At 36.7% G+C, this 144,014-nt stretch overlaps 3 protein-coding genes across 5 annotated transcripts; 1 reads left to right on the top strand and 2 right to left on the bottom strand.

Moving 5' to 3' along the window:
* Positions 1–37,860: 37,860 nt before the first annotated feature.
* On the bottom strand, positions 37,861–60,243 carry Dnaaf10 (dynein axonemal assembly factor 10). Its single transcript, XM_005322089.5, has 8 exons — positions 59,767–60,243; positions 53,057–53,157; positions 50,599–50,729; positions 47,814–47,915; positions 44,666–44,781; positions 43,845–43,979; positions 41,567–41,664; positions 37,861–38,960 (listed from the first exon to the last, which is right to left on the bottom strand). Exons 1-8 carry the CDS (start codon positions 59,947–59,949, stop codon positions 38,753–38,755), a joined length of 1,074 nt encoding a protein of 357 aa, XP_005322146.1. The 5' UTR covers positions 59,950–60,243; the 3' UTR covers positions 37,861–38,752.
* A 128-nt stretch (positions 60,244–60,371) lies between these two features.
* Pno1 (partner of NOB1 homolog) lies at positions 60,372–70,115 on the top strand. Of its 2 annotated transcripts, none has more exons than XM_078029092.1 (7): positions 60,372–60,673; positions 60,855–61,004; positions 63,628–63,711; positions 63,891–63,951; positions 64,189–64,306; positions 68,783–68,853; positions 69,404–70,115. In XM_078029092.1, exons 1-7 carry the CDS (start codon positions 60,440–60,442, stop codon positions 69,469–69,471), a joined length of 786 nt encoding a protein of 261 aa, XP_077885218.1. In that variant the 5' UTR covers positions 60,372–60,439; the 3' UTR covers positions 69,472–70,115. The 2 variants fall into 2 exon arrangements, with proteins under 2 accessions (XP_077885218.1, XP_005322147.1); XM_005322090.5 differs by having other exon boundaries at positions 60,376–60,643.
* Positions 70,116–73,453: 3,338 nt separating this feature from the next.
* Positions 73,454–133,742, bottom strand: Ppp3r1 (protein phosphatase 3 regulatory subunit B, alpha). Of its 2 annotated transcripts, XM_078029087.1 has the most exons (6): positions 133,334–133,742; positions 104,351–104,390; positions 82,303–82,479; positions 81,098–81,157; positions 80,312–80,496; positions 73,454–76,002 (listed from the first exon to the last, which is right to left on the bottom strand). In XM_078029087.1, the coding sequence occupies exons 1-6, from the start codon at positions 133,334–133,336 to the stop codon at positions 75,955–75,957; spliced, it is 513 nt and encodes a 170-aa protein (XP_077885213.1). In that variant the 5' UTR covers positions 133,337–133,742; the 3' UTR covers positions 73,454–75,954. The 2 variants fall into 2 exon arrangements, with proteins under 2 accessions (XP_077885213.1, XP_077885214.1); XM_078029088.1 differs by lacking the exons at positions 104,351–104,390; positions 133,334–133,742 and adding an exon at positions 82,655–82,733.
* Positions 133,743–144,014: the final 10,272 nt, after the last annotated feature.

The following is a 144,014-nucleotide window of genomic DNA, read 5'->3' as shown; positions in this document are numbered from 1 at the left end:
AACTATTAGGAAAAAAGTACATCTGTATTAAGAAGGAAAAAAATATGTTCTATTTCATCTATACATCTAAATGTGATATGTATAGAAATTCAGAAGAAGATATGTGGTTAAAATACTTATAATGATTTATTTTATGCTATTATTATACAGTTACAGTTATATACATAAATTATATCTTTATCTAAGGTGATCTCACATGTATTGTTTTTATTCTTCTTTCCAAATATTCTGGAAAAATGTTAAAATTAAGAAACACATAGCTCAGCACAGTGGTGCACACCTGTGATCCCAGCAGCTCAGGAGACTGAGACAGGAGGATGGCAAGTTGAAAGCCAGTCTCAACAACAGTAAGGCGCTAAGCAACTCAGTGGGACCCTGTCTCTAAATAAAATACAAAATAGGGCTGGGGATGTGGCTCAGTGATTAAGTGCCCCTGAGTTCAATCCCAGGTACCCTCACCAAATAAAGGAAAAAGTAAGCAGATACAATTTTGTCCATTCTAATTATGCTCCTTGATTCCATATATATGACTCCTATAAAAACTTCTATCAAGCAACAAAACTATCACAGTGATAATATATGTTGCTTATTTTAAATTTTCATGAGTGTCATATATATGAAATGACAGAACATAATGGGTTAAAATGCTTTTGCTCTTTCACTAGAAAATATTGGAACAAATAAAATATTTCAGTTAAAGATACATAGACAGAAAAGGCCCTCCTGCAGAAACCTTCCACTCTGAAAAGGGAAGTAAAGTTATCTGGATTAAAAATTATTTTTCCATCAGTTTATTGGTAGAGCTTATGCCCATTCATCTTCAGAGATCTTAAAAATAGACTTTTTAAAGGGACTATCACAATGGCCATATTATTTAAGAAAAAAAACAAACCTTCTAAATAGGTGGTATTTACTTTGAGCCCTTGATGTAAATTAATCAATAAATGAACATTATAGCTGAACATTGAGTTTATATGTTTGTCTTTGTGTAAATATTTGCTTTAAATCTTAATTGATTCATTAATTTTGTTTACTTTGTGGAACTTGGGCTAGATTAAGATAATGTAATAGACAGGAAAGATAAGGATTCCAAAGACTAGTAGCTTGAAGTGGAACTCTTTGAGATGATCATCCTTCTAAGTCCAAATCTCGACATTAATTTGTACACAATTGTTATAATTAGAATTTTGTCTTCCTAAAAGATACTGAAGTCCTAACCTAACCTGCAATGTTTGTCAATCTGACCTTGTTTGATACTAGGAACTTTGCAGATGATGAAGTTCAGTGAATTAGGGTCTGGCCTAATCTGGTCTGACTCTCATAAAAAGGGAGAAATTGAACACAACACACACACACACACACACACACACACACACACACACAACGAGTGCCATGTGAACATGAAGACAGAGATTGGAGTGATGCATCTAAAGCCCAGGAACATCAAAAATGGCCAGCAAACCACGGGAAGCTGATTGAGAAGCTTACAACAAATCCTCCCTCTCAGCCCTCAGAAGGAGCCAGCCCTGTAGACATTTTGATATTGGACTTCTGGCCTCCAGAACTGTGAGACAATAAATTTCTGTTTTTTAAGCCACCTTATGGTGCTTTGATATGACAGCCCTGGGAACGCAACATAGCAATTGTCATGTTGTAGCGACATAGGCAGACTAAATAGGAAGTGTAGGGTGAAAGCCAGAACATATGCAAAATGTACACACCATGAGGAACCAAGGAAGGAGGATACCATAGGTTAGCCATAGTTTTTAAAAACTCATTTTTTTACTGAGGTTAACCTTAATAAGTTGACGTATGTATAATATAATGCATATATTTTACCTACAACTGCAATTTTGACAAATGGATAGGCCATCACAATCAGTCTATAAAACACTTCCCAGAAAGCTCACGGCTTCCCCTGTCAAGCCAGTGCCCCCTGCCGCCATGCTAGTAGTGGCAACCACTACTTCTCTATCGCTGCAGACTGATGCTGTCGGTTCTAGAACATCATCTAAACACAACCACACAATATGCTCTTTCTTCTCTGCCTTCTTTCATGAAGGGTAACAGTTTTTTTGAGTGAATAAATGAATCAAAAACTATGAAAATTCAGGTATAATTGTTTGTGTGAGCATATATTTTCATATATATTTGATAAACATCTAAGAGGAGGATTGCTGGTGATGCAGTGAATGTGCATCTATGTTTATAAGAAACTGCCAAACTCTTCTCTAAAGTTTCCATACTATTTTATGCTTCTACTCTACCTCCATGAAGGGTCTTCAAAGGGGCAAATAATACACATTTTAGGTTTTGTAGGCCACATATGGTCTCTGCCACACATCCTTCCTTATTTATTCTCGCAGTCCTCTAAAGATGTAAAATTATTCTTAGCTCGAAGGCCATAAAAATGAAGGCCAGGGGTCACATTTGGCCCCAATGTGAATTTATATTAGCAAGTGTTCGACTGTTGTGGGGCAGGTCGCTCAGAAAATACATCAAGCCCCAAGTTTTGTCCAAGTTGAAGAGTCTTTATTTAGCTGGCCAGCCGGTGACTGCCCCCCACAGGACTCATTACTGTCCCTTCGAGGAACAGCCCCAAGCCCAAGCATTTTAGGATATTTAAAGGCAAAACCTGCAAAAACCACATCCAGGTTGACGTAGCTGCAAGATACAGAAGCTGAATTGGGCAATTAGCGAGACAATGCAATGGGTACATTGGTATTTCCCACAGGACTTTCCAGGTTGGCATAGCAGCAATCAAGCAGAAAGGAAGTGGGTCAAAATGACCCTGGTTCAGTACAAGTTAGAGAATGGTTACTAACATCGAAACAATCAATCTCTGACAAGGTACATTGCCCCCCAAAAAATGGAAACCTAAGAGAACAATTTTACATTGTATAAGAACTGCTATTTTGTGTTGCCAAGTATGCTATGCTAGGTAACTATTAATGGGTACAGAGGTGGGACTTTCCCATGGGAAAGCATTTCTTACATGATATGGAGTCTCAGGGTAAAATGGAGTCTGTTTGGTCATTGCCCATCTAGCTTGCCCATAACACAATCAGAAAAGCAGAACCACCAGGATATACATACAGAATTTAGAATTTGTTACAGGATTTGGCCTTTTAGAGCTGTTGGAAGCCAGTTAAACTTTTTGCTGTTTTTCCAATAACCCAATCAATAAATGGGTCAAGGAACTGAACTGACACTTCTCAGAAGAAGATATACAATCGATCAACAAATATATGAAAAAATGTTCAACATCTCTAGCAATTAGAGAAATGCAAATCAAAACTATTATAAGATTTCATCTCACTCCCATCAGAATGGCAATTATCAAGAATATAAACAACAATAAGTGTTGGCGAGGATGTGGGGGGGAAAGGTACACTCATACATTGCTGGTAACACTGCAAATTGGTGCAACCACTCTGGAAAGCGTATGGAGATTCCTTAGAAAACTTGGAATGGAATCACCATTCCACCCAGCTATCCCACTCCTCAGTCTATACCCAAAGGACTTAAAAACAGCATACTATAGTGATGCAGCCACATCAATGTTTATAGCAGCTCAATTCACAGTAGTTAAACTGTGGAGCCAAACTAGATGTTCTTCAATAGATGAATGGATAAAGAAACTGTGTACATATATACACAAAGGAATATTACTCAGCATTAAAAGAGAACAAAATTATGACATTTTCAAGTACTTGGATGGAGTTGGAGAATATCATGCTAAGTGAAGTAAGTAAATCCCCCAAATCCCAAGATTGAATGTTCTCTCTTGTAAGTGGATGCTGACCCATAATAGGAGGAGGGGGCATAGAAGAATGGAGGAACTTTGGATTGGGCAAAGGGGAAGGGGAGGGGAGAGGGCAGGGGGTAGGTATGTTGGAATGAGACAAACATCAGTACCCTAGATACATGTATGACTGTACATATGGGGCAACTCTTCATCGTGTATAACCAGAGAAATGAAAGTTGTGCTCCATTTGTGTACAATGAAACTGAAATGCATTCTGCTGTCATGTATAACTAATTAGGGGAAAAAAAGATCATCTATAGATTTTTCCTAATTTTAAATAAACAATTGAGCTAAAATAAAATAATTTCCTATCTTGAACTCCCTAAAAACACCTAAGGGTGTTTTCTTCAGGTCTGATGCTCAAGGTCCATAGGGCAGGATATCAGAAGGCAAGATGGATGAGAAGTGAGGAATGTTAAGAGCAGACTGGACCCCACTCACATCAACTGGAGACAACAAGGATGACCTGAAATGCATGTCACTTCTTGTTGCCTCTGACGCCAGCAGCACAGGGATCCAACAGAAGTCATGGCCTTTGTCCACAACCTTATCAGCACTTGGTACAGTCAATTTTTAGATGTTGGCCATTGTGAATGTAACATGATATGCCATTGTGGCTTTAATTTACTATTCATATGCTATTGGCCATTTGTAGGTCATCAGATTTTAAGTGTTCTTTAAAAAAAAATGTTTTAAATAAACCGACATGAGGTCAAAAATAGTTCTATTCAAAAAACTATCCAGCACTTGGAGCTTTGGTTATTTTGTGTCTAAATGGATTTGATGGTATAAACTGTTTGAGACACTTTAAAATGATAACATTTTAGAAATGCCTTCTAAATTCTAAAGGAAAATGCAACCTTAAGCACTACCATGAGGTTGCTAGACTAGGGCTTAAGCAGTGGAACGATGCTATCAGGTAGGCCTGGGTAGGATGCCTCCTGCTCCTGCTGCCTGCTAGCTGTGTGATCTTGGGCCAGATCCTTAACTATCTCAGCTTCAGCTTCCAAATGTATAATATCTACCCCATAGATGTGTTATGAAGTATAAGTAAGATATATATCATACCCCTTTGCAGATTGACACAGGCAATGGGGTCTCATTTTTTTAATATATATGTTTTAGTTGTAGGTGAACACAATACCTTTATTTTAGTTTTATGTGGTGCTGAGGATCAAACCCACTGCCTCTCGTGTGCTAGGTGAGCCCCCTCCCACTGAGCCCAACCCCAGGCACTGGGGGCTCAATTTTATGGGTATAAAAGTTAGACTTCCTCCACTGGTATTGTAGAGAGAAATTTGAGAAGGGAAACAATGTCTCCCCAAACATGCTGTAGTCACGGTGGTACACATTTGCTGCTATTGTTCTTATGTTTTGGGGGTTTTTTTAATTCCATTTCTTCCTTCTGGATTCAGTTTCCTTCTTCCTGAAGTAGATCCTTTAGAAGTTCTTTCAGTTCATATTTATAAATGATACATTCCGAAAGCCTGTTAATATCTTTATTATAAAGTCATTCAAGAATGAGGTCATAATACAGAACTTTTTGCATTTTTATTCTATGCTACAGGGTAATTCCAAGAAGAGATTCAGATGATTAAATATGAATGATTCAGTTTTGGGAAATCACATGGGTTTTAGTTGAAAAAAATAACCTTTAGTAAATAAAGATTCAATAGTGATTGAAAATATGACCTGTGTTTTTGAATAATCTGCAGCTTCAGGGGTTCAATGCCCATCAGAGTCAGCAATGGGCAAAGTGTTTTCAGTCTTTGCAGAATAGGTGAATGTCTTAGAACACAGCTGGCCAGGTTGGAAAAGCTTATCCATGCAATAAAACAAACGGTTAGGAAATAAAACCACCACTGTGGATACACAAATGCAGTGTTTCTCCATCTTGAGTGTGCACCAGAATACCTGCAAGTCTTGCTTCATTGCAGATTGCTGCCCTTATTTTTCCCCAGACTTTCTGTTTCAGCATGTCTGGAGTGGGGGAGGGGTTCAGAGCTTTCATTCATTCAGGATCACAGAACTGATAGTACCTAAGTAGACTGTGGCAATCTATAAGGATCACAGTTTAATAGATGTAAGTTCTTTTTAGTTTCACAAGAATTATCTCCCTGATGTTGATTACTATTAAAACATAGTGGAGGAAATGTTTTCTATAGGAAAAGCATTCTTGCCTATCTGGAAAATTATTTGAAGCCAAGTGTAAGGCCTGAAAATCAATTTACAATTTGGAGATTCAAAGAGGGTAGTGTAAACCATGATATGGTGAAGATGACACAGAAAACCAATGTTGAGTAAGTTACTAGTAAAGTAAGTCTGTCTTTCCCACTAAACCTTGTCTGGGCTAAATATTCCTGGGTGACAGCAGAACCTCAGTCCTGAAAAGATTAAAAATATTAATTAAGGACTCTAAATAGAAATTTTCTTACTTTCCCATAGTTTCTGTCCCTGTATTGACCATTCTTGTCTTGATGTAGCTCTCTTTTTTTCTACCCGTTCTTTTGTCTCTTTAATGACTCCATTTTACTAAATATTTCCATTTTTTTTCTCTTTCTGTAGGGGTACAAAGTACTACATATCAGATATAGCAAATAAAATAAACCACTTAATGCAAGCCCAACTGCACTTACTGGGTTTGAATTAAGCCTCCGTGTCCTGTGCTTGCTGTGGGCAGTTATTTTTCCCAAGCTAAATTTGTTATGATGTCAAGTGGAAATGGTTGCTCCACCACAGCTCTTCTTAACAAAACTTCCACCTTCTGCATTCATCCAATACCATATATATCACAATGTGAAGTTTTATGTGTGTAGCCCACCCATTCACTTAAATGGAATAGTGAAATCATCAGAGCAGGGCTGAGCTATGGAAAGGAATATCAATTTCATGTGTTTAAAATAGTCAGAAATTACATTGATCTGCCACCATGAGCCCTGGCAATTGCATTTTACCACTGTTGAAGAAACTTATGGAAGCTTGGTCTACACTGCAGGAGAAGAATCATTGTAAATACAGCACTTCCTCTACATAGTTGGTACCTATACATTGGTTTGATGTATTCTATCGGTGTGAGGTGTCAGAATCCGCAGAATGAATATTCACAGGGCCATATGTGACACCAACCACTTCAGTTTGCTGAGGACTGCAAGGATTCACGGGATTCAGGGCTTTCATTTTTAGAAGTGATCTCCTAATCACTATAGCACATTATTTCAGATGCTAAAGATCTTTCACACCAGGGCTCTCAGCCCCCACAAAGCAGATACCATTTATGTGGAATTCAGAGCACTTGAATGATGAAGGTAATTTCTATCCCCAGGAGGACCAACCTGAGGACTCCAAGATCACAAGTGCCCTCTCGGAGAAGGTGACTCTTATTATCTTGTAACCTTCCATGGGTACACAATGGTCTATTTCCTCATAAAGCTGAACCACATGTGAATCTCTCAGTAGTGCTCTTCACCAGAATGGATGGGCTCAGAACTTCAGCTGCCTGGATCTTCTTATGTAGGGTGGGGATAAGGCCAACCCCTTCCCTAGACTGCTGTGCAGAGTCAGCACCAACTCCCAGTCTGGTGCAGAGAGGCTCTGCAAATGTGAGGTTCACTGTCCTTGGAGTTTCTACTGATCCTTGTAGAGAGAAGACAATGAATTTATTGTAACAAGTCACCTCTAAATCATCACTCTCTTAAAGCCTAATATTTATTTTTGTGAGACACTTTAAATGACTAACAACAACAACAAAAAAACCTTCCCACAGAAAGTTTCCATGAGAACTCTGCAACTGAAGGTGTTTGTTCAGAAGGTGTTGTTGGTCTGCTCTGTACGTTCATGGATTGTTCTTCATCCCACAGACATAATCTGAATGGGAGACCTGAACAGAAGTTGTGACTTCAGACACAGAGTCCCTGGGAGCACTCGGATGCTTCATATTGAGAAGAACCAAATTCCGTCTACAGGCAAATTCTCTATCACAAAGAGTCAGATGTAAAGAATAGAGCCTCCTTGACCTGTTTACATGAATAAAAAAAATTGAAGTAATAGGGTGGAAAATTTTTAAAACATTTTTATTTCAAATACTTACAAGAAGAAACAGAATTTTACAATGGAGAGTATTTTTTAAAATAGTTAATGTTATATTGCAATACAGGAAAAGAAAAATACATGGATGACTAAGTTTGTGCCTTCAGTGATGAAATAATAGCTTTTTAAAGAGTTATATGATTCCATTCAAGTGCAGAATGATAATTTTGGGGGTGGAGGGGAAGCACTTTACTAGGGATGGAACTCAGGTGCGCTCTCCGGCTGAGCTACACACCTAGCCCTTTTTGTTTTTTATTCTGAGACAGGGTCTCCCTAAATTACTGAGGCTGGCCTTGAACTTGCACACCACACCCTGCACAATGTATTTCTTACTGTGGTTCATTCTCATCATTACCAATAAGAAAATATCATACAGGTGGGGCATGGTGGCACATACCTACATTCCCAGCAGCGCAGGGAACTGAGGTAGAAGGGTTCCAAGTCCAAAGTCAACTTCCATAACTTAGCAAAACCCTGTCTCAAAATTAAAAAGTGTGAAGCTGGGGTCATGGCTCAGTGGTAGACCATTTACCTAGCATGTGTGAGGCACTGGGTTTGATTTTCAGCACCACATGTAAATAAATTAATTAAATAAAGGTCCATAGACAACTAAAAAAAATTTTTTTTTTAATTAAAAAGTGCTAGGAATGCAGATCCCCACACCGGGTTCAATTCCCAGTACCCTGCCCCACAAAAAAATAAAGAAATACATTGTGACCTATGCTTTATTATGAAAACATACAAACTTTTATGAAAGTCTTTAGCATTTGCAATGAACTCTAGATCTATTCACTGACTCCTTAATTTTTTCAGTATATATTCATAAGATAAAATCGGTGGCGTAGCATTTGTTTAGAGGACAGAAATACAGAAAAAAAAGAACAAACACCACATTTATTTCGAATCCCCCATTCCTTCTTTTTCAAGAGCCAACTAAAATTCTCCAGGGGACATAGTTTTTCTGCCACAGGACAAAAGGTAGCCCACAAGTCTAATATACATATAGATAGTGTACAACAAAGAAAATTTTAAGCATTTTAATCACCGTTTTGTGAAAAAAGAAACCGTAGGCACGTATGACTTAGATTCGCAGCCCCTGACTCCCACCCCAGGGCAACGCCCCTTTTTCTCGGTGCTCCACACTGCCCTCTCCTGGCAGACTTGTATTTTCTGCTGCAAGGTAATTTTTATTTTTTTTCCCAACTCTTGACCTTAAATCTTTATGGATTGGCAGACCTGTTTATCAATAAGTGGCAAAGAACATTTACATATGGGATTCATCTCACTTTTTATATTTCCGTGGAAAGCAAACATGTTAATGACAAACCTAAATAAATTCTGAACCACTGAAGTTACCATTCCATTTAATACATTCCCCAAGTGTATGTAGCAAAGTCCTGAAGCAGATATGAAGTTAATTTCAATCATAGAACATGAAACCTGGAAGAACCTTGTAAAAATTATGTAGTCTTATCCTGCATTCTCTATTTAGGCTTCTTTCAGACATCATGAATTCCACTTGTACGTTATTTTTTGTAATTGCTTGTGTCACTGGATTTCTTTTTCTTTTGTAACCCAGGGCCTTTTGCATGTTAGGCAAGCACCCAACCACTGTGCTGCACCCCCAACCCTTATGCTACCACAATAAGCTGATGTTTTTTCATGAACTAAATGGCAAGATTATTCTTATTTTTTAAAGAAAACTTTTCACCTGTTTACCAGGGATCAAAAACTCTAGGGAAGAAACTGCATTCTGACCAAATCATCAGGCATAAAACTCTGGTTATTTAAAAAAATAGTTTTGAATATAATAAAGTAACAAGAAAGAAACCACATGTATATCAGTAATGTCATAACTTTATAAATGGAAGTCTCCTTGCAGGACCCTTTATAGCTGATCAGTATCAGTTTCATCCAGAACGGTTGCCTAAAACACCTGAAACATGTGTATATTACTTTTTGTGATAGGATTTCACTATGCTGTCCAGGCCTTGTGCACACCACTCAGAGAGTCCTAAATCCTAGATCATTAAATATGTCATTTGTTTTAGCAGTGGATACATCATGAACTTCTATTCACCTTTGTACCAAAAAAGAAAAAGAAAGAATGGGAACATTTGGATACATCTATCTTTGATAATTTAAATTAAATTAGAATTATGCTTCATCAACCCATCTACCACTTAGTTCCTTTTTCTTTCTTTTCTGGTTTTTTTTTTTTTAAGAAACAAACACAAAATATCTCATTGAAATATCAACGAGTAAGTGGTTTGGAAGATGAAGCCCAAGTCTGATGTTGTTTTGTTTCTAACGGAGTAGAGGGGAAATGCTAAAGCCAAACCCTATAATTCAGCCCAACTTGTTGCTCCTCTCTGATTAAAGCATTTTTTTAAAATAACAGATAGAAGCTGAGATTTTCATTGAGATAAAGATGGTTAGCACAGATCAAAAGAAATTTTACATATGTCAGTTAGATTAAGTGACAGGATGTGGGATGTGGTGTGTCCCTTATCCAGTTACTTTATGCACAAGCACATTTGCTGAATGCAGGTACTCCTATAGGCTGGCCACTCACAAACAGAAACCATGGAAATTAATGGTGGTTAGAGTGTTTATTCTGATATGGATCCAAGACCCCATTTCTCCTAATTAGTAATGTTACTGTAATTTTTTTTAACAGTCTGTCTTGCCCTACCCAAAAGAGTCAGTTATCTTTGAAATTTTCATCTGGCGTTTCCGAGAGGGTCAGCATGATATTGCAAATATACCCATTCCCATATAAATAAACTTAGTAATTACATATAGACAGATGATTTTCCCAAGTGCATTTGAAGGAGAAATATTTAAATCCTTCCCCTACAAAAATCTTTCTAAAGTATTTTAGGGAATAAAAGGAACAAATAATGCAAAATAATGTCAATTTCAATGGAGTCCAGAAAAGAACATTCAGCTGGCTTTGAGGTGATTGAGATCAGGGAGAAGAGAGAATGGGAAGGAGTGGTCATTTACTTTCTAAGGAAAGTGAAAAGCTCCTACAATGGTTATTTTTCTGGAAGGGTGAGTTGCAGTGGACAGTTCTGCTAAAGACCACAGTCAATGCCTTATGTCACTTGGGAATACCATCACACAATAACTTTCAGGATGAACATGATTTTGAATAATGAAGGACTGGCTACAAATTATAACACATTAAAGTCCCTGGCAGACCACCTCTTTGCAGCTTACCAAATGGGTTGCTGCCTTATTTAACTTAGTCACTAAAAATCTAAAGTTCTAGAGCTGGCCCTTCTTATTTACCATTGCTGGGCTTGAATGCTCACTGTTTTCATAATAATCAAGCCAAATCACCTTTTTAACTAAAATGGTCTGATCATCCATTGGGTTGGAACTAGAATGAGATGGCTAAAATACTTGTCTTGGCGGCAAAATTTGAGTGTGGTGCCCAAAACTTCAGTAATCAAAATCAGTGATATTTTAATTTCCCTTATTCTCATCTTATCTATGTTGAATTCTGTTTTTATTGAAATTCTTGATATATTGTCCATCACGGGCATTTTTCGCAGTGACTTTGAGTTTTTAAACTTATTTATCTTGATCACTGAGGTTTTAAGCACTCTCACATTTTACACCCTGAAGCAGCTTATAAACCCATTCCAATTCAGATATCTTCAGATCCAGAAATTTCTTCTTTGCATGTAAAACAAGGTTTCTCAGTCAGAGCACTGTTGATTTGGGGCACCAGATAATTCTTCTTGGTGGTCGTGGGGGGCTGCCCTGTGCATTAGAGGATGTTTGTCAGCATCTTGGCCTCTACCCACTAGAGGCCAGGAGCAATGGCATATTCTCTCCCGTTGCCCAGAAGTTGTGACAACCAGAGGCGCCTCCAGACATGGCCAAATCATTCCTGATTGAGAGCCACTGACCTAACCAACACCCCACAGGCTGCAAACTACCCCACATCCTCCCATTGTGCCCTGAAGAGAGATGGAAGGCAGCTTTTCATCATCTTCTAAATAACAACCCCATGAGAGCTTGGCTTTGTAGAGACTGTGTTTACTTTATAATCTGATTAGAGTGATGATAATCATATTAGTGCGTCTAGACTTCCTAAGGTCAAAGCCCTGGCTTCTGCAAGGGTTATTCCTGTTGCATATCCAACGTCTCTGGACTACTTGGCCATCGGAAGCAATAGCCTCTCCCCCAACTCATAGATGCCTGAAATTGCAACTCCCTTCTCAAATTGTAAATGCAGCTCCCTCATTGCATTAGGCCACAGGGATTAGTTAACCCTCTAACCACAAATTATTATCTTCAAAGTGAATTTCATCTTGAAATTTATCCATAACCTTTATGTAAGCTACCATATTCTCTTCCATCTCCAAAGCTAAGGCTTTAATGAGTTATATTAAATAATTCAGCATTTCAGCTTTCTCTGTGATCTTAGCTTTTTTAAATATTGCAAGTTCAGAAAGCTGTTTTGCCTTTATGAACAAGAAAGATATTTGCCTTTTTCCTTCTTATTATTCAGAGTCCAAATTCATTACGAAATTGCTAAAGCCCAGAGTTTGACTTGGTAATCAAATTATACTTGAAAGAGCAAGTCCATTTCTGGACATAGGTTTTTAATAACATACTGAAAAGTTCCATGATCATCCACAGTCATATCAATCATAAATAGCTAGAAACTGTTCCCAGTGATACTTGGTCTGCCACCTTCTCCCTCTGCTTTGTCCAATATTCATAAAATTTGGGGTACTTATGTGTTTTTTTTTTCTGGGTAAGAATCACATAGGTTGGAGTCATCTTATACTCAAGAAAATGAGTTTGGATATTATACCAGTTAGGGCTGCTGAAGTCAATATCACTGATATAAGGAGAGTCATTTTATGCTGAATCGTTGTATAGCTCATGAAGTTTCCAACATTATTAGAACCAGGATTGGAGAAAGTGATCAGACAAAGGAAGCTAGGCAGGAGATGGATCACAGCCAAAACAATACACCTAGTCATCCAGTGAGGAGACTTCCCCCACTATCCCCACTGCCCAACAGATGTCACAGTTTGCCTGGCAGTCACAGACACAAGACTTTTGATGGCACTGCTCCTGCCACCAGTATCTCTGAATTTAACCACTGTCTCAGCTTCTTTATGTCACTAGTTGACAGTTCAAAGTCTCCAGCAGGTGCTTCTTTTTAGTCAAACTTGGGTCACACCCCTGCATCCTAGCTGCAAGCGGGAGTTGGGAAAATGTGGAGGCTTTTCAGCTTCTAAAGTGAGACGCAGGAAGCTAAAGAAAGGTGAGAGATTCCATGACAGGTTTGCTAAAGGGAGGTAATTAGTAAAAGCAAATGAATCTTGGACTCCCAATCAGACTATCTGAATTGGAATCCTTCTTCTATTACTCACTTTGTGATCTTGGGAAAATCAGTTAAAACCTTAATCATTTCTATTTTCTCGCTTCTAAAATACAGATATCATTACCTGCCTTAAGGCCCTGGTGAGACTTAAATGAAAACGTCCACACAAAATTGCTTAGCACAATACAAGACACAAATTTACTTGTGTTTGCTTTTAAATGAGCCTAAGTTTACACCAATATGCAACACTGATCTCAAACACAGGGGCTTCTTTACGTCTATTCTCTTCCCTCTTTATAAACGCCTACCAAAAACTGAAAGAATAATTGTATATCTCAGACGTCATAGAGCATAATGTAAGAGTAGGCAGCTCAATTTAACTTTGGCCTCTCCCTTAATTCACACATGATCTAGCAGAGGGACACAGATGAAGAAATAATTATAATTCTGAATATGCTCTTGTAGCATAAAAATGGAAGTCCAGAGAGGCTAAGGTTAATTTTGTCTGGAGAGCTAGAAAAATCATTTTGAAAGAACTTGACAGAGAATATGAAGAATGAATAATAAGAATTTTCCTGATAGTAGGAAGAGAAAGACTTCTAGCCCACAATAAGAATACCTTCTGCAGAATGGCATGGATGCAGGTGTCTAGTAAGAGTTTGGATAGACAAGTGCATGGAATTAATGGGGAAATTGAAAAAGATGACCTGAAGAAGACAGACAGGGGCCAGAGTGTCAAAACCCCTGAGGTCACACCAGAATGGGCATCTTTGCACCTGGTCACATGCATTTGGGCAAACTTGCTGGCAATCAGCCTAAGACCCTAGCAGTATCATGTCATTGACATCAATGTCTTAGGTCATTGTTTGTTCCTGGCCATATTTTGAATTCATTGTTCAGAAGTTAAATCCCAGGGATTAAGCATGGTTTACACGCAGGCAAAGTCAGCCTAGTCTCTCCTTTTGCTGACTATCCCTCAAGCTCTGTCTCCAAGACAAAGCCTCCAGCTATAGTCACCAATGCAAAGTCACCAGAGGCTTCCAGCCCTGTTTATGCTCCCAACTTCAGGCCCTGTCATTCTTCTTCCTCCTCCAACTCAGCAGCACCCCAACTTCTGTTTAACTGACATGATGAAGAATGGGCTAAATGGATAAACCAGACTTGACTATGGGTCCATCAGCGGCCCAGGTCTTCTGTTGTTGTTGATGATGATGTTTTTGCAGTCCTGGGGACTGAACCCAGTGCGCTCTACCACTAAGCTACATCCCTAGCCCTTTTTATTTTTTTTTTATTTTGAAACAGGATCTCTCTAAGTCGCTGGGGCTGCCCTCAAATTGGCAATCCTCCTGCCTCAGCTTCAGGAATAGCTGGGATTATAGGCATTCTTATCAACACCTTCCACAATAGTCACTGTGGACCCCCACAAACAGCAGGAACAGTTTTCTGACCTCAGTTTCTGTTAGATCTGAAACCTACATTTTTTTTTTCCAACTTCTCCCCTTTCCCCTCCCACTCCTGCCACCCCTGAAATTCAGGCTTGAATCCTGACCAAAAAAAAAAAAAAAATGTTTAAAAGCCACAAAAGAATGGCAGGATTGTTCCAGAGTGAGTTAGCAGTGGTGTTCTCACTTATTCTTAGGAAGTACTAATAACTTTGAGATGGGGACTGAATCTGTTTTTCCTCCAGTCCCCATTTTCTAAGACCTTTAACCCAGGGATAGGAACCCTGAAACTCCAGCCTTCCTGCCCCCAGAAAAGTGATGATTCGACTTTTGTTACGGAGCCATCTCAGCACTTGCTTACAGAGCTGAGTGGATTTCTTTCAGATTTTGTTTCAGTTGCCAAGAGCCTAGGGGCTCAAGCTTTGTGCGCAGCTCCTGGAATCTCGGGAACTGAGAAGAGACCCAGGAAGTCCATATTAGCAGAGCAGTTGAAGGGGAGAGATGTGTTTTTCTTTTCACTACTAAATTATGGAGTGAATCACAGGGAGGTCTAGAGGCCTGGAGACACGGCCCCTTCCTAATAACTGTGGTCAAGAGGGCTTCGCACAGTGGAGACAGCTTCTTCAGTGATCTACTCTGGTAAGGCACAAGGGACAGATACAAATGAGCTGTTATATCTGAGACAGGCCTGTTCTTTCAGTATTAATACATTTCCTTCACATGCTTTTCTCTTTCCAGGAAACTGTGTTTGTGAAGCCAGCAATGATGACATCAGTCATATTGAATTTACTCCATTTTTCTCAGGTCTTCAAGCATGAAGCATTGCAAACCTTCATATGTGCGCTGGGGGAAAAAAGGAAGGGGAAAAAAAATAGAACCACACAAGCCCATGGAAAGCGATGGGTGCGATAAAGCAAGACGATTTCCAATCATGCGCTCCTGAAATGCTGTCTCTACTTGCCACGTTTCCGAGTGAAATCCTTCAAAACCAAGCCACATGATGGTATGACCTTGTCTCTTATCTGCTCGTGATAATTTCCAAAGGCCAGTAATTCCCCACATGTGGCAGGAAAGTTCATAGTAGAGATCTACGCACTGGGCTAAGCTCCTGGGTTGTTTTTTGTGGAGCGCTGGTGAAGGGGAGAGATGTGTTTTTCTTTTCACAACTAAATTATGCAAAGCCAGGGACACAGTCTGGAAGCAAGCCGGAATCACTCACTCGGTGAGATAATCTACCAACCAAGTTTATATTAGACTCTCCATGGTGGCACATGCCTGTCATCCCAGTAGCTTTCGAGGCTGAGGCAGGAGGATCGTGAGTTCAGGGTCAGCCTCAGCGAGGCCCTCAGTAACTCAGTGAGGGCTGGGGATTTGGCTCAGAGGTTAAGTGCCCCTGAGTTCAATCCCTTGTACCAATAAAATAAAATAAAATAAAGGTATTTTATCTGTTTCCTTTTGAGTTTTCTGACATGATTATTTTCCTTTCCTTCCTTTTCATTAGGCATGCACACATGTGAACACACACAGGTGCTCGCACACAAACACATACACATGTTGGTAATCTGTAAAGATGTGGCATAGATAACATAATACTAGTTAAATATTCCAGAGTTCTTAATTCCAAGTATTAATATGTGCCAAGTCCCTGTTTTTTGTTTTCTTTTTGTATTTACTGTTTTGTGTATATAAAACTCTGTCCTAAATGTCAAACTCAGTAAAAGGAACCATTAGATAAATTTATGTCTGGCTCTTCCAAAGGAATCACCTATTAAAAAACATCTTGCTATCCTCATTTTAAGAACTTAAAGTATTTCCCTTTGGAAGCTTTTGCTTTTATGTCTGATTGTGTGTGTGTGTATGTGTGTGTGTGGGGGGGCTGGTGGTGGTTGTTTTGGTTGGTTGGTTGTTGGTTAGTTGGTTTTCTTTACTCATTACTCAGTCTGCAAGCCTAGATTATAAATAGAGATGATATACTTTAGGAAAGGGCAATAGATTCAAAATTAAACTCTTGCAAAGTTAATTCCTGAATTGACTTTGGTAGAGATTAATCGAATGTGTTTTTCAAGGCTATAAATCAAGTATAATAGCTGTATAATGAATAAATAAAAATAAATAAATATGATAAATACATAATATAAATAATAAATAAAGCAAGAACTTGGGTTTCCGTATTTATAGCTTCAAACCTCTGACTGCTTCAGCATAAAAGGAACAGGGCTGTTTTGCTTAAATGAAGCTGTGGGACTAGCCGCCTTCAAGTTTATAGTAGATATTGTAGAATCAAACATATTTATTCTCCATACCTGAAAATGCTATATCATAAACCCACAGAAAAATTCCCTCTGCATGCTTAGGGAAAGCAGCACAACCCTCCTCCTCTTAGCAGGACCAGCAAACCAGTAGAAAAATTGCCAATGAAGATTTGAGAATGGGGTGGGAGAGGATCTAATAGCTCTAGGGATCAGGAATGTGTAGCCAGGTGTTGGCATCATGTTATTCTGTGACTATAATTAGTTCTCAGAGCCTCTGTGAGGTGTGATTAAAAGATGTCAGGATGACCCAATGGGTGAACCTGCAGGTGGGATTTGTAGTGCACCTATCCCCATCCCATCTGGGAAATTATATACCCCACGCACTAGCTGCCACCAAGGCCAGGGGATCTCACAGCCTGCAAGAATACAAGAGCCAGGTGTGGTGGCGCCTGTAATCCCAGCAGCTGGCGAGGCTGAGGCAGGAGGATCACAAATTCTAGTCCAGCCTCAGCTACTTAGCGAGTTCCTAAGCAACTTAATGTCTCAAAAAATAAAAAGGGCTAGGGATGTAACTCAATGATAAAGCACCCCTGGGCTCAACCCCCAGTACTGATAAATAGATAGATAGATAGATAGATAGATAGATAGATAGATAGATAGATAGATAGATAAAACAGAGTCCATCCCCTTTGCCTCAATTTGATCTTGAGGACCATAATCCAGAATTACATTGTATAATTTAATAGTTATTAGTCACAAGTAGCCATTTAAATTTAAATTTAATTAAATTAAAATTTTAGTCCCTTAGCCAGGTGCAATGGTACATGTCTATAGTCCCAGTTACTTAGGAGGCTAAAGCAGGATGATGGTTTGAACATAGAAGTCTAGGACCGGCACGGGCAACTGAGGAAAGCCTTGTCTTAAAAAGAAAAAAATCAGTCCCTGAGTTACATGAGTCATATTTCAAGTGTTCGATGGCCCTAGGTAGCTGGGGCAACTCTACTGGACAAGAAAGACTATACAGAACATTTCTACCATCGTAGGAAGTTCCGCTGGACAAAACTGCTGCAGGGTGGAGCCTCTAGGGACAGGCCAACGGCTTCCCCCAAGGCAATGTCCTTGCTGAGCTCTTCCCTAACCTGCATCCTGGCCTCCCTTTGAAGTTTTTTCTTTTCTTTTCAGAAGAACACTCCCTGAATAAATCATGTGCACCCCAATCCCTCTCTGCTTCTAGGGAATTCAGTCTTCCACTTTAGATTTAGACTTGACCAAGACACCATTTGCATCGCTTTTGGCTTGTTGTAAACCAAGAACTGAGCATTTATATACAGAAGCCTTGAATTTTAATATATAATATAGAGAGAATGTATATAACTCATATTTATCCTATTGGTTCTGTCTCTATAGAGAACCCAGGACTAATACAGGTAAGTCATGCCAAAGCCCTTAGCACAGTCATACTTGCAAGTTCTCCATGCACGTTATGTGGGTGCATCATCATTATCACCGTCATTATCGTTACTGAGTTACCATTGCTGAGTTATGACCTTGCCATGCTGTGCTCTGTAGCATGGCAGAGGAAGGCAGAGGGTCAAAACATCAGCAAACAGGAGTCTCTGTGGGTTTCTTAGGGCTGCCATAACAAAGTACCACGATGGTATGGCTTTGAACCACAGATTCTTACTGTCTCATGGTGCTGGAAGCACCACGTGTTGGGTAAGGCTGAGCTTCCTCTGAGGATCCTAGAGAAGGGACTGCTCCAGGCCTCTCTCCCAGGAGGCTCCACTCCCATCCTCCAAGTTCACTTGGCCTTTTCTCCCTGGATTGATGTCATCTTTGCCCTCTGCAGGTCTGCCTCTATGTCCACATTTCTGCTTTGCATAGGACACCTGTTGAGTTGGGTCAGGACCCATTCTTGTGACTTTATTTTAATTTTATTATCTATGTAATGACCCCATTTCCAGATAATCACATCCTGAGGTGCTAAGGGCCAGGACTTCAACATATCTTTTTAGGGGGACACAAATAGTTCATTAATGGGATCCAACAACAGCAACCTGAGAAAGAAATAAGCAACTATGGGCCAAGGAACTGTTAGGCACCAGACTGTGGCTAATATTTAATGGGAGTCCCAGAGACTCTGAGGGAGACTGGAGATGGCCCTGTTTCCAGTCAAGGAAACCAACACATTTCCACAACCCATCCAGACCCCATCAGCATCCAAATCTTCCTAGAGGGAAGTCTCTTGATTTTATTTCATCCAAGTTGAATGTTGTAAGTGAAACCTAAGGATGCCGCTCTTAGATGTTAGCACTTAGAGTTTCATGGAGGACCAGAGAGAAGCATCTAAACACATTCTGAAGCAAAAGCCACCACCCCTAATGGACCCTAAAGCAAGGAAGATTCTGGCCCTTTGTTCCTCAGATCTCCTTCCTTATGTACACATATGTGGAGCTCCATTTGTATACAAAGACCACAATTTATATTTTTTCTTATTGAAGAGCATTTTATTTCCAGTTTCTGCTGTTACAAACAATGCTGCTATCTAGGTCCTTGAACTTGTAATTGGATGCACATATGCAAGAATCACCCTAGAGTATGGGGGTGGGGGAAATAGAGCATGCTCAGTTCTATGAGATAATATCAAATTACTTTTAGAAGCATTTATAACAATTTACACTCTTCAGCCACGTGTAGGGTGTAGGAGGGCTTCTTGTTCCACATCCTCACCAGCAACAGTTATTGTCAGTCTTCTTCCAAATTATTATTATTATTGGGTGTAAAACATTATCTTGTTTGGTTTCCATTCGTTATCATACATAGTTATCATTGTATACTGGGAATTAAACCCAAGGATGCTTCTACCACTGAGGTACATTCCCAGCCCTTTCTTATTTTGAGACAGGGTCTCACTAAGTTGCTGAGGCTACCCTTGAACTTGTGACCCTCCTGCCTCAGACTCTGGAGTCACTGGGATTACAAGCGTGCACCACTGAGCCCAAGCCTGCTTGTATTTCTGACCTTCCTACTGGTATCATTTTTCTTCTTTCTAAATTTTATCCTTTAGAAGTTCATTTGGTTCAAAACCACTGGTTATCAATTCTCTCATGTTCTGCTACTCTGAAGATGCATTTATTTAGCTCAAATTCTTGAAACAAACAAACAAACACACAACAACAACAACAACAAAATTGTTCTGAAACACAACTCTATTTGGCCAGTGTGTCAATCAGTCTTAAATTTTATCATTCTTTCAGGTCTGGGGTTGTGGCTTAATGGCAGAGTGCTTGCCTTGCGTGTATGAGGTGCTGGGTTTCAATCTCAGCACTGTATATAAATAAAAAATTTTTAAAAAATAAGGGTCTATTGACAACTAAAAAAATATTTTTTTTAAAAAAAGACATCTTTCATTGTCTAGTTTACTTGTTGAGAAGTTTACTTCTAGTCAACATTTTTTTTTAGATGATCCCATTATGTGGCTAGGTTTAAGACCTTCTTGTGTTCTTGGTAGTTTGTTGTATCATACAAAGACGCATCTGGATGTGCAATGTTTGATATGAGTTGGTCTTCCTAAAGCTGTGGATTCTTAGAGTTCATCATATTTGGAAAATTAGAACCCATAGTTACTTCAAATACTGTCTCTTCTATTTGTTCCATTTTCCATATTGCTTAACTTCTCTTTTATATTTTTATCTGTCTACTTAGCACTATGAATAATTCCTCCAACTTTTATCTGTAGTTCACCAATTCTTTTTTCAGTTATTCTTAACTTGCTGTTTAACCCATCTTCTGCATTAATTATGGATTATAATTTTTCATTTCTTCATCTCATTTCAAATCAGAAAAATGGGCTCAATTTCTGACTCTTCAGGGTTTTTTTTTTTTTTTTTTTTTTTTGGTGTCAGGATTGAACTCACAGAGCCATATCCCCAGCCTTATTTTGTATTTTATTTAGAGACAGGGTCTCCCTGAGTTGTTTAGCACCTTGCTTTTTGATGAGGCTGGCTTTGAACTCGTGATCCTCCTACCATAGCCTCCTCAGCCCCTGGGATTATAGGTATGCACCACCACACCTGGTCATTTTTATAATCTCTTCCATGCACATATTTTGAAGTGCACATATTTTAACTCTAATTTTTTAAAAGTGTTCAGCATCTGATCATTACAATATCTGAAGTCTTTTGGGGCACCTGTAATGTTTGCTGACTCTTAGCATGTATGAGTTTCCTGTGACTGCTATAACAAATCACCACAAAGTCAGCAATTTTAGACCACACAAATGTATTCTCATACAGTTCTGGAAGCAAAGTTCAAAATCACAGAGCTAAGTGGAGGTGTTGGAAGGGCTGGTCCTTCTGGAGGCTGAAGGAACACTCTGCTTCTTGCCTTTCCTGGCTTCCTCTGGCTGCCCTCCTTCCTCTGCTCCTGGCCCCTTTCTCCCATCACTACACAACAGCCTTTTGCCTCCACTTTCACATCTCCTGCTCCTATCATCACATCTTTTTCTCCCTCCCTCTTGTACGGACACTTGTGGTCACTCTGAGGGCCCATCAGGATAATCTAAGGTAATCTCCTTCCCTTAAGATCCTTAACATAATCACATCTGCAAAGTCCATTTCATTTCACCAGACAAGGTGACATTCCCAGGATCCAGGGATAAGGACCTGGACATTTGAGGGAAGGGCATTATTTAGACCACCACATCCTCATTGTGTGGGGGACTGCTTGTTGCTATCAAGTATTCTTTGCCCCCTCCCTTCCTAGGAAGGAAAATACTAATTTTTAGTAAGTCTTACTGCTGGGCAGTTAGATCTGCCTAGTTTTTGTTGGTGCTGGTAGTGTTTACATCTAGAGTGCAACTCCCGAGGCTTTGTTGTTGCTGTTGTTGGTTGTTGTGTTGCATTGTGTTGTTTGATGCTGGGAATGCAGGGCCTCACACATGCTAGGCAAATGCTCTACCTCTGAGCTAAACGCCCAGCCCAGAATGTTTTTAAAGAAAATAGGCATGGTCTTCCAGTCCCCTTCCTTCCAGCTGGCTTGGAAAGTGGGCCTCTAGAGCTTTGACAGTCCCAGTGAGCCACAAGAGGAAGGAGAGTGGAGAGTTCATGACCTGGAAGGATGCAAGTCTCTGATAAATTTGTGATGAACCTATTCTAGATTCTACTTCCTGACTTCTTTTACAAATTATGTGTTTTTCCTAACATGTGAGGCTAAACTCCATCCTGACTGGTATAATCTTTGTGTCCTGTTTCCTTGGTATGTTTGGTCATTTTTTTTCTTATGATCTTTCATTTGGTTTTACATAATCTTGGAAATCCAGAAAACCTGAATCAGTGACAACTTCCTCCAAAAAAAAAATCAGCATTTACTCACTCCTGGAGTCACATGTGCTACCAACGAGGGACAGCTTCACCCTCCTTAATGAGGACAAGTGACAACTTCCTCCAAAAAAAAAATCAGCATTTACTCACTCCTGGAGTCACATGTGCTACCAACGAGGGACAGCTTCACCCTCCTTAATGAGGACATGGGCCCTCGCAGCAGGCTCAGAGCCCAGCTTCCAGTCTCTGCATTTGTGGCTGACCTTGGCCTTCATCCTCCAAGCTTGGTGGTCTGCTTGCCTCTCTGCGTTCTAGCTTTAGCTGCTTGTGCATGTTTGCATGTTGCTGTTTTATTTTGTCTTGCTCTCATTCAAAAGTTCCCTTGAGGGGCCAGGGATGTGGCTCAGTGGTAGTGCACTTGCCTAGCATGCCTGAGGCACTAGGTTTGATTCTCAGCACCACATACAAATAAAGAAAATAAAGGTACATCAACAACTAAAAAAAATATTTTTAAAAAAGTTCCCTTGACTTATTTTGTTTTGTTTTGTTTATTTGATTGGTACTCAATGGCACTTAACCACTGAGCCACATCGCCGGCCCTACTGGTATTTTATTTAGAGACAGAGTCTCACTAAGTTGTTTAGGGCCTTGCTAAGTTGTTAAGCCTGGTCTTGAACTTGCAGTCCACCTGCCTCAGCCTCCTGGGTCTCTGGGATTACAGGTGTCCATCACCATGCCAGGTTCCCTTTGTTTCTTGTCATAGTTCAATGTCTTAAATCGTGTCGCCATCCAGATTTCACGCCACTGTGATGAACTTCTTATTTTCCTTTGACCAGAAAAAGAATTGACCCATTCACGTTTCAGTTTCACCATTACATGTGCTAGAGAGTTTTATATCTGATTGGCCCATGCAATATTTTGGCACAATCTTGATAAAAGCAAAACTCTTCTGAAAATCAGAATGGCACTCCAGTCTCTGACCATAGACACCATTCATTGGGTTTTTGTTGTTGTTGGTTGGTTAGTCAGTACCAGGGACTGAACCCAGGGGCACTCACCCACTGAATCACATCCCCAGCCCTTTTTTTGTACTTTAGGTATGTGTGTGGAAATTGATTTACTCCATGACTTACTGGGACTTTTTCTTTTTAGAGTTTCTGGGAGGTCTTTCAAATTTTACAGCATCTTTCCTCTGTCCGCCCCAAATTCTGATACTTCCCCTGGAATATGTCTAATCAAATTCTATTAATGGGATCATATTATACTTATAATTCTGTAAGTTGTTTTCTTATGTAACCATATGTCATCCTGCATCTCAACACTTAGAGTCATCTCATTCTTACCTGGTTCAATAGTATTCTATGGTATATATCAGTTTATTGAACAATATGGTTATTGATAGATATGTTGTTTCTAGTTTTTTATATGATAAACAATGATGTGCTATAATTACACATGTGTTTGTGTGTACGAATACGTGAGTAAATCTATAGAAAGGATTTTTTAAATCAATTCATTGTTCATAGGTTAACAGTATTTAACATTGTGGCAGAAGTTGCCAATTTGTTTTTCCCCAAAGCCAATGCCAGTGTAGTATGTTTATGACAGAGACTACTAATGCCAACTTAATATTCTTTCCCCCAAGTTACTTAGTGAGAGAATCCCTGCTTTGTTTCCGAGGGGTGGAGTGCCTAGCCAATGACATTTCATAGCCTTATCTGAGCTACGTGTGGACACAGGGCTACCTTCTGGCCTCTGAACTGCAGTGGCTGTGTTGAGTGGGATATGCTGGAATATTGCTGGCTGGAAGATAAGCCACTTTCTACCCTTCAGCCTTTATTCCTTCTTCAAATCTGCATAGTGGTTTAATGACTAATGTTCCAGAAACCATGTTGGGCTATGAGGGGATTTTTTTTGCAGAGCGGGGAGTACAGGGGATAGACTCAGGGTCACTTGACCACTGAGTCACATCCTCAACACTATTTTATATTTTATTTAGAGACAGAGTCTCACTGAGTTTATTAGCATCTCGCTTTTGCTGAGGCTGGCTTTGAACTCTCAATCCTCCTGCCTCAGCCTCCCAAGCAGCTGGGATTACAGGATGTGCCACTGAGCCCATGAAGGGATCTCGAGGATGGAACAGGGAAATCATACACTAGCAACCAGAGGAAAAAGACTACAGAGGGTTGAATTATGGAGAGCCACTCTGTGACTTAGGCATCCTGTGTCTCGAGTTCTATTAGATGAGAGAATAAGCCTATTGTTTCTGGGTCTTGGTTACCTACAGCTGAATGCAATTCCTAAAGGACAGAGTGCCCCTCTCAACCATTAATCCAGTGAACCAGCCTTGCCCAAGGCTTGCTGGGAGCCCAGTGATGTGCTATGGACTCTTGCCACCAGTGCCTTTTACCCGTTCCCAAAGCAGACTGTCCTTAGTGCAACCAGGCAAGCCACTTTGTATATTAAATCTCATCCCTTCTTTTCCTTCATTCTCATCATCCACTAATAGAGAAAAATTTAAATTCCATCATTGATTCAGATCACCTAAAGAAATCAATCTCCACATGCATACCTAACCACATGCACATGTGCATGCACACACACGCTCCAGTGCACGCTGAAAACCAAATGGCTTCTCTTAAGCATTTCCAACCCTGAGAGTGAAGAATTCCTTACTTCACTCTCAGGAATGTTCCAGAATAACCCTTTAGTCCTCTTTAAGACAAGACCTATGTGATGAAAAAAAAAATGTCTAATAGTTCCATGGAATTAAAAAAATAGCAGATTTAGCTAGGCTCAGTGGTGCATGCCTGTAATCCCAGCAGCTCAGGAGGCTAAGGCAGGAGGATCACGAGTTCAAAGCCAGCCTCAGCAAAAGTGAGGTGCTAAACAACTCAGTGAGACCCTGTCTCTAAATAAAGTACAAAATAGGGCTGGGGATGTGGCTTGGTGTTTGAGTGCCCCTGAGTTCAATCCCTGGTATCCACCCTCCCCCACAAAAAAAGCAGACTTGATAATTTGAAACTACTATAAATCAATGTTCTTCCTGTTGGTTTGTCAATATGGACTTTTTCAATTAGACAATTTTATTACAGTGATGAATACCAACAGCATAACAGAGAGACTACTGTTCTAAGTTATGGTCTATTTAGCTGAAAAATCCATACTTATTATTGAATAAATGCAATGCCTGTAACCTTCAAAAGATGAATGGTCCCCGACTGGCAATTGTGCCTATTCCTGTCCCTGGTGGGGACTGGGCAGAAGTTAACTCTCTTTACGTTCCTCCACAGGATCCTTCCGGCTGATCATTATAATGGTCCATCATCTCCTTCCCCAGGACCCTCTCCTGTTTGAAATAAGGACTACCCATCCTGCAGGTGACAAGAATTGCAGACAGTGCCTGAAAAGTAAGTCCTGAGGCCCCTACCCATGTCACTTTGCTTGGTAAATTAAGACAGCACATAAAATTCCTTTGTCATCTACCCCAGGTCCCCTAGAACTTGTCAAAGATAATTTGGGTGTGGTAGAAGTTCACAGGTCAGCCAACCCCAGGGGAGTTCCATTATAAGTAACACACCATGGATACCTGAGTTATTTAGCCTGCTGCAGAGGATATGGAGTCAGAACTGGAGAAAATTCCTGAGTCTTCTATATTGCTAGCAGCAATTCGCTTAACAGCTCTGAGCCTCAGTTTCCTCATCAGAATGGAGAAGACAAACTCTACTTTCTAGAGTTATAGTCATGACATAAGGGAAGTGTATGTTAATACTTTTAGCACATAGCAGATACTCAGAAAAGGTCGGGTTGAGCGAGAATCTTTTGAGTACATTGACATGACAAGCCTTGTGCCTCGGGAAAGGGGCAGGAGCTTCCGCTTCTCCCTCCATGACAGCATGTTAGGATTGCCTTATGTACATCTGTAATCCCAGTGATTTAGGAGGCTGAGGCAGGAGGATTAAAAGTAGGAAGCCAGCCTCAACCATTTGGCCACGCCCATTTGGCAACTTAACAAGAGCCTGTCTCAAAAAATAAAAGGACTGGGGGTACAGCTCAGTGGCAAAGCACCCCTGGGTTCAATCCCTTCTTAAAAAATAGTATTGCAAAGATTTGTGCCACCTGCATTGAAGTGTAGGACAAGCCACCAGAGGGCAGACAACTTGCTTTTCTTCTTGTTTTAATGTGCTCAAAACATTTGCCCTACCTATCTACCCCTCATCCCCAACGCACACCCTTGTGAACCTCACCTGGTCCAGAGGTCAGAGGGCATCTCATTCCATAGGGCGACCAATGCATCCCCATTTCCCGGAGATTTTCTGGTTTTTAAAAAAGTCCAGCTGCATCCCAAGACAGAGGGCCACCACCAGATGTATCGAGTGGCTTCTCCTGGAGTGCTCTGCCTCTGAATGCTGTGCAGCTGCGGCCTGGCTACCTCTGGCCACCTGACTCCCTGGCTTCTCCTGCCTTCTATACTGATTTCAGGGATCTCCCCTCCCTGTGGACCAGCACCAGGGTGGCTGGCCTCCAGCCTCACCAGGCCTTGTAAATAACAGCCCAGCCCAAGGGACCCGCCCTTTCCCCATGCGGGTGGCAGGCAGGCCCAAGCAGCACTAATTAGCACAGTCCGTTCCTCTCCCTGCTTTCCCAGGTTGCTCCTAACAGAACTGGAGGAGGGGGAGACCTGGGGGCCCACAACTGAAAGCTGGTCTCCCCTGCTGGTTACTAATGAGAGTCTCTGGGGGTTGAGGCTGGCAGTTGTTGCTGTGTTCACTCTTTTGCAAGTTATTTGTCCTTTGGTAATGAACATCAAGTCATTACTCAGCACCTGGCCTACATGCCAGGAATCACACCCGGGGAACATTCTCTCTCGCCCTTAAGGAGCCTGCAGTCTTGGTTTCCACAGCCTCTTCATGGTTCTCCCACACCCGTTCTGGAGTCCATCCTTCCCATACACTGGCTCCGAATGTTGTCTGACCAGGCCAGTCCTCTCCTCACCATGGCCCTTTGGACTTGAGGAAAGCTCTGTCTCCAGGGAACTTGTTATTTGTACCTGGCTCCATTTGTTTGTCCATTTGACAGGTTGCAGGTATGGGCCTAGAGAGGTTGAACGACTCTTCCAAGGGCTCAGGAAGAGCAGGTCTGAATTTGTGTTGAGCACCAGTACTGTGTGCCAGAGAGGGTTCCCTCACCATTCACCTGTACTATCTCACTAAATCCTGACCACAAACCTGTGAGGTGACTACTATTGCCCATATTATATAGATGAAGAAAGCAAGGCTCAAAAAGATTAAAGGGTTTAATCAAAGTCAACTGGCTAGGAAGGGGTGGAATTAGGATTTGAACTCAGGCCTCATAACTCTACCACATATTTTCCTGGTGAACCCTTCCTAAACACCAACTAACGAAGCACGTGGAATCGGGGTGGTTATACAGAACCTAGAGGGGTGTTGGGAACCTTCTGGGTAATCTGGCAGCTTCTGGGACCATTCCAGAAAACACACACCTCTGACTGTAAGGGTGGTGAGCATGAGCTGAGGGTGGGCTTCCTTGACGTCCCCATCTTAGGATTAGGTATTGGAAAGAGAGGACAACACAGACTGTGGGAAAGACGTTGTCTACTCCAAGACCTTGACCTAGGAGTGTGGCTGCAGGCCTCCCTGAGCAGGTGAGAGGCTTGTTTTCATACCTCCTGCCTTCACAGGAGCAGCAGGCAGCCCTTTCTGCCTGCCCAGGCATGGCTTCCCTCAGGCTCTCCATGCCCTTTGGCTTGGGAAGCAGACTCTTCCTTTCTAAGTGCAACGTGATTGGGACAGTCAACTCTTCTAGCCAAGAGGTACACACATGACCCGCACCACAGTGGGCTCCGTAAAGTGAAGCTGTGTGGGAGAGAAGTTATCGCAGGCTCTTCAGACTTTCAGTAGAGTAAGGGACACGGGCGCCCATCAGTGACCTAGACCCCAGAGCTGTCTTGCTCTCTTTCCAGTCCAAAGCTTGACCCTGAGCTTCTTCCTCATTCAATGAGTGACCCCAGTGCCGCAGTCTGGCTGGGGACAAATCACTGAAGCAGGAACAAACTTTATTTCTGAACTCTACCAGCACACTCCACACAAGTTCCCTGGGAACTCTCCCGAATGCCACTCACGTGGCTCCTTTAGGAACATTCCAACCGGAAATCCCTCCTCTGGCACTTCCCCAACCCATGCGAACTCTCCAGGAATCCCCCCCCCCCAGAACTCCAAAGTAGCAGGCCCAGGCAGACAGTAAAGGTCTAATATACAATTGAATCAATCCAGCATCATCTTCATGGCTCGCCTCTCAACCAATACTATTGGCAAAATGCCAGGGGCCATTCCGACTCGGCTGTGGCTCTCAGCACCCTAGGAGGCTTTCCTCCACCCACCAGGGTCTCACACCTGCTAGCTCTGTGGTGAAGGAGCCTGACTTTTGTGGGAGAGCAAGCCCCCAAGGTCAGAAACCTTGTTTCTGCCCTTCCTCCAGCTGGTGGGGCCCTTGCTTATTCTTGCCCTCCTCCAATTGACATCCATCTCTGCTTTCCAACTCTCTGCCCTGCAGTCTGCAAGCTCCAGCCTTAACCCCAGGACAAAAGGTTTGAAGAGACTCCTCCACCTCTTCCCACAATTGCATAAGATCAAATCCCTGTAATAAATCCCTAGTGGGTTGCCCTTCTGGTGGGTTCCACATCTCTGATTTAATGTCAAATCCTTCAAACAGATTCCTCTTTCATATAAGTTATCCCGAGTCTATTTCTGTTGCTTGTAGCCCAAAAAAAATCCTAAACCGTACACATTGTATAATGTATATGAAAATATTTCTAAATTATAAAGCGCTAAAGAGATGCATGTTCCCATTCCTTTTGCCAACTGTGGTCTGTGCTGGAAAGACAAAGAAGTCTGGGGCCAGACAGATTCAAATCTGAATTCTTGCAAGTCATACAGTCAGCCCTCTATATCCGTGAGTTCTGCATCTGCAGATTCCAACAACTACGGACAGAAAACACTCTGCATCTGTACTGAGTATGCATGGACTTTTCTTCCTGTCATTATTGTCCCTAAACAACACAGTATAAGGGCAGTTCATATAGCATTTATGTTGTATTAGGTATTATAAGTCATCTAGAAATGATTTAAAGTTCAGGGAGGATGTGCAAAGGTTATGTACAAATAGGAGGCCATTTTATATCAGGGACTCAAATATCTGTGGATTATGGTCTCTGCTGGGGGTCCTGGAACCAAATCCCAATAAATACTAATATGTCTTTGGACAAAATTATTGACTCTTTCTGAATCTGTTTACCCCTCCATAAAGTGAAAATGAAAAACAAAGAAAGGCCCGTAGTTAGGACTAGGTATCCATGCACACACACACAAGAAAAAAACACCCAGCTGTCAGGGGCTTAGATGTGAAATAAGTTGACTTGTGCCTCATGTAGAAGCAGTCATGGTAAGCTGCTGGGGGCAGAAAGGGAATGTCGGGCTCTCTTCCTGGATCTGCCCTCCCTGGAGGGGAGATGGACCTCATGATCCATGGTGGCCACACCTGGCTGAAAGAGAGGCTGGCGAGTGTAGGGTTCATTATGTGCTCCTGTTATTGAAGGAGGAAGGATGGACATGGGGATGCAACCTGGGCCCCTACCAGAGCCAGGCCAGAAACTAGGGCTGTGGCAAGGGCCTGTGGAAACCAGCACCCAGCATGGCTCCTTCCTCTCCCTGCTCTCACCAGGGTCCTCCCTGACATCAACATCCACAGTGATACCCGTTGTGAAGTCTTACATCCTTCAGTAAAATGGGTGACATTGATGGGAAACAATGCACCCACCAGCCTCCACCTATATGTGACAATGATGAAGTCAGGAGTTTGGATTCCAGAATGGGACAACCCATATTTTCACTCTGGAGCTCTGACTTACCAGCAGTGAGACTTTGTGCAAATTTCTTAATCTCTTGAAGTCTGTTTGCTTGCTTGGAAAAGCTATCAACCATTGTATTTACCTCAAAGTTTTGTGATGAGGATTCAAGAATGTAATGCATGAGAAACAGCAAATAGGCCTGGAACAAAGCAATGTGCTCAATAAATATTAGCAACTATTAATATCATTGTTGTCAATATTATTGTCTGCATTAGCTTTTCATCACTACAAAGAAATACCTGTCACAAGCTACTTATGAAGGAGAAAGAAGTTTATTTTAGCTCACAATTCTATCAAGTTGGGTAGCCAAATTGGTTTGGGCCTCTGGTCACAGCAGCTTATGATGGCGAAGATACTTGATGGAGCAAACCACTTGTATTTTGAGCCAGGAAGCAAAGGGTAAGAGAAGGGACTGGAGCTCCACAATCTCTTTTGAGGGTATTTCCCCAATGACCTAAGGACCTCCCACAAGGCCCCACCTCTTAAAAGTCCACAGCATCTTTCAATCCTGCCACCCCGTGTAATGTATCAAGCCGGGAACTCATGCACCTTTGTAGGATGCTCCTTCAAACCATAGCATTACCTTTCTGAAAGTGATCCTGATCAGGACTGTCTAGAGGTATGCTAATGCTTTTCCCTCTGAGTTACTCTTCTATAGTATGCCGAGTGTAAACAGCAGTGATAAAGACAATGAGGCTTCTATCATTTCTCCTAAGAAGTTCCATTTAGCCAGGCATGCTGGTACACACCTGTAATCCCAGCAATTTGGGAGGCTGAGGAAGAAGGATTATGAGTTCAAAGCCAGCCTCAGCAAGAGCAAGGCGCTAAGCAACTCAGTGAGACCTTGTCTCTAAATAAAATACAAAATAGAGCTGGGGGTGTGGCGCAGTGGTCAAGTGCCCCTGAGTTCAATCCCCAGTATGCCCCCTCCCACCACCACCAAAAAAGAAGTTCCATCTGGCAGATTTGGAAAATCCATAGCATGTTGCCTTAAATGGCACTTAGTGGATTGGTAGAGACTGTGGCCACCAGTGTTGCCCTGCAGAGACTTCTGTGACTGTGTCTAGCCTGTAATCTGTAGGAGTTCAGAGCCTCCTCCCCAAACTGGCAGAATTTCTCCTAGTCCATTGTTCCTGAACTCTGGTTCAGGCAGGTGTGCGGACCAGGCCAGTGCTCAATAGGATCCCAAACCTGTTTACTGCAACCACAGACTCCCTCTGAGTGTGAATGCTATCTCTTACCAGATAAGGAATGTGCTCACCCCAAATCAAACACTTGTTTATCTACTGGGTCGGTGAGAGCCAAAGCTCTGCTTCTGTTCCTCCCTGGTGGTTTATTTGCTTACCCTTATCACCTCTGAATGGTGGTATTGTTTGCACACCTGTTCTCAGTTTCCAGCTGGTTAAATTGAGAGGTGTCCTAGCTTCTTGGGGGGAATGGAGGATTGAGCAGCTTCCTCAGGGAGGCTCAGGGGAAGAGCTCTGGACTATAGGGTCAGGACACCAAGGGCACAAATGAAGAGAGAGGGTACAACAGTCCCAAAGTCTTCCTCCAGGACTGACACTTGATTGGCTATGAAAGGCTTAGGTGTGATAAAGAAGAAAAGGCATGTGAGGGTCCTCAGCTTCCTGTATGAGGGAGAACTATCCATCTCTTTTGACCACACCATTTATTCTATGTTGCTCCTTCATGCTATTGGGGATGGCAGGGGGGGAACAGGTCAAAGGCTCCTACTCACTAACTTGCTAGTGTGGGAATGGCTTTTAAAATATCACACACAAATTCTGGAGCAAGGAATGTGGGGAGAAATCCTAAAATTCTTGCAAAAAGATAAGTGATGGTATAAAGGAGTCCTTGCTTTGAGACTACCTCATTAAAATCAGAACTTCAGAATAAATTGGTGGAGGGAGGGTGAAAAAATAATATATATGCCCACACATAAAACATACATATATATATAAATATACTATTTACTTCATAAAATAATTCCTTGCTTTATAAAGAGCCAAATCTTTTCTCTTGGAGGACAACTTTCATGATGCTAGAAATAGATTGTATCTATAATAAAACAATAATAAAAGTTGTCTGATATACCCATTGTGTAAAATCAAACAGCATCCTATGTTGTGTTATCATATACGAAGTGATTTTTTATGTGTACATTTTTTTGGGGAAAATTTCTATAAAACAATGTATTCCTCAAGGTCCAATTTGACGTATGTGGCTCCTGTGAATTAGTGCAGATTTTTGCAAAATCCATTTTGTGGTGAAATGCATGCAATGCCCACATTTACCACACGGGGGCAGTGCGCCCTAGGGTCTTCAGTTACAACAAAGGCCCGGGACTGGGAAGGCGCCTTTCTGGGAAACAGCACCGCCCTCCCAGAGGGAGGACAAGTCACTAAATCTTGAAAGGCAGATCTGACAGCGCCTCTGCAAAATTGAATTTCATGTCTCCTGAACTCTCAGTATATGCCAGAAAATTTTGCCTTCCCAGTAGAAAAAGGATAAAATCACTTTTAGTGTTGGGTGTTCCTTTGGGGTTCCCAGGAAAAAAAAAAACACATTATTTTCCTGTATAAATGCAAAATGTACCCCTTGAAATCACCCTCAAAATGATTTAAGGCAGGTGCAAATATACACTGGATCATAAATATACTGTTATCCCTTCAAGTTTCATTTGTGATTATGGGAATATCTGAGTGAAGTGCTCCATTCATCTTTGGCATGTGTCTAGACTATCTCTGAACAGAAAAAGTATTTAGAAATTAAAAGAAAATACAAGGTTAAAAAAAAAATCCAAAGAAAAGAAATTTAGAAGATCAATTCCAGTTTGCGGGGGCAGGGGGTTCCTTTCATATTTTTGTACTGGACTGGGCTTCCACTGCATGTGAGTAAAGGATAATAAGCCATAACTGGGTTGATGGTGCATACCTGTAATCCCAGCCACTCTATTCAGGAGGGTGAATAGAGGCCAGCCTGTTCAAGGCCAGCCTGAGCAACTTCAGGAGACTGTCTCAAAATTAAAATTACAATGGGTTGGGAATGTAGTTCAGTGGTAGAGTTCTTGCCTAGCATGCTAGAGGCTCTGGGTTCTATCTCCAGCAAAACACACACACACACACACACACACACACACACACACACACAGAGAGAGAGAATGTTAAATAATGATAATAAAAGTAATTCAAAGGAGAATGAGGAGTGGATCCTCTGTCTTATTTATATCATCTGATAGAGAAGATTCAAAAGGGAGTATTTAATGCCAAGAACCAAATATGGCCTTAGAGAAGCATGAATAAATCACGTCCTAATTTTTACCTCATGGGAGAACTTAGCTGGAGAAATAATATGCTGGACTGACTGGTATACTGTGGCAGAATCCACATATGCCTACTAATATCTACTTCCCTGTTTTCCTCAGGACTGGAACTCCTGAATGTCTGTTGATTATATTTCTTAATCTATGATAGGTGCTACTACATGACTATCATTACCAATATGAAGAAGTGATATTCTTTAAAGTAACCAAGTGTCCTTTCTCTTACATATTCCTATTTTCTTGCTGATGTGGATGTGATGTTTAGAGCTTGAACAGCCAATTAGATGGTGAGGAAGGGATAACAGTATATTTATGATCCAGTGTATATTTGCACCTGCCTTAAATCATTTTGAGGGTGATTTCAAGGGGTACATTTTGCATTTATACAGGAAAATAATGTGTTTTTTTCCTTCCTTCCTTCCTTCCTTCCTTCCTTCCTTCCTTCCTTCCTTCCTTCCTTCCTTCCTTATGTAAGATACATAATTAAAATGGTGGAGAAACAAAATAGAGGAGCTAAGGACCTGGTCATAGTGGAGCCACTGTAGTAGAACAGACTACCTACTTACTTAATTTTGATGAGAGAAAAGCAAAAATCTATGTTTCTAATAACTTACCTAGTAATGAGTATAAGAAAACAGCCAGAGGTAAGACTGACTTTTTTTCCACTAATTACTTATTTTGTCATTATGTCATTTTTATTACCCATCACTGAGTGATATAGATGGATTTTTGTTGTTGTTGTTTTGTTTTTTACAATGCTAGGGATTGAACCCAGGGGTGCTCTACCACTGAGCTACATCCCCAGAATATTTTTATTTTATTTTTTAAATTTTGGAACAGGGTCTCACTAAGTTGCTGAGGCTGGCCTCAAACTTGGGATCTTCCTACCTCAACCTCCCAAGTGGCTGGGATTATAGGTGTGTGCCATGGGGCCCCGCTGTGACATGATTTTAAGTTGGCTGAAGGATGGGGTTGGATCATCAAGACACCATAAGCAAAGTTCAGTTGTTACAGAATTCTTGTAAAAATTGCCCCAGCATTCCTGCATAACTGCAGCCATATATGGTCACAACCATGGCTGTAGTTGTTTCTTGTTTTTCCATAGGAGAAGAACTTGTATTTATCCTGAATTTCTCTTTATCATTTGAGAGCATAAAATCAAAAATCCTCTTTCTTCATTCGAGCTAGATGTTTGATACAAAATATATAAAACCTGTGGACAGCTGTATTCATGGCTGTGGAGTGGTGAGGACAGCCTGCATCTACCCTCTGGACTGTTCTGATTGATCACTGCTGATGGAGGATGTTGTGGAGTTGAAAATGGAGCGGAGTTTCCCCCCCTCTCCACCCTTACCCAGTGGCACAGATTCACGGGGTCTAAACAAGTCATTTTCAGGCTACCACTTGTTCCCCCTATACCCTTAGGGAAGATAGAGGGGCGCCTTCCGGACAAAGACTTTCCCACTACTCCAGCAGTATTCAGGGAATAGAGTCCATCGTCCTAGCAGCACGAGTCCTCAGCTGGCTAGACAAGGGATGGAACTTCTGTTAACAGGTTCCAACAGTCAGAGCAGCCCAGACCAGTGTCTCCAGGCTGTCTCAGGAGAACAGCATCAGTTCACATTTTCTTGGGACTGCTGGTTATGGCCCATCTCATAAGAAAAGTTCTGTGCAAATAGGAACCTGGTAACTTAATCTCATCAAGAATAGTGCGGTGGGGCTACACATTCAATGAGAGTGGCTAGACATATAGGGATGGGGTTGGTAAAAATAACCAGTGTCTTTAAAAACAAAGATAGGTGAGATGGTGGCACATGCCTGTAATCCCAGCAGCTCAGGAGGCTGAGGCAGGAGGATTGCAAGTTCAAAGCCAGCCTTAGCAACTTAGTGAGGCCCTAAGCAACTTAGTGAGATCCTTGTTTCTAAATAAAAAGGGCTGGGGATGTGGCTCAGTGATTAAGTGCCCCTGGGTTCAATCCTCAGTACCCAAAATTAATAAGTAAAAGCCAACTGCACATTTATTTTTCAAACTAGCCATAGCTCCTGATTGCAGATTATTATATTATAAAAAGGTTGCACAGCCAGCTTTATGTCCAAAGCCTACATACTTCACTCACTTTAGGGCACAATCTGGTAACCTAATGGAGAAAATTCTTACCTGGAAGGTCGTAAGCTCCACAATATAATTCACCACCACAACTAGAGAAGTGCTATTACTTACGAGTGAAGTGCCATTTTGGAGTTGGCATCTGTTTGTTTTACATGGCACAGTGTTGGAAAGTCTTTTCATCTCTTGGCTTACTCAAATACAAAGTCAAGGATGGGGGAGGGGTTCCAATGACGACTGGTCTAGAGGATGGCTGGCCTCTTTAGGCATCATTCACTAGACTTAGGATAGTAAATAAGTTTGAGCTCACCTGTCGACAGTTGGTAGTGTCTCCTAGAAGTGTGATAAGGCTTCAGAGACTCAGTGATTAAGTGCCCCTTAATCAGGCTCAGGAAAAGGGAGCACCATTAGTCATGTCTGACAGGCAAGGGTAAGGGAAAGGTGCAGAGAGGTGGGTGGGATGCATTCTAAGTAACGTATTTCAACAAGCACATCCCCTCACATGTATGTGTCCATGAAATTGGATGTATCATATAATCACTGCCAGATTGTATTTTCCAAAAATAGCCACACTATTTCATATCTTACATGCTCTTCCAGAACCTAGCCAAGCCTCCATCAAGGAGTGGAATTTATGTCTCCTCACCTTGAACTCTGGGAAGGGGGTTGTGATGGCCTCAACTAATGGAGTGTGGTGAAAGTGATGCTAAGTGAACTATGAAGCCAGGCCATGAAAACACAATGTGGCTTCTGTCTATTCTCTTGGAATGCTCACTCACATTTGGAATCTGGGCACCATGCTCTAAGGAAGTCCATGTCACATGGTGAGTCACCAGAATCTCAGGTCTGGGTGAGGTACCAGCTATCACCTAGTACCTGCACCTGCATCATGCAAGTGACAGCTTCAAAGCAGATCCACCAGTACTAGGTCAAGCTGCCTGCCTGATACTGCATGGAGCACAGATGAGCCTCCCCTACCAGGCCTAAATCACAGACACTTAAGCAAAATAAATGATTATTACTGTTAAAAGATAAGATTTTTTTCACTGGTTTGCTAGGCAGCAGTAGACAACTAAAATTAATAAGGTCAGCCAGGCAGAAGCCATGACAAGTGAAATTGTTTGCATCCATACAAAAACCTGGTAGAATATCAATTAATTGAAAGAAGACCCTGAAGACAATAGTGTATCAATAGAAATGGTACATTACCAACACTTAATGTACAGAGGACAATATTATAAGGAAAAACATGATTACTAATGACTCTGAATTCAAAGTGATTTGGAAGAAAAGAAACAAGATTAAAAAAAATTTGAGTGATAAAGAAGGATGAGACTCTGAATTTGGAAAAATGTGAGGAATGCCCTACCAAATTAATTTTGCATATATTTTTTCTTTCAAGGATATGCAACAGTGATATAATAATGAAAAATTACAATAAAAATTCTATTTAAAAGAATACTCAGGAGCTGGGCAGTGTAGCTCAATGGAACAGCATGCACTTAGCAAGTATGAGGCTGTGGATTTGATCTGGGCCCTCCACACACCTTGAAAACTTCAATTAATATAAGATAATCACTGGGGCTGGGGATGTGGCTCAAGCGGTAGCGCGCTCACCTGGCATGCGTGCGGCCCGGGTTCGATCCTCAGCACCACATACCAACAAAGATGTTGTGTCCGCCGAGAACTAAAAAAAAAAATAAATATTAAAAATTCTCTCTCTATCTCTCTCTCTCCTCTCTCACTCTCTCTTAAAAAAAAATAAGATAATCACTAATAAGAAAAGCACTGTTATAGTTTCATTGGCAACACTGTTTTGCTCAGTGGTATAGGACAGTTCTATTGGGAGGGAAAAAAATGGCAGAAAATAAACTTTTTTTAAGTTCAATTGATTTTTACTTTTATAATTATGCCCACAAAGCTGTCCTATAAAACATTTTGGGAACTAAAAGTTAGTTTTCTGAACTTAAGAGTCCAAACAAGCAACTTAATCCTTAAGCCCTGAAATCACATGAATTTTTACATACTGTACATGTTCAGTGGCTGTGTTCTCTTGAAGGGGTTGAGGAGAGGAGGATTAATGAGTATGTCATCCATCAGTACCTCCCCAGGCTTAGCTAAGGATGTGGGAATAGAAAAGAAACAAGGTGAACCAAGAGGTATTTGTTAAGCACTTATAAAGCACAAAGAAGTGATGGTGTTGGCTTTATTACCACTGTTAACAGAATCAAAGCTTCCATAGGATTCAAAAAAAAGTTTATTTATGAAATATATTTAAAACCTTTAACAAAAAATAAAGTTACAAAATCCCCGGTCTTCTAGATCACATCATCACTTACCACAGTAAGTGACCAAATCTCACTAACTCAACTCCCATATTTTAAGCAAAAAGAGGTCTTTGTAAATCACAGTATTTCATCTTATGAGTTATACTACTGAAAGCAGTGACATAAATCCAGTTTGACAGTGCCATTTTTGATACATCATAAAATAATATTCTGTACAGAAACAGACACTAAAATCTCTCAAAATGTATCTACAAAGGTTAATTCAGAGTAGTTTTTCTAAGGCAAGCTGTTTTAAACCAGGTGAAATGATTCCTACAACATAAAACACCAAAATGCAACACAAGTCTAAAGATAAAATATGGAACTCAGGGGATACAGAACAAATTTAAAATATATTTAAGTATAAAGAACTATGAATTTTGATTTTTTAAAATATATTTTATGTTATTTATTTAGAGTGTGTGTGGGGGGGGTCTCACTATGTAGTCCAGGCTGGTCTTAAGCCTGAGCGCTCAAGTGATTCTCCTGCCTCCACCTCCTGAGAAGCTGGGACCACAGTTGGGTGCCAGGGTGCTGGGCTCTTGACTTTGATGGCAAAATAGAGAGGAGAAGAAAAGAGCTAGTCCTGGAGATGTGGTGCCCCCAGATCCAGCAGCAAGCTAGTGTCCTGTCAGGTCATCAAACATGCCCACAGAGAGGCCAGAAACTGGCCTGGAGGTTTATGTCTGGGGCCTTTACTCGTTAGCCAAATCCAGCATTGTTCAATGAAGGTCAGAAGATCTCAGAACATATTCTGAATTCTCTTGAGGCCTTCTGGAAATTTTCAAGTCCCAAGTCTTCACATCAAATTGTCTGGAGTTTTGTAACGATGAGGACTCTCACTGTCTGGTCAAATGAACTACAGATGCACAACCCTCTTTTGTCTGGACTCCAGTCCAGACTTGAAATGGGCTGAGTAGACAAGGTGACGTTCTGCAGAAGGCTGACAGAACCTGCAACTCCCATCTCTACTCCCTCGGAATCTTTCTTTGACCGCTGAACAGGGTATTCACTGAAAACAAGATCAAAGAGGGAAGAAAAGACAAATCTCCACATTCACCATTTTAGTTTTTTACATCAACTCCAATGACTCTACTTTTATTTCTCAGTTACTTACTAACACTTCAAGAATCTTTCCAATATTGAGATGTAAGCAAATAAAGAGAAGATACTTCAACCTCAACCCTGTTCACAAAAAAGATTATTTCTATTAAAAACTTTTAAATGTCATCTCTGTTCTGCATTTGCTATATTTCTTTTAATATGAAAGTTGTAGGTTATCTACCATCTTCAGTAAACTGAAGATGGTATATAATCTTTCATTGTAACTGGAATTATCTCTAAACTTGAACTATACATATAGGCAAGCAGCACATGGAAAGACAAGATTTGTAAGAACATTTGCAGAACTTCATCTAAACACCTCCAGAATGGAGAACTGACCCCACTTTCTGAGCTCCATCATATAGATCCAAGCCTAAGGATCTTTTGTGTACCATTTCCATGGGAAGGAGCTACTGGGGAGAGATTTTAGACCTAAAAATCATTGCTTCAGAAAAAAAAAAAAAGAACAATTTCATAAAAATACTTCTTGATCTATATTTGGGAGTGGTGGGGGAGAAATCCCTTCTACTAAGAAGATGTGTTCTATTGAATACAGGGGGACTCCTCCTCAGAAGGCCTTTTAAAGCCTTTTTGGTACAACAGGACTTTTTATTTGATAAACTCTTAAAAAAAGGCCCAGCGCTTAAGAGCACAAAGCACATCAGAAGCAGAGCAGAAATCAAGGAAGAGGCTACAGGCAAAAAACCTACTATTTCTTTCTCTCAAACTTTACATGTTATTTTAACTAGAAGATATGAATAAACAGTTTAAATATAGACTTTTTTCACATGTTTCTTGGCAAAGGCTGCAGTTATTTACTTGGAAAAAGGTACAGAACCACCGCACCCTGCTTGACTCCTAGCAGTTTTTATCAGATCTTTTAAAGATTTGTTCTAAAGTGTCCATATTATCTATTAAAATTTTAAACATATATGTGTTTCAAATACTCAAAAAATCAGCATGTTGATGACTATTCATTCAAGATATAAATTTCAAATAACTAGATGAGTTTCTCTAGGAAACCTTGGTTAAGTGCTCAATAAATATTTACAATTTAATTGCACTGCTATCAAGGCAGATTGGCAAATGGAAATCAAGATAAACACTTTACTTAGGCCAATTTTCTTTGCTGGTACAATACTTCATAGCAAAGCTCCAAACCACTTGAAAATTAGACTAGACACTTGATATGGTAAGAATTAATGTTCATATTAAGATGAATTTAAAATTCTAACTCCATACAGACCCAACTTTACTGATATAATTAAATCCTTTATAGTAAAAAATTCTAGTTGCAAACATGTCCGTGTGTGGATACAAAGAAAACTGGTACTTTCTTATTCTTCAGGCGAGCAGCCCAAAGAGTTTGGTCTTCATGGTGCTATTGTATAGCTTAACTAAGTGCCTGGCAAAGCCTAATATGGGGTAGCCTGCTTTGGAAGAATCTTGGAAGAACAGTGGGCCAAGGTCCTGGGCAAATTACCAAATGATCTGTCCATCTGACATTCCCCAGAACGCCTAAAACTTTTCTTCTGTCTTTTGCCCACAGAAACCTATTGTTTTAGTCAAAAGCATTGCTTTGGGATTTTTTTTTTTTTTTTTTGCCAGTTATATCCCTTAAATACTTTAACAAGCACTTTCCAATTAGAGCCCTGTTCTTCTTTCCAGTTTCTAGAAGGAGCTAATACATAGAAAAGGATTTTTTATGTGAAAGTCTCAGACATTGAAGATGGTGATTTTCTTCTTACATTATTAATCAAACTTCACTTATGGGCTTCTGTTTTTGCTTTTTACTTATTTATTTTTAGAGATGGAGGTCTTGCTGGGATGGCCCTCAACTCCTTGGCTCAAGTGATCCTTCTGCCTTTGCTTCATGAGTAGCTGAGACTATAGGTGCAGGCCACCATATCTCACTTGACTCCTAATTTTTATCAGACCTTTAAATAAGTATCTAACATGGTATCTATTACCTTACGACCCTAGGGATTCTCAAGGGACAGTGCATGGTCACAGCTCTAATCGTAACTCTGCATTTGTCTATGTAGGCAGAAAGCAAATTTAATGACAAAGTTTCTCCTGGAAATTAATCAGGAGCCCTGGGCTCTTGTTTTGGTTTCATCTCAATGATGTCATATGAATTTAGGCAAATGAATTATCAGGATCTAAAAACTACAAAATTTAATTCTATTCCTACCTTATAGAGGTAGTGTCCTAACAGAAGAGGATATTTGACAAATTCTTGAGTCAGATTTAGATATATACATACATAAATACTGTTCCTAATCTGTTTTGTGTATAGAAGGCACAATATGTCAAAAGAAGGCTAACAATTATTAAATGTAAAATAAATACATCATTTAAAAATACTTAGAAAACAACAGTTATGTAACACCTTGAATGTTTAAATCATATCAAAATGAAGTCAAAGGAGGAAAAAGACAAAAAAGTTCAATCTAATCCTACTTTACACCCACAAGTAACTTAAAAAGGAGCAGTGTGCACTGCTAGACTTACTACTTCCAGAGGTGAAGGCTGCCGGCGCCTCCAGCTGTCAGAAAGAGCTCTCTGTTCTGCGGCAGGTGTCGGACCTGCCATACGGTCGATTTATGGGCCTAGACAGGATGAGAGGCACACAACTGGTTTATACACTGCATGGCATCCTAGATGAGAACCTTGTAAACAAAGAATTTTTACTACCATAACTTCAGCCGTTAGAACAGGAACTAAGGTTATTTTCTGGCACATCTCTTTATAAATGGCTATAGAACTTTATAGGAGTCCATCAGAAATTAGGAAAAGCATCAGTGTTTTTTTTATTGCTCTATGGAAAAAAGTTCTAGTGGATTAAAAAATATATTAAATCAAAAGTTCATTTAGTTTATAGTAACATGCATTATCAGAATAAATTTTATATATCTAAAAATCTCTTGTTACATTATTAATCTTCTTACATTATTAATCAAACTTCATTTATGGGCTTCTGTTGTTGTTGTTGTTTCCTAGGGGAAAAAAGTAGCAACTGATTTTTTAAATAGACTTTCATTTTTGAGAGCAGTTTTAGGTTCCCAGCAAGACTGAGCAGAAAGAGTAGAGTTCCCATTTATAGACTAAATTTTAATTCTTGGTTCCAAGAGCCCTATCTTCAATTTACTCCCATTTGACTTGTCCAGTCTTCAAAATGAGGACCATGAGGATTTATACAGTGTTTACTGTCTTAAGAAGCCAAGGCCTTTATCAGTCTCATTAAACAAAAAGAAACATGACAACCCAAAGGTTAAGGGTTTGTTGGCACCTCAACAGCAGCCAGTAAATCAGTCCTGGCAATGCTATCTATGTTCCCTGCGGGGGAGCTTGAGCACAGCAAGAAGGGAGGAGGGAAAGAGCAAGGGATGAAAGAATGACTTCAGCTTTGCAAGCAGTGGGGCTGGCGGGCCCCATCTAAGCTAAACTCATACACTTCACATTGGTGAGGGATCAGACTTGACATTTATATTTTAGTAGTCTGTGGAGGGCATTACCATTAGCAGATAAAAACATATATCTCAAAATACACACTTTAAGTATATGAAAGTCCCCAAGTGATAAGGTTCAAGCTGTCAAAACTTAATAAAATTTTACTTTATAGCTTAAAGTTCTGTTTTTTCTTTTAGAAGTTGAGGAAAAATACAAAAGAGGGGAAATGCCCTCTTAAAATACACCAGAGTCATTTATTTGACAGATTTAGCAACTATTAGATTAAATAAGCATAACAAAAAATTTTTGGAGAGGACACTACTATTTGTAGATAAGGAGAAATGGGTTGCCAGCTGTATATGGACAATTTAGTGAAGTGCTATATATTGTGGATAGACACTTAGTATGTTCTGAAATGACAAAGGAAATGCAATATTATAATTTATGGCTCCCTTGTTAAGAACTTAGCTCATTAAGCAGTTACAGTAGTTTATACACAATAATAACTGTAATCACAGATAGACAAAATAGGAACGTTTGAGAAATCCTACAGAATCTACAGTGAAGGAAGAGGAAGCCAGGAGGTGAACTGCTCAGCAACTTGTACATTTTAATCTTATGGAAACCACCGGTCTGTTGATCTCCCTTTCTTTTTATATCAAGGAAACTCAGAGTCATATTCTCAACACATCTCCTGCAAGTGACAGGACATTTCAGCATGAACTTTATGTACTTTCTTTACTTCAGAGGTTATCTTCTTCTTTTTATCAGTATTTTCCATTTATCTTGCTTCCCTCTTCTATTTTTCCAATGCCATAATACCATGTTTCCCTTTAAGCTACCCCAAATATATGGCAAAGTAAAAAATCAATAAATTAAATAATTTTGAATATTTGCTGTGGTCCAATGACAATCATTGGTGCTTTAAATAATTTCATTTAATATAGTAAACTAGAATATAAAATGTGATAAATGACATAATACATATATACTGATATATTTTGAAAGGCAAGCCATTAGGTATTTATGCAAATATACTTATTAGAAAACACAAGGTTGGGTTTTGTTGATCACATTCCTAGTTTTTTTTGTGATTGCTCCTAAACTACAAAAGTAGATTCCTATCTGAAGACTTTATTATAATCTAGAAATCTAAAGTTGAGACACTCTAGGAAAGTACTCTTCACATAAAAAAATTTGTCAAGATCCCACAAGAATATAACAAAAATAGCTCTCCCTTCACATAAAGACCTGGAGGAACCTTGGTGACTAATTGTATTTATTCGTCTAAAACAAGTTATTATTCCACTTCAGAGAAAGACATTTCCCCCATATTTACCTTTTCTGAGACAGAGGCAAAACCCTTCGTTGGATGCTGTGTTCTCATGTCAAAAACGTGGAACTTTCCTTCTAAAGATGTAGCTACTAATTTATTCATACTTATGTCTTTTCTGTCAAACTCCAGGCTGCATACCTGAAAACAGAGAACACTTTATTGGTAGGTTTGCTATTATTCAAGAGGCTCTTTTAAACTAGGTTAAACAGCTTTACTAATATAACATGATCAAGTAAAAGCATTTAATCATTTCATCTACTGCATGAATACATGAAGTATTTCTATTATTTTAAAAAAATGCTTCTCTGTTAACACAATCAACAAAACCATCTTGGGTTCCCATGGTCAGTGACTGCATTTAGACAATCAAAATGTAACTTTTTACATTATTTAACACAGGTCAGCCAGAGTTACCTTTAGAAAACAGGAAGGAACCATGTTTTCCAGTCAAAGTGCACAACTCAGGAACCAAAATTCCAAGGCAGTTGGGGATGCTGTTATTATTTCAGAATTTCTGATATTAGCAGACAACAGGGCTCTTACTTGCTTATTTTAATGTCATACTACATGGCCTACAGATGGGCCCTCTGGGGCTGGTGGACTCCCTGGCATTGTGTATACCATATTTGAGTATGCATGCATTTTCTGAAGAAAGGATACATGATTGGCATTAGATTCTCAAAGGAGTTTGGCCCCAAAAGGTTAAGAATCATTGGCAGAAGAGTTGACTGAGATAGGTTAAGAGAGGTGTTTTCAGAACTTCACAGTAATTCAAGGTGGACAAAATCATGCAGAGAAACTAAATAGCATCAGAAGTACATTACCCCATTTTTAATGTTTGTCTCCCACCGAAGTGACATATTTCTGAGATCAAACAATTTGATATCCCCATTGTCATAGCCAGCACAAACAACACGTTCCTCTTGATTATAAGCATTGCCTAGAAACCGAGATACAACATTTCAGAGAGTCTGGCATGATGGTAGATGTCTGTAATCCCAGCTACTTGGGAGACTGAGGCAGAAGGATCATAAGTTCAAGACCAGCCTAGGCAACTTAGTGAGGCCCTGTCTCAAAATAAAAAAGTAAAAAGAACTAGGCACATTAGGCACATTGCTCAGTGTTAAAATGCCCCTGAGTTAAATCCCTAATACAATGGGGTAAAAAATATGTGTGTGTGTGTGTGTGTGTGTATACGTGTGTATATATATATACATTTATATATATGTATTTATGTATATACATTTATATATATGTATATATACATTTATAAAGAAAGAACTAAATATTTATATGGATATATATTTAGTTATTTATTTATAAATGCTAATTTGGAGGCTGCTAAAAATTATTAAGAAACTACACAAATAACTTATACCATATCTAATTTTAAAAAATCACACTGGGTGGAATCCCAGTTTATCAATCCTGACAGGCTATCAAGATTATTTATTTGGTATTTAATATTTTTAAAAAGTTGACTCATTAAAATTCTATACTTCAGGGGTACATGAAAAGGTTTATGAAATTCTAAGTTGAAAAAAAAATACCCTATACTATATCTGCAAAGTCTAATAGACCAACTACAGTTCAAACATAGTAGAGTCTGGGAAGACAAATGCAGCTATGCTTCTAATGCTTTCTTCAGCAGTAACTATATGTGAGTGTAAACAGAAACTATTTGAAACTTATATGTTTTGCAAAATGTTGTTCTTGTGTTATTCTGTCTTTGCAAGGAATAAAGCCAAGTAGGCTGTAACATATGTTTAATATTATAGATGATCACACCTGAAATAAGTTCATAATCTAGTTAAATTCACTATGCGAGGATCCAGTTTTATTTTATTTTCTTCTTTTGGTACCTCTTGCTATGAAAAGAGTGACAAGGGAGAGGTGGGCTACCTGGACATTTTATCCCAATGCCTTCATTCTGTACTGCCTCCAACTTCCTCCTCAAGAATTGCAGCCCTGCATTTCCCTCTGGATGATACACCAGCATCTTAACTCATAATGTCCCAATCAGACCTCACCATTTCCCTTATAAACCATGCCACCCCTCTGGAACTTTCCATAATCAGTCTCAAAATTTAGTCATTTTGGACATAATTCCTTTTCTTGTTGCTCTTATCCAAAAGATTGTCATATTCTATTTGTTCTACCACAATATTATCTTCTGAATCATTCCCTCTGCTCCATTCTTACTGCTCCTAACCTCTATTTCCTGGAATACTGCACTCATATCCCCAGCACCACTCATCTCTACCATCAGACATCACCAGTTAATATTTTTAAAGCTCAGACCACATCTCATCCATGTAAAAACCTTCAAATGCCTACTATTACCTCCAGACTATCAAACGCCTCTGGCCACAATCAGAGACACCTGGAAAGCTACGACCACTGCTATTCTCTCAAGGTACTTTCTTGGGCACTATCCAGTTATTCCCCATGCTTGAAATTTCCTCCCAATTTCAGTGGTTAAATCCTGTAAATCTTTAGTCTGAGCTAAAAATGTTCTTCCTCCCCAAGAGTCTCTTCCTCTGGATTCCTTCGACATTTCCTATCCCTCTTAGGATCTTTTATTACTGCTTTCTTGTACTGCATTTAGTAAGGATGTCATGTCCTCTTCACTGAACTGTAAGCTTTTTATTTTTTTTCTTCCTGGTACTAGGAATTAACCTAGGGATGCTCTAGTTCTGAGCTCTTCCCCCAGCCCCCTTTTACCAAAAAAAAAAAAAAAATATTTTGAGACATGGTCTCACCAAGTTGCAAGGCTGCCCTCAAACTTGTGTTCCTACTGCCTCAGTTTCTTCAGTTTCTTGTAGCTAAAATACATGCTTGTTCCACCCCTGCATGACCCTAGTGCTTTGCACATACTTGTCATTCACACAAAAAAATTCTCAAGGCAGGCATGACGCTGTACGCCTGTGGTCCTAGTTATTGGGGAGGCTGAGGCAGGTTAAAATCTAATGTCCTTTTATGTCCACATTGTACTTATGTCCCTAAGATCAACAATAAAAAGGCTTTCATGGATCCAAAGATAATAACATACCAATTCAAAAATAATCATTCTAAATGCTGATCCTGAAATTTCCCTAAGTATATATATCTTTTAAGTTTCTATTATTGCTCACAGTTATTCTCATACAATAATCTTTTAGAAGTTGGAAATCTAAAATTTTTCTAACTAAATAAGTCTAATTAAAAAAAATTAAAAACTGAAGTGTTCATATATACTGTCAAATCCTACTTTTTATCCCTGTTATCTCTAAAGGATTAAACTAAGTAAAAGCAGGAATAAAATAGAGGATCAAAACTAAAATTGTCACATGTCCTTTTCAGTGTTCAGTAAGAAATCAAAAACCAAGCCTCAATTCATCCTACAAAGGCAATATTAATATATCAATAATGAATAAATGAACAGTTATTGAATTTTAAGAAATAATTTTGTAATGGCACGTATTTTCTAGAAAATAAAAAATCCACATAAGATGTAAGATTTGTTAGGTTATCATTTGCATTTGAGTTTCTGCTTAGGCCCATTAATAGTAGTAGTTTCTAAATTAGGTTAATATCATCTAACTAAACAGAAGCACATAATAATAATAATGGAAAATTCTTGGAACATTTAATAATCTGAACATAATTCTAAACACTTTACATGTATTAACTCACTGAACTCCAATCTTACTAATTTGTATAAATTAGTAGCTTCTCCTATTAGTTTCACTTTGTAAAGGAAACAACCATGGAACAGAGTAATTTGGTAGCTTGCCCCCAAGCCACACAATAAGTAACAGAAGGAAGATTCAAATCCTGGCCCTGGAGGCTGACATTAATCACTATATTTGCCTCAATAAACCATCAGAATAACCCACAAAACAAACTATTAAGGGGCTACTGGGAATTTTCTGAAGCACTGGGCTTTTTTCCCTTCTGGACTTCAAATGTGAGAGTTCTTCAACGATTTACCAAATGCCACAGTCCAACAGTCTCTCTTGTTTTCTCCCTGCACAGGCTCCATATTTGCAACAGGATCATCTTTCTGCCTTGGGTCCCATACCTTCACAGTTCCTGTCATGAATAAAAAATCAGTTGGCAACATTAAATAGTGAATGATCACATTTTCTTTCTGTATTCTCTTGCAATGGCTTCCTGGGTACATAGCAATATTATAGTTATTAAGATATCTGAAAAAATATTCACTTTTTAAAAATTCATATGGTTAAGTTCTATTTGATGAGAAAAAATAACACATATGTTACCGTCTGACATAATTTCCAAATTAATGAATACACAGAAAACCCAACAATTGTTCCTAAGTTATCTACAAGTTATGACTGATAACACAAACACAAATATTATGTAATTCAAACCAAGCCTTATTTTGTTTGGGCTTAAAACTGATGTATTATTTATTCAGAATAATACCAGTGTGGTTTTCATTTTTATTTTCCCTTACTATCCATATAACCTTTGACATTTTTTTATACAGAAGAATAAGCACTAATTTTTTACATCCAAGGTTTTTTATATGTGTTTAGGCTACTATTTCATATACAATTAAGTTTAATTTCCCTGGAGCAATAGTGAAAAGGGAACTATAAAGTAAAATTAACAAATATTTCTTCTCAATTTAATTTCAACTTCCTCCTGTTAATTCATATTCGAGGAAGTACTAACCAGTGTCACCGCTTATAAGAAATGCAAATGCATGAAATAAAGTGCCCCCAAAGGCAAGTATTGGGGGAGAAGAAGAAAAGGGCAAAAAATTCTTCAAAGGAATAATAAACTCAGAAAGGGGGAAGATAGCCTGCTGGATTTATCTTCAGGGATAAAATTGGTCATTAAACGCCTCCAATAAGGAGGAAAAAAATTCCCATAAATATCACAAGAGATTATCATCTTACTCTACAGGGTTTATACAAATTAGTAAGATTTATAGTAAATTTGCAATAGTTAAATTAGCAAAGAACATAACAAAAATTCTTAAACTAGTAAATAAATGTAGAAAGCACTTATACAAGTTGGAATGAAGTGCCATTTTCATCTATAAAATGAGGGGGAAAACAAAAAGAAAATCAATGCCAGTAGGATAAAATCAAAATCTACCTTAATCACTATAGCTGACAATGTAAACAGGTACTTTGGGAAGTTTGACATCAAATTTTAAGAATCATAAAATATGTTTAATCCAAAAGAGTCACATACATACCAATAAGCATTTCTTATTATTTTTATGTCACTCTCTTAAAACAATAAACAAAACACTTAAAGCACACTGAATGCTTTTTAATAGCAGCATGGTTAAGTACACTATGGTAAATCCAAACAGAGGAATATTACATAGTCATTAAAATAATAATATGGAAAGAGCAACATTTGCATATGACACATAATAGCTTATAACTATGCAAATTATATATTGTGGGAGACCAACCTTGCACGTGACTGGGTCACACTCCCCGGCTGGGTGCTGAGGTGCTCAGTCACAGAAATGTGGCAGAGCTTTCCCCACCCTTCTTGGGTTGTAGGGTCAGTGTCCCGTGCATGGGTGTTTATTGCTACAGCCCCATGGGTGAAGCTGTGCTCACCTGTTCCTTTGTAATATAACCCCTTGCCCTGTTTAGGATAGAATCTTCCATGGAAGTGCCTTGTGTGTGCCCCCTTCTCTTACTGTGCCCTTGGGTGTGGCCTACCCAGGTGTCAGTCAATCTGCTGCCAGTGGACATCATGAAGATAGACTCAACCCCCTGAAATCTGACCCCTTGCCTCATTTGAATAGCTTCTCCTCAATAAAAGGGTTCAGCGCGTGCTCTCGCTCTCTCTCTTCCTTAAGGTCAGAGAAGCCGTCACAGCGACCCCAAAGAAAAAGGTATTTGTGTCTCTTGTGTGGTTATTTCGTGCAGCCCAGTTAGCCCGGTTCAACTGGAGTGACCCCTGAGCCTTTTAGTCACAAGAACTGAAACCCGGAAATATATAAAACTGAAAAGGAAAAGAAAAACCTAATAGTGGTAGTAATGTGATAGACTGTTATTTTTCCTTCTGTTCCATGATTAGGAAAAAAAAAAAAATTGGTTTCTAATACACAGCTGCCCTCACATAACTAACAGAAAAATCACATTTTACTTTTCTTTTAAAACAATTTCGTCAGTTTTGAGCAGCCATTTAAAAACTTGCCAAACCAACTAGGCTACCAATCTCTCCTGGAGCCCCTGTGAAAGCAACAAAAACTGCAGATTCCATGAGACTGGTTCAGAACAAGTTTGAACACCAAGAGATCTGTCCCCTGTCAGCACAAGCTGCACAGGTGCCCTTGAAGCTCTCCCAGTGCTCAGTGGATGGACTGCAGAACTTCAGTTTTCCAGCAGCCGTCAATATGACAATTTTCACAAGTACTGATTCTGCTTTTTAAAAAAAGAAAATGAAAAGCTGCCACCCACAATATATCGTCAGCTGCCTCAAAAACCTGTAAAGACATTTGAATCCTTCAAGGTTCAGAGGAAACTATCATTGTTAGTAGTTGAATTATTCAACACTAAAATAGTACGTGCTATGCCTCTATCTTAAAATACCAGAAGTCTGAAACAGCTAGGGATATGCAGTCCAACTTGCTTATTAAAAATGTGGAAGCAAAACTGTTAGATTTAGAGGATCAAGGTGACCAAAGGGGATTTCTAGGTAGAGATAATATACTATTGCACAGAGATCTCCATTTAAAAAAATTTTTTTAAATTCATAGAATACATTGACTCACCATCTCGGCTTCCGGTCACAATTTCGGGTGCTCCTTCCCCAATTCCCAGACCACCTATACCGTCTATAGTATTTATAATTTCCTTATGACCTTTTACAGAATACACTGGTATCTCTGGAGCTTCCAAATTCCTAAACAGAAAACATAGCTTTTTACTTAGATCACATGTCCCAAACATTAAGTCTTCTACTAAATTATAAAATGAACACCATACTTAAATTTTTGTTTTAAAAACAAGGATTTTGCTATATATTCAAATTCTAAATTTCCTCTCCACTTCAGGTTCTTTCAAGCCCCCAATGAGAAATGTCATTATTCAACCTGGAATTTGAATTCTTGAATCTTCTCTACTTAGTGTTCTTCAAAGATGACCTATTTAGGTCTTCTACAAATGAATTATCAAGTGTGCTTGTTAATAAATGCAGACTCATGGGCTCATCCCTAATTATCATTAATCAGGATCTCTGGGACTGGATCCCAATCTTCTAGTTGGTATACTGCAGTCTGATAACCACTGCTTTAAATCTAGAGTAAATTCAAAGTGATTTAAATGCTTCCAAAATAAGTCTTGGTAGTTTGATCTTGAGACCCTTTCAAAGGATAAATTAAGAGTAGTGTTCACTTTGTGTATGTTCCTCACTTTATAATGTATTCTCACTGAATGCCATACTTATTTTCATCCAGTGACATAGTGTTTAATGGTTCCTTATGCCTGTCACAATAAATATATCCCACCTGGCTGCAGTTCATCTATTCATGGTTAGTGCATAAAAAGGCATCCAGATACCACCTACCACGTGTGCTTATATCTATACTAGCTGGCTGGGCCATGATTGGCTAGCCAAGATTATGCTCACACAAACCTTTATTGCCTCCCTCCATTTCCCTCTTTGTTTTGCTTTTCTATGGTAGCTTCTTTCCACAATTTACTAAGAGTACGTCAGTTTTCAGAAACTTATATTTTTTAAAAAAGGCAAGTAACTATTTATGAAAAGTAATTTCAATTTATTATTAGATTAAGACAAGTAAAATCTCACTAAAAAATTTTGAGCTAGTTAGGTGTTGTTTAACTTTTATACCATCATTATGAAAAAATCAAGAAACTAAACAGGATTGTACTTCCACTTAAAAGAACAGTTTTACAATTTTTACAGACTTTAAAATGTGACTTGTTTTAAATTTGAAATTAAAAGACATCAATGAAAATAAGTTGGTAATATTTGTACTCTGTTAGGGAGATGTTTAACCATTATGTTACATATTCTTGTATAGAAATATATTTATTTAAAAAACTAGTCTTCCAATTTCTTTGAAAGTACATGATACAGTATGTAAAAAATGAAAAATAAATACTAATTACTAAGCAGTTAAAGCAAGGAGAAATTAGTTTCATTCTGTTTTATGTTATGATTTTAAGATAAAGTAGCACATTCTAAGTGAGAATAAACAAAGGACATATTAGAAAACAGAATGAAGGGCTGGGCACAGAAACACATGCCTGTAATCCCAACCACTCAGAACGTAGAGGCAGGAGGACTGCAAGTTCCAGGCCAGCCTGTGCAACTTGGTAAGACCATGTCTCAAAAAATTAAAAGGGCTAGGAGTATACCTCAGTGGTACAGCATCCCTGGGTTCAATCCCCAGTACCACAAAAAATAAAAACAAAACATGATGTGAGAAATATAGATTTTCCTAGAGCATTATTTTACAGTTTAAATAATCAAAATAACAGATTTTCCTGAAAAGTAATTAAAGAGGAATTTCAATTCATTTAACTATAAATATGAAAAAATAGCTCTAGGGAAGACATGAAAAGTAAAGGCATTTAACAACAATTGTGATTATGCTTGTTCAAAACAGATTTATCTTGAGTTGTTCAACAGATGTGTTCCTAAAAAGTTGTGCTTAGGTGTTAAAGCATAAAAAAAAAAAAAAGCAAACTTTATGCCTAGCATGTATGAGACCGAGGGTTCAATATCCAGTACCACACACACACACACACACACACACACACACACACACACACACAAAAAGCAAACTTTAAATGATTAAAAATTAAACTAAAACTCAGGGCATCATTCTGTAATGCCAAGTCTTTTGCTGAAATATAAAAAAGATCTAGTTTTTCAATGTTATATATGTGTAATTCTTTTTTACTGTATCCTAAGCAGGAATAGAGCATAAAATGCTAGCAACAAGCAGCATATTACAACAAGCAGCATATTAAAAAGTAAATATTGAAAATATTATTTAAAATATCTAAATGAAAATAGGTTAGAATTTTAAGTGGATTTTCCATGTGAAGCTTAGAAATATATATAAAATAGAATTTCCATACTTTTATAATTAAAATTGAACAAGGAAAGGGACATTTTACAATTAAAATTCCTTCTGAGAAAGAGTAGTAAGACAATCAAGAATGTGCTTATCTGTCTGAATACTGATTAAATAATCTTACCATATATGAAGGTTTCCATCAAAATCTCCAGTAGCTAAATATCTCTGCTGTAAAGATGTTGCACCAAATGTTCCACATTTAATGGGTTTGGCCTTTTCAATCTTGATAGCAGCAGGGAAGAGAGGAAACATTATTTATGTAAGCAGTTATTTATAATCCACAACATTACAGCTCTATTATGGGGTTTAAATAAGACACATAATATAAAGGCAATTAAAACATTTTCTGATTAAAAATTATCATGTTCTTTCTTTAGTCATTTTCTCTAATTTAAAAGTATATAACTGTCAAAGAGTTTTAATTTGCTTTTCTTATCTCTCTAATGAGACATTCAAATGCTGACAACTCTGCCATCTCCACTGGTTTGCAAATATGAGTGTCAGCATTTAATGTGATAGAGCCTCAGTAGAAATGAGACCATAATGGAGATACTATTCTTTCCAGATGGCTGCAGGAACAAAGATATCTCATAGTTTTCTTATAAACTGAAGATGCTTATGTCCCACTTGCTCTGGGAACTTTTTTGGGGGGTGGGCAGGTACAAAGGATTGAACTCATAGGCATTCGGCCACTGAGCCATATTTCCAGCCCTATTTTGTACTTTATTTAGAGACAGTCTCACTGAGTGGCTTAGCACCTCGATTTTGTTGAGGCTGCCTTTGAACTTGTGATCTTCCTGCCTCAGCCTCCCAAGCTGCTGGGATTACAGGTATGAGCCACCAAGCCTGGCTTGGAAACGGTTTAATGCAAAGAAATTTGTACACCTGTGTGTACCAAGACACCACTGTGAGTATGGATTAGTTAATCTTTTGAGAGTTCTTTCAGTTAAAAGGCTACTGTGTTGCATATAATCACATTAGTAAAACTGCTTTTCCTGCTGCTTTGGCCCCTAGAAACTCTGGAATCTGGAATTCGATGAGGCTACTACTGATGCCTGCTCCACACCACACTCTTGTCCTATAATAACAACTCCTATTTATTGACAGCCTCAACAAGACACAACTATTCAGTCTCTTGTAATCTTTCCAATTGAAAATTCTTAATGTTTACAAAGACAACACATTCTCTACAGAATTTAAACAAAACAAAAATGGAGGAGAAAGATGAGTCCTTTTTACATTTTTCAAAAATAATCCTCTTCATTAGAGACCATTTTCTGCATATTTAGGTTTATTTCCTATGCTGAGACAGAACAGACTACTCCGATACTTCACGATGTCCCCAAGAGTGCCACAAAGTGCAGATTCTACCAGTTAGGCACACATCTGACAATTGAAACCTTCCAAAGAAAAAACTGAGGACCAGTCTATTACATAACAGGCATTATATAGACTAGATATTTTCATCTTTGTCACTGAACAGATTCTAAAAGTAAGAAAAGAAGTAAAATGTGTCTATGTTTAAGAGGCACAGGCTCACGGAGTGGCTTCCAAGTCCTAGGAGATACCTAATATACAAAGTGTTTTGAAATCTGCCCTCACCTGTCTGTGACTATGTCCTGCTTCTCCCTTTCTCTCTACTACATTCCAGCCACACCAGTCAGTCTTCCCTTTGTTCTTCAGACACATCAAAGTTATTTCCATGGAAGGTCATCTGCATTTACTGTTTCCACTGTTTGTGCTGCTCTGTTCCCAGATCATCATGCTTCCCTCCTGCTTCTATTCAGATTTCAGTTCAAATGCAACATCCTCAAAGAGACCTTCCCTGCCCCTCCAATCTTAAGTGGAAATCTCAGATATATCTCTCTCTCTCCTTAGTCTTTTTTTTATATATACCTTTATTTTATTTACTTTTATGTGGTGCTGAGGATCGAACCCAGGGCCTCGTGCGTGCTACATGAGTGTTCTACCGCTGAGCCACAACCCCAGCCCTCTACTTAATCTTTATTGCACTTATTCACTGAATTATCTATATCCTTCCTTTCTAGAATGGGAGTCCCATGAGAACAGGACCTTCTCTCATGTGTTGAACACCTAGTTGGTGCTAACCCTTGTTGAATGAAGGTATACATGAACATCTACAAGTCCTTCAGCTCTAGTGCTGGGGAGTGAGAAACCAGTGCTGGAACTAATTTTTTTCCTTCTCTTTTGTCCCAGCAGGTTTTCATGTGCCACAGCTCTGAAGCTGTTTCTGGTAATCATTTATGTACAATCATGAAAATAGCATGCATATATTGAACACCTATATCTAAGGTACTGTTCTAAATGTTCTTCCAAAAGAGACCACCCTTTGTCTTAGTAACACCTAAAACACTGCAAACTAAGTATTGGAAACACCACTTTCAAGAAAAGGAAACAGCTTCAGCAGACTGAGTGACTCGCTTTAAGTCCCAATAGCCAGGTAGTCTCCAAGTTCTTTATTTTAAAGGAAGCTACTTATGACAGGTCTATACGTGAGTTCATTAAATGACAATTTTATTATTATATAATCCTCATTCTATAAACAAGAGTCATATCCCAAATACCAAATAAATGAGCCAGTCCTAAAATGAATTAGTGAGCTAAATGGCACAGGTATGAATTAAACCTACATTCATATTTCTCTGTATTTTATCCTTATTTGTGTCTTTTTTGGGGGGGTGGGGAGGGAATGAGATTTAATCCATCTGTGCTTTACCACTGAGCCATATCCCCAGTCCTTTTTATATATTTTTAAAAATTTGAGACAGGGTCTTACTAAGTTTCTAAGGCTGGCCTTGAACTTGTGATCCTCCTGCCTCAGCCTTCTGAGTCACTGAGGTATATACCACCATACCTTGCTCTCATTCATACCTTTACAGGATCAATATATGATATTATGCTCCCATGTGTTCTTTCTGTCTTTTTGTATCAAAGAAGCACAGTTGTATAGGTACTAATGATCTGTTGGGCAAGAATCAAATTAAACTCAAAATATATTAAAAGCAAATAAAAATATATTAACACCTTGTCATCTGCATGCAGTGAGGTCTGCATTTTGCACAGAAGGGCTGAGCTTGTGAGAAAACAGACTCCTAAAAACAGGCACCTGTTTCTCTTTCCTCAAATATTCATGGAGATCATAATAGCAACTAAACTGAGATGACACTATGGAAACTTATTTTTTATATTTCACAAAAGGTCTCCCTCTCTAATTGTCAAGTATTTTACTTATGGAAAAGAAAATATGCACAGAATTTATTAATGACTTAAAATTTTTTCTTTCCAGAAAACTGACCGGTTAAAATTAAATGGAGATCTATTTGGCTGAAGATTTTCTCTCTCTCTCTCTCTCTCTCTCTCTCTCTCTCTCTCTCTCTCTCTCACACACACACACACACACACACACACACACCCAGTAATATAAATGATTTTTGCTATTTGATACTGAAAAGACAATCAGTGATGGTTTACCTGACTTAGCTTTTGGTATTCTTTGCTACAATGATATGTTAACATGATTACAGAAGCCCATGATCGATAATTCCCATGCAAGCTATTTTTGTTCTGTCTGTGGGTGGGTCTAGTACAGCTTGTCAGTATTTCCTCCTCCACATCCTGGCACTACTTAATTAACATTAAAAGGTTAGTCAACCAAATGCTAACAAGCAATGAATTCAGTTGCATGGGGGCTAAAAAAGCAGAACTTTATTAGGTTACTACTAATTTTTATAGTATAAACATCCACAAGCATGATTCCATTTTTCAGGGCCATCCCTGTCCTTATGGTACTTCTGTGCCAATTAGAAAAAAAGTGGCACTTTATAAACTGATGAAGTCTCACACAGGGAAGACTTGCTGAAGGGAAAAAAGATGAAAACACCGGCTACTCATACTTGATGTTGTACAATAAACTTTTCAACTGTACTTGGAGGTCCTGTACTCTGTTCCCTACCAGTCCTTTGAGTAATGAGACAAGGGTGACATCAACAAAGACTGACTTGCTTCCTTTACATCTTATCTTAGGTGCATAGACTTTGGAGCATGTCTTCAATAGCTCCAACATGATAAATAAAGTATGTTTCCTAATATTTTAATAAATTATCTATCTGGCCCAATGTTTCTCAACTCCAGTAATCATTAGAATCACCTGGCACAAAAAAAAAAAAAAAAAAAAAAAAAAACAATGTCAAGACTTTAGATTAGACTAGATGCAACAAACTACCACTGCATCAAGAATTTTTATGGGTGGGACCAAGACATCAACATTTTAAAACATGCACACTAATAAACAATAACAGCAACAAAACAAACTCAGATGATTCTGATGCACAGTAAGAGGTGTGAATCAAAGAAGCTGTTCTCTTTTCACTATAGCTAAATATAACTGAAGTTCTTGAATGCATTTTTATTTGCTTTATCCTCTTTTTAGGCAGTAGGCTTTTTATGAGAAGAGACTCATCTCCCAAGTACCTTTGGCCCTTTTTTAGCACAGAATCTTGAAACAGAAAGTTCTCAGTAATTGATAGTAGAAAAAAAGAAGATCTAAGGATTAAGTTGAAAAATTTAAAAGTGGTTATACCCAAGATTGAGATTATGGGTGATACTTTCTTCTTTTTCCTATCTGTATTTTCTAAGTGTTCTATTATGAACAGATACTACTTTAGTTTAAAAAATGTGATTTGCTAGAATTATCTAGAAACTTTAAGAGATAAAGAATGCTATTTCACTTGCTGAAATAATTGTATAACTGAAATATGTACAAATCATAATTCTTATTAATAAAAAGGTCACAAGTCTACAGATGCTTTCTGGTTGAACTCCAATTAGCACTTGTTCCTAATACTTCATTTTTAGGTTTCTGGTATTTCAATGTTTCCCATTTGTTCAAGTACCTGGCCCCAACTTGACTAATAATCATTAAATCAATATTGAAAATTCCCAACTTATATCCTATTTATAGACATACGTTCACTCATCCTTTTAATAAATAGTTTATAGAGTAGCTGTGTCTTACAAACCATACTAAAAATACACACACACACACATACATACACACACACACACACACACACACACACATTGTCCAATCTAGTCAGACAGAAATGGTTCAGAATATATATTTCTGCACAGATGATAAGTACTATAGGAATGCAATGTAAAGAAAAGTTACTTTGGGTGCAGATCAGGAAGGTCTTCACACATCAGATTATCTAAAGTGGGCACTGGAACAGCAACAGGTGGCCAGGTATGGTGATATACTAATACAGCAACTCAGGAGGCTGAGACGGGAGGATCACAAGTTCAAGGTCAGCCTCAGCAACTTAGGCAGACCCAGCAACTTACTGAAACCCTGTCTCAAAACAAAAAAGTAAAAAGGACCAGGGATGTGGCTCAGTGGTAAAGTGTCCCTAGGTTCAATCTCCAGTACAAAAAAATAAAAAAATAAAAGAACTGGAAGCTAAGTGATGAAGAACATAAGGAAAGGTGGAAAAAAACAAGCCATGTTTGGAATCTGAGTAGAATTCCTGGCTAGAGAACAAACTAAACAAGAAAACAGGCACTCGGGAAAGTTTAGAGTAGGTAGCACCTCAAATACCTTCTTATCTAAGTTGACCTATCCAAATGGTATTCATCTGTCTCCTTCAAGTTGGTTCTCTTCCTAGCTTTTGATTCCTAGAGTTTCTCAACTTTCCCTGCCCTGGAAGTCTATTAAAACTCTATGCATGCACCTGGTTAAGGCTGATAATTTTTTTATCAGGGAACCAAATCGAGACATTTTAAAAATTGTAAACAGCTATAAGATACTAATTATTAGTCTGGCATGGTATTGTGTGCTTGTAGTTAAAGCTACTCAAGATGTGGAAAGGATCCCAAATTCAAAACCAGTCTGGGCAAGACCCTGTTTCCCCCCCCCCCAAAAAAATTCAAATGCTAGTGTCATTATTCTCTAATTCTTTCATTATTAATCTTTACAAAACTTGTAACTCTGATCTTGCTACACCCTGCAAGAATGTCCTATTTTTCTTCCTTTAAAAAGAGATACATTTAAAATGTTCTACAGATCTTGCAACTGGTTGCTACTTACTGTTCTTATTTCTTAAGGATATAAACCATCTTCCATCACTGAGCTTCCACACATGCTGTTTCCTCTGGAAACGTCATTCTCTACTCTAGTTAGCATCTATTCAGTCCAAATCTGTTTTTATTCTCACAGAACCGTGTTTGTTTGCGTTAGAGAAATCGGTTTGATTTATGCGTTTTGGTTTGTATTAAACTGATTATCCCTCCCCCTAGAAAATAAACACCATGGGAGAGGCAACATTGCCATTCACATGCCTGGGCATACCAGGCACTCGGTTGACTCTAGTTGAAAGAATAAGTGTTAGGTTTCTCTTTCAACTACAATGCAGGTATGCTGGTGCCTGTTTTGGCTCTACTTGAATGAACAGTCATTTCTTACATGTGCTTACTAAATACTCTTCTACAAACAATTGCAAAATGCCTAAAAAGTCCTGAATTACTTGTGAAATCTTAACGTCACTTGGGTTGGCGGGAAGGGGTTGGCAGGGCATGTAGGTAGTAGCCCGCGGATGAGAAGTCAGGACTTGAAAGACAAGCTTTAAATCCGAAGCATTTCTCAATCTGCAATCAGCTTCTTTCGTCCCGCGCAACTCAAGATATGCTTTTGGGGGGCGCTGGACGAAGACTGTGACAAAGAGGAATGTATTCGCCAGGAATGACCCCAGGAGATGCACTCGCCCTCAAAGGCAGTCCGTAGCCTGGAATTAGGTCATCTCGACCGGCACCCACCTCCCGAAGCAGCTTCAAGTCGCCGTGTTGGATCTCGTACAGCTGAATGACGCCAGTGCCCCGAGCGAAATTGCCCATCGTCACAAATTTGGCGCTGCAAGGCACCCACTTACAGTCAAACACCGTGTAGTTGAGGCCTTTCTGGATATGGGCAATGATCTGAGGCTTCTCGAAAGCCGACATAGTTTAGCTGATTTCACTTCTAACAACAGCCACACCCAGACAAAAAACTAACCTGGAAACCAGGCTCCAAACATTAAAGACAGTTTGTCCTTCCCGCTAGCCGTACTTGGTCTCCAAAAGCCCTAACAAGTTGGACATCGTTTTCTCCAAAAAGGACAGATGTATTACTGAGATCGCACGAGACGTTTCTGCACAAACACAACAAATGATTTATCGCTTTTACCAACCATCCTCACACATACACATGTTAGAGATTATTAAGTGGCTTGGCTGTGAGTTGAACGGCTAGAAGGCAACCCTAGGAATCAGGCATATTTTAGGACAGCTCAGGCATACGCTCTCACAAATTCTGCTTCAGGACCCGGCATGGGACCTCTTAGAAAGGGGGCGGAGCCCCGGTGTTGATTGGCGAAGGCTGGCTCCTGTGCGGCGCGCCTGCGTAGTGCAGAAGCGCACGTGTTAGAGTCGGAACTTCTAGTCCGCCGTCGAGATGGCCGAGATGGAGACGCTGAGCGCTGGGGCTGAGGATGGCTTCACCCAGGTCACCCGCAAGGGAGGCCGGCGGGCGAAGAAACGACAGGCAGCGCAACTGTCCGCAGCAGAGGAGAGTGGGGACGCGGGCTGCATGGACACCGAAGAGGCCCGGCCAGCGAAGAGGCCCGTCTTCCCGCCCCTCTCTGGGGACGGACTTGTGGTACTTGTTGGGGGACCAGAGGCTGATCAGGCTGGTAGTCTTTGCATGATATTGAATGTGGGGGCTCTGTTGCCGTGAAGTGACTCTTCTGAAGCTTAACTTGGTTAAAAAGCAGCGTTTTATAAGTCTGCTGTCATTTTACAACCCCGCCCTCCACCCTCATTCCTCCTCGCGTCTCCTGAGTTGTTGTTTTTTTTCCCTTTAATTGCAGGGTGGAAAAGAAGAAACGCGGAAAATTCCAGTCCCCGCGAACAGATACACACCATTAAAAGAAAACTGGATGAAGATATTTACTCCTATTGTAGAACATTTGGGACTTCAGATACGCTTTAATTTGAAATCAAGAAATGTAGAAATCAGGGTAAGGAGAATGTCAACTATTTCCATATACACCAAGTTTTTCTCTACTCCAGGGATGAAAAAGTACAAGCAGATTTTCCTTCAAGGGACCTGTTTCATTAAATGGTTTTCTTCAGTTTTTAAGTATATCATAATGAGTCTGAACTTACCAAGTGTATTCAGAATCTGCATTTAATACAAATTCAAATTGCATTCCAGAATTGATTCCGAGATCATATTAAAATACTGGCTACCTGTGTGTATTTTCTATAATGTTTTGTGTTGAAGAAAAGCAGAGTAAAGAGATTGCCATACAACCAAGTGTATAAATGATAAATTTAAGTCCTTGCTGTAGTACAAAACACTTTATTCATTTGCCTTTTTATTTATTTTTGGTACTGTGGATTGAAGCCAGGAGTGCTTTACCACTGAGCCACATCCCCAGCTCTTTTTCATTTTTAAAATTTTGAGATAGGCTGTCACTAAGTTGCTTGGGCCTCCCTAAATTGCTGAGGCTAGCCTAGGACTTGAAATCCTCCTGCCTTAGCTCCCTGTGTCACTGGAATTACAGGCATCAACCTCTGTGCCTGGCTCAAAATTAAAAAATGTTTTAAAGGTACGCTTTTGATCTGGGTTACTTTGAGAATGAATGTTGCACACATATGTGTACATGTTGTCATTCCATGGTGTCACTCCAGGAGTTAGACATTAAAATTTTATTTTGGACTTTTTTTTCTGGGTTCCAATTTTGTATGAGAATCAGTAACCAACATTAATGTATTTTCCTTTCTGAGGATTCTTATACTGGCATTAGGACAAAGAAGCACAACTGTAAATAATTTGTATGTTTTAAAATATCTTAGGTTGTGATGGTAGAACCCCTCTTTGTTCCCATCATCACTTGCATTCAGGTGTTTATGATTTCATGTGAAGACTTCCTGTTTCCTTGTAATTCCCCCACATCATTGTTTTAAGTCTTTCTCTATGTCATTTGTGCCAGATTTTCTTAGACTACAGTACTTATATTTTGATGTCCTGGTTTCCTAAGCATTTCTAAAGAATAAAAGTTAAGTGTTTCACCGCCTTTCATGTAGGAGACCCTATCATAAGTTCATCTCCACCATTTCTTTATGTCCATACTTTTTGGTTGCTTTGCTTTCTGAAAAAGGTCTTCACTTCCCTGATCATTTTCTCTTCCTTCTTCAGTTCTAGTTATCTTTCAAGATCTAGCTCAAGTTTTTTCTCCCTTATAAGTCCATTTTCAGTCTTTTCTTCAGTGCCTAAGCTTTTATTGTATTTTGCTCTTGTTTATTATAGGGTCATCACTTTGGTTATCTTCAATGATGCTGCCATATAGCAGGCACATAGTGGTACTTTAACATGCACTACATTATTTGGTCTTTAGGGCAGCAGCTCTATGAGTTAGATGATTATATTCCACTGTTATAGAAATGAGGACACAGCATTAAAGAAATGAATTATCTTGGCCAAAGTAATCAGGCCAGTGTGACTATTGATGCTAGTAGGAACCACTTAGGACCTTCCTTTCTGACTTTATTTTATAAACTTAAGTCCTGGAGTACCTGCGAGACTTGCCCGGAGTCTTATATAGGAATCGTATCTGTAGTCTAGTTTTAAATGTCAAAATGCAGGATTTTGTCAAATATGTGATCTCTTCAAACAGATTGAGAATCTGGGTGGGAAAGTAGAAATAATAGTTTTGGAGTCAGTGTTTGAATCTTATCTATTTTTACTTTTTAGTATTTTAATTTTCTAACATATAAAAGTATTTATAATTAGCTAGGCACAGTGGTGTGTATCCATAATCCCAACTACTCAGGAATCTAAGGCGGGAGGATTGCAAGTTCAAAGCCAACCTGAGCAACTTGGCAAGATCCTGTCTCAAATTTGAAATATTAAGGTCTGAGAATATAGCTCAGCGGCAGAGCACTTGTCTAGCATTACAAGGCCATGAGTTCAATCCCATGAATACAAAAAAAAATTTTCTTATTTATATCATGTAACATTCTAGGTTGCAAGGTTGTTACATAGATCAGAGGTATAGTGTTAAGTATGCTATTTACAGTGGTAGGCATTTTATCAATAGTGGCTGTTTTTGCTATTATTAAGTAAATAATTTGACGTCGAAATCCCTCCTTAAAACTTTCTTGGTTTCCCCTTCAGTTCCAGGCATGTATGTAGTTAGGACCAGAGTTATTGATTGGAAGACATCAGCGTATAGATAATTGAATAAAGAAAATTAGGTCAGGATTCTTAGGGAAGACGAAGGAGAAGAGAAGATGATGAGCTTGCGCATTGAAAGGGTGGAAAAGATGGAGGGCTTTCAGAGTGTGATCCTTTGGGCTGAGCCACAAGAATGTTGTGGTAACCTCAGAAGCCTGACCAGTAATAGAATGCATCCAGTCATTTGACAATCTTTGGGTGGAACTGCCCTGCTAGGGAGCTAGGAAAGTTTTGTTTTGCAAACTGAAGACAGTGTTCCCAAAACTGGGTTGTAGAGTATGCTGGAGAAGGGTGATGGTGAATGGAGTTATAATAATGGGAAAAATTATTTCTAGTATTTTGTTAAAACTATTTTGTTTTTCATTGCTCTCTATAAATCTGTATTCTTTTCCCCCACCCAGACTTGTAAAGAAACCAAGGATGTTAGCGCTCTGACAAAAGCAGCTGATTTTGTGAAAGCCTTTATTCTTGGGTTTCAGGTGGAGGTGAGTGATTTCGTGACATTTAAATGGGAACCTAAAAAATATCCAATGTGGACATTTCATTGGATTAATCAGTTTTTAAAAATTTGTCTTCTAACTCTAGAGTCTGAATTTTAGTTCCTGTCACTCATTCTTGGTGTCTAAATAAGATTGCCCTCACAGTGTTTATTTTTATATTCTAGGATGCTCTTGCCCTCATCAGATTGGATGACCTCTTCTTAGAGTCTTTTGAAATTACAGATGGTAAGCATGTCATGGTCTTCTTGTGAAATACTTTTCTTTTGTATTGCTGACTTTGTATCATGTTGTAACTTTAAATTTTCTAATAGCATCAGTAGAACTGTGTTATTAGCACTTTTTTTTAAAAAATGTAAGTTTATATCATTTAATAGGGAAATTTGGTTAATGATTAAACTTTATGTGGAATGGGGTGATGCCCTGGAGTAGGTTACCACCTGAGGTCTTGCTTTTCTTCTCTAGTTAAGCCCCTAAAGGGAGACCACCTATCAAGGGCAATAGGAAGAATTGCTGGCAAAGGAGGAAAAACCAAATTCACCATAGAGAATGTGACGCGGACGCGGATAGTTTTGGCTGATGTGTAAGTTTCTGATCATGAGAAAATTATTTTGTCATAATTTATATTTGATCTTTTGTTAGTTTCAAAAAAGTCATGTTATATTTTATGCTTAATATTTGTCAATATATGGTTCTGAATGAGTAGTCATCTGTTTTGAGATTAAAGTTGTTGAAAAAAATTTTAGTAATTTTAACTTTTTTCTCATTTAGCAATAATAGAAATATTTAGAATCACTATTAAAAGAAACTGTATTGCAGATAAATTAATCAGGGAATCTATTGATTCGTTAGGAGAGAGTATGCAGTAGGTATTTCAAATACCATTGTGAGATTTTCCTTTAAAATCCATAGCTTGTATTTTTTGTAGATTTATATCTGTGTGTGTGTGTGTGTGTGTGTGTGTGTGTGTGTGTGTGTGTGTGTGTGTTTATATTTCAAGGCCTTTCATAAAAGGAAGGTGCATATTGTGCATTGGGTAAAAATAGCTATCAAGTAGTTATATGTGAACATAAATAAGATGATATGGGCTTAATGAGGATAAGAGTGCTGAAAGCAAAGCTGGGATTACCCCTCTCTAAGGTTGAATCTTCTCTGCTGCCAGGTTGTGGATTGTACTGGTACATGACTTGAAGCTTATATAATGCTATGAAGTTGAGAAATGAAGCAGTTGATTAAAGGGAGGAGGGACCTGCTTACAATTAAATCCAGAAAAAAATTCATTTAAGATCATCTCACTTTTGCTCTAAACTCAGGGAGTCATCATTATTTAGGTTCTAAATTTTAGACTTCCATTGTACTTTACAGATAACTACAATACTGTGTTGGTGGCCCTCTACCTGATGCCAAGTGTTTTCTGCTTTGTTCTTTTATGGATTGAGCCTAGAGTTGTTAATTTAGAACTCCAAAGATGAAAATTATTTGCTTGTGAAGTTATGGCTTAAATTTAATTATTGTTAAATTGCTAATTTGTAAATTTAGTAGTGTTAACTTAAAACTTAAACCATTCTTTAACAGTTTACTATGGCATAATTTACATACGATAAAATTCACCTATTTAAGTGTCTGGTTCAGTGAGTTGGGAAATGTAGTCCTGTTGCCCCATCACAACCTCATAGTTCATCATACTGAAAGTTCCTCTGTGCATCTTTTCAATGTTCCTTCACTCACTGTGTTCTCAGGGAAGCACTGCTTTACTTCCTATCACTGAGTTTTGCCTTTCTAGAAATTCATGTAAGTAGAAATATACAGACAAAGGCTTTGGTGTTTGACTTCTTTTAATTAGCATGTTGTTAGTAGTAGTTCCTTTTTGTTGCCAACTGTTATCGAATAGACATTGCATTTTGTATATTCATTCACAGTTGATAGATATTTGGATTATTTCATTTGGGGGGTATTATGAATAATGTTGCAATAGAATTACTTTTTATATCTTTTGTATTTTTGTTAAACTTATTTACAAACTACTTCAAATTTAAGAGATGTGCTTGTTTTTATAAGCTTTTGCTATAAATAGACTAATTGGAAACCCAATGTGTAACAATTTATATTGTGAAATAATCATAAAGTAGACTATTATACAGTAGTAAGTGGTTGTTTTTAGTTTAATGAATTGCTAATAACCTGGCAAAGTGTAGTACAATGTGAGCAATATATAAAAATAAAAACAATTTGTTTCAGATATATTCAGAATACCAGATCAGATGCCTATGTACCCTGAGTCCTTTATTCCTTTGCAACTATTACCCCCACCCCAGGTTACTTTGGTTATTTTAGTAGCAAAAGTAGTCCTACTTTATCTGTTCTTGTTTTTTGTACTTCTTCGTCTTTCATGCTGCATTTTATCAAAGTGTGATATACATGTAATTTGAAAAACCAAAAATGTCTGCCATATACCTCCATTTCACCCTCTGCAGAGGAAACAAGTTTCATTTCTCTTAGCTAATTTTAAAATGTATTTTTATTGAGCCAGGTGCAGTGGCAGGTGCCTGTTATCCTAGTTACTTAGGAGGCTGAGGCAGTCAAAGGCGAGTGTGAGGCCAGCCTGGATAATGTGAGACTCTGTCTCAAAAATAATATTAATAGGGCTGGGGATATAGCTCAGTTGGTAGATAGAGTGCTTGCCTCGCATGCATAAGGCCCTGGGTTCAATCCGCAGCATAATAATAATAATAATAATAATAATAATAATAATAGTTGCTGTTGTTATTATTATTTATATCTATATTTCATATGTCTTCCTGACATACAGCTTCTCAATTTATTTTTCAGCCATGAAAGATGATATAGCTTTCTTTCACACCCTCTTCTGTCTGCACTGCATACACTCAGCTTCACTAGCACTTCCAACTTATTCTTCACCATACAGCCACTTTGTTTTTTCATTAGTCCGAGGTCAGTGTCACATGAAAACAGAAATCAGTGCTCAGTATATTCTATAGCCGAACCAAATGGTCTCTCTCCTTTGCAACTTTGACTTCACTTGAGGAGGTGTGTCAGTGTGTTTTCTTAATTTTCAGTGTACTGATTCAGCAAAGAGCTACTCATCATTTATATCTCCTCTTGGTCTATTTGGATGCATCAGACATTTTAGAAATCTCTCCTGGAGCCTTCTGTTCCCTAAGCACCCACCCACCCTCTCTCTGTCTCATACTCCTCCTTTCACCTTTGCCCTTTTTGCTATTAGAATCCTTGGTTCCCAGTGTCTCTTTCCTTGAGTTTTGCTTCAGGATGTTCCCACTGCCGAGTTAGGTGTCAGGTCACTTGGGTCTACAAAGTTAATTCCCACACATCTTTCTGCTTTCCACCTCCCAGAATGTATTACCTTCATCATCTTCCTTTGGGTTTAGGTCTGAACTGTCATTTTAGTGGCATTTGGGGAAGAAGCATACTTATGTGTTGAGTCTGTCCGCGGGTATCTGGAAGAGGAGCATTTTAGAGAGAAGGAAAAACATGAAGGTCCTAAGTTGAGGGCATGTCTGGCAGCATAAGGAGCCTTATGGGCCTGGTAAAGTACCACCACAGGGGTATTAGGGATGTGAACAGAAATCACCGCACCATGGGGTCACTGTAAGGACTTTGGCTGTTACTGTGTCAGTGGGGAGCCATTGGATGAGTGTGTTCAGCTGAGGGAGGTGTAAAGATTGGTAAGATCAATAGATCAGAGGTCCTGGTGGGGCTCTGGACTACTGATATGGGTGCATTAAGTGGTATGAAATGAAATGACAGAAGGTGATGGAGACTGAATGTTTGAAATTGAAAGTGTGGAGTGGTTGTAGTTTTTAGTAATGACAAATCCAGACTGTGACCACAGAAGTGAAAGTTTGTGGAGTAGCTTGGAAAACAAGATCCAATATTGGTATAAAATATGTCAGGGACCCAGTAAGTTATGCTAGGGTGTTGGAGTTAGTTATCTTCATAGATATTGAAATGATCAGAAATTGTGATGACAGTAGTCAAAGACAGTGAGCCAGGAGTGAGCTAATGTTTTTGAGGATGATCTGTGGGGACAGCTGAGGACCACAACAAAGCAGGTTAGTAGGTCTGAAGAGAGTAGATTCAGAGCTAAAGGTTTTTGAGGTGGTGAGTGTCTGAAGATGGCAAGAGAAGTCAAGAAGGCCCTGTCCCCTTCAGCCTCAGTGGTACATGATTCATAGAAAAAAAAACTGGCTGCATTTGAGAGGTACTTTTTAGTTAAGAAATGATGTGAAGAGGATGTTAACAGAAGTTGAAGATATGGCAGATTTAGCTCATGACTATTGTAGAGGACACAGTGAAAATGGACTCAAAAAGCAAAATTATTACCAATCATTTGAGTCATTTCATGATGAATAACTATTGAAAACAGTCCCGTGATCCTCACCAAAAAAAAAAAAAAAAAGAAATTTTGATAATCTTTAGAAAGCTTTGCAGTTGAAACTGAGGTATGATGTTATTTAAGTACACTTTTACTTGCATTTCTGAGTGTTCATTCAATTTTGCCAGTGTCTAGTCTTGGACAGGCTTCTTGATTTCTCCCCAGTCTGGGTACTGATGATTGAACCCCAGAGCCTTGTGCATGTGCTAGGCAAGTGTTCTAATCCTAAGCTGCATCTCCAGCCCTAGGTTTCTTGATTTCTTATAACTTTCTTTTCTTATGTGTGCAATGGGAATAACTTCTACCTAGTAAAGTTTATGTGATGATTATGTGAACATATACATAAAGCCCTAGCACATGAAAGTACTTAATGGTAGCCCTAGTAAGAAAGAATCTTAAAGAAATCTTACGTTTGTTTTTAATTTTTATCTTTTCTGTTAATTTTTTATTGGGATACAATTCATATATCATAAAACTCACTCTTTAAAAATTTACTTGTTAGGATGTTTACAGAGTTGCATGGCCATTACCTTGCCTTCATGTAGAAATGGGAATCTTATCATGATTCTGCAGAGTCTTTGGATTATAGGATTTAGGTAAGGAAATGCTGTTTGTGGCTAACTGGTCTCACTTTATCTCTTTCAGGAAAGTTCACATCCTTGGCTCTTTTCAAAACATCAAGATGGCAAGAACTGCCATTTGCAACCTCATCCTGGGTAATTGCAGTGTACTTTTTTTTTTTTTGTATTTTCTCTTGAAATAATAGGGAATTTAGGAATTCAAACCCCATTTGCAAAGCAGTTTAGGTACTGTGGAGAAGCTCTTCTAAGTTAGCAGATATGGACCTAGCGAAAAATGTTGAAGTATTTGCTTAGATTCATTTGTCTTCTAGAGAAGATAAAGGTTTTATTGGGTAATATTACTTAAATCTCTGGTGCTGTTTCCTGAGTAAGTACATAAAAAACATTCCAGAAGAGAGAACACCGGAAGGCTGAAAAGCTTTAGTCAGTTTGTTTCCTTTAGTCCAAGTTGCTCAGAAAACCTGGGGATTCTCCTATTGCTGACAGGCTCCTTTTTGAATTATCTTGATATTCAGTGCCTTTAATTGAGAATATTTGGGTATATTTTTCTGTAGGTTCTTTTCATGATATAAAGTAGATCCAATTTAAAAAATGTCCTTGGTCTTATTAGGGTTGTAGACTTTTTTTCCATAGAGTCTGTGTGAGTGTATCAGTGTATGTAAACTACTTATTTTTTCCTTTACAGGAAATCCTCCATCAAAGGTTTATGGCAATATTCGAGCTGTGGCTAGCCGAGCAGCAGATCGGTTCTGATTTCAAATCAGAGACTTTTTATCTCATCTTTGGACTCTTAAAGAAAAAGACTTTGTACCCTGAAGGTGATCACATGAAACCATGTGAATTATTTTTTAGTCACTTTGAGACTGGATCCTTTCTTCTGTTCTCAGCAAGAAGTATAAACAGGAAAGATTTAATAGTATTCACACTGAATAGCTTTTTGGATAATTTAAATGACAGAATCTAATATTATTATTATACCTACACGTGTTAAGCTTTATTTTTTTGTTTTTTGGTTTTTCTTTTTAATGATGGGAATTGAACCAAGAGACTCCTCATGCATAGTAGACAAACATTCTTCCACTAAGCTGCAGCCCAACCCTTCTTTACTCTTTTTTTTTTTTTTGAAATAGGGTCTACTTAAGTTGTCCAGGCTGCCTCAAACTTGCAATTCTCCTGCCTCAGATTCTCAAGTAGCTGGGATTACAGACTTGTGACACCATAACCAGCAATTTATCGTGTTTTTTGTTTTAAATCACAGAAAACAGATTTGCAATTTGGAATTCTCTCATGTAGAGGAAATTTCTTGCTTAAACAACTTCTGTAAGAATTTTTAAGTTTTTATTTATAAATTTATAAACATTTCTGTAAATTGTAATTAAAAGAATTATCTCAAATAACCTATGAATCATGACTTTTCCTTAATACTGGTATTATGGAAACACTTTAGAATCAGGTCATGAGCAGCAGTTTTGACTCTACTGTATGAACCAATAACTGATAATCTTTTATACCAGTTTTGAAGTTTGTAAAATTAAAGACCTGCATCACAAGGTTGATGTGAAAGTTTTTCAAATATTTAACAAAGTAGTCAGACAAAAGATGTTGATTTCTCCTAATCAGCGAAGTAGTAAAAAAAAAAAAATCCCCTCCTCCAAAAAACTGTTCTGCAAATGCAGTGATAAACTAGTGTCTGATAAGCAATGATCTAATTATTTTATTCATTTTTAAAAGGGAAGGAACCTACCCCATAAATCATTTGATGTTGGTAACTATTCTCTGGTACAAATGAATAACATTGACCAAAACTTTTAATGATGGGAATAACAGAAAGTTCACTCAAGAATTAAACATATTCTTATTAAACTTTATTTGTACTCTATCAGTTACATGTGTCCCAAACTAAACTACGTTTTACATTGCATTGGTTGGAATATTCTTAACCAACCAAGAATCCAGCTGGAAATTGTTGAGTGTGTCCCACCCATTGGCATGGGTAATGTGTATGTGTAGGTATTACAATCCTTTACTTGCCTTGTTGAAGTGTATTTTGGGACTTTGTTATTACTGCAGCCTGTACACTTTTTTTTTTTTAAGTGCTCTACCGCTGAGCCACAACCCCAGCCCAACAGCCTGTACAGTCTTTAGGCATTAATGTTTTGTGTTAGTTTTTAAGGAACTGAGGCAGGAAGTAAAGGGCATAATTTTGATTAGAAAACTTTGGGTTCTCAAAGTGAAATGATGTTTTGGTTTTGTTAGAATATACTTCCTTTTAAGGATTTATTATGTAGTTGCAACTATCAGTAATACAATAGAGCAAACATGTTTCCTTGGTATCTATAAAAATTTGGGATGCTGAACTTAAAAGACTTGTTTTGAGCTCCTCTTTAGTCAAGAATTTATATCACACCCCTTCTGGGGGATGGGGTAGCACTTTGGGTCTTAAAGGGAGACAGCATGTTAGAGGGTAGCTGATTGTTGGAATAGAAATGGATGAAGAAAGAATGAAGATAATAAATTTGACTATCACACTGGTAGTTGATCTCAACACCCTGGATCAAATCACTTTAAACCCTTCTCTTTAAGGCAGAGCACTAAGTCTAATCTCAAAACTTATCCAGGCTTATCCACATTACTATAGCATTTGTTGTGTTTATCACAATTCCTATTCTGATTTATTAGTTTACTGATGTAATTAATACGTGCCTGGGGGATGGGCCCAGGAGTATTTTCTTAGGTATTCTGTGGCTAAGGGAGGAGATTGAGGGTTTTCTCCTCATTTCAGAAGACTTGGGCTCCAACTCTTAGGCTGCCTGGAACTATGATGGTAGGTAAGAAACCTAATGTTTGTTGATCATGTGAGAAATAGCCCTGATTTTCCTGGTCCTAGAGCCATATTAATTATGTTAAGATGGGAAGCATGTTTAATGTTAGATTTCTCAAAGTATACAGTGACCACACACATAACCATTCTATAATTTATAAAATACTTGTGTGAAAAATCAATTATTTCTTTGGTCAGAGAAACCAATGAATTCTATAGAAGGCTTGAGAGATCAAGGACTCACCCATTTGATTTGGTTAGCTGATAGATTCTAATGCCCAATGGAAGTGAAAGATTGAAATAGCAGTGGACTTAAATGTTTAGCTAATGCAAGGGGAAATTTTTTAGTGTGGGGAATCTTTGAAGACTAAGAATATTTCAGGCCTGAGCTTGAACACCATTTTCTTAGTAAGTTCTAAAAAGTACGAAAGATAGAAATTCTCTTACCATCTATTAAAAAAAAAAAAGTTCTAAAATAGCTTACCACTTTAAACCATTTTTGATTGTACATACAATTGGGTGACAAAGTTCACTGACGCTGTTGTGCAGCCATCACTACTGTCAATCTCCAAAACTGTTATCTTTTGCAACTGAAACTGTACCCATCATTTTAACATTCTTAATTCTCTCTCCCCAGCCTTTGGCAGCCACCATTCTTTCTTTCTTACTTTTTGTCCAGAATCTCACATTTCATTTAACATCTTTGAGATTCACCCATGTTATATAACGTGTCAAGTTTTCCTTCTTGTTATGGCAAAAATCCCATTGTATACCACCTTTTCTCTATCTGCAGAACACTTGGGCTGCTTTCACCTTTTGGTGGAATATTATGAATAATGCTGCCCAGAACACAGGTATACAAATATATACTTGAGTCCCTGCTTTTATTCCTTTGGGGTATATGTACACAGAAGTGGAATTACTGAATCACATAGTAAATTGTTTAATATTTTGAGTTTATGCCATATTCCTTTCCACAGTGGTTGTACTATTTGACATTCTCACCAGCAGTAACTGTCGTCTTTCAATTTTTATACATCCTCTCAACTCATTCCCTTTTTGTAATATTCCATCTCTCTTTTTGATGAACATGATTTATTTTATGGTGCTGAGAATTGAACCCAGTGTTTCATACATGCTAGGCAAGCACTCTACCACTGAGCCACAACCCTAGCCCTGTGATATTCCATCTATTACAATTAGTAAATGGTATCTCATTTGACTAATTTGCATTTCCTTCACAACTAGTGCTGGTAAGCAACATTTTGTGTTTAGTGGTCATTTCTATATCTTTGCAGAAATGTGTATTCAAGACCTTTGACTATTATTTTAATTAGGTTTTTAGTAGTTTTTCAATACCTCCAATACATGGTTAGCAAGTATTTTCTCCTACCCATGTGTGTTGCCATTTTACTTAATGGAGAGATATCCTGTCTACACTTAAAAGACAGTTAAAATCTGATAAAGGAGATCGAGGGCTTAAATGCATACGTTTGCTTAGGATGAACTATTCTATACACCTCAGATATGGAGGAGCCACATAGAACTCAATGTATAAATCTCTCATAACTAGTGAGTACCTGACAATATGGATGTTTCAGGTGTAAAACATACCTAATGTTCCATAACTTAGCTAGGCCAGGGATAACATTTACCTTCCAAGAGTATCTGAAGTACCTAATACAGTGATGTATATTAAGGGACTCTATAGTTGTTGAATTAAAGTCTTAAAAATACTAATTTTCACATTTATTGCAGGGTGATAAAGTACTATAAATCACATAAAATTACAAACCATTTAATCCCATTTAATAAATGGGATCACATTTATTAAATATCCAGCCAACACTACAAAACTAGGTAATAAGAACCATTGGAGCTCTCGGCAGAAAAAGAGACAAATCACCAATCTGGTGGAATTTTCATGCAATTTATTCTAGAGCCAAGGAAGACAAAATACATAACCATGTCAGAAATAGGGCTAGGAGGACGAGTGGAGTAAAGGAGACCAGGGGTATGTGTATTTTTAAATTGGTGACCAAAAGATGAGAGTAAACTGAAAGCCCCAGGTACTACAACGAGGCTAAGATGCCTGGAGAAAGGGTAAATATTGACAGATTAGGTAAGTAATGATGGGGGAGTACTATAGGGCTTTCTAACGACCTGCTGTTTTACCCAGCAATAAAGCAGATAAATTTTACCTATGAATTAAAGTGAAAAATCAAACATCATTTTATGAGAGCTTTTAAGAAATATAAAAGAAGGAAGAAAAACTGAGAGCTGTGTAAGTCTATCAAATACCACTGGAAACATTCAAGCAAGTTTCAAATATTTTATTTTCTTATTCATACAGTATGAAGTTTTCTAAAGATCCCACAACATGACGTATCATGCAGAAGAAAAACTAAACATTCAACATAAACCACCCCCTCCCTTGCCCACCCTTCACACAAACTAAAAAAGAGGAAGGAAAAAAAAAAAAAAGGGAAAGAAAACCCCTCATTCCCAAGTAAGGAAATAATGTTTGCACTATTTTTCTATAACGCCAGCCAAGATATGCACAAGCAAGAGAAATAGAAAGCATTTGCTAAAATATTGGTAACAAATAATTATGTACAAAAAATTCACAAAAGACTAGTTCCCCCTTGAAGCAGAGCACATGGCAGTTGACACTGGAACAGATCAAACCACTGGCTGGGATTGTAAGCCACGTACTGATCCAGAGGAAGAAAGTTACATGTAGTGGAGATTTTCAGTTTGAACATTAACATTTCCAAAGTTTGGCAACATTATCTTTTAAAATTATGCAAATTATGTAAACAAGAGGTACATTTTAAATCGATCTACATGCAAAACTCCATGTCATGCAAGGACACCAAGCACCGGGATTTTTCTCTCATAGACAGAGCCCATGATGTGCAGCACTCAGTTGAAGGAACAGCGATGGCAGGCAGGTGTATTCAATTTAAGATTCATCCACCTTGATTTGACCTGCCCTTTACCACTCATGATTACAAAACCAGTTTTTATAGAAAAACTATATAGGGAAAGACTATTGTCATATAAAGCTACCCAAAATGTTTTTCTTCCAGCCAATAGTACCTTTGCAGAAAAGGGAAGGGATAACATCAAGTGGTGGAACATGATACGCTACTTTTATATCACACAAATTTATTAAGTTACCATCCATTACCAATTGTATGGGCAAACAATAAAAAAAAATCATGCGCTCCCTATGCCTTATAAAAAGTTTATGCAGTATCAATTTAGATAAAATTTTGCTCTTCTGTGGCATATAGATTAGCAAGATTTCTCCCATTTAAATCACAAATGTGTGGGTGTTTAGATACATACATGCACATTAATGTCACCAGTTTCTTAGATTAGCTGCAAGTCTTTTGAAACACAGAAGGGAAACTCATGATTCAAACAGGACTTTAAAGACAAATTATTCATCCATATATAATGAAACAAACATATACCGTAAGCAGTTACATGATTACTTCAGGTTTTCATTAAGTAATGCTAAAGAGAAATCATGACTGCCTCAGATAGCTTCTGGTCTTTATAAAACCACAACTGAAAAATTATGTTTACCCAGGGACATTTAATAAATGTAATGGCTCCTACTCACAAAGTAACAGAAGGAAGCAGCCATAGCGATGTGCAGTCACTATATGAACACAAGAACTAGCTCTTGGCAGCAGCACTGAACTATACTTTCTTCTCAGCCAGAGATGGATTAAACTGCTCAACAATGAGACTTAGTCCCTGGAAATATATTCATAGGTATAAATAAAATTATAGACTCCTTTGTTACAAAACTGTAATTAAGGTAAATAATAGGACATTAACAAATGCTTTGTCAATCTCTCAAAGGAGAAAGCACAGGAAAAGAAAAATAGCTGGCCTAACACCCGGCTCAAATTGTACAATCTTCTATCTACATATAAAACTGTGTGAAATAAAAGTAAGGATGTTTTATGTTCTGCTTGGCACTTTTGTACTCTATCGTTTTGTTTCTGAATCAAGTATATTAAATTAAAGCCAACCTACTACATATATAGAAAGCTACATATATCTATATATAAATATTTACATATGTATATATAGATACTTTCTTGTTATAAAAGATGAAGAAAAATAAATTAAAAAGCCAACCCCTTCCCTTTCTCCACCACATGGATATGCTCTTTTCATGTTGCTGTCCTTCAGACTTTAAAGTGCTACACTGAGTTATTGAGAGAAGAGAGTTCAATAACACTTAGTTGGCTTCATGAGGCTCATGTTGGAAATGTGGCTTCACAGAGAAAAATACTTCCATTTAAATACACAGAGAGCATTGCTGGACGTCTTGAGCAGATCTTCAGAGATGGAGAAGAAAGCAAAAGTGTTGGATGGTACTCTTCAGAGAGTCACACATCTACCACCATCTTTTTGTGGATATCTAGGCCACCTACGACCTGCAATAGCCAGGAATAAATCAAGGTTAGCAACATTTGAGAAATGCCTTTAGTAGTCTAGCCATCTTATCAAAAAAAAAAAAAAAAATTTTTTAAGTTTGAATTTAAAAATATATTACTATAGACATTTTTGGAGGCTGTATTTTTTACAAAAATACTTGAGTGCCTCCAGTTAGAATTTCATGGTTTCTTCCTTCTACAGTAATAAGCATTTTTGTGTTCTAATACAAGGGTCATTAAACTTGTTCTATGAAAGGCCAGTATGTAGTTTCTTTTGCACTTTCTTCTGAAAACAAAACAAAAAAACTAAAAATTGTAAAAAGTATTCATTAGTTTAAAAACAGGCCAGAAACAGAATTTGTCCTGCTCTCTAGTTTACTGACTCCTACTCTAGTAATTTAATATTACATGACAACCAGATGTTACCATAAAAAATTGTCCTCAAAACTTAATGCAATCTTTACTGTCACTTTAATTCTAGAAGGTATTAAAAAATTCCAGGGGCTGGGGTTGTGGCTCAGTGGTAGAGTGCTTGCCTAGCATATGAAGCACTAGGTTCAGTTCTCAGCACCACATATAAGAAAATAAAGGTCCATTTACAATTTAAAAAAAATTTAAATTCCAAACAAGTTAAACTTTCTAACCCATTATTTTTCCCTGGAGTAATACACATGTTAGTGATTACTGACACAGTAATCTAAAAGTGTAATCACCTGTACAATTCTGAGGGGATGTTTTACATCAGATATAATCTATATAAAGAGAACACATAAATCCTAAATATCCTCAGCCTGTTGAGTTTCACAAAGTGAACACCCAAGTAACCTACATCCGTGCCATTACCAGAATTCCTCTCTGGCCCTCTTCCAGGTAACAATACCTCCTACCCCCAAAGCCAAGCTACTATCTTGAATTTTAAACACCAGGAATTACTTTTGTCTGTTTCATAAATGGAATCACTTTCATGTCTGGCTTCTTTCACCCAACACTGTTTGTGAGATTAATCCATGTTGTTTTATATAGTAACGCTTGTATTATTTTTATACTTAAACACGATTTGTTGTGTTATTTTTCTTCAATACTGAGGATGGAACCCAGAACCTCACACATGCTAGGCAAGCACTGTACCACTGAACTATATCCCCAGCCTTTTTAAAAATTTCATTTTGAGTCAGGGTTGCCCAGGCTAGCCTGGAACTTTTGATCCTCCTGCCTTAGTCTCCCAATAGCTGGGTTACAAGCATACACCATTACACCTAAGGTTTTTTTTTTTTGGAAGTGAGGGTACCAAGGATTGAACTCAGGAGCATTGGACCACTGAACCATATCCTCAGCCCTATTTTGTATTTCATTTAGAAACAAGATCTGAGTTGCTTAGCACCTCACTTTTGCTGAGGCTGGCTTTGAACTCACAATCCTCCTGTCTCAGCCTTCCGAGCCGCTGGGATTACTACAGGCATGCACCACCATGCCAGCTCTGACCTAAGCTTTTTAAAAATAATTTTTTATTTGAAAAATACAAATAAAGAGCAATTTTGTTGATAAGCCCTACTAAGAAATGAGCAGTTTTTCTATCATGCTCTCATTCACTATTTCTTTTTATGAAAAATCACTTAAAAAATTCATCTTTCAGTATTTACCATTAGAGGTCAGAAAATAGCATTCCTACATTGTTTTTTCTTAATTCTAAAGCTCTGGCCATTTTTCATGAACTTCCCATCACAAAAGATAAAGATTTAGCTTTCACATACACTACTCCATTTCCTCCCTTATGTATTTTCCATCCTCCATATCCTTCCTAAGTTTATCTCTATTTTAATTGGCAGATATTAGGCATTTCACATTATTATGAATATATGTTTTACATCACTATGAAAGTATGTTTTATGTTCTGCTTGGCACTTTTGTACTCTATTGTTTTGTTTCTGCATCAAGTATACTAAATTAAAGCCAACCTACTACATATATAGAAAGCTACGTATATCTATATTTACATTTAATGAAATATTATTAGCAGCTGAACAAAATTGCATACTATTACTTTTTCCTTCCTACACATTTGTTTTAGTACAGTACAGATCATTTCCTCTGCTGAGTGTTCTATCGTTCAACCCCCAAATTTTGTTCTAGAAACATTCGAGTACATATAGTATGTCATTTTATTGATTTTATTGTCCTGAAGGCACTCCCAGAGCCTCTCATCTCTGCCCCTCTCCTTCACCATCATCCTGGAGGTCTCCTCCTCTCTCATGATGAATTCTCTGCTTTTGAGATCCCACAGTAAACTCTTTTTACAGTATGATATTATAGAATGAGTAAATCTTCTGATAGTTTCCAAAACAGGAAAGCTTTACTTGAAAATGTCTTCATTCTACCATCTAATTTGAATTTATAGAGAATTCTAGGTTGAAAATAACTAGGTCCCTCAGAATTGCAAAAGCAATACTCCAATTTCTTTTGGTTTCCAACTCTGTTTCTGAGAAACTCAGTGCCATTATGATTCTTGACTCTGTAAGAAGTCCCTCTCCAATTCTTCCACCTTACTATATCCCCAGCTCTATAAATTTGCAGGTTCATCTCTTTGTTCCAATTGTTTTGAAATTTCATGACAATGTGCCCATGTCCAGATGAGTTTTCTATTACCATACTGGGTACTCAGTAAATCCTTTCAGTCTGGAAATACATTGCTTTCGGTTCTGAGATATATTGATGATTTCTTTCCCTCCATTCTCATTCTGGGACCCCAAGCAGTCAGGTGTTACTGCTTTTAAATGCAACTCCCTCCCAAATAGCTGGGATCACAAGTGTGTGTCACCACACCTATAAATAATGTTACATTTAATATTTACTAAATAAATGCAAGCAGTCTTCACTCCCCCCACCCCCAGCCACCCACCTTGTTGCTCACTTTAGCCAGACCCTGTGCTGGGGAAGAGAAGGTAGTGGCACTCAGACCTTCCAATATACTCCCAGGCACTGTCACAGTAGTCTTCATTCATATGCATCTCTACCACTCCAGTCATGAGGTTTTTTTACTTATTTTATTCTTCCAAGAATTGAGATTTCTTCTTTTCTTTCTTTAAAAAACTGTTGTCTACAATGCCACTACCAGCCTGGTCTCATGTCACACTCAACCATTTGCCAGTCCATGAGAGTCATTCAGAGATCTCTGGCAATGGTGAAAGAGGACAAACAGAAGGGAGAGCCAACACTTGTACCAGTACCAACTGGAAACAGTGCAATCTTAAACCCATCTAACTCTTCCAAAAAGACATAACCAATTCTTTATGGTAGTGTACCACACTATCTTGTGAAACAAAATATAAAGATAAGTATTCTCTTGCAAAGAAGGAAAGAAGATGTTCTCTGAATACCATAAACCTCTACTGAAATGCCAAAGTAGAAGTCCTTGCACAACACACAGTTAACTAACAGAGTGACCTGCTTTTCCTTTTGTGATTTAAACTGAAAGAGAGGGAGGGAGGGAGGGAGGGAAGGGAAAATTTCCTATAGAAGCATCCGAACATGACTGAAAATTTGTTACCTTTGTCTCTACTATGGATGCTTCTGTATTCTCTTCTATCTTCAGTTTGCAATTATGATTCCTTATGATACATCAAAAGCTAGTATCCTTGCTTTAAGTGTAGAAGTAGAAAAATAAATCTGAGTGGTTATATATCTGTTTGGAAGCAATGAGTGGTGCCAATTCCATAGATCCACTGATGAAAATCACCAAATGAATATCTAAGCTATTAACCCATTTTCATGTAGATTTGAATTCCTATGTCTCCCACAACTATAGTCCCCTCTCTACACAGAGCCCTTACCCCAGAACAACTATCCACCAGAAGCTTGGGAAAGGAGGGTATAAATCACCATATATGGCAGATAAGTTTGGGATGGACAGGGACTCCCCATTTCTGTTGTCCTTATGAAGCAGTTTCAGTATTCCTAGCTGAAATTCATGAACATATATTTCCCACAGAAGCATTTTTCAAATGTGCCTACTTAAAAAATAAACCTTAAGAATAACAACCTAGTTGTAATTTGGAGGCAACTAATAATAAGCAGAAGTTACTAGTGGCATTTTGTCACAAAAAGACTAAGAACATTAATTCCTGAGAATAATTATGTTAATTATTAATAATTCAAACAAAGAACACATTTCAAAACTCTGAATATGGGGCTATCAGGCCAAATTGAACATATATATTTTAGGACAAAATATCTATATAAGAAATTATCTATTAAATGATCTTTAGATTGTTTTTAGTATGAATAATAAGTAAAACAGTTCTTTCATACTTACAGCACAGAATTCTTCAAAGGATATTCTCCCATCTCCATCCTTATCTGCGTTTATTATGGTTTTGTCTACAATTTGCTGTAACTGTGTGTCTTTCAGATTGTTCCCAACCATCATTTTCAACACCTGGAAGAGTTCCCCATTGGAAATATAGCCATCTTTATCCATGTCATAGATACGGAAAGCAACTAAAAAAGAGAGGAAGAAAAATCAATGGCAGTTGTAAGCAATCACATGAGTACCTTAAGTGAAAAAACAAAAACAAAAACAAAACAGTAAATTACCAAACATCTAGAATTATGACTCTGAGGATGACGCCTTCCTAAATATAGATGTTGCCTTTGGTGGGATTAACATAGTTGTTAAGATGGGCTTACAGAGTCAAGACTAGCTGGGCGAAACAGTGTATGTAGCCTAGGTTGTTTAACCATATTTAGAACTAGGGATAACAACAGGTCCAATTTCTTAGGTTCTTCAGAACATTTCTTGCTACTTTCATTAGAAACAAACAACAACAAAAACAACGCTTCTTTATCCATACCATATATGTAATTTATATTACTGTTTTCAGTAGAAGGAAATTCTATTTTTCTTCTATACAATATAACCATACATAACCATACAGAATTCAAACATACTAGTTGAAAATGTGCAAATGTAAAATTTGTGTGATGTCTAAACATCTAGAATAAAAGAAATTGCTTAGAATATTTTAAAAGAAGTCTGTAATGTAGTATAGGATAGTAGCAGTTTAAGAGGGATAATGAAGTCATAAAGTAAAATACTTACACCGCAATTTCTGCTCCTTATCTCCTTTGACACTGAACTGAGAGACTCCCTCAATGAATTCTGAATAAAAAGAGTTAAAATGTTTAAAAATCTGAACTTTAATGTTTTACATAGAAAACCAGTATTTACCTTACATACCCACAAAAGGATATTTCCCTGTATAAGACAATTCTATACTAGCATGTTGAAAGCTGAAAACACCGAATTTAAAACAATTAAGGCTCTACATTTCTCCCCTCCTTATTTGGAGTCTTCTAAGATTAATCAATTTGAATAAATATTTTAAGTATTATAAACCACACTCAAAAACATATTATTGAAGCTATTTACCTCTTTCCTCTTAGGACGTAATTTAAAAGGGACTAAAAAAATAAAAAAGACTATAAACTGTTTTGCCAGAACAAAAAAAATTTTGAATTATTGTCCTAAAATTCAGTGTATTTCTACACTGTAGGGATTTGCATACAAATTATTTTTCATCATTACCTGATAAACACTAAATCATAATTGATTTTAGATCCCTTCACTTATCATTCAGTTTCTCAAATCAAATTGACACAAAGCCTGCTGGAAACTTACTAGCGAAATGAGGTATTTATTTACTTATTTAGTAAAGAATTAAAGTAAAATGATGTATCATGTTAGTATTAGCAAAAGCACAATGTCCTTGTAAAATCTAGATTAACTAAAACAAATTAAAACTATGATATAACATTTTCTTATCACTATAATTTAATTGCTTAGTATGTAGGTCTCACTCTTAAAAAAGAAAAAGGTTTTTAAAAACTGCAACTTCTGGGGCTGGGGATATAGCTCAGTGGGTAGAGTGCTTGCCTTGTATGCACAAGGCCCTGGGTTCAATCCCCAGTGCCAAAAAAAAAAAACCCCTGCAACTTCTAATATTATAAATTACCCTAGAGTGAAAATCATCTTCTAAAAACAACAGAAAAAAAACGAATCTCCCTTTTTGGGGGGAGAGTGCCCTAAAGGTACCTTGATCACTTATGAATCAAGTAAATCAAGTAATCAAGTAAAATAGTTCACTAAAGTGTATATCCTACAGATTTTAAGGTTTTAAGATAATGTTTTACTATAACATCACCAAAATAAAAATTTAAGAAAAAGTAAAAGTTCCAGATGTTTATGTATATACAGCTATAAGGCTATACACAACTAGTGATTTAAAAAAAAATCTATTTTCTTACCTTTAAAGTCTACTTCTCCATTCCCATCTGTGTCAAATATATCTATTACTCGTTGTACTAAAGGATTCTGTTGTAACTCAGGCAGAGACATGAACTCTTCCACACTCAAAGAACCAGAATTGTCCAAATCCAGCTTCTTAAATCTTTTTCCTAGCCTTTTAATTTCATCAGCATCAACTAAATGCAAACACAAAAAAAGTAGCAAGATTTTTTAGAATGATTTCATAATGGATATGGAAAAAATTTCAGCAGTTATCCAATCCTTTAATTTCCAACTTCATTAAAAGAGTTACATACACTGTTAAATAATTTCTCCTAATAGAGTACAACATAAATATTTTCATTTGGTTACCTTTCTGTTTGTTTGTCCCTGCCATAACATACAACATAACAAAGTACCTAGATATCTCAGGACTGACAACACTAAGCTGATCATGGAGGTCACACAAGATATCCCAGGACTAATATCACTAAGCTGATCACAGAGGTCCTACTAGACAAGCTAAATCAATCTCTGCTCTGTACTAAAACACCTTCATTTTTACTTATAACAGTTTGATGCAAACTTCAAAGGCTATTCAAAATTCAAAAATTCTAACATTCCCCTTCCATCTCACCCCTTGAGATCTATTTCCTTTCTTGGAGGCAATATGACCAGCTTCTTGAATATTTTACATTTTAGATCAGTTCTTGAAACTCTTTCAAGTATGAGTAACTAAAAGACAGCTTCTTTTACTTCTCTGACTAAAACCAAACCAAACCAACCCGCCCCCCCAAAAAAGCTAACAAAATTCACTCATCAACACCTTAAGAGAAAAAAATAACTATAATTTTTAAAGAAATGCTTGTATTACTTTGTAAGTACTCTATAAAAATTCAGGCAGTTTGTTTTGTTTTGGTACTAGGGATTGAACCACAAGCCCAGCACCCCCCCAGCATCCCCTCCCCCCCTTTTTAAGTTTTTTGAGACAGGGTTTTGCTAAGTTGCTGAGGTTGTCTTTGAACTTGGGATCCTTCTGCCTCAGCCTCCCAGCTGCTGGATTACAGGCATGTACTGCCCACTTTGACATTCTTCAAAAAGGTTTATGTCATTTTCCTTCAAAAAATAATACGAATATATACCAAAAATTAAACAAAACCACCAGTTTTTTTAAAGAAAATTAACAAGGCAAATGTCACTTTGCCCATGAATATATATGTATCACAGTTTTCAGTTTAGTTTAGTTTTGTTATAAACTGGGTGTTGAACCCGGGGCACTCTACCACTGAGCTATATCTCTAGCCACTGTTTTGAGACAGGGTCTTGCTAAATTGCCCAGGCTGACCTTGAACCTGGCAATCCTCTTGCTTAGGGCGTCCTCAGTTACTGGAATTACATGTGTACCACTGTGACCAAATGTTGTTTTGATCCTCACTTTAGGAACTTAAACATTAAAGTGCATATTTAAAATATAAAGGTACTATATTAAAATGCTACGTAACTATATGTAATTTTCTGCACTACTTAAGTACAGACTGAAAATGCTACACATAGTGCTCTAGTATTTTCCATGAAAGGTTTTAATCCCTTAATCCTAAGGAGTTCTGTTTTTCATGGTGGGGGGCACCTATTTCAGTTCGCTGAATTGAATGGTTTGATGTCTGGTTAGATAAGAGTTTTACTTTAAATAAGATAATGCTCTAATATGAATATAGCTATAAGATAATACTCTAATATGAATAATTCCCGTATAACTGACAGAGGAAAATAATGTCAGTACAACATGTAAACTTCATGAATTTGTCTGATGCTCTTAGATTTATGATGGGGTTCTATACCAATAAACTCATGATAATGCAAAACATCATAAATGGAAAATGCATACAATAAACCTAAACAGCAAACATAATAATTTAGCCTTGCCTACCTCAAATATACTAAGAACACTCTAACCTACAGTTGGGCAAAATCATTTAATACAAAGCCTATTTTATATTAAAATATTGAATACCTCATATAATTTTTTGAATATATGTATTGGGAATAGTACACTGTATAACATTAGCTGTTCATGTTCAGGTGGCTAATTGAGAGCTATAGCTTGTTGTGCTAGCCAGTATCTTGAGATTATTATACTGCACATCAATTAGACCAGGAAAAGATCAAAATTCAAAGTACATTCTCTATTAAATATGTGTATATTGCTTTCGAGCCGTTAACTCAAGGGGCAGGTTTTCTCAAAAAGGAAGTCTTAGTATATAAAAACCTTAAGGAAAAAATGGTAAACAAGGAGTGCCTTCCTGCTGAGCTTGGTGGCACAGGAACTCAGGAGGCTAAGGGAGGAGGATCACAAGTTCAAAGCCAGCCTCAGAAAACTTAGCCAGATCCTGTCTCAAAATAAAGAGGGCTGAGGATGTAGCTAAGTAGTAAAGTGCCCCTGGATTCAATCTACCAAGAGGGGAGAGGGGCAAGTATCTTCTTTTAGATAAATGAACAGCAAATTTAATGGTTTCAAGAACCTCAAGGCTTCTGTTGAAAACTAAAAGTGCAGATGAAGACACAAATATAATTTCTCTGTTTTTTTTTTGTTTTGTTTTTAACTACCTGCCCTCAAAATACTATATAAAAAGGTGGCTATTCATTGGCTTGCTATTAATGTTAAAATTAGTTTCTACTGAAATAAATGACTTCAAGAACCTGTATCTCAAAATAAATGTTTAAGGAGCATATGTGACTAACTATGTCATTTAATACAAATGCCAGAAATAAATTGTACTTATATTTTTAAAGATCATTACTATTTATAATAGCGCTTTGTGAGTTTGGCATCGGTGTCCATCCTACCAATATTTTTCCCACATGTGATTTTGCACCTTGTGTGGCTTATCAGGAACACATATATTGTATTTTTTAAGAAAACTTTACATTGATTTAATGAAAATATTCATCCACTTCTAACAGTAAGATAACACACATGTTCAAAATAACCTGATAAAAATTCAAATATACACTTAATCATCACATCAACTATATAAAACATTTTATTGCTCTATTAAAGAGTAGTTGTTCAGTAGAACAGATGACAAAAGCAAAGTATTTTCCCTTTATCCATTAGAAAATCAGATACCCTTACTCTTGGGGAAGGAGTGTGACAATGTCTTACAAATGCTTTTCCCCTATTTATTTACACAGCTCTTCTACCTCAAGAGTCAGCCCACAGTTTTTTCACTGGTTTTCTGTACAATGCATATAATAGATGCTCATAAATGTTTTAAGCACTAATAAATGTTTCACACTTAAAACATATTGATCAAAATGCCATCAATATTTATAGTTATACATAGTAGCTGGTTTCATCCCAACGAAATCATACATGAAATCATACATGCATGGAATCCGACCTACTCCATTTCAGTCCCTGCTCCCTCCTCCCTATCCCCTCTTCCCTTCACTGATCTTCCCCTTCCTCATCGTTTATACATCCTTAATTGGTAATTTCTACACACACACATGAAGGTAAGGTTTCCTGTAGTATATTTATATACGTACATAAGGTGATTTTGTTAAATTGATTCCACATTTCCTCACCTTTCCTGTCCCTCCCTCCCTCCCTCTTAATCTCCGATACTCACTGATCTTCCCCATACCTTATGATATCCAATCCCCCCCCACACTTTTTCTTATTTTGTTCTAGCAACCACATATGAAAGAACACATTCAACCCTTGATTTTCTGAGTCTAATTTATTTCATAGTATAATGTTCTCCATTTCTATCCATTTGCTGGCAAATGGCTTAATTTCATTCTTCTTAATGGCTGAGTAAAACTCTATTGTATGTGTATATACACCATATTTTCTTAATTCATTCATCTACTGACAGGCATCTGGGCTGATTCCTTAATTTGGTTATTGTGAATTGTTCAGGTGAGCTTTTGAGATTATGTGGTCAGTAGAAATACCAAGAAATGGAGCCAAAGTAAAATCACCAAGACAAGGCCAATGAGATAGAACAACATTCGGCCCCATTCTGAAAATAATATCAGAGACTTCCTCAGAGGATAAGGGACAAATTCCTGATGGTAAGGGAAAGACACATGCAAAGAATCATCACTGAAATAACTCAGTTACCTTTACCTTATCACAGTATGGTAAAACATTCCCCAAGATGGAGACACATGGTAATAAGAAACAATTCATGAAGAAGAATGATGTAAGTGTAGGCACAACTAGGATCCCACCTCTGTAAGTGAAAACATCAAGACACAGAGTTCCTGCCTACCTAGCAGACACCATAAAAGTTGTAAACTTTTGTCCTTTGACATTCTTGGTTGATACGTAATAAAATTCTTGTCTGTGCTTAAATTCTTTTCAGGTCCAGTTTTTGTTTCTACCAACTTTGGACCCAAGGACTCAGTTTAGTAACAAAATCATTCAGGCCAGTTTCTCAAAATTCATAGATTTTGCTAAAAAGCTACCTGTCCATACTTGCCTTGGTTTTACATGTGTACCACAGACTAGTTAACAGCTTTCTTCTCAAAATCTAGCTTTGCTTACTTTACAACCACAGACCAGAAAAGGTAATGATTGGGAAAATAGATCACTAAGAATATTAGAAGTGAAAAAGGAAAAATGACATCTCCACAAAAGTAGATGAATCACTTCCTCTAGAGGGTATCGTTAATGGAAAAAGAAAAAGGAGAAATGTAGCACTATAATATTTGTGGAAACTATTATATTCTGTATGTTGAAGCATGGAGACACATAACTGTATAGAAAGTTGTCTACCGAGAAACTGAAACTGAGGCATTGAAAGGATTGCTTGTCAACTAGGAAAAAACCCTACTAATCAGGAAGACAGTATTTCATAGTCTTGAATAATACTAAGAATTCTGGAGGTGTGGTTTAGGGGTATAGCAGATTCTTTGCACATATACAAGGTACTGGATCCAACCTCTGATACAAAAAAATTTTAATAATAATATTTCTTTTTGGAAAATATAGAAGAAGATCATCAAATAAATATATTTGGCTCAACGCATCCTTCTTTACATTGCAAACATTAATCCTTTTGTTTGTGTTTGTGCACAAATGTGTGCATGTTGCTAGGGGTAGAACCCAAGGACTGGTAGCATGCTAGCCAAGTGCTCTACCAATGAGCTATATCCCCAATCCTTTTTACTTTGAGTCTTGCTAACTTGCCCAGGTTGACTTAGAAAGTCCAATCCTGCTTCAATCTGCTGAGTAGCTGGGACTACAAGTATGTATCACCATGCCCAGCTAACATTAATCTTTTTAAAAGGCAAATTTAGTGAAACTGCTGGCTCTTGTGCTTAAATTTTCTTTGTGGTGCTGGGGTTGTGGCTCAGTCGTAGAATGCTTGCCTAGCATGTGTGAGGCACTAGGTTTGATTCTCAATACCACATAAAAATAAATAAATAATAAAAAATAAAGAGATTATATCCATCTGCAACCAAAACTATTTTTAAAAATTTTTCTTGTGGCAATAACAAGAAACAAGATAAAAAGCCTAAAGCCCTTGATAATATTTAGCTTCAGTTTAAGTTTCCATCCTCTTTCCCCATTTCCTTTTCTTTAGCTACACTGCTCTTGGTACAATTCTGCTAAGGTATATATTTTACACCTCCATTTCTTTATAAGCTCTCTTCTGGAAGGTCCTTGCCTGAATGTCCTTTTATGAGAATACCATCAGTTTTTCTCTAATTAAAGAAAGGAGGATGTTATTAACTACATAATCTCATAGTTGTATGATTCAATTCACTCACTGACAAAAGACCTTAAAGTAACACTTAAAATCTATTTACTTCCTTTTGTTTTAAATATCTTGTGAAATATAACACATAGTTGACAGTTTTTTCTGGATGAGTAAATAAAACTTTCCTCAAAGGCAAAATGCCAGTGATCAGACTTTACTTGCACAACAAATGGCTACTTAAACAGCCCCTAAGTATAACTTAAATGGAATGAGCTCTACATAATCTTCCACTGATCAACTTTCTCCTACACCCCTTGCCCTTGAAACTCACCTTGAATTTTAAGAAGCCAGTAAAATGTGTAAGAAGGCAGTTATAGCTTTTCTAACCACCCATTTATTTCCTCCTCCATTCGCTCCCTTCCAGCTAAGAGTTACAAAGATGAGTAAGATGCAGACTAAATACTTCACACTTACTATCTAGTTGAGTCTAGACTGGAAAATAAAGCCATGAATGTCTTTTAAAGCCAAGATCTAATACTACTACTTTCAAAAACAAGTGGTAAAATGTTCTGTTAGATAATGAACAAAGTAACTTATTTGGCCACTGCTGTAACCAGAGAAGCAGTTATTCAAGTACTTTCACTTGATAGTAATAGTCTACATGAGTGGCAGAATATTAAAGTATGAAGCAAGATTTCAATTTTTGAAATACCAGCACTTACTAATCTACTATAAATTAGGCAGAGTTGTAAAATAGATCAATCCCATCTTGTTAGCACTTAAATAATTCCAGTGTATTTAGAAACCTGCACTCAGCATCAGGTTAGAAATAAAGAACAAATTGCAACTTCTGGCAACACGTTTCAACACTTCTTCTTCTTCTTCTTTTTTTTTTTTTAAGCCTACTGCTTAGAATCCTGCTCCCTTAAAAAGAGATGAACAAGGAAAAACAAACAAACCTCACCCTCCTGACTCATCTTGTGACTCAGAGATACTCTTTTTCACAGGTTATTTTCCACTTTTTAGACGGATACCTTTAGGAGGGCTACTTACTTTGATAGCTAAAAATACTTATTCAATTGAAATTATATTAGAAAAAGTACTAAATAGTTTTATAAAGTCATATATACTATTATCTAAAATTTAAGCAAGATACTATAAACTTAAGATATTTTAGTCTGAATTTATAACATATAAAAAGTTTTTAATAAGAAATTGTTGAAGAGCTTACAGAGAACACTAAATTAAATTGTTGAGCTCTTACCTGGATGGGTACACTCTGATATTCTCAGGGATAAATGTAAATTAGATGGCAACTTCTTTTAACAAGTGATTTCAGAATCTTGTTAATGTTATCACACAAAATGTTTAAGAATTTTCTTTTAGAGAACTTACATTGCTATAGTAAATTTTAATATTTTCAACTGTATGTATTATATTAGAGCACCATAATATAGAAGGTTACATATTCATTCATCCATCTTTCAGATGGAGAAGCATGAATGAATTCCTTTTAATATATTTCTATATTTCTCTCATTTTAGGGGTGGGGTGGTTTAAGGGTTTCCAAAATTATAAAAAGACTTAAGTCTTTGGCTTTAAAAGTACTGCTATTAATACATATATACTAAGCTGCTTCTCAACTATTAAAAGTAAAAACAACCTGAGGAAGTCTAAACTTTTAGTTCAATTTTAAAGTTTCTTAGAATAAAAAATAAATAGAATAGAATAAAAATCAACTTTCCTCAAATTTTAGTTAGTTCTCAATAATGGTAAAGTAGAAAAATAGCAATAGGGTTATTATACCTTTAGGAAAATTATTAATATCTACTTTATACCTATCTACTAGTAGATCAAGTAATGATTTAACAACAAAAACAAAATAAAATATACCAAACTTTTAAAATTCTCCTAGAAATAGTATTTTTGAAAGAAACTAAATGCAGTGTGGGACCCTAAACAGGGTGGGAGAGCTCTTCAAATTTCACCATTTTTCACTAAAATATGTGGTTTAGTATTATTTTACCAATGTTATTTTCTTGATTTTGATGATTAACTTCAATTCTGTAAATGTTAACCTTAGGAGAATCTGTCTGAGGAGCATTTGAAAACTCATTACTTTTATAAATTTTTTTTGCAATTTCTTTTTTTTTTTTTTTGGAATTCATTCATTTATAAATTTTTTTGCAATTTCTCCTCCCATTTGTGACAGCTCTTAATTTTCTCCTTACTTTTTATGACCATAAAACTTTTGCTCTAGCATTTTGTGAAAGGTTCTTCAGTTTAAGCTTAATGATGTTTTTCTCATGATTAGGATGAATTTAGGTCTTTGGAGAAGGAACACGACAGAAATGATTTGACATATAACTAGTGATGGTGACTTCAATCTCTTAAGTCAAGTGGTAAAAAAGTGGTGCCTGCCAATTCTTCGCTATCTTTATTTATGTATGTATGTATGTATGTATGTATGTATGTATGTATGTTAGAAAGTATCCTGGGGGAAGATATTTGAGAAAATGCACATATTCTATTTCTCCTCAAATTCTGACTTTTTTTTAGCATCCATCAGTGGGTCATGTATTCAACATTTATTTTTGTGATATTTGCCTAAGAATCAATTTCTTTTTCCCTCTTTTCTTCTACATTAATGGGGATAGTCCCACAAAAAAATAAAAATAAAAATGGTCCCTTTTCAATTTATTCTTTTAATTATATTTATTTTACTATATGAGTTAAAGCCCAACACTATCATTATTTACTTTATTAGTCAAACTGTTCCAGGTTTGGTCTTTAGGTGCTGCTTCAGGCTTGCTTTTATGAAGCCTTTCAGTCATCCCTTTTGTTTTTGTCTGGTTTTTTTTTTTGGTGTGTATGTGGGGGGGGTTGTTTGTTTGTTTTGCTTTGCTTTATAGCATTTCCTTAATTTCTGGCACCATAAGATGTTCCAGGCTCATCCTGGCTATATGTTATATTTCTAATAAGAGATCCCCCAATCTCTTTTATAGGGCAAGAAATTAAGATCTACACTATAAAATGAGAACTATTAGTAAATATTACTCCAACACAGGATTTCAGAATATCTCAAGCTATAGCAAAATTACCTGGAGAAAAATGTGTTGAATAGCACTTGTAAAAACCACCACAAGTACAAACTTTGTTACCAAAAGCAGTTATTGAGAAGTTTTTGAACATAAACATTAATTAAAAATGTTTAAAGTCTTTGTCCATGTCCTACAAAGGTAATGGTTGTATTTTCATGTTACCCCAAATGAGAAGTAAAAACCACCAGGGGGCGCATCAGATAAAAACCTTATAAGTAGTAGCTCCAAAAAACCTCAGATTTTATAAGGGTCTTTCTTACAGACTAACAGTTTAATATTTATATACTGCATAAAATAGTTCAACTACCAAATGACAAAGAAAGCATGCTACCATTATTTTGAAACAGGTAATATATTACAAAACAAATAAGGACATGAACACATATTTGTACTGTATTAGATATGAAAAACTGCCATCCACTTAAAATGTGTGGCTTTTAGGAATATGTTATAATTTTAGAATGGAAGCCATAATGTGTGCTTTTGGTGCTTCTAAAATATAATTCTTATATACCTCAAAATGTATCAAGCAATTATCAAACATGCAAGATAGGCATCACCAGCAAAAGAATTGCCAAATTATAATTAAAATGCTAAAAAAAAAAAAAAAAAAGTGAAACCAACTTGGTGAACAATACTCAAAAAATGAATTAAGTATATAGTTCTACAGGTTTTGGCAAAACTATATACCTATGTAAGCACCTCTACATGCACAATAAAAGAACACTTCAATCACCCCAAAATGTTCCCTTTGACCATCTCTCCCCTTTGCAGTCAATCACCTTCCTTTCACCAAACCCCGACAACCCAGGTTTGCTTGCTACAACTGTGTTCTGTCTAGAATTTCATATAAACGGGACCATATGATATGTACTCTTATATCTATCTTCTTTAAATCCCCAAGGTTTTGATGTTAAATCATATCAGTATTGTGCTCTTTTTTATTGGAAAGTAGTGTAGTCCACCATATGGATATATCACAATTTGTTTATACATTCACTTGCTGCTAGACATTTTTGTTGTTACCAATTTGAGCTATTGTGTTTTTCTGGAATTCTAGGTCACAAGATAAGCCGGTGTTTAACTTTCACAAAATCAGTCTTTTAAGGGTGGTTTTACACTCCTGTCAAAAGTATGAGAATTCCATCTTTGCCAACATGTGGTTTTGTCTGTTTTTTTCATCAATTTTTTTTTTTTGTTAATTGACTTTTCAAATCTTTTGTGCTTTTAAAACTCAGTTATCTTAAAAAAAAGTCTGAGATTTTCTTTGTGTACTGATATAACTTCTTTGTTAGGTATAGGTTTTTCAAGTATTTTATCCCAATCTGTGAGCAAAAACCTTTAATTCTGATGAAATCCAAGCTTGTTCCTTTATGATTCAAGTTCTATGTACAATAAAAATCCTTTTGCAACCCTGGTCATTAAGATTTGCTCCCATGCTTTCTTCTAGATGCTTCATTATTTTAGCTCTTCTTACATTTATGACCCATGTAATTTTTATGATATAAAACAAGCATAGAGGAAACATTCTATTTCATACAAAAATATAGCTATTTTGTTGAAAAGGTTCCCCTTACAATGGTACCTCTGGAACTTTTGTCAAAATCAATCACACACACACCCCCCTATGGACCCTTTTCTCTATTCCACTGATTTGTCTATCTAATGCTGTGTCTTATGTTTAATGGCAAATCTTTAAGTTAGGGAGCACTGCCTTCTTTGTTTTTCTTTTAAAACATTATATATATATATATATATATATATATATATTATATATCTTTATATATGTGTGTGTATATATATATACATATATATGTAAGATCTCCATAATTCCACATAGAATTATCAATCACTTTGAAAACTTTTACAAAAATATTGCTGAGAATTTGATTGGGATTACCTGAAGTTACAGACCAGTGCAAATAGAATTGATCTTTTTTTAAAATATTTTTTTTTAGTTATACATGGGCACAATCTTTATTTTGTTTATTTGTTTTTATGTGGTGCTGAGGATCAAACACAGGGTCTCACACGTGAGAGGCGAGTGTTCTACCGCTGAGCCACAGCCACAGCCCCTAGAATTGATCTTAATATCAAGTCTTCTAATCTACAAATATGGTATATCTATTTATTTTATTATATTTCTCTCAGCAAACATTTTTAATTCAGTATGCAGATTTTATACACATATGGCTAAATTTATACTTGAATGTTTTATGGCTTTTATTATAAATTACACTTGTCAATTGAATTTCCTAATTGTGCTTTGATACCACACAGAAATTCCCCGAATTTTTGGATAACTTCCTTACAATCTACAATCTTGCTAAATAAATTCACTTACTGTGCTAGGTTATGATCTGTTATGTAAGTAAAATAATGTCATCTGAGATTAAAGACAAGTTTATTCCTTCCATTCTAATCAATATTGATTTATTTCTTCTTTAATGTAGTAACTAGAAATCCTAATAAAATGTTGACAGGAAGCAATGAGAATAAAAATCCTTGCTTTTTCCCCCTTAGATCAGGCATTGTGTTAGCAATAGTTGCCCCTTACCATGTTGAGAAAGTTCCTTTCTGTTATTAATTTGCTAAGAGTATTTATAAATGGGTGATAAACATTCTTTTTCCACATTGCTAGATTTGACTTCCAAATATTTAAATGTTTTGGACGTATGTTCATAGAGAATGTTGATCTATGTTCTTCACTACTTTTCTTATAATGTATTTGGTATTACTATCAAGGTAATGTCACCTCCTATTTTCTGAAAGAATTTAGGTAAGCTTGGCAATTTTTATTTTAATTAAATGTTTTGACAGAATTTGCCTGTGAAGTCCTTTGTCCTTGGAGTTTTCTTTGTAGGAAGATTTTAAATTAAGAATTCAATTTCACTAATAGAAAGCATTTAAGATTTTCCATTTCCTCTTTTGTCAGTTTTAGTAGTTTGTTTTTCAAGGAATTTGTTTATTTTATCTAAGGTGCAGAACTTATTGGCACAAAATTCATAACATTCTCATTATCCTTTTAACATTTGTAGAATCTATAGTGATATCAGTTCTTTCATTACTGATAATGATAGTTGTGTTTTCTTTCTTCTGGAATGCTCCTTCAAAATGTAAAAACCATGTACCACTTACTTCCTCCTACCTTATATAAAATATATGCCCCCAAATTACCCAAAACATTAGAATTCACTCAGCCAAATGAATGGTGTCTATCCAAAAGACAAGCTAAACACTTGACAATAATCCTAGAAATACATTTTTAGAATTATGTTCAGAGCTCAATGAGTTTCATAAGAAAATTTGTCATAGAAAAGCCATTTAATATGCTAGGTACAGCAGTGCATGTCTGTGAATCCCAGCAACTTGGCAGGCTGAGACAGGAGGACTGCAATTTAGCAAGGCTCTTTATTGAGATCCTGTCTCAAAATAAAAAATAAGAAGGATTGGAGATATGGCTCATTGGTTAAGCACTTTGGATTCAATCCCTGGTACCAGAAAGAAAAAAGAAAAGAAATGCCATATAATATAAAGACTGAAAAAAAAAAAAACTTGAGAATGAAACACTTAAGATGAGGAAACAGACCTAGAGAAGTAAATGCCGAGTGCTCAATGCTGTAAAGCTCGATGGCAAAGCTGGGTAATTTAGACTTGTTGAAATGCTTTCTCATCTAATTTATTTTATTGATTCCATCTGAAGACCTGGCATTGAGGCTTAGGCTAAGAGATACTATACATTACTGCTAAAACCCTTAATCTGCATTTTGGGTCTAAATGTGAAGAAAGGGGAACAAGTATTCCCCAATTTCAGGTAGACAAAAACAGACCACAAATTTCTAAATGTTCCTCTTACCTATCTCCCTAATTTGAACAATACTGGTTTTATTGCTGAAGGTTTGTATTGTTGGTTTTTTCCTTTTGGTTTATCTATATTGTGGTTCAAATCAAAACAGACAATGAGTAAATGAAAAGGCATGTATTTATAAGATCACAAAAGCATCTTCAATTTTTCCGTCATTAATAGCCTTGTTTAATATACTCTTCATTTTAAGCCAAAATGTGCACTGTCTCCTAGTTCAATAATACATCTTACTTGAATGACTTAGTTCTCAAATAATTTGTTTTATAAGTCCAACCCAATCTCATTACAGCACCCTCTCCAAGTTTTCCTCTTATTTTATCAACTATGTTCTGCTGCATCTGAATGCAAATTGCACTTTCACTTAGTTTGTTTCACTCTCCACCCCAATCTCTTGGTTAAAAGAAAATACAGCATTTACACATACAAACACACAAATGCATAGTCAAGTGTCTTCTTTTACTTTGTTCTAATTTGAATTGCTTTCTAGATCCATGGTATCGTTACCCTGGGATTTTTACTCATATCTTAGGGGTACTCATATATTTTGGTAACGGTACATTTTCTGATACCATTATCTTTTTGAATTTCATTTCATTCTTGTTATTGAACTTTTATTTCATTTTACTGGGTTTATACTCAACAACTTATAGAAAGTAAATTTCTTAAGTCTTTACATTTCTGAAAAATGACTTTAATTTGCTCTCACGCTTGGTTGACTATTTGGCTGGTATGATATCAAAATTTGGATTTAGGAACTTAGAACTTTCAATGATTCCACTTCTTTCCAGCATCTGCTGCTGCTAAGAAGTCCATTGCCAGTAGATTCCGATTCTTTTTAGATTTTTCAAGGTCTAGAAGCTTTTGGGATTTTCTTTTTATTCTTGGAATTTTCAAATTATAATGAAAGTAAAGAATAAATAAATATGTAACTCTTTTCATTTAACTTTCTCTGCAATCAGAAAAGATTTTTTAATCAGATGATTCAATTTTTCAGGTCAGAGAAACTTTCTCCCACTAGTTCACTGAGTATTACCCTTTCTATTTTATGTAACACAGCTCCTGGAATCTCTTTTGATCAGATATTATTTTTCTCTGTATTCATTCAACCAAGTCATTATTTTCTTATACTTTTCATATCTTTTATTCTTTTGCTCTAACAGTCTGAAAAAGATCCAAGAGGGCTGGGATTGTGGCTCAGTGGTAGAGCAATCGCCTAGCAGAGGCGGGACCCGGGTTCAATCCTCAGCACCACATAAAAATAAAGGCATTCTGTTGTGTCCATCTACACCTATAAAATAAATATTAAAAAACAAAAAAGATCCAAGAACTTATACTTTTCTTAGATAAATAGCTAGGCCTTTTTAACCACCTAAAGTAAGTGGCTAACAATATTACAAGTCATGGACCTCATAATTGAAACTATAATTCTGTGAATGCTGCCATGACACTAAAATCTGACAGTGTGGATAATAAAAACAGCTAAATCTTACCTTTACTTAAAGACTACTTTTCTACAACCTGAAATATTCAAAATACAGCAGAGAAACCAGGAATGTTAAAAAGGGGGAGGGAGGAATATAAGAGCAAAACAAGGTAAACAAGACAAAGTATATAAGTTTGTACATCATATTTAAGAAGACCTTTCATCTCTTTCTTCATTATGTAACTCCAGTGCTTTACTAAAAAACGTATTAAGTAATTTTCATTAAAAAATAAATAAATGATTTCATAGAAATAAAATGTTTCAAAAACACTTTCACCTGTTCACTTTCAAATTGAATTATCATTGGTAGTAACAGGATTTCCTCCAAAGATTTCTGAGATAATGAACAAAGTCTTGGTAAACTAGACATGAAAATTTCAAGCACACATTATTAAAAAGTGAAGTGACTTAAGCCAATCCATAATCTAAGAACAAAAACAAAGAAATGTTGAAATGAAGGAAGAAATCAAATGAACTTTAATTTTTTTTCCTCCAAAAAAGTTTTGCTTTCAAAACAAAAACAAGGGACTAGTGATATATCTCAGTGGTAGAGCATTTGCCTGGCGTGCATGAGGTCCCAGATTAGACCCCCAGCACCATGGGGGTGGGAGGTAGGAATCAAAACAAAATAAATCTTAGTCTAGGTAAAGAATAATGAACTTTTAAACCTCTGAGACTTGATTAAAAGCAGAAATTAACTGCAGAAAATCACTGTTGAAACTTTTGAGTTATATGTAAATATTCAAAGTGGAAACAAAACTGCTAGTAATTTAAAATTGTTTATTCAAAGTTGAGCAATATTCTAATGGACAGAAAGTCTTCAAAGTTTCTACAGATTAATACCACCACCACCCCAGGAAAACAAAAACAAACAAACAAAAAACATTCCTTTAGTATCTGCCTAGCTCTTCTTGGGTCATCTTTTAACAAGAGCAAGTTAAGAGATCTTAATACAAGAATTTTCCATCTGCATTCATTCTATAAAACAGACCATATATTTACTAATTTTATCAAAACCATTCACTTTTATAATGGTTTTATCAACCATGAAAATTTAGTTGAACCAGATTTTCCACTCAGATTTTCACTGTTGCCAATCTAGTCCTCTGCTTAAACTACTTAAAGTAGTATCTTTGTATTCAGTCACCTTTTCAAGTTAATCATGCCAAGTTACAACTAAGCTCAACTTTGAGGAGGTCCAAAGCATAGCAGAAAAGCTAATCTTAGTTACAATTAAGCTCAACTTTGAGCAAATCACTCCAAAAGTATACATTTCCCAGTTCAGACAGGTTAGCCAATAGACAGAAACAAAGTCACATGGCCTAAAATAACTTAAATAAAAATCTAACACTGCCATGAGTTCCATCCACAGCACAAAAGAAAAAAGAAAGAAAACCAACACAATTGAGTGACCATGAGAAAAAGAAAAAAAAAAAAATCAGAGAATACCTATATCTCAGATCAATGTAATTTTTTCCCCAAACCATTTATGTAGACAAGTTAACATTAATCTTTTAGGACTTACTACAAAATAGCCAGGCGCAGTGGTGTGTGCCTATAGTCCCAACTGTTCAGGAGGCTGAAGAGGAAAACTGCTTGAGCCCAGTAGTTCAAGGCCAGCACAGGGCAACATATTAAGACTCTTGTTTCATAATTAATAAATAAATAAATAAATAAGAGATTTACTACAAGAAAGGCTTTATAATACTGTGATAAAAAAATGACTCTTGGGCTGGAGGTATAGGGTATAAAATTTAGCAGCAGAATAAGCACTAAGCATGAGAGAAGCTATGGTTCCAATCCCAGGCCCCCATAAAAAAGAAAGAAAGAGAGAGAAAGAGAGACAGAGAGAGAGAGAGAGAGAAAAGGACCTCGAGGCATGTTTGCCTAAGATCAAATCATGGAAATGTTACTTTGTCTGCTTTGGGCCAGTTAGTTAAGGTCTCTCACTGCCTCTCGTCTGTACAATCAGGAAAATATTGCATTTCTCATGAGGCTGTTGTAGAAATTTAAAAGATTAACGTAGGCAAAGTGGTTAGAATAGTACCTGGCACCCAGTGGCTTCCAAGTATGTGTTGGTATTATTTCTGACAACAAATGGGGTGATGGGTTAACTAAAGTTTCCCCAAAAATACAGCCTTTAGTTGTCTATATAGTCCAATTCTGAGCTCTTACTAGCTTATTTTATCAATATTTACTCAGCATCTGTTTGATGCCAAATATTGTACTTATACTTTTACTGTTGATACCTCAATTATTTTATTGGTGAATAGTAGTTTACACAGCCATTTATTCTTAATGCTTACAGAATGCATGCCATATTTAATTATAATGAAATAGTTATTCTAAGTAATTAAATCAATAACTCCTTTTACTTTTAGTTGCTTCCCTTTTCCTTTAAAAAAAGAAAACTACAAAGGAAATTTTCATACTCATGTTTAAAGAGTATAATGAATCTCATATATTCATCATTGAGTTTTAACCATTAACATGAGAAATATTTATACCACTGCCCCAATTATTTTAGAGCAAATTCCTGGCATATCATTTCCTTGCAATTATTCAGCTAACTTATTATTTCTAAAAGATAAACTGTTTTTAAGAATGTATCACAATAACATTATTACGTATGAAAAGTAATAATTATTTGATTTCAAATTTCCCCCAAAGTCAAAAATTATTTTACAGGTTTTTTGAGTCCATCAGACTTGCCAATTAGGGAATGTGTCAAAATAAAGGTGACCTTAATAACAGTTTCAATGGAATAACAGCAGAATGCCAGATTGTAGCAGGCCAAGAAATGAGCAGAAATAAGGAAATGGAATAATTTTGTACATTCTTCTTTTGAGAAGCTCAAATACAAGGAAGAATGGAGAAACACTGAAAGGTGTATACAGGATTGGAATCAAAGAGAAGTTGATTGTATTTGTAAACTAAGAGAAAGACAGAAGCTGAAGACATAAGAGAGAAACTAACAAAGTAAGGTCCTAGAGATGAGACAGGAGGAGGTCCAAAGCATAGCAGAAAGGGTAGCCTTGAATAAGGGAAGCAAAACTCCAAACCTAATATTTAAGGAAAGGAGGTTGAGAGTGAATGGCAGGTGGGGGGATGAGGAAGCAAAGAGGTTAACACTTAAAATATCCTCAGTTTTCTCAAGAATTAGAAGGCAAAATCATTTATTGAAGATAGGAAACTGCAAAGAATTATGTATAGGTCTGGACAGAATGTTAATGATATGAGTGAAATTTGAGCAGACTGAGAGGGAGAAATAACCAAGACAAGTCCAACAATTTATCAACGTTCAAATCCTACACAGCTTTCAAAACCAATTTCAAACATCAGCCCTTCCATGAAGCCTTTCTTAATTTGCTTACCCAAAGATGATTTTCCCTCTTTGTAACCTGTGCTTTTATTTCTATTAATACTTTACATTGTTATTATATGCATGCCTCTTTTTTCAGTATTTAGACTGGAAGCATTCTGTGGGTGCTTACCGATAGCTTATGACCCAGAGTCTCTCTACCTTTTTAAAGGTAATACAATTTATACACAAAAAGGAGGAAACATTAACTTGGTGAAAAGAGACACTGAAAGGCAGGACAATTACAGAAGGTCTCACAGAGAACAATGAGCTGGGTTTTAAGGCATAAAAAAACATCAGAGGAATTAACCTGAATGGAGAAGTATAAATTATGAAATGCATCAAGGATTGGTTTTAACAATGTTATAAATGATAGTAGCTGTTTACAGTAACAACTGAGTTCTTCCAATAATGAAGAGGTTTTGGTAAAAAATAAAGAAATTTACTATAGTCGTTGGGCGGGCAAAAAAGTGACTGTTTTAACATACACAAGTTCATTTGGGGGAAATCCATCCAAATTATGCATAAAATGATAAAAATATATTACATTAGAGTAAACCAAACACTGAACAGAGGGGGAAAAACTTGAAACAGGTAACTTTTAGATATTCAGAACTGGTAGAATGATCATTGTCAACTATGATCCCTAGAAACAGATAGGGACTGCTTTCACAGTGAATGAAATCTTTAAATGTTTACCACACCTTTAAAAATAAAGTAAAACTGACATTTTGGATGTGTAAAAGGGAACATACATCAGGTCTTATGCTTTAATATATTCAGTCTCAAATTTAAAGGGAGAACAAAAAAGAAATATCTGGGAACTATGATTTCCTTTCAACCTCTGTTACTTGACAGAGAAATAAAAACCAACTTTCTCAGGATGTCATCACTATCAGAGTTGTACCAACAATAAGGAAACCCAACTCTATTACAGCCTGAAACCTTGCTAATTACAGACTCCACCCCGTTTCTTTCTATCAACAACTAGAGGAATAACTGTATCACATAATTTTGAAAGGAATCACTCCAATTCAGCTATAAACTAACATGTTAACATTGCCAGAATAAGAATTAGAGATCTATGTAACACCAAGAGCACCAGTGTGTAACTTCTCTGTCTTGATCATATCCCAGAGATGTTAGCTCGGCTGTAGTGACAGAAATGCTAGTTTTCAATCCCAAAATGCTACTATAGGCTACAACAGGATTCAGCAATTTTTTTTTCTATGAAATGTCAAGTAGTAAATATTTTAGGCTTTGTTAACCATATCATATAGTCTGTTCCAACTACTAAATTCTGCCATTACAGCACAAAAACAACCACAGACAATATGTGAACAAATCAACATGACTACTACAACAAAACTTTTCTAATAAAAATTATGAGCAGGTAGCTTACCAACCCTGGTATAAAGAGTCATACTTAGGTTTGGTTTTCATCAATTTAAACAACATTCTCAATGTTAACATTTTATTTCACATTTAAGATGGAAATGCATACCTACCTACAATCCTAATTAACTAAGAAAATTCATAATGGAAAGTCTGGGAAGAAAAAGTGAAGTGAAATGCAAATAGTGGTTGAGATGGAAAGAACATGATAATTGGTCATAAATATCAGCATTTTTAAAGACACTGTAGAAATATAAAAATGAAAGATTAATAAATAATTTCAGTTTATGGTCACTGCTACAGGAAAATAAACAGGATACTACCATGGCAGAATCCAAGGAGGGTCAGGAGTGATAAAAAGTTTCATTTACACAAAATTGGAAGCAGCCAAGTGAAGAGCTGACAAAAGAGCGCTACACTCAAACTCATAAGCAAGTAAAAAGTGGTGATGGGAATAAAAGAAACAAGTATTCTGGGGAAAGAAAGGAGACTTTTTCAAAACATAAACAGCAACAAGTGGTTTTAACAATATAAAAGAGAAGTGACACTTCACTGCAAAGGTAAGAGGACTCAAAGCAAGATAGGACAAAGACTCATCAAACAGGCTGAAAAGGGCTTCTTCTCTGAAGAGCAGAGTGATTTGGGAATCTCATGGTATCTTAACAATGATTTCCATTTCAGGTCTAAGGATCTCTCCTTTTCCTATCATTGTGCTTTCAAACCAGACATCTGATTTTTTCCAAAGAATACACATAAGCTCCCTAGTCAATCAAATGATCCTTCAAACAAAATTACTTAGCATTGAATTTCTTTCTTTAGGTTCTACAGTATAGTCAGAAGTAATCAGCCAATTCGTGTTCCTCAAATTCTCCCCAATTTTTTGCAATAGCTATTTGTTCCAAATTTTGCATTCAATTAAGTATTTAATTTTATGCAATCACAAAATAAATAAGTTCACATTTTATTAATTGTGCCACAGTTTAACGATGTCCCCACCCACTTTCTTTCTTCATGACAACTGGATCCTCACCACTTTCAAGTCCAACAAGGTCAGAGAGTCAACCTAAATTTCCATTACTTTTGATAATACAGCCTCTATACCATTCCTGAAATTATATTGTCTTATTCAAGGTTTAACTAAAGACAACAAAATCAAACTCTACCTAGTTGAAGCAGAAATTGTTTTTTAATATTAGAAACTACTAAAAGACAACAACAACAACAACAACAAAAGGGTAGGTAGTGTTTGGGAGCAATTTAAAAAGCTACACTGCAGAACTGTGTTTTCAAAAGTTAAACTGACCATCCTAAAATCAAGAAGATGCATAGTGAAATTGAAAGCTTCTGACTCCAGAACACCACTCACACAAAAATCCAAATCATAACCGGAATCTTACCAGCCGAAACAGTAGAACAAACTTCACCTCATTTTCTACTTCATAAATCTGACATGAGTACATCTGTGGCAGAAATAAAAAGAACTCTGGTCCAAAGGACTCTTGAGATATGTACTTATCAGTTTTAAAGTTTCTAAATACCAAAAGGTCTAAAAGATGTTGACCACCCTTAATATAAAATAAAGTTCAGTGTCAACACCAACAGACATACTGCAATTGAAAAATATAAAAACAAAATTAAAACAACTAAGGGAATAAAGTTGTTTAGAAGATATAAAGAAATTAGGATTTAAGGATGTAAGGGGAATCAGGTACAGAAACAGTAGGGCAGATAGGACTGAACTAATACAACCATAATAAAGGCAGAATTGTCAAGGACTTAAGAGCTGCTACATCTTATTTCTAAATACTGGAATATGACTAGCATAGACAATGAGGAAGAATAAATAGGTATGTTCTCTACTTATCAGTGATTTGTTGTTGTGTTGCAGTACTGAGGACTGAACCCAGGTGAGCTCTACCACTGAACCTAATCCCCAGTCCATTTTATTTTTTTATTTTGAGACAGGGTGTTTCCAAGCTGTTGAGGCTTAGCCTTGTACTTGCAATCCTCCAGCCTCAATCTCCCAAATCTCTGGGATTACAAATGTGTACCATTCATGACTAATTCAAATAGTTTTTAAAGACTTAATTCCTAACACCCAAGGGCTAAGACTAATAAAACAAAACTAAAATATGTTGAAATGGAAAACTGTAGAGATACATACTATATTTTTTAAAACGGTATCAAAATTAACATGGCCTTGTTAAAACATTCCATTAAAGAGCTACCATCATATATACTGTAGGTGATCAGACACTGGCATAAGTCTTTTTTTTTTAAGCTCTTATTGCAATATAAATACAAGTAAATTAACTCATTCCAATAGTCAATCTTTCAACTATTAAGCTTCTATCAAACATATATATAAAAATGTAACATTTTTTTCAAACTTAAAAACATTCTAAATATTAGAAAAGGGTTTTAGGCAACAGATTTTACTCTGAAAATTTGCTGTTTAGTCAAATAAAGACAGAGAATTCACCCCTAACTCTACCCATTAATACTTTCCTTATTTTAAAAGATTTAAAACACTAACACGAAAGTTAGTGATTCCATTTGTTTAGAAAACAAAACAAAACCCTAGACTTAATGGGTGCTATTATGCACCTTCTCTGTTTCTCCTTCCTCAATACAGGGGAAGTATATTTTCCAGTCCTGTGGCAGTTTGGTTGGTCTGTGTGACTATTCTGGCCCACAAACTATGAGCATAAGCAATGCAAATCACTTGGTAATCATGCATAGAGTTGTTGGCATTACAAAACACAGAAGTGTGGACCCCTGAGTCATCAAAGAGAAAAAAGCTCCAACGAATTCACACTGACATCTGCTTAATCTGAAAAACTTGTTAAATCACTGAGATTTGGAGTTTTCTTTATAACTACAGAATAGTACAGATATTAATAATAAAGTCTATTTAAAAATCTTCTTATTCTGGTAATTTTAAAACTAATCTGTCAACTCCATTACCCATTTTAAAACACCAAATGGCTAACTTTGATATGTGGATAAACATATATTACAGAGCTCGCTCGCTCTCTCTCTCTCTCTCTCTCTCTCTCTCTCTCACACACACACACACAAAAAAAAATGTATGTATATATAGTTTTATAAATAAAAGAAATTCTTGAAAACAAGAATTTTCCACTTACAGTGTGAGCACATTTCCAAAGGATAACTTGCCTCATTTCCCTGGGGAAAGAAAAGAAAAAATCATAAGATTGGCACCAAATTCTTTAAAATATGTACCAAATATTTTAAGTCTCAAAGCAAAGGGAAATAAGCCATAAACTAATATATCTAGATTTATAAATTGTACTTAATAAGGAAACAAGTTATACAATATGGTAGAAAGCGTTCTTCAAACAGGCTTGAGTTTTGGCTCTGCCACTTAAAACTTAAGTAAGCTTTTGACTAAAATATATTTCGAATATTTGTGTACCCTAAACACACTATAAACCAAATTTTCACATATTGGATACTGTCAGTACTCTAACTTGTATTGCTGGGTGAACTCATTTTGGAAAACTCAGAAGACAGCCTCTCCTACCATTTCTATTTAATTAAAGAGTTTTACTGAAATTGCAAATGAATGGTTAGAAAAGAAAAACCAGAAACTTACAATTTATACCTACATGAAAGAGAACTTTCTATATGCTACACAATTTTGACATTTATAATTCATTTATCCCTTACTTAATCCCCTAGACTTTGAACTCCATGAAGACATCACGTCTTATTACTTTTTAATATCCTTTGCCAGATTTAACATTGTCCTAAATTTATTTTGAGAAAGGATTTTATAGTTACATGGTAACAATCTAGAACTCAGCGTAAACAGCATTTCAAATATCAGTGTATTAAAGACAGTTGGTTTAAGAATCAATAAATTCTTAGAAGTCCAACTATTAAAGTAATTTAAATTTTCACTTTCCTTTATGTTTCCTTTCCATAATGACTATATATTGCATAGTTGGACCTTCTACATATATTTTAATTAAGCAAGCAGCACTCTAGTACTGAAACAATATTATAGTTCACAAGGACAGCCTATAACCTAATAAGGCAATGTTGTCACCTCTTTTTTTTTTTAAAGAGAGAGGTGAGAGAAAGAGAGAGAGAGAATTTCTAATATTTATTTTTTAGTTTTTGGCGGACACAACATCTTTGTTTGTATGTGGCGCTGAGTATCGAACCCGGGCCTCATGTATGCCAGGCGAGCGCGCTACTGCTTGAGCCACATCCCCAGCCCCTGTTGTCACCTCTTAAGGTCTACTAGTAAGAGAAACATAAATGTCTAAATATTCTGACAGCATAGCCTTTAAAAATATTCTAATCTTCACAGAATACACTGGTAAAATTTTTGTTCTCCCAAATCTTGACAGTTTGATCAAAGTAATTCTAAACAAAACAAAATAAAGATCCAAAAACTATTTTCTTCATTTATTTACCAGAAATTTTCTTTGCAAATTTTTCCCTAATTCTACTGATTTTATCCCCAAATTGCCATTCCTTATACAGTAAAACAACAACAACAAAAAAATATTTAAAAATGCTAAATTACATGGACTTTAAAGGTTATCTTGGGAATCAACCCAAATGTCTTTATCTGCTGAAAGATGATTTGCCCGCTTCCCAACATTATTGTAATTATCATAATCAAATCACTTTTTTCCTGAAATCGCTGACCATCTTAAAAACTGTTTTAGAACAAATATTCGTTATTCTTAGAAATATAAGCAAGATATGAAATTATGGATGCATGAATGTGGGAAAGAGGAAGTAAAAAGATCATAAGATAGAAGTAGCAAATAAAAACCAATGAATGCTACTAGAAGACTTCCAGGACAAGTCTGTCTCTTAAAAAGTCACATGGCCAGAAGTATACCTGAAGGCACTGACTTCTTCATGGGAGAAATAGACTAGATGACTTTAACAGGTCCTTTTAGCCAAAATTACTAATTACTAATGAAACTTCTAGACATATTTAGATATAGACATTAAGAAAAGAAGGGGAAGGAGGTGGGAAAGGAGCGAAAGGAAGAGGAGTAGAAAACAATGTCAAAAAATTATTCTATTGGTACAAAAGACAAACGGTTTACCAAATAGAGTATGTTACTGTCTTTTATAGGCCTGTGCAACACTTTATGTAAAAAAGAAAAAAATCTGTAGATCTCCAGAGTACAAGTTGTTGCCAACATAAATCTATCAGAACCTTAGTTACAGCAAATCTGATACCAGGGATTTTGTGACTGTCCTATGATATCAGTTAAACATTATCACATGGCAGGAATATTCATTAAAATAGTATATCATTATTAGTGACTAATTTTCCAATAGAAATCAAATGGTGTTAGGAGAAAACAAAACCTAAAAATGCCTAACTAAAACCTAAATTGCTATCATAAGTACACTCTATAACTCGTTAAATCAATCTAGCAGATATCTTAAGGCACATAGTATATATGAAGTTTTTGAAAGATTCTTAAATAATGGGGCCAGAGATAATCATAGTTATACTCAATGTTACCCTTAAAATATATCTCCTATTAAATAAATGACATCTAAACTACCCAACCATGTTTTTCTCTGCTAGCCAACATTAACCACGAATTTTGTATGTTTGTCTTATATCCTGCACAACCTTTCTGGACTCACTTATTAGTTCTACAAACTGTTTTTGTGGTTTTTCTTTTGTTATGTTTTTTGTAGATTTCTTAGGACTTTTCTATGTAGACAACTGTGTCATCTACAAATAGGGAGTTTTTATTCCTTTCCCACTTGTAAGCCTTTGATATTCTTTTCTTGTTTTATTAAAATGGGTAAAACTTCCAACACCATGCTGGAAGAGTAGTACAAGCAGACATCCTCACTTGGAGACAGATTTTATGGGGAAAAGCACTCATTTCTAGACCATCAGATATAATGTTAGTTTTAGGTTTTTGTAGATGTTCTTTAAACAACTAAGGAAGTTCTTTATTTCTCCAAGTTGTTGTTTTGTTACAGGTATTTTTGGTTTTACAATGAATAGGTGCTCAATTTTTTTTTAATTTTTATTGTTGGTTGTTCAAAACATTACATAGTTCTTGACAAATCATATTTCACACTTTAATTCAAGTGAGTTATGAACTCCCATTTTTACCCCGTATACAGACTGCAGCATCACATCGGTTACACATCCACTGTTTTACATATTGCTATACTAGTGTCTGTTGTACTCTGCTGCCCTTCCTATCCTCTACTATCCCCCATCTCCTCCCCTCCCATCGTCTCTCTCTACCCCATCTACTGTAATTCATTTCTCCCCATTGTTTTTCTTCCCGCCCTTTCCCCTCACTTCCTCTTTTATGTAATTTTGTATAACCATGAGGGTCTCCTTCCATTTCCATGCAATTTCCCTTCTCTTTCCTTTTCCCTCCCACCTCTCACCCCTGTTTAATGTTAATCTTCTTCTCATGCTCTTCCTCCCAACTCTGTTCTTAGTTACTCTCCTTATATCAAAGAAAACATTTGGCATTTGTTTTTTAGGGATTGGCTAGCTTTACTTAGCATAATCTGTTCTAATGCCATCCATTTCCCTGCAAATTCTATGATTTTGTCATTTTTTAATGCAGAGTAATACTCCATTGTGTATAACTGCCACATTTTTTTTTATCCATTCGTCTATTGAAGGGCATCTAAGTTGGTTCCACAGTTTTGCTATTGTGAATTGTGCTGCTATGAACATGGATGTAGCAGTGTCCCTGTAGCATGCTCTTTTTAGGTCTTTAGGGAATAGACCAAGAAGGGGAATAACTGGGTCAAATGGTGATTCCATTCCCAGCTTTCCAAGAAATCTCCATACTGCTTTCCAAATTGGCCGCACCAATTTGCAGTCCCTAGGTGCTCAATTTTATCAAATGTTTTCTCTATCACCTAATACACCATCATAGGATTTTTCTTCTTTATCCTATTACTATATTGGATTATAATGACTGAGTTTCAAATAATAAACCACGTTATATGCCTGAATTAGCCATATCTGTTCATGGTACAGAATTTTTTAAAAAATAACTGTTTATTTAATAGTCAATATTTTGTTAAGGATTTTTGGCATCTTCAGCGATAAAGGCATGTTCCCATTTATTTTTATTTTCACCATGTCCTTTTTAGATTTTGTTATCAAGGGAATTGGCTGTAAAAATTATGTATTTCACATTGGAAGAAGTGTGATAGTTTGGGATTTTTAAGGAACTGCTCGCTCCACTGCTTTAAGGTTAAATTATGTGTACAGAACTTTTCACAGTTCCCTTTTGCCTTTTTTCATGTGTGCAGGGTCTATAATGACACTTCCATATTTCATTCATGATAATAGAAATTTGTGCCTTTTGTCGTCAGTCTTAGTAATCTTTTTGAAGAATCAGCTCGTTTCCTTGATTTTGCCTATTATTTCTCTATTTCACTGATTTCTTCTGTTATCTCTGCTTGTTTTAGGTAGATTGTTTTGTACATCTTCTTTCCTACATTCCTGAGGTAGGAACTAAAACTTTTTCCTTAGTGTAGAGATTGAATCCAAGACCCTGATACATGCTAAACGTACATTCTACCACTAGCTACATCTACAGCCTCAGAACTTATTAAATTTCCCCTTTTTCCAAAGTGTACATTCAATGCTATAAATTTCCCTCTCTGCACCCATATGCCCCACAAATTGCATATGTTGTATCTTTATTTTTATTAGGTTAAATGTATTTTTTACATTTCCCTTAAGACTTCCTCTTTGACCTAGGGAATATTCAGAGGTATATTCTTTAATTTTCAAGTGGTTATAGACTTTTTCCAATTTTCTTTCTGATTATTGATTCCTAGTTTGATTCCACCTTCAATTCTTTGACATTTTTTGTTTTTATTTTGATACTCTGGGTTGAAAGCAGTAGGGGCACTATACCACTGAGCTATATCCCCGGTCCTTTTTATTTTCATTTTTTAAAATCTTTGGTACCAGGGATTGAATGCAGGTGTGCTTAACCACTTAGCCACATCCTCAGCCTTTTTTTTTTTTTTTTTTTTTTTTTTGAGACAGGGTCTTGCTAAATTGCTGGGGCTGGCTTCAAACCTGTGATCCTCCTGCCTTGGCCTCCTGGAGTGCCACTGCACCCACCTTGTGACTTCTTTTTATGGCCCATAACATAGCCTATCTTTAGTAGATGTTCTGTGGTCACTTGAAAATGTGATGTAGCTCCATTGTAATTCAATGGTGTGTTCTATAAATGTGGACTAGATACTACTAATTGACCACATTATGGAATATTTCTTGATATATCCTCATTGATTTTGCTGCTTGGTTGTTCTAATGTTAAATGAGAAACAGGTGATGTTTCCCAACTATAATTTTGATTTTGTCTATTTCCTCTTTGAGCTCTATCAGTTTTTGCTTCATGTATTTTGCGGCTCTATTGTTTAGCATACATATTTAGGACTGCTATGCCATCCTGGTGAACTGACCCTTATCTAACATAATGCCCACTCTCTATCTGAAAATTTCTTTGTTTCTGAGATCTACTTTATGGGATTTTAACAAAGGCACGTGTGGTCCCTTTGAATTAATGTTTGCATAACACATCTTTCTCCTTCCATTACGGTCAACCTGTCTATCCTGTTATATTTAAAATGAGTTTCTTGTAGACATCATATAATTGGGCAATGTCTTCAATCACTTGCCGGTATTTGTGTTTTAACTGGCATATTTAGACCACTTACATTTAATGTTATTATTGGTATATGAGGAATTAATTTGCCATCTTAGTTTGTTTTATTTGTTCTCTTGGTTTCTCATTTCTATTTTCTTCACCCTATCTTCCTGTGGGCTACTTAAACATTTTTAGAATTTCATTCTGATTTATCTATAGTGTTTTTGCATATATTTTGTATAGTTTTCTTGGCATTTATTCTATTGCTACATTATATTTACATAAATTTTCATAGTCTACTTGTGTCATAATCTTACCCACCCCTTAGAGCTGTGTTAAATATTTTCTCTACATAAAATCATATCTCTGCTAAAACTGTTTCAACTGGCAAACAATTTAGAAAATGAAAAGAAGAAAGTCAACCTACTGCTTTCAACCTTTTATACCTTATATTGTTTTTTTCCTTCTTCCTGAAGTTCCAGAAGTCTATCTTTCACCACTTTCTGTTTTCAGAATTTCCTTTAGGGTGAGTCTACAAATTCTCTGTCTTCCTTTATTTGAGCATGTCTTGATTTCCTTTGTATCCCAGAGGATATTTTCTCCCAGTTCAAGGTTTAGGACTGCTATATCATCTTGGTGAACTGACCTTTATCTTACATAATGCTCATTCTCTAAAAAAGTTCTTTACTTTCAGCATTTGGTTTCTATCACTTCTGATGAAAACTATGCTATCATTTGAACTGTTGATATCATTTATATAAAACATCATGTCTTTCTTGCTGATTTCAAGATTGTCTTTACTTTTTAGAAGTTTGACTTGGATTTCTACGAGTTTATTCTGTTGAATGCTTGCTTGCCTAGCTTCTTGAATCTGTAGGTTTCTCTTTTGTCAAACATGGAAAAATTTAGCCATTATTTCTTTAAATTCTTTTTCAATCTTGCCCCCTTTCCTCTCCTTTTTATGCCAATGGCACAAGTGTTAAATTTAATTTTTATAGTCCCACAGCCCCCCACCCCGCCCCGCCTCCAGGCACTGTGCATTGCTGTTTCCTACCTCTCCAGTCTATTTTCTATTTTTGTTCAGTTTAGGTAACTTCTGTTCTCTCTGCTAATTCACCAATTCTTTCCTCTAACTGCTCTATTCTGTTGTTAAGCCCACTGACATGGCTATTATACCAATTATTATGTTTTTCAGTTCTCAAATTATTATTTATTTTCTTTGTATCTTTTATGCTTTGCCTAGGTATTCTGGTTTTTTTTTTTTTTCTTGTTTTTTCCCCTGAGTGACACTGGTTCACTATTCAGTTTTGAGACAATGGATGCCAAAGACACAAATCTAAATAACCAAATTGCTAATTATTTTTTTCAAGTAGTTTTGGTATTTTTTTTTTTTAAAAAAAAAGCTAGCTCAACTTACAAAATACGTAAGTATTTAGGGACTGGGGATGTAGCTCGCTGGTAGAGCACTAACTTAGCAAGTACATAGTCTTGGGTTTAATCCCCAGTACCACTAACCTAACTCAGTAGTTGCTCAGTAAATGTTTGCTAATTCTAAATTATGTAAGTACTTGTTTTTCCTCAAAACAATCATAACTTCACATATAGAAATGGTACTTAACACATACATCACTTCATCATACAAAATATTTAGAATATATGTACTTTTAAAAATATTTTTAGTTATACGTAGACACAATACTTTTATTTATTTATTTTTATGTGGTGCTGAGGATTGAACCCAGTGCCTCACACATACTAGGCAAGAGCTCTACCACTGAGCCACAACCCCAGCCCCTAGAATGCATGTATTTGATGGTTGACATTTAATAAAATACTGCTTTATCAATGATAAACTTTCTTAAAACTGCAATTACATGGCAATAAGGAATACAATGACTATTACTACAGTATGATGGTGCCACTGTTTGGATTCATGATAAAGTATCAGCAGTTTCACCAAACATTACTTTTGTACCATCTATAAAAATGTACACACAGTAAGTAAAGTAAGAAAAGCAATGTTTTAGTTTTGTTATTAAAAAAAAAAAAAACACTCCAACCTGGCAGACTCTCTGGAAAACATCTCGTGGATCCCCAAGTATCCCTGAACCACTCTGAAAATTTTCAATCTTAAAAACTTCTTTAGATTTCATCAACAGGGAATATCAACATTTAAAGAATTGAAAGAGAAAAAACACCAAAGAAAATTAAAATAATCCTATTTAGCAAAAGAACCAGTAGACCATAGATCTATCTACTCTTAATTGTCCTAATAGTCTACGGTGTTTCTACCATATTTGATATTATTCTATAATACATATAAAGAAATCTCATAGTATTCTTTATAGCAAAAATTTTTTAAAAAAGAAAACCCTGGATTACTTGTTGTAGTCTTGCTTCTGTGTACTCTTTTTTTAAAAATATTTTTTAGTTGTAGTTGGACACGATATTTTTATTTTATTTTGTGTGGTGCTGAGGATCGAACCCAGGGCCTTGCACATGCTAGGCAAGTGTTCTACCACTGAGCCACAATCCCAGCCCTTCTGTGTACTCTTAAACTGGAACAGTTCCTCAGTCTGTTCATGTGTTTCATGACTTTGACATTTTAAACAGATTTTATAGATTGCCCTCAACAGATATGCCTGATGCTTTCTCATGATTAGATACAGATTATGCACACTTCATGTAAAATACCAAAGAGGTGGTAATCATGTGCTCTTTCCAAATATCAGGAGGCAAATAATGTTGATTTCTCTCATTACTGGTAATGTTAACTTTAGTCACTTGGCCTACCATCAACATTCCATTAAAAACTGAATTTTATGGTTACTAACAATGATGATAAATGAATCTGTGTAAAATATCACCATGTTATAGAATGCCTTAATTGCCCCATATTTAGTCAGTTGTAGTTCCTCCCCTTCAGGCTCATTCTTGCATCCTTTTGACAAGTCCATATCATTCTGATTACTTCCTTACTCTATAAGATATTAGAGACATGCATTGCACTTTCCTAGCCCCAGTCCTAGAATCAGTTATTTTCTTTAAATAACCCTAGCTTCTTGTAGTGGAGAACCATTAATGGTATTTTTAAATGAAAGATTCCTAATTTTAATGTAGTATAATTTATTCATCTCTTCATTTATACTGTGATATATACTCTAACACACCTGATTACTTTTACTGAGCTGTCTTGGTCAAGTACAACTTTTACTATATAAATTTTTATATACAACTTTTACTATAAAAATCTATTAGTATTGCCAAATTAATGTTCTGAAATATATTTTTCTACACGTAAAGAGGGTAAGAGCCTACCATTTATAGCCTTTAACAGAATCACTGGTGAACAAAGGGGAAAATGCTCAAATGTAATACTATATGCTAGGCATTATCAAAGTATACACACCACATGCTCTCAGTAGCCCCAAACACGTAATTTTGATATTGTAGGGAGTCTACGGATATCCAGATAGATATATCCAGCAAGTACTCAGAGAAACTGGGCTTAGGAGAAAGAGCACACCTACGATACAACTTTGGAAATTATCAGTTTATGATCATGTTTCGCAACCAAGGGAGAGATCATTAAAAATGGAATATGAGGCTGGGTGCAGTGGTGCACACTTGTAGTCCCAGCACTTGAAAGGCTGAGGGAAGATCTCTTGAGTCCAGGAGTTGAAGACTAGCCTGGGCAACACAGTGAGACTCCATCTCAAAAAAAAAAAAAAAAAAAAAAAAAAAAGAAAAGAAAAAGAAAGAAAGAAAAAACTGGAATACGAATCCAAAAGTAAGATACCAACATTTAAAGAACTGGGAAAAATTCACCAATGACAAAACAAATAACTGAATACAGGGGAAAAATCAAGAGCATATGACTCTATTTGAAGGGTTTTAATATTCTTTACTGCTCTATCACAATCTATATTATTTATGTTTTCTTATGCCATAAGAGAATAAGTGTGTGGGAATTTTTATGTGTGTTTCTATATGATTATATATTAACTATATATTAACTATATAATTACATATATTCAATTATTAGAATTCACATTCTAATAGGGTTCTGGAAATTAAACAAGGGAAATGTTTAATATGAAGGTGTTAAAAGTAGCAAAATGAACAAACAACAATCACTCCCCATTTTTTGTTAGTTCTATAAAACATATTTAAAGCACAGTATAAATTTAATCTGATTCAGTTCCAATTATGAAGAGTGCTAGACAATATGAAATTACAAACACTATCTCTTTAAAATTATCTTTTAAATGTCCTTAAGAGATACAATTTTCACCAGGTACAGTGGTATGCACCTGTAATCCCAGGAGGCTAATGCAGGAGGATCTCAAGTTCAAAACCAGCCTCAGCAATTTAACAAGGCCCTAGGCAATTTAGCAAGACCCTGTCTCAAAATAAAAAAAAGGATGGGGGTATGGGTAGTGGTTAAGTGCTCCCTGGGCTCCATCCCTAGTACAAAAATAAAAAGAGAAAATTTTCAAAGTGGATTGCTGATTTATTATAACATAAAATCACAAATACTTTCATATTTATTGATCAAAGAAAGGTAGACTACATTATTCTGAGCCTCCCTCTAGAGAAAAAATATCTTTTGAGTAATCACTGTGGCTGTGGATAAGCAACGAAGTGACTATTTAACTATAATCTAAATCAAATGCAAAGAGATATTTCCACACTTGGTATCAGTTTCCCATCATTATTACCTTACTATACTGCAAACTTCATGACAGCAAAGCACTTGTTCACTATAGTTAATGCTTCAGTGTATGACATGTGGAAGATACTCAAATATTTTTTAACTATCAATGAAATATGCTTTTGTAAATCCTTATTTAAGCAAATCCCTTTCTTTCAATGGAAAAATATTGACTCCCAAACAACTGATATATAAACTTTAAAGTCTATTTGCAAATGGCTACTTCTTCTGTATGGCAACCCTCAATCTGTCCAGAAATGAGACTCCCAACATTTAAAGAAACTCTTAAGATATTGAGTATAATGTACAAAAAGGTAAGAATGTTTTTTTATAAAGTGCTTAAGATACTGAAGGAATTGATTAATAAATTGAACGATTTAGGAATACGATTTTACTCCCAAAGGTATAAAGCTCTCTCTTAAGCAGCAACAGACACACAGAAAAAGCTTTATTAGAGATCTTTCTAAGTTTACCAAAACCAACAACAAAAAGCCCATTAGCTCTTTTTATCTGGTTTTATTCTGAGAACAGAATTACTCTTTCAAATTAATTTCATCTCACACAATTAAAATGGCAGTCATCAACAATACAAACAAGGCAGGCAGGGTGGCGCACACCTGTAATCCCAGTGGCTCCGGAGGCTGAGGCAGGAGGATCACAAGTTCAAAGACAGCCTCAGTAACTTAGCAAGGCCCTAAAGCAACTCGTGAGACCCTGACTCCAAATCAAATGCTAAAAAGGGCTGGGGATATGCCTCAGTGGTTAAGCACCTCTGGGTTCAATTCTTGGTAAACCCCCCCCCCCGCAAAAAAAAGGGAATATATACAATATAAATGCTGGAGAAAATATGGATTAAAAGGAAAATTTACATTGTTGGTGGGATTGCAAATTAGTACAACCACTATGGAAATCAGCATAGACATTCCTCGAAAGACTAGGAATGAAACTACCTTATGACCCAGCTGTATCACTCCTCTGTATTTATTCTAAAGTCAACATATTATAGCAATACGTACAATACCCATCTTTATAGCAACACAGTTCACAATAGCCAAACTATGGATCCAGCCTAGACATCCATCAACAGATGAATGGATAAACAGAAAATATGGTTTATATACACACAATGGAGTTTTACTGAGCCAAAAAGAAAAATGAACTTATGTCATTTGTAGGAAAATGGAGGAACTTGAGAACCTTTAAGTGAAGTAACCCAAACTCATAAGGTCAAAGGTCAAGGGTCATATGTTTTCTCTCATATGTGAAAGCCGGAAAGCAAAAAGCAAAAGAAACATTTCAGGGGCTGGGAATCTTATAAAATCAAAGGGAGACCAGTAGTAGAATAGAGGAAAGGGATCAGAATAGGGGAAAGGGCAGGTAAAGGGAAAATACTGGGGAGTGACATTGAACAAATTGTTATATTGTGTGTATGTACGAATACATAACAAAAAATCCCACCATTACGTACAACTATAATGCACCAATAAAAAAATGTGAGAAAGGGCTGGGGTTGTAGCTCAGCGGTAAAGAGCTTGACTCGCAAGCATGAGGCCCTGCATTCTATCCTCAGTACCACATAAAAATCAATAAAGATAAAGATATTGTGTTCATTTACAACTAAAAAAGTTTTATTAAAAATGTGAGGAAAAAAACACAATTCTTAAAATATATTCAGGCACCTCAGATAATGTATTAATTTAAATGTGACTACTTTTGGTTTAAACTAAGCAAATTCAATGTTATTTTGTGAGGTTTTTAAAGTTTTTTTAAATTAGAAAATAATCTTTAGAAGTTAACTCTGTGTATACAAATATGGATAAAAATGAAAGTTAATGTTTACAAGATACAAAAAAATGAAACTACATTTACATGTTGGGCATTCTGTTACAGACTTGGCGTTCATTATCTCATTTATCCTCCAAACTATCTTGGGGGGAAAACAGAAGTATCAAGATTAAGCAGCTTGCATATGATCATAAAGCTGGTAGTGGCAGAAATCAAATTTGAACTTAAATTAAGATAACTCCCATAATATTTTTACCTTTATATCATAAAGCCACAGTCTTATTCTCTCACTTGAGAAGCAATGTGTTATTGAAGCCATTTTCTCCTCATCTTAGAACACTTAAATTCAAGTGTCTTATCACTATCATCTCATAGGGACATGCACAGCGATTTTAAATGTATCATTCCTTTAACAACAGGAATCATAAGCACACAAACATAACAATAAGAGGGTGTAAGATAAGTGAAGACAGCTGACAAGAGGGGTAAAAGGATGAAAAACATAAAATACTTTAACATGAAAATCATCCTGCTACTTGTTGGTTGCAGAACTAATTTGGTTAGTATATTTTAATTTTTAAAACACATATAATCACCCAAACCAGAAAACTCTACAGGCATAGCAACTGCAGTAACTGAAACTGATAAAATAATCTCAAACAGAGAAAATAAAGTTCTAGCAGTGAGATAGTTTGGGTGATGGTACGAATCCATACTGACTATGGCCAAGATAAATAAAACAGGAAGAAATTATAAGTTAATCAAACAGGTGGGTCAAGGAACCTAAAGCTTGGATACCAATAAACTTAAAGTAAAAGCTGAAACTAGAAGGAAGATGTGAAACAGGACTTAAATTTTGAGTGAAAAACTGGAGTATCCAGAAAAAGGTAGATGAAAAAATAATTAGAACAGATATAGTAAGGTGCCATCTCAAAAAAGGAAATTCCTTCCCAGGAGAATGAAGAATAGTCTATCATGACTCATCAAACAATGGACCCAGGCCAAGCCAGTCCTACCACTAGTTTGTTTTCATTACAACTTGATTACAATATAACTCACATGGCACACAATCCAGATATCTAAATTATACGATTCAAGGGTTTCAGTATATTCAAGGATTATGCAGCCATAACCACAATGAAATTTATAGTATTTTCATCACCCCTATCATCCAACACCCCCACCAGAGTCCTAAGTAGCCTCTAATCTACTTGCTAGTTCTACGTATTTGCTTATTATGGATACTATATATAAATGGAATCATATAATATGTTGCCCTTTGCCAGTGACTTCATAGCAGAATATTTTCAAGGTTAACCCACGCTTACTACAAGAATTAGGACCTCTTAATGCTGAGTAATATTTCATTGTATAACTATATTACATCTTATTTATTTATAATATTTCATTGTATAACTATATCACATTTATTTATCACCAGTCAATAGACATTTGGACTATTTCCTCCCCATCCCCCATTCTGAATAACACTATTATGCTATTACGAACATTCAGGTACAAGCTTTTTTGCTTCATTTCATACTGCATTTCTTTTGGATATATGTGTGAGTTTAGGTTTAACATTTGAAGAACTACTTCCTAAATAGCTACAATTATATTCCCATCAGCAATGTATGGAGATGCCCAATTTCTTCATATCCTCAATGACACTTGCCTTTTTGATAACAGATACCATATTAGGTATGAAGTAGTATATCACTGTGGTATTGATTTGTAACTTCTTAATAACTAATTATGCTCAGCATTTTTTCATGTGCAATTCACATTTGTATATATTCTTTGGAGAAACATCTATTAAGACCCTTTGCCTATTTTTAAATTGAGATCTTTTTATTGCTGAGTTGTAAGAATTCTTTATATATTCTGATAGAAATCTCTTACTAGATATGATTTGCAAATATTTTCTCCTGTGAGTTGTCTTTCATTTTTGTGTGTCTTTTGAAGCATAAATTTTTATTGTTGATAATGTTCAGTAGATCTTTTTTCTTTTGTTGCTTTTGCTTTAGCATCATATGTAAAAAGAAATGATCCACCACCTGTGTTTGTAAATATGTTATTTTGGGAACATAGTCATAATCATTTGCTTTTGAATTGTCTATAGGTGCTTTGTACTACAATGACAACGTTGAATCATTGCAACACACTGTATGGCCTGCAAAGTCTAAATATTTACTACCTGGTCCTTGGTAGAAAACAATTTCCAACACAATTTCTAACTGGTCTAAAATAATGCCAACAACTCCCACCCACTTCTAACCCAGAAACAGCCCTCTTTACTTGCAAGGGCTAATAACAGAGATGATATCCTTCAAAGGAGAAACAGAATTTTGGTTACAAAAAACTAGCAGAGAAAATATTTTGATAAAAAGGCTGATCACATGAGTGGACAGCTATATAATAATAGCAAGGCAAGAAAAATGGTATAACATCCGAGGCCAGATACAGCTTTCACTATTTAAAATCCATCAGTAATCTGTGACCTTTGCTCAGAGTATCAAATGAAATATTGATGAGGCTGCTTTTAGAATTGTAAGGCCCAGTCTCTGGTGATGGAAGACAAGCAAGGGACAAGTTACAAAAACTTCACTAACACAGTAAGGATTTGGTCATTTTCTAGTATGAAAAGAGCCAGGGAGAATATAATGAGACCTTTAAAAAAAAAGGGGGGCCTACTATGAGACTTACAAGAAAGTTTTTCCTCCTTAATAAGAAAGACACACTAGGGAATAATTCCTCACTCTTTAGTCAGATGTTGGTGTCTGATGTTATGGCAGCCCTCTCCTGGCAAGTAGAGCTTTAAAGTAAATAGGGTTTGTCCTCAATAAAAGTGATGAAATGCTAAACTACCTCTTGTAACTCTTTAGCTCTGTGCTTTTTATTCTCTCAAATAATAAATTCCTGTTGTTTAAGACATTTTGATACATTTGATACAATTTTTTCTACTTTGATAATCAATGTTACTGTACAGAGAGCTCCACAGAAATAAGAACTGATTATGAAACCCAAAACTGCCAAGAAAATTACACACTAGTTTCTAGTAGTTTCATTCTTATAAAGATGTAAACAGCATTTTGCAAGTTATCAAGTATCTTAAGATAATTACCTAACCCCGTGCCATAAGAATTCTGAATTGAGCCGGCAGTCTTGTGGCCATTTTACAGATACAGGAAAAGGAAAAGAAAAAAAAAAGACTTCCGTGTACTACAACATAAGTATTTCGATTCTGCTTTCTAGAATATCAAATAAAATTCATTGAAAAATAATACAAACAAAAAGATCACAACATTCTTTCAGATTTTAAAACTACTGCTTGACATTATAAAACTCCATGAATAATGTGACTATAATAAGTAATAAAAAGCCCAAATTGCTACATATTAAGTTCAAACTGGACAAGCAGAGTAGCCACAAAAAGCCTACCATCTTACAATAGTGCTACTGAAGCATTCACATTGTACTACAGTTTTTCCCTGCACATGGCTAACTCACTATGCTATGACATTCTGTGGCTGTTGCCTTGTTTCTTTTCTTTCAGCTTTGTATCTTGACATCGTGTTTGATATATGCAATCTGTGAACATTATATGATGGCTAATGAAGGAAATCATAAGATTTTAAATTGTCATTCATTTTATCAGCTGTTCCTAGACTCTCAGAAAAAAAAAAACAATGTTAAGATAAATCACCTTAAGTAAACAAAAGTATTCATAAATTTTGAGTTTCCTTTATTTAATTAAACTGTCTACTCAGATATGTAAAGAGAATCTTGAAACACACACACACACACAGTCCTATTATTTTTACAATCAATGGCACTTTCCTTTCTGGAAGCTTTCCTGTTGTATCTAACTTACTTATGGCCTTAAAAGCATTTATTTACAAGACTTGCAAAGATCTACCTAGCTCTAGATGATATATATAACTATATCCAATGCAGCTCTGCAACACATGAAAAACACCATGATGGGACTAGATAAAGATTTAAAAAAAAAATACATCCTCTACCCTAGAAGAGCTCACAGCTTAGAAAGGGTGACAGGTAAACATACTGATAATATGGATGGGCAACGATGAAACTTACTTATAAACAGCCACTAATTGGCTGAGAGTTGGAAAGTTTTCACAAAATGCCATGGGCACAGAATCTTGAAGTATACCAAAAAGAAAGAAAAGACACTTCAGATAGAAAAAAGTACAAGGACACCAATAAGTGCATTTAAAGCATTTAAAACGAGCAGTTTGACTTGGTCACAACATAAGGATGACTAGAAATAAGGGTCAGGGTCAGGGTCAGGGCATAAATACCATGAAAAGAAGTTGCAGATTTTTAATTCTAGAAGACATAACAATGACTTTTAAATGAAGTCAGTGACAGATTTCCATTTCAGAAGAAAAACTCTGATGGCAATATGGAAGACAGAATAACGAAGGAAGAAACTAGAGACATTTAGAAAAAAAAGAAAAAAAGCAATAAATAGGCTATAGAGACATAGTTCACATGAGACAGAAATGGGTCAGTGACAATGGGAACAAAGAAGCAGCTGATTCAAGAAGCATTTGGGGAAGGGCCGGGGTTGTGGCTCAGTGGTAGAGCGCTCACCTCACACGCACAAGACCCTAAGTTAGACCCTTAGCACCACATAAAAATAAATAAGTGAAATAAAGTTATTTAAAAAAAAAAAGGAGGAAGAAGAAGCATTTAGGGGATCTAAATGGAAGACCATGTTTGCTATAACACAATTATGTTCCCTCAAAAAACCTCATGTTCTAAAACTACACACTGAAAATAACATGAATTAAGGAAAATGGGAGTTGGGTGCAGACACTTCAAAACCAATGTCACTCTTGTAACCACAGTAGTAACAAAAGCAATAAAAATTCTAATAAAAATATTAACATAAAAATATACTGAATGAGGAACAAGATAATAAGATAGGAGTTTTTAAAGGTATGAATAAGAGTAATTTAAAAAATATTTGAAGCTAAGTTATGGAAAAAAGGGAAAATTTTTCAAACATCTAGGGAATTGTGTAAATTTTTCTAACACAGATAAATGGCCAAATTGAGTCAAGAGGAAGAATGCAAACTCAATGAACAATACACAGTATTCTTCTATACCATACACAGTATCATATCTTTTATAGCTTGCTACTTTTGGATTTAGATGCTGCCACTTAATTTGCTGGGAATGGCACAAAATGTTAATATTCTGGGGATGGCATACATTATCCTGTCTAATGATACTATATAAAACAATTTTTGTGACAGAAATAAATACTGTATGGACTGCAATTAATGATGGCCTTATAACATAGGTAGTAGTAAAAGGAAGAAAAGAGTATGACCATACCAAGTTTCCATTTAGGAGTGAATATTTCCATTCAAAAACAGAATAATTATGGAGTTTATAGGTTGTGTAAATTTAACCTTTAAAATATATGGTATTTTTAAATGGGAAAGTGATACAATCATATTTAAGAGGGACTTGAACCAAACTCAAGAGGCTAGCAACAAAGACTAAAAATGGTCAGAAGGGAAGAATAACAACTACTAAAAAATGTCAACAGAAGCCAAGAGAAGGAAGAATTCCAAGAGTTCTCAAGAAGGTCCAATATTACAAAGAAATCAAATAAGAAGGATGAAAAGCCAATGTTTAATGAGTACCTGTTAGATTTCCAGACACGCTATACTGTCACCAAAACCTGAGGTGGAATTATTCCCATTTCACCTATGTACTAAATAAAAGAGCTTCTGGTATTTGTCCAAGATCACATTGCTAATAAGACAGAGCCAAAATCTAAATTCAGATCTTTCCCAACTCCAAACCTCATGCTAGTAATTAGGAGATCACTGCAAAATGCAGATGCATAATCATTCTAGAGCGGTGCAAACAGAAATTTCTGTAATGATGGAATTAACATGGCAGTATGATTTGAATGTCCCCTGAACATGTTTAAACTGCTGTTACAGTACTACTAAGAGGTGAGACCTTTAAGAAATGATTAGATCATGAGGACTCTATCCTCACAAATGGATTAATACCATGTAGGTAAGGGCTGAGAAATAAATATTAAAAATTGGAGCAAAGAACGTCCTAGAACTTTATGGAACATAGAACTGAAGAGCAATGAACTAGGATATCTAGTGGAAGAAATATCTAAGTAGTTTGGAATGGGAATATCTGTCCCATCACTGTATTTTAAAAGCATTTTAATTTTAATTTCACAGGCTCACCTATGGAGAAGAACATTGCTTTTGAGTCTCACTTAAATTTGATTTACATGAGACTGGATTTTTGCAGTAATGCTGGAACTAAGACTTATGGGACTATGAGGACCGAAGAAATGTATTTTGATAGTATTTGAAGATAAAATCTTTGAGAGGTAATAAGGGTTGCATAATGTCATGAGGGTGGGGTCCCTGTAAATAGGACTGGTAGTTTTATAAGAGAAAAAGAAATTGGAGCTTCCATACTCCTGCTCTTTCACCATGTGATACCTTCTCATGTAGCTACTGAGCACTCCTAATGTAGTTATTTTAAGTGAAGAACTGAATTCACATTTTAAGTTTAAACTTTAGACAGCTAAAAATAGCAAATATCTGTAGATTTTACATCACAGAACTGCAGTGATCTGAAAAACAAGAAAATGAGAAAAAGAGATAAAAGTCAAAAAGTAAGATTGTAAAGGTAGAGGAACGTCAATCAGGAAGGCAGACCTGAAGTACACCTGTGATCATAAATTCACTTGGTAAAGATTTTTATGATCATATTAGTTTATAATTCAAAAAACTATTTAAGAGAACAGCTGTACTATAAACATAAAATCATTAATTTCTCTCACTACTATCACTTATTTTTCCTTGAGAGTCTAATCTTTATTAGACTGAGTACTGCCTAACAAATACTAGAGAATGTCTGCTTATTTTTACCTAAAAAGGAGCTTGCTCATGGCATCACACTCAGAAGAATATGAAAAAATTTTTTTCCTGAAACTAGATAAATGATAAATAAATAAAAAGTGCTAAATAGTTCTAATAAGCACCAAGGATAAAGGTTTAATCCTTTTTAAAGGTTGCAATACTTTATCCTCTGTATCTAGGTTTTAAAATGCTTACTCAATTCTAACATAAAAATAAAAGTGAATATTCTGTATTGTTTACAAAAGACACCTGGCCAAAGCATAGGTCTATTTAGTAACATTACCAGTAAAACAAGACATGACATCTCATCTACAGAAAGGTTTTGTGGGAAACCAATAGTACTACCTACGCGGCACTCCCTGCAAGATTCAGTAAACAAAAGAAAACTCAACTCTGAAGAAGGAAACTGGAAATGTATGATTTGTTGGAATTAGTACTGAATTTTCAAGGATTTCCTATTTTTAAAAAATTCAACTATTCTAAGTATTATAGTACAAGATTTTGAAAACTAAAGACAAACAAAAAACATGTATTAGTCACATTCCATTTATCAAAATTTTATTTCTGTACCAGACTTATCCATTAGCTATAATTACACTGTTAACACTGACCATGAAGGGAAACTGGAAGGGTAAGGAGAAAATTCAGAAATGGAGAGAGTAGATGAGAGCTACTGATGAAAAGGCTTATTGGGTAAAATGAAAATGAAGAAATTTTAATCTAGAAAGTCTAAAATAAAATAGATGCTTTATCCATTATACTTTGGAAGTCATGTTCTTTTTTCAAGAATTTGTTATCTGTGTAGTTAACGCTTAATAAGATGATAAGTGAAAATAATAAATACAAAAACTCTACTAAGAATAATTTCATAAGAATACTGTCATAGTTCAGACTCTTAATAAAAAGTACCAAAAAACTAAATCATTATAAAATTGCTACCTAGTTAGAATTATTAGTTGTTCTTGGCTCAATGTTTACATTTAAAATTCAATCTAAAACTTTGGAATAAAACTGATTATAATGAGTGAATTGGAGCAAGCCATCATTAAAACCCCTTTGTAAATCTTTATAATAAAAATTATTTTTTAAAAATCCACACACTGGGCTGGTGTTGTAGCTCAGTGGTAGAGCACTTGCCTAGCTAGTATGTGCAAGGCCCTGGGTTCGATCCTTAGCACCATATTAAAAATAAAGGTATTGTGTCCAACTACAACTAAAAAATGAATATTTTTTAAAGATCCATACACTAACATAAGGAAGAGGAAGAAGGAAAAAATTAAACTCCTTCCTAGAAGAATACACATAAAACTTAATACTAGGGGAAGAGTGGCCAGGGAAGACTTACTTTCCATTTTATATTTTTCAGCATCATTTGAATTTTTAAGCAAATGTACTGATACAATATCTTTAGAACTTTAAATAAAAATTTTAAGAATACTGTTCAATAGCTACATGTTCCCCCACATAAAATGTGAACTCAGAATGGTTCCCTCTAGACCTATGTAACTTGATCAAAAGCACGAATAAATTAGAATGACTAAAGCAAAAGACTGGCAAAGTATTAATCTCTCTTCTTGTTAGCATCCCAGTTTCCTAGATTCATTTTCTAGGTCACTGACCCACTATTGCCCTCTCTTAGATTCTATCTACTGTTTAATAATATTTACTTTAGACCCCATAAATTAACTGATTAGCAAATTCCCCCAAATCAATAACCAATCCTCTTTCACAGCCCTCACCCTCAATCCCTTTTGCCTCAGCAAATTATCTTGCTCCAAACTATTCTGAGACTGAAACTTGGGACACCTGGTATGAACTGCATTATTAAAACATATCTATAGTCATGACCTAGTCATCTATTTCTGACTTTGATTTTTTTCTCTTCTGATTTTTTTCTGTTTCTTCTTTTCTTCTCCTTCCACCCCACTGGTGATTAAACCCAACAATGCATGCTAGCCAAGAACAGCACTCTTTACCAGAGCTACATCCCCAAGGCTTTTAAAAAAATGTTATTTTAAGACAGGGTCTTGCTAAATTGCCCGCACTGTCCCCAAATTGGTGATTGGTCTGCTAAGCTCCCGAGTAGCTGAGATTATAGGTGTGCCATAGAAAGGCCCTCCTTTCTTTTTACTCCCTACTCTTTACTCTTTACCTTTTCTAGAGTTCATTCCATGAATTATTCTTTTTCCTAGCTTCTCATTTCCTAATTCTAAAGGATATCTCCACATCCTCCTCCATCCCAATAATAATTTACTGCAATTTTAAACCACAAACGTTAACTATCCTTTGTCCTTTTTTTTCCACAATTGTCTCAAAAAAGGAATTGACATTACCTCCAATATCTCATCAGCACCTATTTCTTTGCTTTACTTATTTATTCACATGTATTATCAAGTATTTGGAATAAAACAATGAAAAGACAGGTTTCTATAGTCATATAGATTATATTCCCTTGAGATCGTATTTTCAGTACCTAGCACCAATATGAGTTGTCTTAAAGATTATCAATACTATTTTAATGGCAAATTCCACCAATAACAACTACTGAGGATTGAACCCAGGGCTGCTTAACCACTAAGCCACAGCCCTTTTTGGTATTTTATTTAGAGACAGGGTCTCACCAAGTTACTTAGGGCCTCACTAAATTACTGAGGCTGGCCTTGAACTTGCGATCTCCTACCTCAGCTTCCTGAGCCCACCAGTAACTTCTTAATCCTAATCATAACCCACCCATCAGTAATCAACTTGACACAAACATTCCAACTCTCTTTTTCAAGTATACTATTAAATTTCTTCATTAATAAATTTCAATGGAATGTCTCAAGCCCATCAATTTACTTTTTAAAACCAAACTTATCTTCTTCTAATAACTTCTTTCAAGAAGCAACTTTCCAGGGCTGGGGATGTGGCTCAAGCGGTAGCGCGCTCGCCTGCCATGCGTGCGACCCGGGTTCGATCCTCAGCACCACATACCAACAAAGATGTTGTGTCCACCGAGAACTAAAAAATAAATATTAAAAATTCTTTCTCTCTCTCTCTCTCTCTCACAAAAAAAAAAAAGCAACTTTCCTACTTTCCTATACTGAATTAATAATTTAGAATTATCTTTTACAGCCAATCCCTAGGTTGTGTCATCTTTTAATGACTTTCTTCATAGTTTCTTTTCAACTTTATATTTTTTCCTTTATTTTATTTATTTTTATTTGGTGCTGAGGATTGAACCCAGTGCCTCACATGTGCAAGGCAACTGCTCTGCCACTGAGCCACAATCCCAGCCCTCAACTCTATATTTAAAATGTTTCCATCTCTATTCACTTTCAAATCCTCATAACTTCATACCTGTAATACCACAAAGCTGTACTCCCACTTACAATTCCCACTTCTTCCAAAGCAATTTCAGCAACTTATTTCCAGATTAATCAATAGTTCCCCAGGGGCTGGGGCCGTGGCTCAGTGGTAGCACACTTGCCTGGTATGTGTGAGGCACTGGGTTCGATTCTCAGCACCATGTATAAATAAATAAAAGTAAACATCTATCAACAACTAAAAAATATTTTTTAAAATAAATAAATAAATAAAAATAGTTCCCTAAGGGAATCAAACTGAAGTCAAACAGTTAAGGCCACCTGCAACTTAATACAACTTCCTTTCTAAGATATAACAGTTTTTATCTTTACTTCCTTCCCTTTTATTTTAAAGGATGAGAAAAATACCCCTCTTATTTTAGGAGTCTTAGTCTTATTCCATCCTACTTCCTTAGGGACAGCAAACTGTCAAAATCTCATCCTTTTCCTTTGAAATCAAAAGACAACTTCTCCCTTCTTTTCCTGGTTTATTTCTTTTTATTTTTTTATTTGTTTTAATTAGTTACACATGATAGTACAATGACCTTGACATATCATAAGAAAAATGAGAAATTATATTCCTGGCTTATTTATTTGACCCCAAAATAAATCCTTCCTCAAACCTGAGTCTTCTCTCTTTCATTCTCTCTGCTTCTATTTGAAGCTTTAAAGAATAATCAATACTCAACATCTGGCCACCCATTTATTAATTAACTCACTACATCCTGGACTTCTTTGCTGCCATTATAACAAACTATTGCACTGGAACTTTCCTTAGCCTTCCAAAAGACAACCAACTACTACTTTCCTGATCTATAAAGTATTATTTACTTCTGACTCCTTCTTCCTTAAAATTCCTTTCAATCTGGGCAGTACTAAATTTTCAAGGATTTCCTATTTTTAAAAAAATCCAACCATTTTAAGTATTACAGTACAAGATTTTGTAAACTAAAGACAAAAAACATGTATTAGTCAAATTCCATTTATCAAAATTTTATTTCTGCACCAGACCCATACATTAGCTAAAATTACACTGTTAACACATGACCATGAAGGGAATATGAAACAGTAAGGAGAAAAAATTAAGAAAATTTAATTTTCCAACTATCTCTCTGGCTGTTCATTAGCAAACAACTATCAAAAGTTCCTCACCCTCTGTCTGCTTCTTACACGCAATGCGCTTTAGAGTTCATCCTCTTTGCTTCTCATTTTATACTCTCTCTGTAAATTTAATTTGGTTTCATGGCTTTAACTACTGCCTAATATAGACAATTCCCAAATCTTTAATCCAAGTCCAGATTTCTCTTCTGAACTCTGGATATAGACAGCCAAATACCTGTTGGCCATAGCCACATAGATGACTCATATCCAAAACAGAAACCCTCATCACTCCCCCAAATTTCCTTTTTCTATATCTCCCAGGAGAATGTGCATTTCTAACAAAGTCCCCAATGATACTGATTAATCAATATCCACACTTTGAGAATCACTACACAAACATATGTGCTGCTTTCAACCTCCAGGCAATCAAGATTCTGCTATTTCCTAAAGTCATGATGTCTAGTCAATGTTTCAGAGCACTCCACAGAACTTAAAATCTTGCAACACAGCATTCCAAGCAATAATTACCAAAAGGTAAGACTAAAAATAATGGTCTTCAACAAACTCAAGTTTCTTGAAGACAGGCATAGTACTTGCCATATACCCCAGAATTGAACCTAACACAAGTAGATGCTCAACAAACAGTGGCTTAAATGGGCAGTATTATCACCTATCAAGTCACCAAAGCCAAAAACAAAAGCAGGATTCACTCCTTTTCTTTCCCATAATCCAGAAGTAATCAAGTCCTTTCTTTTACCTCCTAAATGTATCTTATAACCTCTTCTCCATCTGCATTGTCACTATATTCTCTCAGGTTTTTATTTCTCATATGAATTACTGTAATTAATTCTTAATAGATTCCCATATCTAGATTTATCCATCTTAATTAATATCATAAGACCACCAAACTGATCTCTTTTTAAAAGTAAATGAGACAATGTCATTCTCCCAGTTAAAAATACAAGACTGGGGCTGAGGTGGTAGAGTGGCTCAGTGGTAGAGTGCTCACCTAGCATGCATGAGGCACTGGGTTTGATCCTCAGCACCACATAAAAATAAAATATTGTGTCGACCTAAAACTAAAAAATAAATATTAAAAAAATAAATAAATAAAAATACATGACTGAAATTTTGGGAGGGGAAAAAAATTACTGCCTCATACAATAGCCCATCTATGATGTTGCCTAAATCTCCCTGACATTTTCTCCCTTCCATCCTACTCCACTGTTCTCCAATCATGCTAAACTAATATACTTTTAATTTACAGTGGGGTTACTTTCTGATAAACCTATCATAAATTAAAAAATACCTTAAATCAAAAATGATCTTAATACAACCAACCTATTGAACATCACAGCTTAATCTAGCCTACCTTAAAGCTAGATGTTCAGAACACTTCAGCCCACAGTAGGGCTAAAATCTAACAAAAAGCTTATTTTATAATAAAGTAATGAAAATCTCACATAATTCACTGAATACTGAAAGTGAAAAACAGAATGGTCAATGTATGTTAAAGTACAATTTCCATTGAATGCTTACCACTTTCACACTACCATAAAGTTGAAAATCGTAAGTCAAACCATTATTAGACTCCATCTGCACTTGTTCTTTAAATGCTTTGTACAGCTCATGGCTCTTATGACTTTGAGCATAAGCTCCCTATCAGGAGTGTCCTTCCCCCCTTGGCTAAATACTCATCCTTTTAAGACTCAGCTCAGGCACCTTATCTTCTAGAAAGCTTTGAGTGATTTCCATCCCAATTTGGATTAAGCCTCTTGCCTGCCACATGCTCTTATGGCCCCTTGTTTTGTGTTTAATTGCACATATCATACTACATTATCATGCTCTTGTTTACCCCACTTGATTAAGTTGCTTAGAGATAATAATCATGTCTTATTTTTATAAAATCAGTGCTAAACAGATTAACAGACACTTGACTAAAATTTAAATACATTCCTTGATATTCTCCAAACAATAGCTCTCAAAATTTAGAAAACATCACAATCACCTGGAAGCCTTATAAAACCTAGATTGCTTGGCTCATCCCCAGTTTTGGATTCAGTTGTTCCAGGGTGGAGCCAACAAGTTTCTAGATAGCTATTGATGCCACGGGTCCAGGAACCACATTTTGAGAATATCCTGTCTTTCCCCACCTTCAGATTTTGAAGTGTTTTCTAGATGTTTCCAATTATCCCTTTTACAATTCTAATAATCTTTTTTTTTTTGGTGTGTTTGTTTGTGAGTGCTGGGGACTGAACTCAGGGATGCTCTACCACTGAGCTGTATCTCCAGCTCTTTTATTTTTATTTTGAGATAGAATCCTGTTAAGTCACCCAGGCTGGCCTCAAACTTTTGATCCTTCTGCCTTAGCCTCCCAAATTGCTGGGATTACAATCATGGGCCACTACATCCAGCAATCCTAATAGAGCTAGCACAATTTTTACCTCCTTCAATAAAATTTTCCCTAATTCCCAATTTATCTAATTCCCAACTTATCTTTCCTCGATTTTCTATCATGTTTTGTGTGTATTCTTACAAGATTCATCACATGCTAACTTATTTTACAATTAGTGGCATTTATCCAATGTTTTCTACTTAAGTGAGTAGAAAACCTGCCTTAATTATCTTAATAATTAATAATCACAATAACCAGTAAAGAGCAGACAAAAATCTACCAGTATTTGTTAATACTAATGAGTCCCCCTTGCTTGCCCCAGACTCTAGGCCCATGGTCTGTCTGACTTCCTTATAGCCCCTTACTATCAATGACAGATGCCTGATTCTTCTAGGCTTATCTGTTGTTCTCCCTAACTGCCCCTTAGTCAGCTTCCTTACCTTTATCCTGAATCATTTTAATTTTCTCATCCACTATGGGACATAATGAGGGGAGAAACTGTCTCCTAATAACTGATGTAAATTTTAATTCTGTGGTCCTAAGACTGGTTGCTTGCCATTATCAAGAAAAAAAAATAATCATAGCAGACAATAATAAATTTAAATTCTAGCTACAGAATCATGGAGATAAAGACTATTTTAATGAAAAGTTTAAAAGTACAAAAACATAAAGTCCTTTGTAAAATTTAAAGTTGTTTTAAGAAACAAAACTTAATAGACTGTGTTTATATAAGTATCCAAAACAAAATCCACATTATTTATTCCAACAAAAACAACTTGGTTCAGGGAAAATTGCTAGGAGCTCAGTACTTCAGATTTTTAGACGCATATACCGAAACACTCATACTTCTGGGTGCTTAATTCAAATAGGAATGAAGAGAGGGAAAGAATAATGCTCAGGATAAAAAGAAAACTACTTTTAGGGCAGCAATTAAGATACTTGTCAGCAAAAGTCCTTAAGAGATTGAACTAAATCCCTCTTATTTTGTCCTTATTTGAATTATTCAGTTATAGAAATACTATAAAATCTATTACAAAAATATAAGTATGTTCATGATACCAAAAGCAAGAGTTATAATAGAAATTTCCCAAAGGGAGTGAAAATTTTCAGAATTCCGTGTTCAATTCATTAGGAGAATTACCAGATCCCTCTCAAGCCTGACTTATTTGAGTCAATATCCATATGCCAGAATTGAATTATAGATTATAGTCTTCACATATCTTGATTAATGCTATTTCAACAGACCAAAATCCTAAAGTTGGGAAATCACTGTCATCACAAATTATGTAGGTCCTAAAATGGTAACAGGAGGATGGAAGAGAAAAGAGCCAACAGTATACCAGAAAACTTAAGAGGAAGTTGGAAACAGCAAGAAAATAACAACTTGGAGTGAAAACAATATTATCAGGCACATCTTAAAAATACTATAAAAGGTTAGGAAATACTGAATACCAAAAAAAGATAAATTTAAGGGCTAAGGGGTTGGTGATGTAGACAGTGGTAGAGCCTATGCACATTCACTGCAACAAAGATCTTCAAGATCCTGATCTTTCAATAAAATACATGCATTAGAAGTTCCATTAAAGCACTGCAGTGCAATTCATAACTTCAAAAGACTAAGCCAAGAGGAAGACTGTATTCTAGCTCTCATCTTTCCAAATTGTTTTCTGTAATAGCATGAAAAAAACAAATAATTTCGTGCTTTGGCTGGGAAAGTTGTCTCTAAACTGTCTCCTCGAACTGGCAGGGGAAAACTTCCTATACATATCAAAATCACAAATCATTTATTAAGTCTGTTCCTAATCTGGATTTAAGTATGCTAGTTAAGCATACTTAATCATTCACCCTATATTCTAAATAAATGTTGATTTGCTTAAATATTTTAATTTCCTTTTCTCCCCTCACCATCACCACCAAATTGATTTTCAATTGCAATAACAGAATTTTTTCTCTTCACTAATCCACTCCGTATTCTGAAGTACTTAAATTCTACAAACAGGATGGGAAGACTATACAATTAAAGGTGCCAGGTAATATCTAATATTAGTCTAAAAATCTGACAACTTTCGAAGGCTTTTTAGAGAAAGTGAACAACCCAGCCTCATGTTCAAATAACTGATATATACGGAACAGCACCGAGAATTTCTCCTACTATGTACACACAATTCTTGATTACAAAGAGGAAACTACACGGGCTAAGCGGAGTTAGTAAACCGGTAAAGTAACAGGCTAAAAGGGCGTCGTTGATTTCTTGGCTACAGTGACAGGCGGGAGACACACCCCTAGCGTCGGTCTGAAACACTACAGCAGTGAATTCTACCTAGGGATTAATGTGCGGGTAAGGAAAGATAAATTTAAATCGCCATGATTCAAAAACAACCACCCCAAGAGAGACAGACGCGAAGGTAACAAAGAAAATGAAGAGCCCTGGGTAGTTAAAAAAAATAACAGAAACCCACTATCCCCATTTCTCCAAGACCAAGCTCTCCTGTTTTAATGACTACACACCTTGAACCTTTCCGGTTTCCCCTAAGCAGAGGGAGAAGCAGCAACGAAAGAAACCCCCTAAGGTTGCAAACAGCAGCGAGATAAATACTAACAGGAGAGGTGGGAAGTAAATGGCAGGATTCCTGCCAAGGCTCACTGGTAGAAAATGGGGAGTGAGTGGGAGAAACAGAAGCTCTAGAGAGAAAGTGGGTCTTACATAAAGCGCCATTTGCCACATATTTTCATTTCCATAGGATTTCGGAATACCCTCCAACTTGAGTGAGTGAGTCTGGGGGCGGAAGGGGGGACTCCACGTGGAGGAGGGCTGGGAAAGGAGTAAGGCGCAGCGACGAGGCTGTCGGCGAGGGCGGGGGACGGCGGGGGTCGAGGCCGGGGCGGGATCCCGGCGAGCGCGGGTGGGGCGGCCAAGGGGCGACCCGAGGTCCCGGGGGCGGGCGCGGGGGCCCTGCCGTAGCGCCAGGCCGGCCGCAGTCCTGTCAAGCAGGCGGTCCGCCGCCCCCGCCGGCCGCCGACGTACCCGGCCAGTGAAGGCTCGTCCGCACCCGCGGGGCACCGGTGGGGCCCGGGTCTCTCGAATTTTCCACCGGGGGAGGCCGACCAGGGTCGTCGGGGATCTCCCCCGACCCTGGCAACGGCGGGCGGGGACGCCATAGTGCAGGGGGGAAGCCAAGGTCTCACCATTTTGCTCGGCGGGTCGGCGGCTCACTCGCGCGGTGAAGAGTCTGCTCTATCGAGCTCCGCAGGAAGCGGCGGCGGCAGCGGCCCAGCTGCGGCCCTCGGGACGCCCCGGGAGGGGGTGCGGGCTGGGGGAGGGGAGGCGGCGCCGCGGGGCCGCGCCGGCCGGGTGACTGGGCAAGCGAGAGAGCGGGCAGGGCGGGGGAAAGAAATTAAGGTCGAGATTCAGAGAGCGAGCGCGGGAGGAGAGGCGGCGGGAGGGAAGCAAGGCGGAAAGGCGGAGAGGAGGGGGAAAAGGGGCCGAGAGGGCCGGGCGGCTCGGGGACTGCAGCCTTACGCTCGCGCCGGAGCCGTGACGGACTCACTGCAGTGGCTCGCGCTGACCCGCAACCTCAAGGCACGAAAAAGGGGGAGGGCAGGAGAGGGAGGGGAGAGCGGAGCGCAGCAGCGCGCGGGGCGGAGGGCGGGGGCGCGCGGGGCCGGCGGCGGGGGTGGAGCTTCCGCGAGCGCCGCACATCCGGGAACCCGCGCTCCCGACTCGGCGGCTGCAGCCGCGGCACTCTGGCGAGCTCTGGTTGGGGAGTGCGGAGCGCGCGGACCACGTTCGCCCTCCGCCCGTCGCCCCTTGCGTGCGGGGCGGGTGGGGGGAAGCTAGGGGCGGGGGCGCAGACGTCCGTGACGTCGTGTGGCGGATCCCTTCCTGTCATGTGGCTGGAGGCGGGCGGGGAGGAAGGTAGGGCAGGGAGGAGGAGGAAATGCGAGGGTGCCCCGGGAGGGAGGAAACGCGAAAGGGTGAGCGGGCAGCGAGCGGAGGGGGCACCTGGGCCCATGAGTGGGAGCCTCATGGGGGAGGGGGAGCAACAGAGCGGCCTAAAGGTGTCAGAACCACCCAGGCGCCGCACCAAAAAAGAGGAAAAAAAGCCAAGTCCTGGGGCTAGAGGAAATCAAAGGTATCTTTGCATCTGCGTACCGACTTGGACCGACTACAGAATTGCAGGGCGCATCTGGACTGTCGTCACTCCGGTGCAGCACCCTCAGGACCACGCTATAGTATAAACTGGAGGCCAGCAGCGCAGTTGGAAAGCAAAGCTGGCCGCAGCTTAAGGTGTAGGGAGCCAGTGAACAAGAGTGGCTGCTTCCCACTCGCGCAAAGAATTTCCCACCCATCTCTAATTTCCGTAAACCTTCCAGGTTGTCCTTTGGCAGGGTGCAGCCGTGTTTGTTTTTTTGAGAAATACTCCAAGGCAGATTGCCCACTTACTCCCTTTATTAAAGCTATATCCATTCTGGTGGCAGGAAATTCCGACTACTATAGGAAAAGAAATTCTGAAAAGCATAAGGAGAAAAGTTATGTTCGAGACAAAAAAAGAAAACTGTCAGGAGAGGTGTGATAAGGATAACGAAAAGAAGACATTTTACAAATATTTTAACCAATTATTCCTTTTTAAGTCTTGATATGCAAGCAGGCATGTGTGTGTGTGTGTATCTCAGCAGATAGAATATTTTCTGAGCGAATAGAACTTATTTATTAAAGGATTTATTAACCCTTTGGGTAGTTTTGTAAAAAGTTAGAATACAGTCTGTTAATAGGGGAACTTTATTCTTTTTCTGTGCTAATTATTTTTCTATATAAGCACCTGTTTTCTTATAAAGGGGCTGTGTGTGTGTGTGTGTGTGTGTGTGTGTGTATGTGTATGTATATGTCTGTCTGTCTCCCTACCCCCACCCCTCAGCTTCTTAGGTTCTGTGTCAGGTTGAAGGAGGAAAAGTAATTAGACATACAAGTTGTATCACACAGTGACTATCAAGGAAAGGCCAAGAAGTAACACTGTTACTTCCACCATTTGATCTGGGTTTCTTGAGTTAGATGTGTATAAAATTAAGATATACTTTTTTATGTAAAAAAAAAATCCCTTTCTCATCTCTGCTTCTTAGAGATATTGTTATTGCATTTTTTTATGTCCCTTGGACACTTTCAATGAAAATCAAATTATTTTAGCCAAACACTAAATACTAAGGAGTTCGAGCTATATAGAATGCAGTAGATTTAAGTTAACATACAATTTGATTATATTTGTGGCAAATTAGACTATAATCATTCAACAAATACCTATTGAGAACCTCAATCAGAAATTAGAGATCTGAGAAAGATTGGTTAGTCTCTTGTTACTGGCCAAAACCAGAAATAAGGCCAGCCTCCTATTCTTCCTGCAAATCCCAAAGTTTACCACTTAACATTCTCTCATGGATATGAAACACAGGCATATAGCAAGTGATATTTCTGACCTGAAATGAATTATTTTGAATCCAGTGAGAAATAAGTCCAAAATGCAAATTTAATACCCAGGTCCACACCCCACACACACATAGTCCTGCTAAAAGCACATACATTTTTGTTTAGAAAAAATAGGCAAATTAACAAGCAGTAAACCTCATATTTTTGTGGGTAATGTTTCCTAGAAATGTTAGCAACCAAAAATGATTATCAGAAAGTGCTACGTCAGATAAGTTGGAGGGAAAGATACTAAAAACGGATACCAGTTAAAAGAATCATAACAGGTAGGCATGGCACGTGGTAATAAGAAATACCAATGACAGAGGAAAGAAGGGATGAATATGAAAGACATGAAGCAAAATGAACTGGTAATGCAGCTTAGTGGATGTGGAGAGAGAAAAGATAACTAGTTTGAGTTTGGGTGATATGGATTGAGAGGATAAGAGAAGTCAGGAGAAGTTTGGTTTTAAAGATGTAAAGTTTTGAGTTAGGGATATAACTTAGTGGCATAGTGTGTGTTCAGCACATGTTCAATCCCCAGCACCCCAAAATTTTTTTTTCATTTTTGAGTTGATGAATTATCTCAGTAGAAATGTTGAAATAGAAGCCGGATGTGAACATTAGAATAAAATAGAGCTGTCAAAGTCAATTTTGAAGCAGAAATTGAAACATATTTTCAGCTTTTTCCTTATTTAGTGATGGAGTAGGGGGACCCCAAGATAGTAGTATAGTTGCAAGGGAGAAAGGAAATTAAGGGAAAAGTTTTAAGAAAGAGAAAAGAGTGTTTACGGTCATATTTGACCACTGGCAACCTCAGACTTTGGTGTCTTCACAATTATTTTTAAGAAGGTATAAATGAGCCAGGCATGGTGGCACACATGTAATCCCAGCTACTCAGGAGGTTCTCAGGCAGGAAGATTGTAAGTTTGAGTTCAGCATCTGCGATTTAGCAAGACCTTGTCTCAAAAGATAAAAAATAACCAGGTGCAGTGTTGTGTTCCTGTAATTGCAGTGACTCCAGAGGCTGAGGCAGGAGGATCTCAAGTTTGAAACCAGCCTCAGTACTTTATCATTAGCAAATTAGGAAGACCCTGCCTCAAAATAAAAATAAAAAGGGCTGGATATGTGGCTCAGTGATAAAGCACCCTGGGTTCAATCCTCAATATCAAAATAAATAAATAAAAATTTTTGAAAGGCCAAAGATGTGCCTGAGTGGTAGAGTGCCCCTGGGTTCTAACCCCAGAAAGAAAAGAAAAAAAAAAATTAAATGCCATAGAATATTATGTGATTTGTATATCTTCTCAGTCATAGGGATATCCAAACTACTGCTTTATTCTTTAATGACTTATCGATGTCATATATTTTATATAACACTTAAGGATTACAGAAGAAACAAATCACTGTTCCTGTTCTTTATGGTATTCCAGTACATCATTCCTCCCAAATGTCCATTTTTTTTTCATGATTATATTTCCTAATGTTAACTACAAACCATGCTTGATTTTAATACTCATACATAGGAAAACAATGCCAATGAAAAACATTAATCAATTAAAACCACATGAAAGCAATTCCTTTTGAGTACATACATATTGTTAACACAGATTTAGAGGGAACATCAACTCCCTTCCTAGATAGAATGTCCTAGCTCAAGAATCCCAGATTTTAAAATACATTTTACCTTTGGTCACCTAGTGTCATTCCACAAAATTGCTTTGTAAGTGGGTGCTTAGATTGCTTGGAGAATAGATCGCCTTCCTTCCCAGAATCCTTTTTTGTAGTGAGGAGAAAGCATGGATGAAAACTTAACTCCTTGCTTCAGGGCATGATCAAGGAAAGGTTCCCTGGCACCTGAATTGGCAGAGAAACGGGGCCATTCCCTTCTTGCTAAGTAGCAGAGTTTTGTGCTACAGATTCTAAATTCCATCTTGGAAACTCATTTCTCCATAGAAACCATTTCACGAAGAATCCTATAAACAATGGCCTTCCTAGAAAAGCCTGCCTAAATTATAATGTAACTGAAATTCTGTGTATTTGCTATTGAATGAACATAATAGTAGAAAACAATGCTCTTAAAAATATTTATCTTTATAAGTAGAATACATATCCCAAGTACCGGATGGAATTTTTTCTTCATTTTAAGCATAACCACTTTTAAAATTTATGCAACTTTTCCAATTCCACAAAAGAATAGTATTGAATTTGTTCAAAATAAAACCTCTATCACTTAAGTGAAACATGAATTAGAACAAATTTTGTTGACTTTTGGTGTTGTTATTTTTGTGGTGCTGGGAATCGAACTCAGGGTCTTACATATGCCAGGCAAGCACTCTGCCATTGAGCTATATCCCTAGCCCTTGTTTTGTCCAGTTTTTGAGACAGAATCTCACTATGTTGCCCAGGCTGTTCTCAAATTTGACAAAAATGGTCCTCCAGCCTCAATCTCCAGAGTAGCTGGAACTATAGGTGCCACCATACTGGGCAGGAAAGCTTTTAAATTAGGAAAACTTTTGGAGGAATAAATAAATTGTGTAAGTTGTTTCTATATTAAACACTAGGCCCAAAAGAAAAGGGATTGGTGGGGGGGGGGGGGGGCAGTTCCTAAGATTTATTCCTAAACCTCTTACATCCACATCTAATGTGTGTTGGAGGGGGAAAAAAACAGTGTTTTTAAAGGCAGTTTGTTAACACTCTTAATATAATAAACTTTATCCTCTTTTGTGCTAATTATTTTTCCATAGGAGTATGTTACAACTGAGTAATTATCTGCATAAAGATGACTATTAAATTCATAAAAATAGAGGCCAGAGAGCAGAGAAGCAATAGAACCAGGCCCCAAACAGAAAGAACTAAAAGTGGGCTACGAGGTAGCTCCATGACAAAGCACTTGCCTTGCAGTCGTGAAGCCTTCCCTAGGTTCAATTCCCAGTTTTAAAAGGAAAAAAGAAAAGCCAAAAAAAAAAAAAAAAAACCACCAAAAAAAGGAAGAACTAAAGGTAATGTCTCCATATAAGTGTAGTAAGGAGTAAGGAATAATAGAAAGGTGATGGGCTACCAGAATTGCAGAAGACCGAGCAGTGAAGCCTGCAAGCTGAAGGAGAAGAGTTCAAGATCAAAGGGAACAGTACTGCTGAGTAGTCAGTCCAACAATGTGGTCAAAGAGGACCAAGTCAGATGCAGGTGTACAGGTGATTCTCAGTGTGTGTCTATGTGTATCCATCAGGACATAAGATGATCTAGATCATCTTGAAGTTTTTCCTCTGAATTAGAAAACTCACTGTTTCTTTAGGCTCTTGTACATAAAAATAAATGCCAATATAAAAAGTCTGTGATTGCCAAGAAATAACCTGGTCACTTGGCTTTGGGCATATTTCCATTTTACTAGTTTGCTAAGAGCACTTAACGTATACAATTTACCTAAACATAACAGAAAATAAGATTTTAAAGTGAAACAAATATTATGGCACTATCTATCATAGTTCTTGACTAATACTCATGTACTCAAAAATATCTGCAGGTATAACTGCACACATGAGATCATGTTCAAGGACAGAGTGAGGCACTGATTCTAATCTTACCTCTAGTCCATTTCTCTGTGAAATTTGGATAATTATTTGGTTCAAATCTGAGCTATTTTAAGATGGTAGCCAGTAGCAAGGCTGAAGACAAACTTGTTAAAGAATGTCTTCAGGGGGCTGGGGTTGTGTAGCTCAGTGGCAGAGCACTTGCCTCGCACATATGAGACACTAGGTTGGATCCTCAGCATCACATAAAAATAAAATAAAGATATTGTGTCCATGTATAACCCCCCAAAATTTTTAAATCATCAGTACTTTTGCCACAATGCATACATTCTATATTAAAATGTATCTAATGTAGCTATTTCAAGATCAGTGCATTAGAGCTGGGGTTGTGGCTCAGTGGTAGAGTGCTTGTCTCGCATGTGTGAGGCACTGGTTTTGATCCTCAGCACCACATAAAAAGCAAATAAGAATTCATACCCCACTTGAATCAAATGTATGATATGTCAAGATCATTGTAATGTTTTGAGTAACTAATAAAAAAAGTAAATAAATAAAGGTATTGCATCCATCTACAACTAAAAAAAATTTTAAAAATAATGCAATAAACATAATGGAAAATTTTAAGTTCTTAAAATACTTGAGGAACTAAATAGAATTAATGGTTAATTGAATTTATAACTTGTACTTTGTTTCCACTAAATGTTCTGAAGTTTTGTTATAATCCAATTTCCACCTTTTATCCATGGCATTTGTAGATTTCAAGTAGCAATAAGAATACTATAGAGAAATTTTAAAATGGAAAGAGAAAAGACATCAAGGAAGGAATCTTTGTATCATTTCACAATGGTTCTTAGGAGATCTTTAATAAATAAAGTATTAGGGTTTCAGTTGTATATAGTTTTATATAGACTATCTAAAAATAAAATTCCTAAGTGCTGAATCAGGATTTTATGCATGCGACATGCTGAATCAGTTCTTTCAAATGTGAGCATTTTTCACAGACTTTTCAAAGTAGATTGTGGCTCCCAAAGGGGAAAAGAGTAAGAATTCCTGATTCCTCCATTACTGGGAATCAAACTCATGTCCTGGTGCATGCTGGGCAGGTGCTGTACCACTGCAACTATGTCCCCAGCCAGCAGGCTATTCTTGAAAATAGAGGAAATGAGTAAACTAGAATATCCATTAATTTTGGGGGATTGAACCCAGGGGTGCTATACAAGAGCTATATTCCCAGCTTCCCCTTACCACATCTCCTTTTCTTTTCTTTTTCTTTTTTCTTTCTTCCTTTCTTCCTTTTTTCTTTGAGACAGAGTCATGTTAAGTTGCAGAGGCTGGTCCCCAACCTGCTATCCTCCTGCCTTAGCCTCCCAAGTCACTGGCATTATAAGGCTATGCCAATCACACTCATATCTATTTATTAACTCATTCTATATTTGAAAAGTTATATACTTCAGGATCAGGCTGACTTCTAGAAAGGGGAACATTTTATTGATTATAAGTCATATATACTAGGGCTTAATTTATTTTAGATAGTGGACTTCAGAAATCCCTGCTGAGTTCTCTTAGAAATAGAGAGGAAATGCCACTATAATGCCATTTAGTTGTAAGTAAACCATAACTGGAGAATAGTTTAGGATGGCATTTTCTAAGTGGGGTTATGGAGGGAATGGAGGACACCAAGGAACAATTAGTAACTTGTCTTTGCCTGTCCTTTGCTTCCACTGTTTCCACTAGAAGGAACTACTCTGAACATTGCTATACTATTTTTGAGCAAGACTGTTCTCTCTTGCCCAACTCTGGACACTGAGTAATTGTTTAGTGACATAAATGGAATAGCTTAATTCTAAAGGATCCCTTGGGGAGGGGGTTATTGGATCAATAGCATGATTATTATAAAAAATATTTTAAATATAGAAAAGTACAAAGAAAGGAAAAATCATCTGTAATCATACTATCATAAGCATTGTGTACATTTGGATTATATACAATCTTATGTATATGCAGTTATTAATTGGGAACATAATGTTTTATTACTTTTCCATTTAATATTTAAGTGTTAATTCTGATGTATTTTGATATTCTTCAAGAATATTATTTTTTATGTTTTTATATATTCAATAATGTCAATTCCTGTCTTTTATTTATTTTAAAAACCCCTATGAATTTTCATTTTTGTTGTTTTTAGGTTTTCCCTAATACAGACAATGATATATTAAACATCTTTTTGAATCTTTTTGCCATCTCTAATTTTTTTAGGATATGTTTATAGTAATAGAATTATATACCCAAAGGATAAAAACATTTTGTTTGTTTTTTGAGATGGCCCAAGCTGGCCTTGAATTCCTGTGCTCAAGAGATCCCTTGCCTCAGCCTCCATAGCAATTGAGACTTATAGGCCTGCACCACCACACTTGGTGGTAGCATTTTAAAACTGGGTGTGAGAGTGAGTTTTTAAAATACCTAATATATTCGGTCAAATTAACCTTCAGAAAGTTTGTGACATTGTACATTTTCACCAGCAGTGCCCATTTCCCACAGCTATGCACACTGTGTATTGATGTTTTTTCTAACTGTAGGTTTTGTAAGTCTTTAAGCAACTGGAAACTCAACTTGCATTTTTAAATTTACTGGTTTATTGAACATTTTTCTTAAGTTTTGACCTTTTAATGTCTAAGAATGTATCCTTTTGACTTATCTGTTCATTGTCCACTTTTCTTGGGGAAATTTTTCTGTAAGAATTTTTTGTAGATGAAGGAAATGATCCCCCTGTCATGTATTAGGATGATTTCCTTGTTTGTTGATTGACTTTGGATTCTGTTTTGGCATTTAAAATTTTTCTATTCTGTATACAGGAGAAAATGCAAATGTGGATGACACTAAAGAGTCATATTCTTAACATAAATATTCCCCTAATAATATTTATTTAAGGTCTTTTGTTACTATTAATCCATCTTGCCCATGCTGAGCATTGCATATATATCCACTGGCTAGATTTGAAGACAATATATCTAGTAAATTTTTTTACTTACAGAGTATGAGTTAAATAAGGCTGTCCCAACATTGGCTAGTTACTGCTGAAGAGACAATCCTATTCATTCAAAATTTCAGTCTGACCTTAAAAATAAGCAGAACTGATTTATCAGTGACTTCTTAAATGAAGAGGCAAATAACCTATGCAAATACTACAATAAGGCCACATACTGAACTACTCATACAATTAAAAAACGAAATCTTCGAGGGTTGAAAATACATCTGAAGGTTTTTAAAAAATGTCTTATAATGCTGGGTGTGATGGCTCACGCCTGTAATTCCAGGGGCTCAGGAGGCTGAAGCAGGAGGATTTCAAGATCAAGGCCAGCTTCAACAAATTAGCAAGACCCTATCTCAAAATTCAAAAATTAAAAAGGGCTGGGAATGCAGTTCAGTGATTAGGTACCCTGGGTTCAATCCCTGATACCAAAAAAAAAAAAAAAAAAAAAAGTCCTACGATCTAGGGGGGGATCAGCTATGTTTAATATTTGATTATAATCTGTACCTATTGTTTATATAGCCCATCTATTTATATGGTATAAATGTTCTATATGTGACACACAGTGGTTGACAGTGTTTCTCTAGCCAAGCACACATAGCACTCTCAAAATTATGTAAAATTTTGTATCATTTTGCTCTCTTTATGGTACCTCCATAAAGTAAAAGACAGACCTTTAAACCAGCCTACATTGTTACTTTTTGCCATGTTCTATGAGATTAAAACAATTTTGCTTTGACAAAAGTAACATCAAAACTAGATACAGTTACAAGCCTTATTTCCATTCTAGTCATTTAATTCTCATTCTGTTTTCCTAGTGGAATAGGTTCTTATTTGTACAATATTCTTAATTAGAAATATCTTCTATATAGAAAAAGAATTGACTGATTAAATCATTACTTTTTATATAGTGATTTCAGCTATCATAGAAATTTGTTTTTTCAGGGTCAAATTGTAAGCAAGTTTAAAATATTCACTAGTATATGCTCTATAATGTTATTATTTCAGAAAATATAAGAGTAACTATAATGGCATATTTTGAAGAAATGAATTAGTAGAAATAAATATATACAATATAATGTTGTAAACTGTGAATTTAGTAGATCAGCCATACCTGTTTATTCATTATTGTATTGCTAAAATTAATCAATACACTTTGTAAAAATGTGCTCTTTAAAACAATTTATAAATGTGTATAAGATATACAAAATTATGAAATTTTAAATAGAACTTATTTCTGCATAAATGGCAAATTACATTCTCAAAGTCACAACCGGATATTACAGTGCAGATATATTTTATGCATTTTGACAGAATGAGGAAATTGATTGTAATCTCTAAGAAAATAATTTATATAAAAATGAGCAAAGTTGAAATGTTTGCTAAGTAGTTTTCTCCAGTGAATTCTATATGTTCTATAATTTTAAAGAGCATGTTCAAATCATAATACATGTGTGTACACATGTACACAAAATGATTTTCAATTATTATGCATTTCATTTTATTCTCTAAATGATATAGGATTCTGCTGTTCTGTAACTCTTTCTCTCACCAACTCATGTGCTCTTGTGACACATTTGACTTGGAGAGCTCTGGTAACAATGGTTCAAGACACCTAAACCCAAACTTAAGACTATTTTTTAAAAGTCAATCCTTCCATTAAGAACAGGTCCAGAAGTTCATATAATAGCTACAATAGCATGTCCATTAGCTTGTCAGACAGTAAGCCCAGATGCTGAGATGAGAAAAAAAGCAATGGTCCAACTTCTCTAACTTTGTGTAAACACTTATGGAGACATTTGGAGACATTCATGACCACAAACTTGCCCACATTTTCTCATTTGGAATGTCTTGAGC

The sequence above is a fragment of the Ictidomys tridecemlineatus genome, chromosome 12, assembly GCF_052094955.1.
Source record: "Ictidomys tridecemlineatus isolate mIctTri1 chromosome 12, mIctTri1.hap1, whole genome shotgun sequence".
Taxonomy (NCBI): domain Eukaryota; kingdom Metazoa; phylum Chordata; class Mammalia; order Rodentia; family Sciuridae; genus Ictidomys; species Ictidomys tridecemlineatus.
Note: the sequence above shows the minus strand (reverse complement) of the source record. Positions and strands in the feature narration are given on the sequence as shown.

Excerpts from the sequence above, each read along its gene's own strand:
- Dnaaf10 (XM_005322089.5), bottom strand. The coding sequence starts at position 59,949 with ATGTCGGCTTTCGAGAAGCCTCAGATCATTGCCCATATCCAGAAAGGC. Across the intron at positions 47,916-50,598 it reads TGTGACCGGAAGCCGAGATG|GAACTGTGAAGGTATGGGAC; the intron begins GTGAGTCAATGT and ends TATTCATGACAG. Across the intron at positions 43,980-44,665 it reads AGACAAACATTAAAAATGGG|GTATGCAGCCTGGAGTTTGA; the intron begins GTAATGTACTTC and ends CTCTGTTTTCAG.
- Ppp3r1 (XM_078029087.1), bottom strand. Across the intron at positions 81,158-82,302 it reads TGGAGAAGTAGACTTTAAAG|AATTCATTGAGGGAGTCTCT; the intron begins GTAAGAAAATAG and ends CTTTTTATTCAG. Across the intron at positions 80,497-81,097 it reads TAAGGAGCAGAAATTGCGGT|TTGCTTTCCGTATCTATGAC; the intron begins GTAAGTATTTTA and ends TCTCTTTTTTAG.
- Pno1 (XM_078029092.1), top strand. The coding sequence starts at position 60,440 with ATGGCCGAGATGGAGACGCTGAGCGCTGGGGCTGAGGATGGCTTCACC. Across the intron at positions 64,307-68,782 it reads CGGATAGTTTTGGCTGATGT|GAAAGTTCACATCCTTGGCT; the intron begins GTAAGTTTCTGA and ends TATCTCTTTCAG. Across the intron at positions 68,854-69,403 it reads CATTTGCAACCTCATCCTGG|GAAATCCTCCATCAAAGGTT; the intron begins GTAATTGCAGTG and ends TTTCCTTTACAG.